Genomic DNA, 133,386 nt, shown 5'->3' on the forward strand with positions numbered 1-133,386 from the left:
TCTCCCTCCCCTCTCCCTCCCCTCTCCCTCCCCTCTCCCTCCCCTCTCCCTTCCCTTCTCCCTCCCCTTCTCCCTCCCCCTCTCCCTCCCCCTCCCCTTGTCCCTCCCCTTGTCCCCTCCCCTCCCCCTCCCCTCCCGCTTCCCCTTCCGCTTCCCCTCCCGCTTCCCCTCTTGCTTCCCCCCCTTTCTTCTTTAGTGCCTTCAGTCTTTTTCAAACTCTAGCTCCAGCCTAATCAGTGACACATTAACTGGATTTTCCTGTTTATCCTCTCTCATTGCTTCTCTGAGTCAGAGCCTCTTCTCTATAAGTCACTGGAACTGCCCTTGTACTTGTGACCTGCCCTGTACTCAACAGTTTTTGTTCTGGGAAGCCCTGGGATTCTGCTAATACCGATCACTGTAGGTGCTGAATGGAAACAGATAAAGAACATGACCTCAAGGAGCTTCTTGTCAATGAGAATACCAAGCTGATGCCTGGCAAAGGTAAATGCCACCATCACAAAATAAGTAAAAGCGTGCATTAGCTAATTTGTAAATTCAGCTTAAGATGAATCCTACCTCTTGGGCCCTTCTCCGATGCTGGTGTTGGGACTGTAGGGTTCCTTGAGCCTCCATCAAGGTCAACATCAAATCCCACTGGCTTCTGTCAGCACCACCTTGATGACCCTAGCTTAATTTCTCTCTTTCCCGTGACCGGAACTCTTAGACCTTTTCACAGACGTACAAGGATTTATCATTCAAAGCTCAAGGGATGAAGTTAAAGCTATTGGCCCATAGGAAGCCTGAACTCATGGTTAGGAGAAAAAGATTGAGGAGTCTGAGTGGGAAGAGTTTGCTATTTCAAAGACAGCATCATAGTACTAGTCATTGTGGGAAAACTCAGGACTGGGTTGGACTTACTTATACTATGTTACTTTTATATTTTGGTTACTGAGGGAGGTGAAGGTCATCCTTTCAGTTCTTGGGATGTCTAAATAGCTTCATGACTCCTGGGCTCTTGGATAAATTTGTTTTCAGCATCATCTGGCTGTACTTTTTGTCCTTAGCAGGGGTAAAAGGAACCCTTTGAAAAGCCACATACCCCAGGTTTAAGTTTTTGCCTTGAAATGTGCTTGGCATCCCAGGCAGTTTGGGACTGCGCCCTTCCTCCCTCTTGCCAAGTGTCCTGTATGTTCTTCAGGGCTAGCATGGAATTAAGGTGTGGAAGCTGCTGGCCATCTTTCTGAATGCTTGCCTGATCTCTGAAGGTTGCCTCACCCCCGATCTTCCTGTGCCCTTCTGCAGCCATTCTGTCCCTTCTCCTGTACCTCCCTGGGGTCAGCTGCAGCTCATCCCTGGTCTTGTTCTCCCTGAGGTGCTGACGGTGACAACTTACAATAGGGTCTCTCCATAGAGCACAGAGATGGAGGGCAATTCTTAGGCCTTTCCCTCACTACATCATAAGCATTAACACTTCTGCTTGGTCCAGAGCTCAGGAATGCTACTTGTAACCACCTTGAGTTATTTTGTCAGTAAAATAGGTCTTTGTGGGCTAGCACCGGATCTATTTAATGATAGCCTTCACTGAGGGGCTGCCAAGTACCAGGCTATATTTGTCTGGTCCTTCGTATGTATCTTCTTTAATCTTTTCAATAGTCCTACAAAACAAGTGTTAGTATTAGCCTCTATTATGCAAAGGAAGTCACTAAAATACAGATTGATGAATGAATTTGCTGCAGATCATTCAGGTTGAATGCGGCAGAGCCAGGATTCAGACCTAGCTTTTTCAGGCTGAGTCGCACACTGGGCTTTACGACTAGGTACTTGGCGTTACTGTAATGTAGATCATCTCAACAAAATAGAGTCATGATTTGTTAATGTGATATTAACAAATATTTAACACATAAGCAACTTATTTTGGTTACCTTAAAAATAAAATATTTGACTGGGCATGGTGGCTATTGCCTGTAATCCTAGCATTTTGGGAGGCTGAGGCGGGGAGATTGCCTGAGCTCCTGAGTTCAAGACCAGCCAGGGGAACAGTGAATCCCATCCCTACAATCAATCAATCAATCAATAAACAAGCAAGCAAGCAAAACACAGCTACTCAGGAGGCTGAGGTAGGAAGATCGCTTGAGCCCAGGAGGCAGAGGTTACTGTACTCCAGGCTGGGCTGTACAGCCAGACCTTGTCTCAAATGACAACAAAAATAGGTCCAGCGCAGTGGCTCACATTTGTAATCCCAGCACTTTGGAATCCCAGGAGCTTGAGCCCAGCCTGTGCAACACAGTGAAACCCCGTCTCTACAAAAAATTAAAATTAGCCGGGCATGATGGCGTGTGCCTGTAGTCCCAGCTACTTGGGAGGCTAAGGTGGGAGGGTGGCTTGAACCCGGAGTTTGAGGCTGCTGTGAGCTATGATCTGCCACTGTACTCCAGCCTGGGTGACAGCGAGACCCTGTCTCTAAAAACAAAAACACATATACCAACCAAAGCCCTCAAGTATTCACAGTGTTTTCTCTTACTGAGAGACTCTATAATGCAGTTTGTATGGGAAAGAAGGTGAGGCTTGAGGGGGTCACCAAAGAAAAGTAAGATACGAAGAAAGTGGAGGGGTTGTCTCGATTTGAATACTGAAGCAAGTGCTTATCCCATAATCATTCTTGTCCCAGAGATTTTACACCCAACAATGGAAAGTCACTGAGAATCCCAGTACTGCAGAAAACAGCCTGTGGAGCAGGGCCCAAGTAGGGGTGCAGATGACTGTTACCAGAAAGGGGTCCTGATCCAAACCCCAAGAGAGGGTTCTTGGGTCTTGCGCAAGAAAGAATTCAGGGCGAGTCTGTGAAGTGAAAGCAAGTTTATTCAGAAAGTAAAGGAATAAGAGAATAGCTACTCCATAGACATAGCATCCCTGAGGGGGCTACTGGTTGCCCATTTTAATGGGTATTTCTTGATGATATGTTAAACAAGGGGTGAGTTATTCATGGCTCCCCCTTTTAGACCATATAGGGTAACTTCCTGTTGTTACCATGGGATTTGTAAACTGTCGTGGCACTGGTGGGACTGTAGCAGTGAGGACAGGAGGTCACTCTTGTCACCATCTTGGTTTTGGTGGGTTTTAGCCAGCTTCTTTACTATAATCTGTTTTATCAGCAAGATCGTTATGACCTGTATCTTGGGCTGATCTCCTCTATCTCATCCTGTGACTTAGAATGCCTTAACCATCTGGGAATGCAGCCCAGTAGGTCTCAGCCTCATTTTACCCAGCCCTTGTTCAAGATGGAGTTGCTCTGGTTCAAGCACCTCTGGCAACCCTACATGACTTTCTTGTCTTTGCTGTGGCTTCATCTACAGTCAGAGGCCAGTGGGGAGAGGACCAAAAAAGAAAATACCTAAATTCTCTGCGCTGAAAGTCTTGGAGGTGAATGCGTGTAAACAGTTCATGCACCAAGAAGGCAATTCTGACTCATCTCCATTATTGCCTCATTATCTTCAGAAGAAACCCACCCTTCTCAACTCTACTTTGTGATGCTGGAGATTATTCATGCCTCTTGCAAACCACGTTTCTGCTTACACTCCGCCGATAAAGGGCAGTAGGGAGACAGCTGGCTGGAGGAGGAACTTCCTGTTTGCTTGCTATCTACTTCCTGCTTCTGTGACCGTCATCATGTCAACGCCTATTTACCTCTCAGTGGCTGTTTCTTTGTGTAGCTGCACTACATTCAGTTTACAGTAGCTATCAGCAGAGATATCATTTGCCTCCTGAGAGGTCTGGATCTCAGCCCAGAGGGCCCTCCTCTGAGCTCAGAGACCTCAACATTAGTTGAGTGGTCCCCACTCTTCAGAGCTATGAGTTTTAGCTACTTTGGTGTCCCGCCACCCAAAATTTCAATTTAATAATTTCCAATTCCTCCCTTAATTTCCTCAATCTAGGAGTGGTAGCTACCTCCAACAATTGCTAGTACCTTACTAGAGCCCGCCTTCCCCAACACTGTATACCTTAACTTTATACCTAGTTAAGTTCTTTATATTAAATTTGCTCTGTTGAGGCTGGGCGTGGTGGCTCACTCCTGTAATCCCAGCACTTTGGGAGGCCAAGGTGCGAGGATCACTTGAGCCCAGGAATTTGAGACCAGCCTGGGCAACATAGCAAGACCTCATCTCTACTAAAAATAATTTTTAAAAAATTATCTCTGTGTGGTGGTGTGTGCTGTGGTCCCAGCTACTCGGGGTGCTGGGGCAGGGGGATGGCTCAAGCTCAGGAGGTCAAGGCTGCGTTGAGCCGAGATCACGCCGCTGCACTCCAGCCTGGGTGACAGAGCCAGACGCTTTGCAAAAACAACAAAAAACTTGTTCTGTTCAGATATTTGGCTAGGAATGTTGCTTTTTAGGAGGAGCAGTTGGGGACTGGGTGGGGGAGAGACTAGCAATGTCAGCAGCTTTGAAGAAGGCACTTTGTAGTCTATAACATGGCCAAAACTACCCCATGGGGCTCGCACTGAAGTCCAGCAGCCCATAGTGTAATCCATTCCTTAGACTGCCAACAGCTCTAGACTCACAGACATTAGTGAGCAAGCTCTACAAACTGGAACCCTGTGGGTATTTCTACAACCTACAGATTATTAATAGTCATGCAAAGACAGGCAAATGGATGTTTTCTGGCGGGGGGCCAGGAGGGAGCAGTTGCATTTGAAGAATGAACTATGGTTTTCATTGATTTTCTTTTTTTTAAGAAAAGTAAAATAACAAAAGAAAAATCCTTGAAGGGTATTTTTATTCCCACCTCCTGTAATGTTCAGGGAACATGAGTGACATTTGGACTCCCAAACAAAAGAAGGCAGGGGCATATCTCTGTGTTTCTATGGTTCCTTGTTGAGGGAAAAAGGCTTTCAAGTTCTTACGTGAGCACTGACAGGCTTTTATGAATAGTTCATGATACAGGTACAAACTGGGCTGGTCTGGCTGAAGTACAGCTTGCCTTCTCGGATATTGCCAGCATTCTTTGCTGCCTCACTCACCTCCCTGAATGACTTGGGCTTAAGACTGTTTCTGCATGATTTATCTAGGCTTTCTGTCTTATCTGAGAGCAGGAAGTCAAAAGGTGAGTGATGGAGCCACCTGCTGCTCTCTACTTTATAGATATTAAAGAGGAGCCTGAAACGGTTCCTTGGACATCTTATGAATGTCAGAAAATACCTTTTAGAGGGTTAGAAGATCAGGGGACGTGGTGGTTCACATTTACTGCCATGGCATACGGCCAGTCTTCACTTGGAAACAGAATCACACCTTGTGGAGAGATCATCCCTAAGCAGGAGAGAAGCTGTTAAGGTGAGATTTTTCTTCATTTTTCATTTTCCTTCCTCTTAGATTCCCATAAAAGCTATTACTAAAGAGAATACAATCTTGTGTTTAGAAAGAGCTACAACAAGGGAAAATAATCATTGCTTGAAGGATGTGGCACATTTTGTTCCTCTCCTTTTAGGGATTATTTTCTATAATATCTGGTTTTCTTGACTGGTATTCAGTACCCTTTGTTGTATTTCTTTTTTCTTTTTTTTTTCTTCCCCATATTCATCTTAGGATTTCATTGTACAATGTTTTTTCTTTTCTTTATTCTCTTTTTTTTTTTTTTTTTTAAAGGGGCTTCCTGGTCTTCATTGGACAGTGAAATTTGGGTGTCCAAACAAAATATGAAAGAGCTGTAATACTTCCTGTATTGTATTTCAAAGGTAGGTGTGGTTTGCTGCAACAAGCATTAGGCTTGTAGACAGAAACACTGGGGGAGAAGAGAGAGTGGAGAGGAGTCCTGGATTTGCTTCTTAAAACATGTGTGTATGTGGCAAGTTATTTAGCTTCTGTTTTCCTATCTCTAAAAGACGCTTAATAATACGTTTCAGATTGGTTGTGAAGGTTATTAAATGGGACGATGGAAATAAATATTTCTCAAGAAAAGAAATATTTCTCACCCACTAAAGGTCCTCATTAAATATTGCATATACAGGCCGGGCGCGGTGGCTCAAGCCTGTAATCCCAGCACTTTGGGAGGCCGAGACGGGCGGATCACGAGGTCAGGAGATCGAGACCATCCTGGCTAACACGGTGAAACCCCGTCTCTACTAAAAAATACAAAAAACTAGCCGGCCGAGGTGGTGGGCGCCTGTAGTCCCAGCTACTCGGGAGGCTGAGGCAGGAGAATGGCGTAAACCCGGGAGGCGGAGCTTGCAGTGAGCTGAGATCCGGTCACTGCACTCCAGCCTGGGCGACAGAGCGAGACTCCGTCTCAAAAAAAAAAAAAAATATTGCATATACACAGCTTGTGTGCAAGTATATTTTAAATTTGGATGGATACTCTGAATGATTTCAATGCAATTTTTGGATAATATCCAGTTATTTTTACTTCTTTAAGAACATTTTTTAAAAAGTGTGGCTAGATGTCACATCTGACCAGTATATATGGTGAAAAGCATTCTAATGCTATATAAATTGCCAGGCCGGGCGCGGTGGCTCAAGCCTGTAATCCCAGCACTTTGGGAGGCCGAGACGGGCGGATCACGAGGTCAGGAGATCGAGACCATCCTGGCTGACACGGTGAAACCCCGTCTCTACTAAAAAATACAAAAAAAAAAACTAGCCGGGCGAAGTGGCGGGCGCCTGTGGTCCCAGCTACTCGGGAGGCTGAGGCAGGAGAATGGCGTGAACCCGGGAGGCGGAGCTTGCAGTGAGCCGAGATCCGGCCACCGCACTCCAGCCTGGGCGACAGAGCCAGACTCAGTCTCAAAAAAAAAAAAAAAAAAAAAAAAAAAAAAAAAAATAAATTGCCAAAATAGAAGCAAGAAATGTTTTAAAAGGACCTTTAGGTTTCTAGAACCGATGCCAAGAGTCTGAATTTTATGAATTTTTCTCTCCAGATCTATCAGAAATTCCAGACCCCAGAGAAGAGCTACATTCTAGGGTGGTAAGGCATGAGAAGAAGAATGAGGAATGAAGGGGGTGGGGACTTGCTCTTACTAATGACACTCCATGGCAGCAGGGGCTCAGTTCTTTCTTTTCTCCTGGGGTGGAGGTGGAGCCAGATCCAGACCTTAGTGTGGTCAGCTAGTTTGTAGGGTCAGGTTACAGATCTCCATCAACGAACCGGATGTAAGGGGTTTCTAGGCAGGTCTTTACCAAGGATACTTGTCCAGGTAAGAACTATTTTTTGCCATCAGTTTGGAATTGAACTTGATGTTTCTGGGAATGATGAGTTTGTAACTGGAGGCATTTTGTTCTGTCCAAGGATTGTGTCCTCCTCTTCCTTCCCTGTGGTCAATCTCCACCTGTCTACCCTTCCGTGACAATGGTTCAATGGAAGAGACTCTGCCGGCAGCATTACTTGTGGGCCCTGGGCTGCTATATGCTGCTGGCCATTGTGGCTCTGAAACTTTCTTTAAGGTTGAAGTGTGACTCTGACCACTTGGGTCTGGAGTCCAGGGAATTTCAAAGCCAGTACTGTAGGAATATCTTGTATAATTCCCTGAAACTGCCAGCAAAGAGGTCTATCAACTGTTCAGGGATCACCCGAGGGGACCCAGAAGCCGTGTTTCAGGCTATTCTGAATAACCTGGAGGTCAAGAAGAAGCGGGAGCCTTTTACAGACACCCACTATCTCTCCCTCACCAGAGACTGTGAACGCTTCAAGGCGGAAAGGAAGTTCATACAGTTCCCACTGAGCAAAGAAGAGGTGGAGTTCCCTATTGCGTACTCTATGGTGATTCATGAGAAGATTGAAAACTTTGAAAGGCTACTGCGAGCTGTGTATGCCCCTCAGAACATATACTGCATCCACGTGGATGAGAAGTCCCCAGAAACTTTCAAAGAGGCAGTCAAAGCAATTATTTCATGCTTCCCAAATGTCTTCATAGCCAGTAAGCTGGTTCGGGTGATTTACGCCTCCTGGTCCAGGGTGCAAGCTGACCTCAACTGCATGGAAGACTTGCTTCAGAGCTCAGTGCCATGGAAATACTTCCTGAATACATGCGGGACGGACTTTCCTCTAAAGAGCAATGCCGAGATGGTCCAGGCTCTCAAGATGTTGAATGGGAGGAATAGCATGGAGACAGAGGTACCTCCCAAGCACAAACAAACTCGCTGGGAATATCACTTTGAGGTAGTGGGGGACACATTACACCTAACCAACAAGAAGAAGGATCCTCCCCCTTATAATTTAACTATGTTTACAGGGAATGCGTATATTGTGGCTTCCCGAGATTTTGTCCAACATGTTTTGAAGAACCCTAAATCCCAACAACTGATTGAATGGGTAAAAGACACCTATAGCCCTGATGAACACCTCTGGGCCACCCTTCAGCGTGCACGGTGGATGCCTGGCTCTGTTCCCAACCACCCCAAGTACGACATCTCAGACATGACTTCTATTGCCAGGCTGGTCAAGTGGCAGGATCATGAGGGAGACATCAATAAGGGTGCTCCTTATGCCCCTTGCTCTGGAATCCACCAGCGGGCTATCTGTGTTTATGGGGCTGGGGACTTGCACTGGATGCTTCAAAACCATCACCTGTTGGCCAACAAGTTTGACCCAAAGGTAGATGATAATGCTCTTCAGTGCTTAGAAGAGTACCTACGTTATAAGGCCATCTATGGGACTGAACTTTGAGACACACTATGGGAGCATTGCTACCTGTGGGGCAAGAGCATGTACAAACACGCTCAGAACTTGCTGGGACAGTGCGGGTGGGAGACCAGGGCTTTGCAATTCGTGGCATCCCTTAGGACAAGGGGTCTGCTATTAGAGTGTGGGTAAGGAGATCTGTTGCCTTAAATTGCTGCCTGGGTGAATGCTGCTTTTTCTGTCACCTCTAACACTAGCAGTTCCTTCATTGACTTTCTCAACGAGTGAGAATGAGAACTGCTGTGATTGCGAGAGTGAAGGAGGGATGTGTGGTAGGGGACTTGATTTCAGTTGAATGCCTGCTGGTAGCTTTTCCATTCTGTGGAGCTGCTGTTCCTAATAATTCTAGGTTTGGTAGCGTGGAGGAGAACTTTGATGGAAAGAGAGCCTTCCCTTCTGTACTGTTAACTTAAAAATAAATAGCTCCTGATTCAAAGTAATTTTTTGCCTAGTTTTTTTTTTTTTTTTGCCTAGTATGTCAGAAATAATATAAATATAAGCAGATAAAGTGTGTGAGACTTTTTCTCGTAACTATTGGTGACATTTAAAATCCCTAGGGGCTGGCAAGAGAGTTCTCATTATTCTGAAACGGTCCTGACAAGCTGCATGAGTAGCATTTTTTTTTTCTTTTTTTTGAGACAGAGTCTTGCTCTGTCACCCAGGCTGGAGTGCAGTGGCACAATCTCAACTCACTGCAACCTCCGCCTCCCGGGTTCAAGCGATTCTCCCACCTCAGTCTCCTGAGTAGCTGGGACTATAGGCATGCAGCACCATGTCTGGCTAATTTTTGTATTTTTAGTAGAGACCAGGTTTCACCATATTGGCCAGGCTGGTCTCGAACTCCTGACCCTGTGATTTGCCCACCTCGGCCTCCCAAAGTGCTGGGATTACAGGTGGGAGCTACCATGCCTGGCCTATGAATAGCAAATTCTAATGAAGACAGGGGAACAGGGCTGGTTCTTTCATTGTTGAGAGCCATCCTCATTTTGTTTATATTGCCATGTTCGTGACTTTTCTGTAAAGGAAAGGCAGGGTGATTTAACCAGTTTGACCACCTGTATTCTTATAGGAAAATTGCAGCACTAATTCTAATTTTGTCCGCTTCACAGCCAAAGCTTAACTAATGTTCCATAAAGGAGACAATAGCCATTCAGGTAAGGTAATGTGTAATTTATTATTCAAAGTGGAACATGTTTTTGTAGGGGGAGAGTCTGCACTATTAATAATTATATTGAGAAATAAAAATAAACTAGGACTATTTGGCTAAGCCAGGATGTCTTGTTATTCCATGTTTAGGCCTATTGAGTCAAAACCGGTTTTTTTTTTTTTTTTTTTGGAGACAGATTCTCACTCTGTTGCCCAGGCTGGAGTGCAGTGGCATGATCTCGGTTCACTGAAGCCTCCGCCTCCTGGGTTCAAGTGATTCTCCCACCCCAGCCTTGCAAGTAGCTGGGATTACAGATGTGAGCCACCATACCCAGCTAATTTTTGTGTATTTTTAGTAAAGATGGGGTTTCGCCATGTTGGCCAGATTGGTCTCAAACTCCTGGCCTCAAGTGATCCACCTGCCCCAGCCTCCCAAAGTGCTGGGATTACAGGTGTGAGCCACCACGCCTGGCCCCCTCTTGAATCAAAACTCTTATTTCATAATGTGAATGGGAGGATCACTATTTGCGATTCTGCAGATTACACATTTCCTTGTGGGGAGACAATAAGGTACGTGTAAATACGTATACATAAGTATATGTGTGTATGTGTAAATACATATACATATGTATATGTGTGTATATGTATACACACATACAGCACACTACCTCCCAAGTGTTACCTAGTGAAACAGTTTCCTTTCTGAAGCTCCAGAGATAGTTGCTGGCTAAGTTATACTCTTCTGTGATGGGCAGGGGATGCTATAAAAACATAGGCAGTGCCCTTTGAATATAGTACAGCTCATCTCCTGATCTCCTGCATATAATATACCTTGGAAAAGAGATTTATATGCAAGTTAATTTGTGTAATCTGAAGGATGTTCCCATTAATATATCATGATATCATTAATATGTTTCTTCCTTTCTGATTTTTTTTTTTTTCCACCCAGGCTGGAATGCAACTAATGGCGTGATTTCAGCTCATTGCAACTTCTGCCTCCCAGGTCCAAGCGATTCTCCTGTCTCAGCCTCCCGAGTAGCTGGGATTACAGGCATGTGCCATCATGCCCGGCTAATTTTTTTATACTTTTTTAGTAGAAACAGGGTTTCACCATGTTGGTCAGGCTGGTCTTGAACTCCTGACCTCAAGTGATCCACCTGCCTTGGCCTCCCAAAGTGCTGGGATTACAGGCGTGAGCCACTGCACCCAGCCCTTTCTGATTGTTGTCATTCAATTCATCAAGTTTTCTCTCATGATCAACTTTCTCTGTGCAAACCCAGTAACTCTGAGAGTTATCACTGTGTCTGACACAGTGAGTTTTTAATTTATAAGTTAGTTACTTTTGGCCAGGTATGGTGGCTCATGCCTGTAATCCCAGCACTTTGGGAGGCCAAGGTAGGGAGATGACTTGAGGTCAGGAGTTCAAGATCAGCCTGGCCAATGTGGTGAAACCCCATCTCTACTAAAAATACAAAAAATTAGCCAGGCATGGTGGCGGGTGCCTGTAATCCCAGCTACTTGGGAGGCTGAGGCAGGAGAATTGCTTGAACCCAGGAGGCAGAGGTTGCAGTGAGCTGAGATCGTACCACTGCACTCCAGCCTGGGCAATATAGCGACACTGAGTCTCAAAAAAAAAAAAAAAAAAGTTGCTTGTTTTTGGTTAGGTTGTACTTCTTAGGTAATGGGCATTGTCACTACCAACTTGCCTGCATTGTAATAGAGTCCTATTCGCTTTGCTCCCAGCCCCACCATGGAGATGACTGATGACTAGTTATATACATGGTGGATGTGCACTGAGAGGTCTGTTGCCAGCAGTGGTGATCGAGGCTGAGGTGGGAGGATTATTTGAGTGCAGAAGTTTGAGGATGCAGTGAGCCACGATTGTGCTACTGCACTCCAAACTGGGCATGACAGCAAGATTCTGACTCTAAAAAAAAAAAAAAAAAAAAAAATTGGGGAAAAAATAAAAAGAGGATAAAAAAAAAAAAAAAAAAAAAAGATAGAATAATTAAATACCTTGCCTGCTAGTCTGCTTTAAGCACCTTACTTTACCCAAAGATCTGTTTTTCTTTTTTCTTTTCTTTTCCTTTTTAAAAAATTCTTCTTACTTTTTAAAGATGAGATCTCACTATGTTGCCTAGCCTGGTTTCGAACTCCTGGATTCAAGCAATCCTCTTTCCTCAGCCTCCTGAGTAGCTGGGATTACAGGCAGGTGCCACAGGAATCCGATCTTACTGCTTTCATTTAGTTTTTTTTTTCTTTGAGATGGAGTTTTGCTCTTCTTGCCCAGGCTGGAGTACAATGGCATGGTCTTGGCTCACTGCAGCCTCCAACTCTGGGGTTCAAGTGATTCTCCTGTCTCAGCCTCCCAAGTAAATGTTCAGAATTTTACAATTAGTATAAATTCGTGATCCAGTCAAAACGGAAGGCAACAAATCAGTGTGTTGTGAGTGACGGATCATCTACCGAGAGGAAACACTTTCTTTCTCCCCATGTGGCTGAATGTGAATCATAATAAGCCAATCAGTCATCAGTCTGGCATGAAGCCCAAGGAAGAGGCTATTCTTTGTTCACTCTTTGGGTGTTAAAATAGCAAATAGCTGTGAACCTAGAGGACTGACTCTACACTATCAGAAAAAGCTCAGCTTTCTTTTCACTCGTAATCTTGAAATAAGTGAATTAATGGATTTCTTCCTCTTCCACATTAATAGACAACTAAGATTCTTTTTTTAAGTTTTGCGGTACATGTGCAGGATGTACAGGTTTGTTACATAGGTAAACGTATGCCATGGTGGTTTGCCATACCTATCAACCCACCACCTAGGAATTCAGCCCAGCATGCATTAGCTATTTTTCCTAATATGCTCCCTCCTGCTATGCCACCCCCTGACATGCCCCAGTGTGTGTTGTTCCCCTCCCTGTATTCATTGTTCAGCTCCCACAAGTGAGAGAACATGTGGTGTTTGGTTTTCTTTGCGTTAGCTTGCTGAGGATAATGGCTTCCAGGTCCATCCATGTCCCTTCAAAGGACATAATCTTGTTCCTTTTTATGGTTGCATGGTATTCCATGGTGTGTATATACCACATTTTCTTTATCCAGTCTATCATTGATGGGCATTTGGGTTGATTCCATGTCTTTGCTATTGTGAATAGTGCTGCAGTGATGAACATACGTGCATGTATGTGTACTAAAATGATTTATATTCCTTTGGGTATATACCCAGTAATGGGATTGCTGGGTCAAATGGTATTTCTGGTTCTAGATCTTTGAGGAATCAACAGGCAACTAAGATTCTATCACTGAAACCTGTGGCCAGCTGGGACAAACTGATACATGTACTTGCTGTGACCCTTTTAATTCCAGTGGTTTGAGTAACACTATGGTAAGATTGGAAGACACACCACAGTGCACGTGTCAGTCATGTGATGTGTACGCGATAATTAGAAGTGACAGGAGGAAATGCCAGGCTTTGACTTCTGCTCCTCTGCCCAGGCAAAAGTGGAAGTGTATTTATGTATGATGTCTACGCTAAATGTGAAACCTGGTTTCAATGGATGAAATGTAAAAATCCTAGTTGTATTCCATACCGGTTACCTAAATGAGTACTGTAACATTATAACTGACTCAACTTCGGTCAGCCTGAAACAAATACCTGTCCCATCACAGAGATGGTCTCCCACTAAATAATGCTGAGCAAAGCTCTAGATACAGAGCACTTCATAGTACAGAGCTATGTTTAAAAGTCTGGGCTGGGTGCGGTGGCTGATGCCTGTAATCCCAGCACTTTGGGAGGCCGAGGCGGGTGGATTACCTGAGCTCAGTTCTAGACCAGCCTGAGCAACACGGTGAAACCCCGTCTCTACTAAAATAAATTAGTCAGGCATGGCGGCATGTGGCTGTAATCCCAGCTACTCAAGAGGCTGAGACAGGAGAATCTCTTGAACCTAGGAGGTGGAGGTTGCAGTGAGCCAACATCGTGCCACTGCACTCTAGCCCAGGTGACAGAATGAGACTCCATCTCAAAAAAAAAAAAAAAGGGAAAAGTCTGGATTGAACTCCATATTCTACTCCAATAGCAGTTTTCTAGTCTGTGTGCCTGGCATATTTGGGTTTAGTAAGCATTTGTGAGAATACTATTCAAAGGTTAGCTGTAATACAAAATAAACATATCTGAATGATTATCCTGCCCTCCTCTGGGAGAAACATGTATTACTGTCTCTGTTCTCAAAAAGGTTTATATTCTGTCCTTTATTGTTTTTTCATGAATTTTTGAGACAGAGTCTCACTGTCACCCAGGCTGAAGGGCAGTGGCATGATCTTGGCTCACTGCAACATTCGTCTCCCTGGCTCAAGTGTTGATGTTTCCACCTCAGCCTCCCAAGTAGCTGGAACCACAGGCATGCACCATCACGCCTGGCTTTTTTTTTCTTGTAATTTTTAGTAGAGAGGGATCTCATCATATTGGTCAGGTTGGTCCTGAACTGCTGAGCTCAAGCAATCCACCTGCCTCGGCCCCCCAATGTGCTGGGATTACACGCGTGAGCCACTGTGCCCAGCCTTTTCACGTATTTAAATCACTCGTTTGTAAGAGGTCAGAAAGGAAGAAATATGGATTACACTCAAGATACAACTGGGTTTAAGTTTTGGAGGATGGGTAGGATTTTGATGCTGACAGGAAAGGCATGAAAATTGGAGGAAACAGCAGAACCAAATATTAAAAAATCATAGGTCTCGTTGGTTTCTTTCTCAAGCTTAACTGGAGCAGACTATGTAATGGGTAGTAGTGGAGGTCAGGAAGGGAACCTGGAAATACATGCATAGAATGAGTTGGAGGATGAAACAATTTTATTTTCATTGTAAAGACAGTCTATGTTGATCAGGCTGGTCTCATCCTCCAGCCTCGGCCGCCCAAAGTACTGGGATTACTTACAGGTGTGAGCCACCAGTACCTAGCCAAAAAGTTTTAACATGAGAGTCAAGGCCTACAGTGGCATGCTGACTAACAACTGCAGGAGCATCCAGGTAACAGCAAAAATCTTTTACTCCAATTGGGTCAATCCAGTCAACCACGTAAGAAACTCCTCACCTAGGGTCAATATGCTACTTCTGTATTTCTGCAAGCACAATCCACTGACATAAAGGCTAATGTATCATGTACATGATAAAATGTATGAAATTTGGAGCAAATGGTGAGTTGAAATAATTTACCTGTCATGTGGTGGTGGGACTATTTTGTTGTTTTTTTTCCCCCTTCCTCATGTTACCTGGTCTAAGAAGGAAAGTTTTTTGGTTTTGTTTTTGTTATGATTGTCTAACTTTTCCTAATCAAGTTGTACTTGGGTTTTTTATACCAATGATTAACTTTGGTTTTGTATTTTAAAAAGCAAGGGATTTTCTTAATAAAATTCCATCCAGAATTTGGTTTTGCCCCTGCTGATGCTTTCATCAGGTAAAGTTGCAACTGACAAAACTAACATGACTTTATTGAAATTAAGCATTGTGAAAGAGCATCATCTTCCTTGCAAAGGAAATGAGAAAACGCATTATCTAATATCTTCCTATTGCTACCTTAATAGTTTCACCAGTTACTACTCAGAGTTTTAAAATGAGTTTATTAAAGAAGGTTCTTAGGAAGGCAACAACTTTTGTCATTAAAAAAAAGTCTTTTTTTTCATGCTGTATAATAAAGGTGATGTAAGAGGCTACAGAGTTATAAGTTTCTACTGGAATTCTCTGGTATAGCACAGTGTAGTCATTTCTGCAATTCTAGAATAAATAAAAAGTCTCTTCTATGCTTCTCTTCAAAAGCAATGAGTAACAGAAGATGGCATAAAAAAGCCATATTTTTTCTATTCATTCTGTAGTATTGGAGCCAGTATCTAGGAAACAAAAGAGAAAGTAAATTCAATTTAATTTTAAAATTAACTATTTTAAGACTATCAAAAATGTAGAACACAGGACTAATAGTGGTGGTGGCTTGAGGGGTGGGGAAGAACAGAGGGCAGGGTTAAAGAGGGAAGCTGACAATGGAAATATCTTGATGGAAATATCTTGAGAACTTCTTTTAAGCAGATATAAAGTTGCTTAGCTCCTCATATTCATACTAGAGTAAAACCAAGTTGAACTACATTTGGTTCATGTAATTGTTATATAACACTTTTTTTCTTTTACAGAGTCACACTGTGTTGTCCAGGCTGGAGTGCAGTGGTGTGATCTCAGCTCACTGCAGTCTCCACCTCTCAGGTTCAAGCAATTGTCCTGCCTCAGCCTCCCGAGCAGCTGGGATTACAGGCGGACGCCACCACGCCTGGCTAATTTTTCTATTTTTAGTAGAGATGGAGTTTCACCATGTTGGCCAGGCTGGTCTCGAACTCCTGGCCTCAAGTGATCTGCCCGACTTGGCCTCCCAAAGTGCTGGGATTACAGGCGTGAGCCACCGCGCCTGGCCTACTGTCCCAAACCTCTAACACTGCATTCTTTTCTGCAGATATAAAGTAAATGGAATACAATTTAAGCTTTCTTTGAGTCAACAATCTTCTCACTGAACATCAATTACTACACTGTGAAGCGGGAGAAAATCCTTAAAAACTACTGCAATAAACAAGGCTGATCTGCTACTCCTCATCCACTGAAGTTTGGAAAACAATCTTGTACAGTAAAGAGCAACACACACTAAGGACTACCAGAGGGGAGCTCCTATCAGTAAAATACATACCTTTACATGGATTATTTTGATATTATACATCAATATTTATTTTGTTCAGAGGCTTTATTTACTGACTTTTTGGTTCTCCGGTATGGTTCCAATGACTGAAACTGACACTACTAATAATCTACATCGGTTCTGTCCAATACAGTAACCACTGGCTAGCCATATGTGGCTAATTTCAAATATAGAAATGTTATGATTCAGGAAACAGCACCACCTTCACAGGACTTTTAAAAAGACCCAAATATAACACTGTTCCTTGCTGTAATGACAAAGATGTATCTGATGACTATAATAAAAAGTTACTATGCCCAAAATTCTTAGAATGATTATTCCTAGGTAACCTTCTGAACTATAACAAGTCACGAACAGTAACGTTGCTAGGTTCAGAGACTTTGTGATATCTGGAAGAGACTATTTCTTTAAAAAGGGCTGAAGGTGTAATTTTTATGTAGCCACTAAAAATCAGGCTTAAGTGCAGGGGCTCAGGTGTGTAATCCCAGCACTTTGGGAGGCTGAGGTGGGAAGGTCGCCTGAGCCCAGGAGTTTGAGACCAGCCTGGGCAATACAGCAAGACTCTGTCTTTAAAAAAAATGGCTTAAGGGTAGTAAACTCAGTGAAAAATATATTTACAAATGTCTACATATACATACATTTTTGCAAAAAAAATAGGCTATATAATATTCAATAGGGTAGTTATAACACCATCAGGTAGTGTTACAGAGAATTTCTTCTATGTGCTTTTTTGTATTCTCTACATCTCTTCAGTGATTAGCCATTTCTTTGGAAGTGCAAAATACATAAAACAAATCCAACTCAAACAGGGAAATGGAGGGTATTACTTTCTACATTTCTTTTGCTTTTCAAAACTCCCTCTCAAAGAGCAGCAGTCTTTTCTATTCACTTTCTAGACTAGCTGCTCTTAAACACAAATGGTTCAGATTATGAAGTATATTTAAAATATACTTAGCAAAAAGGAAATAACTAATCATGAAACAAATTAGAGGTTTAAACACAAATGGTTCCCATTATAAAGTATATTTAAAATATACTTAGCAAAAAGGAAATAACTAATCATGAAACAGAAATTAGAGGTGTATAGCTTTTGAAACATTTAAGGACCTGAAGAAGTTTCTAGGTCTGGTGTGAAAAATTCACTTGCACATGTCATATTTAACAGATTAGATGAATATCTACCATCATGACTCCAAAGTTCTTACGGTTAATTAAAATCCTGTTTAAAATAACTCTTTAAATCTACAGGTATCCAGCAACATAGAAACCACAGGATTGTCAAAATTCTTAAAGGTGTCTGAAAAGCCTGATAAACACTTAAAATTTGTAACGGAAATAGGGAAGAAATACTTATTAATTTGCTTATTTTTTTTCCCCACACAAATCCAATCTGTGTAAGTAGTCTATCTGTCATTTGAAATGTATCCACCTAAAGTCAGTAAGAGCCCTGTTTGAGATACATAATTCAGAATTTAGCTGAGACAGAAGCCTGGGCTGTATCTGGGAATTGATCACTGGGCCATTTTCCCCCTTAGGCTTTCCATATGGATGCAGATCTTCTAAAGGCTCATAAAAACAAGGTTTCAAGTAGATTTGCTTTCACAGAAATAAGGCAAGCACTTACTTTTACCATCACAGGCTACAATTTTCACTTTATCCACTTTAATAAGTTCTGTCACCTCTCTGAATTCAACATCATTCAATACAAAAGTCCACACATTATCGCAGAATCTGTACGTATTTAGAGAGCCCTTTAAAACAAAACATTTAGAAATACCATGAAACGTTTTTTCCCCTCACATTTTTCTCCAAAGCAATTTAAGAGATCTTGGCTACCAAGAACATAATTGTTAATAAGTTTAATGCTTAAGATTTTCCTTAACTTTAATCCCAGCTACTTAAAACAAACAAACAAAAAGCCAGACAAATTTGCTAAGGGAAGAGTTCAAAAATATTTTAGTTGGCACTCTATTTTCAGTCTCCATTGCAAATTACTTACCTGAAATATAAAATAAAAACTTGCATTTGGATTTCTACTGCCCTCATGTGGCTAAATTATGAAAGTTCATTCAAATTATTATGGAAATATTTGTTAAAAGTTACATATTTTATTATGTATGTTAATTCTCCAAATGTACAAAAGCAGGGACTTCCTAGAAACACTAAATTTTAATCCTGTGACTTGCCTCAGATGCATTACTGTATTAGTCACTACGTCTACAACATTCATTGTCCTTAGAAACTTATAATTTATTCATACGTATTAAAAATTTTTTTGAGACGGAATCTCGCTCTGTTGCCACGCTGGAGTACAGTGGCATGATCTTGGCTTACTGCAACCTCCGCCGCCCGGGTTCAAGAGATTCTCCTGCTTCAGCCTCCTGAGTAGCTGGCACTACAGGCACCTGAAACCACACCTAGCTAATTTTTGTATTTTTAGTAGAGATGGGTTTTCACCATGTTGGCCAGGATGGTCTCAAACTCTGACCTCAGGTGATACACCCACCTCAGCCTCCCAAAGTGCTGGGATTACAGGCGTGAGCCACCACGTCTGGCCTATGTAATTTTTTTTTTTTTTTTTGAAACCGAGTCTTACTCTGTTGCCCAGGTTGCAGTGCAGTGGTGCGATCTTGGATCACTGCAACCTCCACCTCCCAACTTCAAGCTATTCTCCTGCCTCAGCCTCCTGAGTAGCTGGGATTGCAGATGTACGCCACCACGCCTAGCTAACTTTTGTATTTTTAGTAGAGACAGGGTTTCACCATGCTGCCCAGGCTGGTCTCAAACTCCTGACCTCAGATGATCTGCCCGCCTTGGCCTCCCAAAGCGCCGAGATTATAGGTGTGAGTCACTGCGCCACCCTATTTTAATATTTTTTAAAAATAGAGACAGGGTCTTGCTATGTTGGCCGGGCTAGTCAAACTTCTGGCCTCAAGCAATCCTCCCACCTTGGCCTCCCAAAGTGCTGGGATTACAGGTGTGAGCCACCATGCCCACGACACATTCTTCTAATTATGTTTTATGTTTTGTTTTTGTTTTTTTAAAATAGGAATATATACTTGAGCATCAAAAGGAAATTTTTACTTTTTTTTTTTTGGAGATGGAGTTTCATTCTGTGGCCCAGGCTGGAGTGCAGGGGTGCAATCTCAGCTCACTGCAACCTCTGCTTCCTGGGTTCAAGTGATTCTCCTGTCTCAGCCTCCAGAGTAGCTGGGACTACAGGCGTAGGCCACCACACCTGGCTACTTCTTGTATTTTTAGTAGAGATGGGGCTTCACCATGTTGTCCAGGCTGATCTCAAACTCTTGACCTTAGGTAATCTGCCCACCTTGGCCTCCCAAAGTGTTGGAATTACAGGCGTGAGCCACAATGCCCAGCCTATTTTTATTTTTTGGGATGGAGTCTCAGTCTGTTGCCCAGGTTGGAGTGCAGTGGCGTGATTCTGGCTCACTGCAACCTCTGTCTCCCGGGTTCAAGCGATTCTCCTGCCTCAGCCTCCCAAGTAGCTGGGATTACAGGCATCTGCCACCACGTCAGACTAACTTTTGTATTTTTAGTAGACACAGGGTTTTGCCATGTTGCCCAGGCTGGTCTTAAACTTCTGATCTCAGGTGATCTGCCCACCTCGGCCTCCCAAAGTGCTGGGATTAAATGTGTGAGCCACCACGCCCAGCTGGAAATTTTTAAAAAGAATGTGATGAAAGTCATATATGGACACTAGCAGAATACAATTAAAACCCGAGATATACACATGCACACATATAGGCACACAGGAAATTTAGTATGCAACACTTAAAATGCCTAAAATCTTCAACTCAGAAACAAACCACCAAGCACAAAAATGCTCCGTGCAATATTATTATAATAGCAAAAATTGGATTCAATCTAAATAGTCTATCAAGTGAGAATGATTAAGGAAACTGATGGCTATGAATGAATGAATGTAATAAATGAATAATTACTGTGTGCTAGACTATGCTGGCCTCTGAGGATACAATGCTAAGCACAGGTCCCTGCCACTGGTGAGCTGAGTTTAGCAGGGAGATCATTCAAACAAGTAAATACATAGTATAACAGTGCTATGAAAGAGTAAGTGAGTGGGTACTGTGAGTAGAGCAAAGGCACTCAAGGGTATGGAGGACACAAGGCAGACAGCTGCTCTCAAAAAGTGAAGTTTAAGTTGAGTACTAAAGAATAAGAGTCAATGGAGAGGAGGGATAATGGAAAGGAAGACAAACACTTGGAATGGGGTGGTCAATTCCAGAAAACAGAACACATCAGGAGGTCCTAAGATAAAGGAGAAACTTGGAAAACCTTTGCCCCATCCTAATGGTACTGGGAGGTCAGTGAAAGATTTTAAGCAGAAGAGTCTGATCAGATTTGCAGTTTTGGTAATGACATAAAGAATGGATTAGACAGGAGTATGACTAAAGGAAGTAAGACCAGCTATGAAGCTGATGTCTGTTAGCTGCGTGAATCAGAGAGGTGAAAGTGGCTTTACTACAGTAATAATAAAGGGATCAATAGAAATGGAGAGACTTTAAAAGGTAGGACCGGTAGGAATGGACAACTATAAATATGGTGGGGTTGGGGAACACAGAAATCCACGGTAACTCCCAAGTCTCTGGCTTGAATGTCAATGCATTCACAGAAAAAGCTGGTTTGGGAGTAAAGTTAAATTTGGAACTTGTTGAATTTCAGGTATATCTAAGTCATGATGTCCAATAAGTAGTTGGAGTATAGCAGAAAGCATGAGAACATGATATTCACTTTAACCAAAGCCAGAGGATTGGATGAGACCAAGGATAGTGGGGGCACTCTATAACCCTAAGAAATACCAACAATTAAATGATAAGCAGAGACAGAACTACAAAGGAGTCTGAGAGTAAAAGGCCAGGGAATAGGAGAAAAGCTCACACAGTATGGTTTCAAGGGAAATAGGGGTTTTTAAAAAAGAATAATCAATAGCATTACAAATGATGCATTAGATTTAGCAAAAATAACTTGGGAACAGCAATTTCAGTGGAGTGATAAATACATGGAAAATCACCCATGATTAAGGGAAAAAGACACAAAATTGTAAACCTATAAAATATATCTGAAAATTAGATCTGCTAGTTTGCTACAGTCTGAGCCTCTGGAAAGCTAAACAGCTAGATGCCAAACTCAATGTTCATTTCCAGCATTCTGAATGTGTGTGTAATCCATGATCTTAAGAGTGTGTATATTACTGGCCAGGTGTGGTGGCTCACATCTGTAATCCCAGCACTTTGGGAGGCTGAGGTAGGAGAGTCACTGAGGTGAGGAGTTCAAGACCAGCCTGGTCAACATGGTGAAACCCCTACATAAATATAAAAATAAGGCAGGTATGATGGTGGGTGCCTGTAATCCCAGCTACTTGGGAGGTTGAGGTTGGAGAATCGCTTGAACCTGGGAGGTGGGTGTCACAGTGAGGTGAGATCACGCCATTGCACTCCACCTTGAGTGACAGAGTAAGACTCCATCTTAAAAAAGAAAAAAAAAAAAAGAAGTGTGTATATTACTTTCTTTTTTTGAGACCGAGTCTTGCTGTGTTGCCCAGGCTGGAGTGCAGTGGTGTGATCTCGGCTTACTGCAACCTCCACCGCCTGGGTTCAAGTGATTCTCCTGCCTTGGCCTCCGAATAGCTGGGACTACAGGCATGTAGCACCACCACACCCAGCTAATTTTTGTATTTTTAGTAGACACGGGGTTTCACCATGTTGGTCAGGCTGGTCTTGAACTCCTGACCTCAGGTGGTCTGCCTGCCTTGGCCTTCCAAAGTGCTGGGATTACAGGCATGAACCACTGTGCCTTGCCTTACTTTCTCTTTTACAAAATGTGTAGTCTTTTATCCCTCGCCACCCTCCTACCCTTTCCCCAAAGTTCGTTCGCAAAGTCGTATCATTCTTATGCCTTTGTGTCCTCATAGCTTAGCTTGCAGTAAATTACTTTCATTTGATAATGTTATGTAAATAATTTAAAGCAAGTCATTGGGATTTATGAGCCAGTATGTGAGTATTCACTTTCAAATATAAATAAAGCATTTTAGATGTAGACTGGAGTGAAAAATCTTACATATCATATGCTAAAATTCCATTAGTTGCGGTGTAACTTTATATACTTCATTTATTTTACTGCAAAAATAAAACGCTACAAATCTTGACTGAAAGATATTAAATAAAAGTTATTAAATGCCTTCCAATTGTAGATGAAAATTAAGTTGACAATATCAAAGAGCACATTAGCTAGGTAACTTTTGAGCCAACACATGTTTTTAAAAAGTTAAATGTAAGAGATTAATCTTTTTAGAATAATTTGAACTAGAATCTCTAACATGATATAAGCTTTAAATCTTTTTAGAATAATTTGAACTAGAATCTCTAACATGAAATAAGCTTTTCTGTATACAATTTTTAGTTATTTAAATATCTTGCTTTTTTACTCTCTTCATTTGAAAGTCAGAATCCATTCAGTATCTCTAGTATAAAAACTAAGTTTATATATGTATATAGTATATATACACATATAGTCTATAATTATGTAATTACAAACATTATATAATATATACATGTCTTTCAGTTTATATGTGCATATATTATATAATTATAAATATTATATAATTTATGTGTTTATACATATATACATATAGTTTTTTTTTTTTGAGGCAGGGTCTAGCTGTGTCACCCAGGCTGAAAGGAAATGGCATGATCATGGCTCACTGCAGCCACAACCTCCTGGGCTCAAGCCACCCTATCACCTCAGCCTCCCAAGTAGCTAGGACTATGGGCACACACCATCACACCCAGCTACTTTATTTATTTATTTGTTTGTTCGTAGGGACAGGGTTTCACTGTATTTCGCAGACTGGTCTTGAACTGCCCTCAAGTGATCCTCCCGCTTTGGCCTCCCAACCCGCTGGGATTACAGGCTTGAGCTGCCTGATAATTATAATTTTCAAAGTGAAATTTTGAATTCTTTAAATTCAAAAAGTTCCTTCTATAAGTAGATATTTGGCTTTGGTCAAATATTACTTTTAACACTTAATCATTTGGCCAAATTGTATCTTCAATGCACTTTTAATAAATACATTTTTGGTTTTACATGTATCCACAACTGGACAACAAGTTTTTGGGTTTTTTTTTTTTTTTTTTTGAGATGCAGTCTCATTCTGTCGCCCAGGCTAGAGTGCAGTGGTGTGATATTGGCTCACTGCAACCTCTGCCTCCTGGATTCAAGCGATTCTCCTGCCTCAGCCTTCCAAGTAGCTGGGACTACACGCGTGCACCACCACGTCCGGCTCATTTTAATAGAGACGAGGCTTCACTGTGTTGGCCAGGCTGGTCTCAAATTCCTGACCTCAAGTGATCTGCTCGCCTCAGCCTCCCAAAGTGCTGGGGTTACAGGGCATGAGCCACCGTGCCCAGCCTAAAAGAACACCTTAAAAGTTATATAATAAATGTTTGTTATAGAAACATCAAAAAACAGTGAAAAGCAAACCTTCAGTTTTGTTAGAAGGGCTATTTTTCTTGATCACTAAATCTTATTTTTTGGGGGTATGGCATTCAATCTTTCAATGCTTGTTTAATTACTGTCAACACTATAAAGTTTAAATCTTTTAAACTTTAAATTTTAAACTTAAAAATTTTAAACACTATAAAAATCTTTTAATGCTTGTTTAATTACTGTCAACACTATAAAGTTTAAGTAACCATTACTTTTATCTATGGGAATATGTTCTCCCAAAAACATACAATGGCTCCTTAAAAGCCTACTTATGGCTGTGTGGGGTGGCTCACACCTGTAATTCCAGCACTTTGAGAGGCCGAGTCAGGAGTTCGAGACCAGCCTGGCCAACATGGTGAAACCCCATCTCTACTAAATATACAAAAACTAGCCGGGCGTTGTGGCACGCGCCTATAATCCCAGCTATTATCGCTTGAACCCAGGAGGCAGAGGTTGCAGTGAGCCGAGATTGCACCACTGCATTCCAGCCTGGGTAACAGAACAAGACTTCGTCTCAAAAAAAAAAAGAAAACAAAATAAAAGCCTAGTTATACATACTACTTCAATCTGAATTTTCTCCCTAAAAATTAATTCAGTTCAAGCTCCATGGTACATATATTTAGGTTTTTTAACTAATAAATTAAAACATATAAATGATTAAAACCTTAGCTCTCATACTTAAGAGGATTTTCTCCTATAATACTCTACTAAATAATTTCACTTATATGGAACCCATAAAAGGATTTAAAACAAAAACAATTTAACATGCTATATAGAACTATTCTATTTTTGTAAAGGATGCTTCTCACTGCTAGGTCAGCAAATTATAAACGAAAAATATATACTTAAATTTGATCTAGCAAAATGGCTCTGAAAATTAGATATTTCTAACTATTATCTCTTTTGTCTCAGCCATATGCTACACTAAGCTAAACAGAATGTCATTTGCAAACATTCTGGACTTAAAATGGATCAAGTTGGCTATAACCCAGGAGTAGGGTGATAAAAGCCTGAGCTAGAATAGCAGCAGCAGGAAAATAAAACGAAAGAATGGAAAAGTTCTGATCAAGGCTGAGAGCAATTATATATATAGCTTTTGGAAAACAGACAAAACTTACAAAACACTGTGCAAGATAAATGTAAATGTCAAATTACTTTAACTGTAGCTAAAGAAATCCAAACTAGAAACCTACAATAATGCACCTAGAAGATGACTAGTTAGGCGTTGTGAACTACATTGCCTCTGATAAGCAGTCCACCAAATTTCTTACTAGAGCAAAATTTATGTATTAACATAGATCATCTGGGCAGACTTCTGCATATGGGTATATTAAAAAAACCAAACTACTTTTGGCAGAATCATTACTGTTAAAAATTCATGGATCCACTGGTCAAATTATATAGTCTTGAAGGCATATTTTACTCCAGATAATTTTTCGGCACATGAAACTGATACATGAGACTTATTTAAGTCAAATGGGGTTTTGTCTATCTTGTTCATCTCTGAGTATCTAGAACATGCCTGGTATGTTATCTTTTCATCTCTGTGTATCTAGAGCGTGCCTGGTATGTTAATAGACACTCAAACTGTTTATTGAATGTTTAAGTACCAAATAAAGTAGGCAGATGTTAATTAATGATCAAATTTTGGTTGTTAACCATATTTTAACCTTCTTTTGACCATATTTATATAGGTTATGCCTTATAATACAATATAAGCATAGTTAGATAAGTAATAACCAAACATCATCATATACTATATGAGTCCATCAATACCATAATGTGGTAAAATTCTTTCTGTTGCACCATGACTCTTTCAATGGGTCCTTAATCTGAAGTTATCAGGAAATTGAGAGAGATAATTTTATCCAGCTTTGGATTACTACTATTCAAAGTATAAGTGACTCAAGTGAGACCAAGCTACCAGAATGGACTGTTATCTATCACTAGAGATCAGGTTTTTTATCAGCCAAGTTACCTAAGAGTAGGAGGGAGGCAACATGAAGTTTCTAGAAATAACTCTACTTCCCTGGAATGGGGAAAGGCCAGAGTTTGAAAACCGTAACAGAACCTTGGGGATTACTCTGCCACTTACCTTTAATCCTGCAGATAATATTTCAGGTGTTTGGAATCTCAGTAACTCTTCAGGGAAGGTAGCCAAACATACAAAGGCTGATTTATGAAACAATGAAATAAAAATCTAAAAACATCTCTGTATCTCACATTAAGTGGACCAACTTAGTGTAATATATAGTTGATTGAAAAGTATAATTTAGTTATTATAAAACAAGTTCCAAAAACTGATTAAAGCCACCTCTTCCTATGATTAACAAATATGTAGGGGTCCTAAAAAAAACCCCACTGTTTTACCAACCATTGGTATAGGCTTCTAGATTCAGGAAAATATCCTTACCCTGAAATTGACTCTGTTCCTGACCCTCTGAGCCAATGCTGAATTTATAGCCTTATCAAACTGAAGTAGAACTTGAAGGGCAAGTTGGGGGGTGATCTGTTGAGACTGAGAAAAGGTAAAGGTCATAAATCCGCTTAGGGAAGAACATTAAAGACAAAGTAAATAAAAATATACAAATTATCATCTAAAATTTAACTGAGGTTAACCAAAGCCTCTAAACTAGAATTCCTTTATCTCCTTTGCCATAACTGATGAAGCAGCAAAGCTTGAAGATATCTTTTGTACTATCTCGACACAATCAATCTTGAAAAGAAAACACACAGTGATGTTACAAAGCCAGAACAAAACTTTGTCTTTTTTTTTTTTTTCCTGTTTTGTGAGACGGAGTTTTGCTCTTGATGCCCAGGCTAGAGTGCAGTGGCGTGATCTCGGCTCACCACAACCTCTGCCTCCCGGGTTCGAGCGATTCTCCTGCCTCAGTCTCCCAAGTAGCTGGGATTACAGGTGTGCACCACCACACCTGGCTAATTTTGTATTTTTAGTAGAGACAGGGTTTCTCCACATTGGTCAGTCTGGTCTCTAACTCTCGACCTCAGGTAATCCACGTGACTTGGGCTCCCAAAGTGCTGGGATTACAGGCGTGAGCCACTGTGCCCAGTCGGAAATACTTAATATGGTTTTATTTGGGAGAATTATATAGAAGGGTTAATTTTCTCAAAATTGAAATATAAATTCAGACTTGTAAATCTCAGAAGACTTTATTAAACTGGATAAAATTACCTTAAAGCTAAAAAGAATTATGACTTTCTTCCCTAAATTTGAGAAGGGGGAAACCAACAGTCTCAATTTTTATGTAGAACAAAAATTTCTGAAGATTTAACTTTATTTATTTAGAGGCAGGGTCTTGCTCTGTCACCAAGGCTGGAGTGCAGTGGTACCATCATAGCGCACTTAAGCCTCAAACTCTTGGGTTCAAGAGTTTACTCAGCCTCCTGAGTAACTGGGACTATAGGCATGCGCAACCACACCAAACTAAGTTTTTTATTTTTTGTGGAGATAGGTGGTGGCTATGTTGCCTAAGCTGCTCTCAAACTTCTGGCCTCAAGCGATCCTTCCACCTTGTCCTCCTAAAGTGCTGGGATTAGAGGTGTGAAACACTGCACATACCCAGATTTAGTTATATTTAATGATACCATTCAATCATATTTTGTGTCCTGTTGTCAGGACAGTGTAATAAACAAGAATTTGAGGTTATTTGATCAGTGTTACTGACTTGCTGGGTTAAACAGTCCAAGATATTTTACCTCATATCTCTTTGCTTAAGTGATATGACAAGAATTACTGTAAACCCATCTAGATAAAAGTGTTTGATTTTTAATTCAGTCTCCCACCTGTATGAGCTCATCTAGGCTCTCCTGAAGACTGTTTCCCAAAGTGGTATTTCTGTATAACTGATATGCCATGGCTTAGGAGGAAGAATTTGCTTTTCTTATTCAAGCTTGCATTGATGTCCTAAAAATTTAATATAAAATTGTTAAAAAAGATCATACTGTAACATCATAAATTATGTATATAATATCATCTACTTCAAATATTCTAATATAGAACTAGGAGAATGCTTAGAGGTTGCAAATTACTATATAATCATTTTAGAATTACAAGGAATAGCTACAAATGATTTTCCAGTTTTTTTCCCTGTGATTTTGACATAGGCATTCATACTCCTTTATGCAGTATAGATGTTATATTTATTAAAAAGTCTTTTCCATTTCCTTCAAATATCTGCCTTCTGACTTAGTCTAGAATTTTCCATGTACTATCCTTTCTACCTGCTGTCAAGTCACTGGTAAAATCTGCAGCTCATATTTGCATGTCTGCCCCTTTATTTTCCTGTTCTCTCTAAATTCAGTATTCACAGAGTGCCTACCAAGAGGATGGCACTGTGACAGGTTCCAGGGAGAAGATGATGATTAAAGACATGCTCCCAAATCCTAAAAATTTATACGCTAAAGAATGTAACATACATACAAAAAGATTCAATTCAGTATAAGAACTGTGATAAAGATACAAAGCATACCATAGAGGCTGCCTGTAGACTGAGCTGGCTCAGAAAAGCTTCCAAGTTCCTTAAGCTAGACTTTAGCCAAGCAGAGGAGGGAAGTCATTCCAGAGGCTGACAGAATAGAATAAGTAAAGCCATGGAAGGATGAAATGTTTGTAGGGAAAAACATAAACTGTTCTACATTATCAGGGCATAAGTATGAACAGGGAGTGGCAGGAGATGAAGCTGAAAGAGACAGCATAGATGGAATTGTTTGGCAGGATAGGAGCAAAGAGTGGGGAGCCACTGAAGCATTTTAGTCAGGAAAGGTCAGACAGCTGGGCTTGAGTGCGAGATTTAGAAACAGATGAGGGATGGGGGCTTGAAAAGGGTGGCAGCAGTACAGAGTAAATAAACATTTACTGAGCTTCCACTACACGTCAGGTGTAAGATCTTGACCTCATGGCATTTTCAGTCTGGAGATGGACGGGGGAAAATACATTTGAGAAGCAATCATCAGGTAAAACTCAGCAAAAATAATGGGCAGCCATCAGTCCTTACATTTCATACCTTGCTAGCATTGGATACAACAGATCACTTCTGCCTTCTTGGCTTTGAGACACTACTCTCAGTTCTCTCATGTCACTGGATACCACTGTATTTCTTATTTTCTTTTGCTGGTTCCTCCTCAGCTCCCTGACTTCTAACTGTTGAACTGCCCTAAGTTTTCTTGAGTCCTCTATACTCCACATACTTTACTCCCTTAGTTACCTCATCCACACTTACGGCTTTAAATACTATGTACTATCTGGGGATGACTCCCAAATTTGTATCTCCAGCGCTCAATTCTTCCTTTGTACCCATATATAAAACTGCCTGCTTGACATTGGATAAAAGTATCAAGTAGGTAGCTCAAATTCAATTTGTCAAAAACCATGTTCCTGATGCTACTCTTGCAAATATGCTCTGTCCTCAGTCTTACCTCAATAAACAGTAAATCTAGTCTTTCTGTAACAGCTCAAAAACCTTAGAGTCAAGAGTAACTTCTTTCTTTCTTACTTGGCATCCATCAGCCAACCTTTCAGCTCTTCCTTCTAACTATAGCCAGAATCTGACAGCTTCTACCATCTTCAATGCTATTACCCTAAGTCACCATCATCTGTCACCAAAGTTAATGTGATAACTCATGGTCTCCTTATTTCCACTCTTGCCTACCCCAACCCCACCCTCATAGCAGCCACACTAAGACTTTAAAACATAAGGCAAATCACATCACTGGTCTATTCAAACCCACCAATAGCAGCATCCCATCTCACTGAAAACCAGAGTCCCTGGTTTGGAAGGCCTATGTGATTTGGGCCCCCCAATACCTACTTCCCTATCTTCACCCACTCACCCTCCCACTCTGCTGTGGTCATAATGGTCCCCTGCTGTTCTTTGACATGAGAAGCATGATCCTGCTTGAAGGCCTTTGTGGTGGTGGTTCTTTCTCCTGACACTATTCTTCCCAGATACCTGCATAGTTCACTCCCTCATTTGATTCAGATCTCTGGGTCAAACATTACCTCATCAGAAAGGCCTTCTATAATCAACCTATAAGAAATAATTACCTCCCTTCTTCCTCACACTGCTTTATTTTCATTCATACCCATAACTGAAGCTGACATATATACGCTTATTCTGTCTCCATCTACTAAAATAGATGACCCAGTGAAGACAGGGACTTTTGTTCAGTTACATATTTACCAACTAGAACAACATATGTAGTATGCATTATTTGTTGAGTGAATTATTTGGTAGTATGTCAGAGTGCTAATATATTAGAAATATCTGAGTACGACACAAAGTATTCCACTTTACTGAGGAAACTGAAGCAGTAACTTCCAGACTCACAGACACATCCAGCTACCTACCAATAGCTATACAGGTTGAGCATTCCTTATCTGAAATGCTGGGGACCTGAAGTGTTTTGGATTTTAGAATATCTGCAGCGTATATACTTATGCGTTGAGTACCCCAAATTCAAGCTCTGGAATGCTCCAAGAGCATTTCCTTTCAGTGTCATGTCGGTGCTCAAAATTTTGGATTTTGGAGCATTTTGGATTTGGGAAGCCCAACCTGTACCCATATACTCTGCCTTCCTGTCACTATAGTTGAACTTTATACCTATATTTCTCTAAATCCAATCCTTCTACCTTTGTATTAGGCATTGTCTTCTAGTTCACTCAAGGATATTGTTCTGACAATTCAGTTGTTACTTCTCTCCCTCACCTTCAAATTTTCCCTCTCTGTGGATCATTTCCATTAGCAAACAAACAGGTGGCTACTTCTTCCACCTTAAAAAGTAAAACAAAACAAAAAGCCCTGAACCCACATCCCCTGCCAGCTACACCCTATTTCTCAGTTCCCCTTTGCAGCAAAATCCCTTAGTTTTGTCTGTATTCACTGTCTCCCAATTCCTTTTTTCCCATCTTCTCTTAAGCTCATTTTTGCCTCTAGCACTCTAAGGAAACAGGTTGGGGAAGGTCATCAATGGCACTGCTAAAGCTAGTTCTCTAGCCTCCATCAGAATATTGGACACACCTGAGTACTCCCTCCTCTTTCGTAAAGGATCTTAGCTTGGTTTATGGGACACTGCCCTTTTTGGATTGTCCTAACTCACAAGTTCATCCTTCTTAATATTGTTTGCTGGTTGATCCCATTTTCCCCAAACTCTTAATATCACAGGACACAGTCCTTGGTCCTCTGCTGCTTTCTGTCTACACCCATTCCTTACTGATAACATTTATTCTCATGGTTTAAATACCACCGTTGATCATCCCCAAATTCATACAGCATAGAACTTCTTACTCCTGGATCTAGCTGCCTACTCAACATCTCTACTTGTTACCTTTTGCATCGTGGCTTAAATAACTCCATACTTCTACAAGCTTGGACAAACCTCTGAAGTCATCCTCCACTTCCTCTATCTCACTCACCATATCTAATTCCTAGCAAATCCTGTAAGGCCTACCTTCAAAATGCAATCAGAATCCAGCCATTTCTCACCATCTCCACGGTTTATCACCCTGGCCTGGGCCACTCTCGTCGTCATCTGGATTACTGCAAAAATCTCCTAAATGATTTCCCTGCTTCTACACTCACCCCTACACTCTAATCACAACTCACAGCCGCCAGGGTGATCTTCTAAAACTTCAGTTAGAACACACCTCTCCTCTATTCAAAATCTCCCATGACTTCTATCAGCCTTTACAATGATCCGGCTACCCATGATCTCTGACTTTATCTTCTTGTCCCTCCACCCCCAAAACTCTTGCTCATCCCTCTCCAGATACACTGGCTTCCTTGCTATTCCTCAAACATGACAGGCCTAAAAGCCTTTGTATTGGTTTTCCTATCTGCCTGAACGCTCTTCCTGGTATTTACTTAGCTAATTTTCTTAATTCCTTCAAGTCTTTGCTCAAATAACACCTACTAAATGAGGCTTAAACTAACCACCATCGTCTTTAAAATACCAGTTCCCACCTCCACTCTGGAACTTTCCCGTACTCCTTTATCTTTCTTTTTTTTTGATGGCACCATCACCTTCTAACACCATTATATATTTATTTTACATTTATTTTCTGCATCCACTAATAAAATGTAAGCTCCATGAGGGCAAAGCTTTTTCTTTTGTTCATTTAAGTAAACTAGGCGTCTAGAACAGTACCTGGCACACAATGGGAGCCAAAAAACAAAAACAAAAAAATCTGTTCAATAAACGAAGGCAGACAGCAGTAAGTATAATGTGTGTGTGGGAGGGGAGAGGGGGTTAAAAAGGGCAAGAAGTCCCAACAGAGAGATAAAAACTTTGCAAAGTAGGAATACAGAGTCGTGCATCGCGTCCCATTTGACAAATTTAAGAGTTTATCTAGAAAACAGCTATGCGTTATTTAAACGTTTGTTAAAACTACTGATTTCAGTGTCCTTACATTCTTTAAAAATTCCTTGCGAAGTGTTCTAATCTTTTAGACGTGGTATCAGCCACAGAAATTTATTGTTCCCTTCTTGTTTTGCAGTTCAGAAAATTTTAAGTCTCCAAATTGGGAAGTAATTCGTCCTAGCACTTTTTGATTAAACCACCCAGTTTAAAATTCGTTCCTTTTGTCGGAGTTCGCACGAAGAAAGTTGGAAGGCAGACTTCAAACAACAAGCTATAAAGCACAGGAAGGAGACATTTAAAAAATGCTCTCCAAAATTCGGCAAAACCCACAGGGCGCTACTGGATGCTTTAAGACATTCACCTGGCTGAAAACACGGCGGTGGGCTGAGGACCTCTCCCAGGTGGGTTCTGTGGGCGCCCCTTGGACGACGAGCCTCCCGCGCGGGACGCGACCTTCCCCGCCGCCTCGCCGCCCTTCTCCGGTGCCGGCCGCGGGGCCTTGCCGGCAACGGTCGGTAACGGGCCGATCCCAGGAGCGAACGGCCCTCAGAGACTACCCGACCAACGCACCCAGACTCCGAAGGGGCGGCAGGAAGCGCGGCCCTGCTTCCCTCCCTAACCCTGCCCTCCCTAACCCACTACCTGTGGGGAAGGCGCTTCCCGCCGCGGAGCGGAAAGAAGCCGCCACGAGCCTGGCAGGAGGTTCCTACTTCCCCGACCACCTCTCCAGCCGCCGCAGAAACCGCAGAACTGGGTGGCCGACCCGGAAGTGCTAGCGGAACCTGGAAGTGACACCCGCCAGGGGGCCGGGAGCCCCGCCCAGCCCTGCTCTCGCCCGCCACTCAAGCCTTGTCAGGGAAGGGCGTGGAGATGGAAGGAGGGGCGTTGGGCTGGAGCTTCAAGCCTTAAAGTGGTGGACAGGCGCACTGTTCGAGTAATTCACCAGGTTTACTAAATCGTTCCTAAGGAACTTACAATTTTTAGAGAGTAATCTTCTCCACTGTTAGATGCACAATTTAAGAAATGTAGGGCATTCATATTTCATGCCGGAAGTGTATTCAGGGTAACACTGTTGAAGACCTCGCAGACGAATTCTGAAAAGATTATCGCAGGGGCCGGGCGCGGTGGCGCACGCCTGTAATCCCAGCACTTTGGGAGGCTGAGGCGGGTGGATTACCCGGAGGTCAGGAGAGTTCGCGACCAGCCTAACCTGGTGAAACCCCCCCCTCTACTAAATACAAAAAAATTATCCGGGCGTGGTGGCGCATGCCTGTAATCCGAGCTACTTGAGAGGCTGAGACAGGAGAATCGCTTGTACCTGGGAAGTGGAGGTTGCAATCAGCTGAGATCGCGCCACTGCACTCCAGCCTGGGAAACGAGAGCGAAACTCCGTCTCAAAAAAAAAAAAAAAAAAAAAAAAAAATTATAGCAGGGCATCTTCTTTACCCCTCGAAACAGGGCTGCAATCCATTTAGTCAGGCAAAGCTTTTAGTCTGTGACTGGTTCATAAATAACTTAATTTGGGAGAAGTTATATTTAACATTTGCATCTAATATGCAAGAGAAATACTTCAATATGAATTTCGAGTTTGCAAAATCACAAATTAGGTGTCAGGGTGCATGGTACACTGGCTTAAATGCAGCAGTAATGTGTAGAGCAGTTTATCCTACAAAATAGCTGAATAGCGATTCGAGTACATGCAAAAAAAAAAAAAACCCCAGAAAACATTTACCGAGTGTTATCAGCTGGAACCTCTCAGCAGGTCTATGAACTAAACAAGTTCTTATTTAAGCCATGTTTTCATTTCAAGCCACTCATGGTTTCATCCTTGGCTTCCTCATTAATTTAAAAAAATTCTCAACTATGAAACACAAAGTTTCACTATTGTTTTTATATTAAAATAAAGCAGGCTGGGCCAGGCGCGGTGGCTCACGCCTGTAATTTCTGCACTTTTGGGGGGCCGAGGCGGACAGATCATGAGGTCAGGAGATGGAGACCATCCTGGCTAACACCGTGAAACCCGTCTCTACTAAAAAAAATACAGAAAGTTAGCCGGGCGTGGTCGCGGGCGCCTGTAGTCCTACCTAAGCGGGAGGCTGAGGCAGGAGAATGGGGTGAACTTGGGAGGCGGAGCTTGCAGTGAGCCAAGATGGCGCCACTGCACTCCAGCCTGGGTGACAGAGCGAGACTCGGTCTCAAAAATAAAATAAATAAATAAATAAATAAATAAATAAAGCAGGCTGAACTCTCTAATCCCCAAAGAATAGAAGCACTCAGACTACAGAAAGGGAACCAAGTGTAGAGGTCTGAAATTATTTAAGAGGTTTATAGGATAATTTAAAGCAAAAATTTAGTAGCATAATGAAAGAAAAATGTGATAAAAAGACAAAGACGAACGTTCCAATTAATTTATTTAAATTCATTAATGTTGCAAAAAATATGATGTGCAACAAATCAAGACACAAGTTATATTCCTAACAGGTCAAAGAAAATATTACATCTCCTTAGAAAATCATGACCAACTATAGTATTTCTTACAGGGACCACATTAATATCTTGCACACACAGACATCAGAACTGAATTTCTCACAATGTAAAATGACAGTACTAGGCTGGGCAACATCATCCTAAGAGTAGGAAAACATCACAGTACATTAATTTTGTCTAAATGACAGCAATGAACTTGTGGTAACAAAAGTATTTTTGAAATAGATATCAAAGTGCGTTAAGGTCTTAACAAACTCTGAATTGTGTTCTGTGCGAATAGTGCTCCAAGGGCTGTGCAAGTCAGTGGCCCTGAACACCATCAATATTTACTAGTTAGGTTTACACAAATAAACAAGCAACTGTTAAAGGGACATTAAACTTTACAAAGTCCACATACAAAAAGTGCTGTGTAGAAGCTGATGAATGTTATTTTCCAAGTTCCTCCTTCGCCAAACTGCATAAAAATTTCCAAGTTCCTCCTTAGCCAAACTGCGTACAAATTTCAAAATACAAATGTTTTAACTTCTCGTAGGATGTCTTAGAATCATATTTTATTCTAAGACATCCTACAAGCCTAATATCATTAATTTGAAAGCACAAAATCATTTTCATTTGGTGCTTAAGTGCTTTATGTGAACTTTTCAAAGCATTTTACTTAGTTCTCAAAACATAAGTAGGTCTACTATAAATTGTTGCAACATACTGTTATATTTAAATTTTATCGTCACTCCTTACTGTTAAACATGCCATACTACTTTAATTTCAATTATCATTTAGAACTTCAAAGGAAAGTTACATAACTGGGTCTCACCACTGATCTGATTCTAAATTCATTCAGAATCTCAAGAAGGGCAGAGGGGGATGCTTGCCAGGTAATTCTTTTGTATTAGCTTAGAACATTGAGTAGATAATACCCCACTTCCGTCACCAGTTGGCCTTCCCATTCAAGTCTAAGTTCTTGACTCTTTCTCCCAGCAACTCAAACTACACACTTCCTATGACCTATGACAAGACAGACTCTTTAACAGCAAAATAGGCCTAACTTGTAAGTACATACATTAATACCTTTTACTCTATCCCGCTCAGATTTGTGGTCCATTTCTCAAATGTCCATACAGGATTAGAGGAAAAAACAGGCATGAAAACAAAATAGAATGGTGTAGCAATCTCTATTTTCAGCTTTATCTCCTACTCCCGTTTGCTTGAGCAAGTTTAACACTTCTCTGCATATAACATGGGAAAAGGAAGGATGAACCTACTGTCACATCTCTACCAACCTCATCAGGAAACTGGCCTGTTCTATCTGGTATGTCCTAATGCTAATTTATCACTTTAAGAAATATAAAAAGCCACTTCTGTATAAAACACATTTCCAAATTCCCTGAGCATTCACATAAACGGCCAAATAGAAAAGTTATACAGTCTTTTTAAAAGGCCTCTATCAAAAAGCAGATCTCTTACCTTTTTAAATTCTGGAATTATGGTTGAAAAAATTCTAGCTACAGATATATGCTTGCCAATCAGCATATTTCAGTATTCAGTGCACTTACTAGTGATGTCCATTTTGGAAGAGTAAATCAATGTTCAGCAAGAGTGAAATATGAAAAGGACACAAGTGGCCAGGCGCGGTGGCTCACACCTGTAATCCCAGCATTTGGGAGGCTGAGGCAGGCAGATAGCGAGGTCAGGAGTTCAAGACCAGCCTAGCATGGTGAAACCCCGTCTCTACTAAAAATACAAAAATGAGCCAGGCATGGTGGCGTGTGCCTGTAATCCCAGCTACTCAGGAGGCTGAGGCAGGAGAAATGCTTGAACCCAGGAGGCAGAGGTTGCAGTGAGCCAAGATCGTGCCACTGCACTCCAGATTGGGTGATGGAGTGAGACTCAAAAAAAAAAAAAAAAAAAAAAAAAAGGGACACACATACAGTGGCATATTAGGTGACAGCTATGTCTTCATCCCTTTATAAAGGTTTGCTTTCTCTTACTTCCTAGTTTTATCACTTTCCAATGACTCTGCTAGACCCTACTTAGAATCATATTTCTGCATATCTCCCTCCGAGTTAGACTGTTAAGCTTAAATTGTGGGGTGAATAGAACATCTTCCCTTGGTGCTTAAGAGTATGATCAAGCAGAACACAGAATCAAATTATTTCACATGAAAAACTTCTGACTAAAAAAGGGGCACTTAGAGCCTAGTGACAGAAGCATCAAAATAAGCCAGTTAAATTAGATACACGATCCCAACAGAAAGATAAAAAGTACAATCACATATACTTTCACCTCAGTCAGTAATGGGAAATTAAAATGGAATAATATGGGAAAATGTTGCATAGCTATAGATTAGAAACAACAGACTTAGTAAGTGCTTTTCCTCTAACCCACTAGTTATGATTTTAAATCTTATAAAACATTTATTGTGGGTACATCTCTATACCAGATTCCATTCAGGTGTAGGTTAAAGCAGGTATCCCTTTAGTTTACTGACTCACAGCACCTCATTTTCATTATATCCCAGGTGTTATCACTGTTGTCTCTGAATTTTAATGGTTAACAGAACAGTCTTCTACTTAAAAAAAAAAAACTCAGAAAAACATCACTTTTGCAACACTTATCTACCGTTAGGAGCAATGACTGCAAAATCAAAAATCAAAATAACGCAAAAAAGAGTTGAAGTTATTCTTCGTATTTTTTAAACTGAAGAACCAAGTACTTAATGTGGTAGAAAACCACCTATTAAAAACCTCAGCCCATTCTGAGCAACGTAAAGATGTATAGATGAAAGACTACGTTAAATCGTCTACCAATAAAGAATCTAATGACAAATTCAATACAATTGTTTATACATAATCCTCATATGGTAAATTCAGAAGGAATGCCTAACTTGTTATTGTTAGTTTGCTTCTTCAATAAAAAGTGTTCCTAAGATGTGAGCAAGCAGTAATGGTTTTGGCTCAATTCACTGTAATGACATTAGTTCAGGATCTGCCAAGAGCTGCTGGATCCAGGTTAAGTCAGGAGGCTGCTGAGGAATGTTTCATCCTGGGAATCCTCCAGCATCTCTCTCTTAGAACTGGTTTTAAGTTAGCATGCCAAGTTTATGACTGAGGAGGACAAAAAGTATAGGAAAGTTCCCTTTTGTAACAGAAGGCTTATAAGTACATGAGAATGGTAACAGCCACATGTGTGTTCAATCTAGGATAGAATAAATCCTAAAAAGTTAGCTCACATCCACTTCAGTTTTGCTACCCTGGACCACTGTTTTGCAAAATACCTTACAGGAAGGGTTGAAGAGTAGCCATGACCTTCAAATTTGGCAGGTATTATGTCTATCAGCTGTATATGAGTCTTTCAAGTATATGACACAGTATTAGATCAATCTGTTGTTTTAGAAATAATTTTGTCGGTAATTAAACTTTCTGTTTGGAGGCACAAACACAATTTATTTCAATGTAAAGGTACTTACCAAATGAAACAGTTTAAATGCTTGTAACAAATGTGTTATCCAAAACAGCACAATATAATGATGCTCTCTCAGACTTACAAAATTAACCTAATTTACAGTATTGTCAAACATGATTTCATAGAAACTTGAATAAACACCAGATCTAACTAGCTCAAACAACTACTGAGTTCAAATAATTGATATGGAAGTATTTTGGTAAAGTGCCCATAGTGAGAGCAGTTTAAAAAGCAGCCCCTGTTTTCTACAGAAAAAGTTGTGACAGTGAATAACTCATCATTCTCTGCAGTACTACTCAGCACTCACACACACTCAGGGGAGCAATACCCTGGACACATAGCTTATTTCACATTAGTGAACAAACTCAAGATTTTTATAAAGTTCTGACTTTGGGCCAGAAGATAAAATGTCCCATATATACATATACACAAACCCCAATTCCTAGCCTCTTAAATCCTCTAGTTCTAAAAATGGCTTTTTGACTTGTCTTTAAGTTTAAAAAGGAAAAAGTGTGCAATGCACTTGCATTTGTACTTGCTGAATTATGAAACAATATATGTTAAATAAGAAAAAAATCTTGGGATGGTACTAATACACTTCGATTATATACATGATCTTTGGGTATTCAATTCATGAGAATCAGTTTAACCGTCTGTTGCCTTATGAGAAACTTAATTTTCTAAGTTACCCAGGAAATGTATTTAACAACTTACAAAAACAAAAATTCTAATACGTACTTTACAAAATCATGGTCTTATTTACCTGCATATTTCTTCCATAAGACAGGTACACATTAAAAAATATTGCTCAATAACATAAAAATATATATTATTTCTTTCCCTTGCCATTTACGCATATAAATATTTCACGGAAGATGCATCATTCAATAAACAAATGCAAAAACTGCTTTATATAGTGTAGTTCTCTGCTATTTAGCAATACAAAATATAAAATAATAATAGTTAGCTATTAAAGAGCTAAATTCAAGAGATTTGCAAACCAATACAGCAGTGAACAGTCCCTTGTATAATACAAAAGTCCATTATGAAAAAGTCAAGTCGGTTTTGTAACAGGTTACATAAAAATATGGGCCAATAAATGCATTATGAATGCAAAAACAGCACTGCTCCATCAGCACATTCTTCAGCCTTGTTTGGACTAGGTGCCAAACTTACTGTTCACTTTTCGGTTCATCTTGTTTTCCATTAAGCTCTTGATCAACTCTGTTTAATGAAGAATATATATAATGAGAAACCAGCAGCTGAACAATTTTCTTTCTAAAAATAATGACTATTTTAGCATAGAATATCACTCTGTTAAAGACGAAGCTTTGCAAAGAAGCAGACGTAGTAAAAACAGTTACCAGACATCATTTCCCCAACCAGAAAAGAGAATTTTTAAAGGCAGGGGGACTCTGGCAAGAAATGTGACTGTTGTTTCTTTAAAGATTATAAAATACTTTACATACAAATGCATATAAACTTTCTTAGAAGTTCAAGTTACATGGCATATTAAAATCTTGACCGGTAACTTCGCTGTGGTGAGGATCCAGGTGGTAAGAAACTGGCAGGAAAAACAACTCCCTCAAAAATGATTCTGTTAACTAAAATATGAAAGTGCCACGAACGCCACCAATTCATCAATCAATATTTTAAAATCCAGTGATAAAAAAATGCATCCTTATAGAACCCGTAATTATTCTCCAAAACTTATTGGTACACAGTCCAGTCTGTGAATGCCTTAAATTTGTTTTGACAGTATGAAGCCTTAAGAATTTAACATTCAAAAATATCTAAATATAAATTAATTATTGGCTGGGCACAGTGGCTCACACCTGCAATCCCAGCACTTTGGAAGGCCGAGGCGGGCGGACTACTTGACCAGGAGTTCGAGACCAGCCTGGGCAACATGGCAAAACTCTGTCTCTACAAAAAATAAAAATTAGCCAGGTGTGGCAGCATGCACCTGTAGTCCCAGCTACTCGGAAGGACTGCCTGAGCCCTGGAGACGGAGGCAGCAGTGAGCCGAGACTGCACCACTGCATTCCAGCCTGGGTGACAGAGAAGACCTTGTCTCAAAAAACAAAACAAAACAAAACAAAAACCCATCAAAAAACTTATTTATTTAGTGGTGGGTTGGACATCAGTCATATCAAAATTTAGACATGTGGGGATTAGAAGGATTACATAATTACCACATAATAATTACAACCTTTCAAAGATAACAAACAGTCTATTACTATTACATTTGTAGTGGTCTGAATAACTGATGCAGGGACCTTTAAAACAATCTGGTATTAGATATAGAAAAATATTTTTCGTATGTTTTTATTCTTATCACCCATTACTATGTCCACCTGAACATTAGTAAAACAGACCTAAAAGCCCTGGTCTGTGGTAAAGCCAAAGTAACATTTTAAAATATTTTAAATATTGTTATAAAAAATTTGGAATGTACGTATTTCTGATAAGGCATGCAAAATATATCAAATCCTCTTAACATCTGAAATTTCCTTACCAACTAATTTCATAATTATTTTTAAACTCCCCTGAAACATTTTAACAATCTGTATCTGCATGGCCACACTTGCATCCAGTTGTTTGAAAGAAACATTTAAAACTGCTATCCTTTTTCTATCACTGGGGACATTGGATGTCACTGTTGTCAACATTTCTTCAACCCTCTTCCCCACAAGCCCTTCAAGAAAATGGTTTTACTCCTTCTTCCCCTGCTCCCCAAAAACCTGCCATAGGAACTCATAGTTTCGTATTTTCCTTAGCACCAGTACTTATCATATCATGGAGTTGCCACCTTAAATAAGCTCCCTTGTACCTAGCCTCTGTAAAGTTTGGTTTAGGCTGGGTGTGGTGGCTGACGCCTGTAATCTCAGCACTTTGGGAGGCCAAGGTGGGCAGATCACCTGAGATCAGGAGTTCGAGACCATCCTGGCCAACATAGTGAAACCTGGTCTCGACTAAAAATGCAAAAATTAGTCAGGCGTGGTGGTGGGAGGCTGTAATCCCAGCTACTTGGGAGGCTGAGGCAGGAGAATCGCTTGAACCCAGGAGGCAGAGATTGCAGTTAGCTGAGATTGGGCCATTGCACTCCCACCTGGGTGACAAGAGCAAAACTCCGTCTCAAAACAAAACATGCCTATCTAAATTTAATTTAAAAATTAAATTTTATCCTTTTCAGATTGACAAAAATTTATTATTTTTTAAGACTAAAAAAACTACAGAAACCACAAAGTTTTTGAAAGATACATGTAATAATTGTATTTATGGTTAAACACAAGTTAAAAAAACTCAAAATAGTGACCAGTTTCAAACAATACATTTAAAGTACAAATTCCATATTTTTTTCTGATGTCTAAATTACTTTACAGTATTAAAAACTTTTTTTAAAAAAGGCTTAATACAGCACATTTTATCAACAAAGGCAATTCACTGTGAAATCTATGAAGCGGCTGGCTTCAAAATATTCTACAATTACAAATCATATTTTTAATTTCAGTCACGTGTCTGTCGGATGCACAGTAATGCCTAGAAAGGAATGAGAAATCAGCATGATCTAAAATCACTGTCTACATTTATGTTAAAGTGTTGGTTAAACTGTGAAGTGTCATATAGAAGTGTAAAACTGATTCTATCACAAGGCCTACTGAATTCTCACTCATCAACAGAAACAAAATGTGTTCAAAGTTAAGAATGTTCCAGTTAGTTACAGTTGGCTCCTTAGAATGGTCAAGATAATTACATATAAATCTCTCACCATAACTCTTAAGATTGCATTAAACTATGTTTCGCTAATTTAATTGCCAATATTTTAAAGATCTAACAAACTAGATCCAAATTCTACATTTTTCTAAATTAGTATATAAAATTTTAAGTATTTTATACCCTTGCCTTCTTTCACCATTTATGTCAAGGTATCGATAGATAATAGTTTGTTATGCTCAAAGCAGAAGTGTTCAAAATTAAATTTAAAATAGAAAGCAGAGTGTTTAACTGTTAAATGGGACACTGAGATTTTAGGTATTTTATCACATGTAGAATTTGACTGGTTAGCAAGCCATTTAATTTAAGCATAAAAGGAAATCAATGTTGGTTAGCCAAAGAATATATGCATTGCAAATATAATAATCAACCCCAGGGAAATAAATGGATAGCTTTTAAAAAGTCTGCAAAAATATTTCAAAAGCACAAGTTAGCCATTTAAAGAAAATGGTGAAACAACTGAAGTCTTTTATTTGGTGTTCCAAATACCATTTTTAGTAATTTCTGTGGTTTCACCATTAGTACTTAGACTAAGAAGGAGAGAGAAAGGTCCGTGGTCTTTAAGTCTTAATTGGCATCACATATGGCAATAAAACAGGGTGAATCCAAGTCATATTCAGCCTTAGGAACTCTGGGTTCACCCTGTATTTGGAAGTTGGGTACGTTTATATTTACAAATGCTATTATCTTTGTCTACAAGCTAACCAACCAATAAGGAAGAGTTAGTCTGCAATGCAAATGGACTAGTCTAGATGCAACCCAGTCAAGGTGTGCATATACCTTTTTTGTTTCTTTTTAAACTTTTCTTCTTCATACCTTTGTAGGGAAGAGTTATTTCAGTAAATATACATGTTATGAAAATGAATAAAAACTTGAAAAAAGGTACTTAAACCCATTTACATTTTCCAGCAAAACGAAAAATATTTAATACATGATGTAGAAAGTAAAAACTGACTTAATAAATCTGACTTTCACACATTAAATAGAGCAAAACCTCATGTGAGCAGAACAAAGAAACTTTTCCACATGCATTGTAATACTCAGGTATTTATGTTAACAGCCTTCTATCAAGTCCAAGAAGTTACATGGAAGAATGTGAATCTGATCATCAGAACAAAATTTCAGTCACTGGAAAACATTAAGGTTATAATGATTTAAATATTTTTATTTATTTAGCAATATAATTATTCAATAATAATATTCATGATGAGTTTACTCAAATTTGTTGAGCACCATGTTCAAGTCTGGAGAACGTTCTTTAGTACTGATCAATTAGAAAAATCATCTCTTAGATTATAACCAGTCTAAAAAGTATAACATGAATCACAACCAGAAATAATTTATCCTAGTTCTTCAATTGACAGCCTGAAGAAAATTCTAACTTATGGGGATGGTGTGGGAAATGGCTTCTTCCTCTTTTTCTTTGTTACACACACACACACACACACACACACACACACACACACAGACACACAGAGTTATAAAATACATAAAGAATGAGTATTGAAAAGTATCATCCGTTGCACATCAAAATATTAAGATCCAATACAATTAAGGAAATAAAACAAAACATACTGTTTTATGCATTCTGGTATGCCAACATATTCCATGGGGACAAGCTCTGCTAGTTCTGCCAAATTAAAGACGTATCTAATTTTTTGGCTGAATTTTGAGCTATGGAAGAAAATAAAAATAATTACCTCCATATTTCTGACAAATACAATGGATACAATGTTACAAGATACAAAAATTTCTTATATAGAAATGTAAGAATTTTTTTTAAAAAACTCATGTCATTTTGAATGTTCAAAACACAAAAAGATGATAAATGTCTGAGGTGATGTATGTGCTAATCACCCTGGTTTGATCATTATACAATGTATACACATATCAAAATATAGCTCTGTATCCCATAAATATGTATAGTTATTATGTGTTAACTAAAAATAAATGATGAAAAAGTTAAAATAAAATTAAAGTCAATGGCTCTCAAAAATTACCTAATAAATGGTCTTGTAACAGCCAGAAGTGTTCTGATAAACCAAGAAGGATGTACAATGATTAGGGATTTTAGATTTTTCCGTAACCTGGAGTTAATAAAAAAACAAAACAAAACATAAAAACACACATACACAAAGAAAATTAAAAATATCTATAAATTCTAATGCTAAAAGTCAAGACATCAATAAATATGTGCAACTTTATACAAAATAATAGTTGAAAAATCTCACCCAGGAGTTTTCATTTAGGTATGATACCCCTGTAGACAAGAAAAAGGATTCTTGAATTCTGATGGTCCCTCCTACTGCTATGAAATGAACTTTACTTTATTTGGCCAAATTTATGTCCATAGTATAGCCTGTTATTAAATGTCTCCTAGCATACACATTCACTTGTCTTCAGGACTCTGTCAACCAGGGAAAGAGGCCATCCTGAATGTAAAAGTAAACTATCCTCATTTTCCAAGACTAGGGAGAAACTGGTGCTAAGTTCTTCAAAATCACGAAAAGCACTGTGCAGGCAGAGAAGTGTGAGTGGAGAAGATGACCACAGGAACAAAAACAAATCAGATCTAACTCCTATTCTCAAGGAATTTAAAGTTTTGATTAAATATTAAAGGTATTATCCTAGAGCTCTTCTTTTTAAATGACTAAATACAAACTTATTGCATTATGCATATTTCACACATAAAGTGAGATACATATATAATCACAAGAGCTAGCCAATGTCAAATTTAGACTTGATTTAAATTAGCCATGGCAAGATCAAACCAATTGGAAGATCACATTCCTTCCATTAAGTACTAATGACTAACTCCCAAGACAATACGCTTCAAAAGCTTGTTCCAAAGAAAGTCTTTTACAACTAAACAAGCATCATTAAGAAACATAAAGACTGAGCACTGTGTCTCATGCCTGTAATCCTAGCACTTTGGGAGGTCGAGGCAGGTGGATCGCGTTAGTCTAGGAGTTCGAGAACCAGCCTGGGCAACATGCTGAAACACTGTCTCCACAAAAAATACAAAAATTAGCTGGGTGTGGTGGCACAAGCCTGTAGTCCCAGCTACCTGGGAGGCTGAGGTGGGAGAATCACCTGAGCCTGGAAGGTCGCCGCTACAGTGAGCAGAGATTGCACCACTGCACTCCAGCCTAGGTGACAGAGTGAGACCCTGTCTCAAAACAAAACAAAAACAAAAACATAAAACATCCTAAGCACTATAAATTAGGCAAACCTCAGAATGTAATAAAATAGGAAACACACTACATTCTCCATCCTTTCCCAAGATGTAAATAGTAGGAAAGTGTTCAATGGGGAGAAAATTGCACCTTATAAATAAGGAGAAAGTGTTCAATTTCTCCTTATAAATAAGGAGAAATATAGAGCTACTTTGTAAGTTAGAAGAATTAAGGTTATTCTTTAAAGAAAAATCAAAATTGATTTCCCTCACAATATTCTAAAATGCTATCTTTAGAAAATAGAAACCTGCCATGAAATTAATAAGTAAAATTTAAAAAATAAATGGTGTTTTAAAATAGCAACTGAAGGCCGGGTGTGGTGGCTCATGCCTGTAATCCCAGCACTTTGGGAGGCCGAGGCAGGAGGATCACCTGAGGTCAGGAGTTCGAGACCAGCCTGACCAACATGGAGAAACCCCATCTCTACTAAAAATACAAAATTAGCTGGGCGTGGTGGTACATGTCTGTAATCCCAGCTACCTGGGAGGCTGAGGCAGGAGAATCGCTTGAACCTGGCAGGCAGAGGTTGCAGTGAACCAAGATGGTGCCATTGCACTCCAGCCTGGGCAACGAGAGCGAAACTCCGTCTCAAAAAAAAAAAAAAAAACAAAGGCAAGAGAAAACAAAGTTTGATCTACTAAAGCCATTATAAAAATTTATCAGACTAGCTTTCAACTTGTATGTGTATTACCTTCTATCAATTTGCTGATAACATTTCCTGAGCCATCCCAGACTGGGCATTTTTCTTCGAGTTGTTGCACCATTTAAATAAACTATCATGTAGTTTTCTGCTACTAATAGCTCCAAAGTGCCAATAACATATCTGTAAAAAACAAATTAAGTTTAAGCCTTAAAAATCACTGTGCATAACTGAACTAGGTTCTCTAAATTATACAATTCCCTCCTCTCTCCTACAATGAAAATGCTCAAACTGCATTAGCTTGTATTATGATTATTTTAAAAAGTTATTTTTTAGAGATGTATACTGAAATGTTTCTAGATGATTTGCTTCTGGGATTTGCTTTAAAATTATATACTGGGGGTTAGAAGTGGGAACAAAGTATAAACAGATAATTGTTGAAGTGACTGATACATGAAGATCTGATATACTTCTCTTTAGCCCTGTGTATGTTTGAAACTTTCCACAATATGGTTTTTAAAAACACCACTAACCTGACAAATAGAATGACCTTGTGGAAAAAGAACTGATTCGGCTCAGTTATATTGGCCTTCTAGGGGTAAATGTAATTTAGCCACATGATTTTGAGAGAAAAATCACTTCTTTACACTTAATGTGCCTGTAAATGTAAAATAAAACAGTTGGGACAGGTAAGGCATGGTGGCTTACTTGAGCCCAGGAGTTTGAGATCAACCCTGGCAACACAGAGAGACCCTGTCTCTACCAAAAATTAAAAAGTCAGCAGGATGTGGTGACATGTGTCTGTAGTCCTAGCTACTAGGGAGACTGAGGTAGGAGGATGGCTTGAGCCCGTGAGGCCAAGGCTGCAGGGAGCCGTAGTTGTACCACTGCACTTCAGCCTGGGTGACAGAGTGAAACTCCATCTCAAAACAAAACAAAACCAACTTGGAACAAATAATCTGAGATATATTTCCCCATTTTAAAATGACAATTTTTCTCTTGAATTGGAAAACTATTGTTTCATCATATCGAAGAATAAGGACTCATCTAGTCCTGTACCTAGTAACAAATACTTTTACTTTAACCTTCATTCTGTTGTTCACAAACTTGCACTTGAAAAGATACGGGATATTTATTTTTCTGAGACAGGGTCTTACTCTGTCACTCAGGCTAGAGTGCAGTGGCAAAATCACAGTTCACTGCAGCTTTGACCTCATGGGCTCAGGTGATACTCCCACCTCAGCCTCCTGAGTAGATGGGGCTACAGGCCCATACTACCATGCCTGGCTAATTTTTTGATTGTGTAGACAAAGGGCTTTGTCATGTTGCCTAGGCTGGTCTCCAACTCCTGAACTCAAGTGATCTGCCCATCTCAGTCTCCCAAAGAACTGGGATATTTATAATTTTTACAAAGGTTAAGTTTCTTAAGGTGTAGATCTAATTAGCTCAAAATTCTGTCCAAATGTTTTTGTTAAATGTATACTTACTTAAAGAGATTGTCCATCAGGTATCTATAGTTAGGTTGACTACTTTCAGGCATGAAACAGACAGCAAACACAACAATGGCATTTAATCCATCCCCATAATATCCTAAAAAAGAAACCAAAGACAGTATCACCACATGATTTTACTCTTATGCATTTTTAGAAGACATCTGTATGATTGGTAAATTATAAATAACAGTTTACTTTTCACAAACTTCTGTATTAAATGTATGTTTTGTAACTCTTATATGGTCTTATATAGAATTTTAATTTCTTCTTCCCAAAAAGAGAACAGTAAAATTTAAAAAGGTCGGTGGTCACAAAAAAAATCCAAAAAAAACCCAAGACCACTTAAATTAGCATATTTAAAAAGCCAGCCCTATGTTATCAAGTAGACAAATATAGTGATATAACCCAATACAATACAGACACAATACAGCATCTGCAATGTATTTTTATTTATTTATATTATGCTTCTGGTTAAAGTGGGTGTAATTTTTTTTTTTTTTTTTTTAGATGGAGTCTCATTCTGTTGCCCAGGCTAGAGTGCAGTGGTGCGATCTTGGCTTACTGCAACCTCTGCCTCCTGGGTTCACGCGATTCTCCTGCCTCAGCCTCCCAAGTAGCTGGGATTACGGGCGCACGCCCCTCTGCCCGGCTATTTTTTTGTGTATTTTTAGTATAGACAGTGTTTCACTACATTGGCCAGACTGGTCTCGAACTCCTGACCTCGTGATTTGCCTCCCAAAGTGCTGGGATTACAGGCGTGAGCCACCGTGCTGGGCAAAGTGGGTGCTTTTTAATTTTTAAATTTTTTTTTAAAGATAGTATCTTGCTCTGTTGCCCAGGATGGAGTGCAGTGGCACAATCACAGCTCATGCAACCTTGAACTTCTGGGCTCAAGGGATCTTCCCACTTCACAGCATCCAGAGGAGCTGGGGATACAGCGCACACAAACACACCTGGTTAACTTTTTAAACATTTTTTTGTAGACATAGGGTTTCACTGTGTTGCTCAAACTGGTCGTGAACTCTTGGCCTTAAGTAATGCTCCTCCTTTGGCCTCCCAAAGCGCTGGGCATAAGCCACATCACCAGAGCCATAAGCGAGTGATTTTTAAAAGGTAAGTTTTATATTTCAAAATGCTAGCATTTTGTAGAATTTAGGACATTAAAACTAAATTAGGTCCGGCGCGGCAGCTCATGCTTGTAAATCCAGCACTTTTGGAGGCCGAGGTGGGCAGATCACTTGAGGCCAGGAGTTTTGAGACCAGCCTGGCCAACATGGTGAAACCCCGTCTCTACTAAAAATATAAAAAATTAGCTGGGTGTGGTGTGCACCTGTAGTCCCAGTTACTCAGGAGGCTGAGGCAGGAGAATCACTCGAACCTGGGAGGCGGAGGCTGCAGTGAGCCAAGACTGTGCCACTGCATTCCAGCCCGGGCAACAGAGCAAGACTTGGGTCTCAAAAAAAAAAAAGAAAACCAAAAACTAAATTACATCTCTGACATAATTTTCAGTAATGGAAAACAGCGCTAAAATACATATGTTTCAACTGCTTTCTTTAGATATTAAGCCCATATTTAGTAGCAAATACTTCTGCTTTAACCTTCATATCTATTGTTTACAAATTTGCATTTGAAAAGATTTGAACATTTCAAGAACATCAGAATCTTCACTACCTTTCTTAATCACTCAGTCACAAAATATATTAAGTGTGATAATGCAATAAGATAAGGTGGTCTTATTTTCCCCTATAAAAAAGTGTTATTTCTGAAAGAAGAGATTGAAGCCATAAATCAGGCCTTATAATTTGATTCCAGTGAACTAGCTGAATAATATACGTCTGTGGACTTCCTGATCCAGATTATGCCATTTTCTTCATCTGAGTATGATTAAATTAGGCAGAAGAATGCAACTACAAATATTCATGTGATTTGCTTTCAGATGAATGAAGACTGTAGAAATAAGCAGGGGAATGCATCTGGCATTAAAGTAAGTGGTAAATTAAGTGGAAATGACTCCGAAAAAAAATCAATCTGCTTGACCCATGTGCCGCTCTGTCCTGTGTTAGAAGGATTTAAGGTAGTGTGACATGCTCTACAGTGAGGTGTGTTCTGACTTGCCACTAACATTCTAGCACTATTTACAATGTGCCTAGGTAAACTTCTATATATGGTACTGTTAGATTCACAGGATTTATAACTTAAACTTTTATAGCTTTTCCTGTTTCTTAAGGGAAGGGACTTAAGCCTTGTATTTTTGTATATCCCATAAGTATGGAAAGTGGGTACTCTATAAAAATGTGGAGTGAATGAGTTCTCTATTAAAAAATAATTTGGGCTGGGCGCTGTGGCTCATGCCTGTAATCCAGGCAATTTGGGAGGCTGAGGCGGGTGGATCACAAGGTCAGGAGTTCAAGACCGGCCTGGCCAATATGGTGAAACCCCGTCTCTACTAAAAATACAAAAATTAGCCGGGCATGGTGGTGCGTGCCTGTAGTCCCACCTACTTGGCAGGCTGAGGCTGGTATATTGCTTGAGCCTAGGAGGCAGAGGTTGCAGTGAGCCAAGATTGCGCCACTGCACTCCAGCCTGGGTGACAGAGCGAGACTCCGTCTCAAAAAACAAAACAAAACAAAAAAATTTAAAAAAGGAAAAAAAAAATTTGTTCAGGATTTTAAGGCACATTAAGAGTTAAGGTTAAAAAGTCTAAGTTTTAGGGCTGGGCACAGGGGATCAAGCCTGTAATCCCAGCACTTTGGGAGGCTGAGGTGGGCAAATCATGAGGTCAGGTGATCAAGGCCATACTGGCTAATACGGTGAAACACTTTCTCTACTAAAAATATAAAAAATTAGCTCGTGTGGTAGCATACGCCTGTAATCCCAGCTACTCGGGAGGCTGAAGCAGGAGAATCCCTTGAACCAGGGAGGCAGAAGTTGCAGCGAGCTCCAGCCTGGGTGATGAGCAAGAGTCCATCTCAAAAACAAAAAAAAAGTCCAAGTTTTACTTATATCCATAAATGACTTCTAAAAGAATGCCCAAAGCGGTTTTGTTTATAATAGCCCAAGCTGGAAACAACTCACATGCACATCAAAAAAAAAGAATGGATAAGCAAATTATGGTTTATCCATGCAATGGAAAACTACTCCCCAATAAGAAGGAATGTACTGTGGATACATCAACAACATGGATGAACCTCAAAAACTTCATACTGAAAAGTAAACAAAAGAGTGCACAGGATGATTTCAGTTACTATATATGAAATTCTAGAACAGGTAAAACTAATCAGGCGGTAGATATGACAGTGGCTACCGAGGTGAGTATTCATTGGGCAGGGGTATTAAAGAATTATTCTGGGACAATGAAAATGTTCTGTATGTTTAGGGGTGTGGGTTATATATATGGGAATATACAGTTAAATGGGCATTTGTCAAAACTCATTGAATTGTACACTTAAGATCAGGGCATTTCACTGTTTATAAATTATGGAGAAAGTACAGTCCCAGTTTTCGGTAGCCTAGAGACAGCTAAAAAAAAATTTCTTTTTAAAATTTTGAGACAGGGTCAAAAAACAAAAAACAAAACAAAACAAAAAACTGGAGTGCAGTGGCATGATCACGGCTCACTGAAGCCTCAACTTCCCAAGCTCGAGCTCTCTCTCCTCCCACCCCACCCTCCTAAGTAGCTGAGACTACAGGCGTACACCACCATTCCTGGCTTTTTTTTTTTTTTTTTTTGGTGGAGACAAGGTCTATGTTGCCCAGGCTGCTCTTAAACCCCGGGGCTCAAGTAATCCTCCTGCCTCAGCCTCCCAAATTGCTGGGATTACAGACCTGAGCCACCATGCCCAACCTGACAGTTTTCACTACAAATTCTTTTGTACTTTTTCAACTTACTGTAGGTATATAATCATTTTTAAATGGTACTTTTGGCTGGGCGCAGTGGCTCACGCCTGTAATCCCAGCACTTTGGGAGGCTGAGGCGGGCGGATCACAAAGTCAGGAGATCAAGACCAGCCTGGCTAACACGGTGAAAACTCGCCTCTACTAAAACCACAAAAAAATTAGCTGGGCTTGGTGGTGGGCACCTGTAGTCCCAGCTACGCGGGAGGCTGAGGCAGGAGAATGGTGTGAACCCAGGAGGCGGAGCTTGCAGTGAGCCAAGATCACGCCATTGCACTCCAGCCTGGTCCACAGAGCGAGACTCCATCTCAAAAGCAAAAAGAAAAAAAAATGGTACTTTTCTTCTTTTACTTCAAATCTATCATGTTTCTAAAATGATATGATAAATGCTTATTATTCTTTCAAAATTACATAATATCTCTAGGCAGAGTTTCTAAAAGTATTTAGAATTCTGATACCACATTAAACAATCTGAAAAATGTTGAGTAACTCTTACCCCCATGGCTGATAACTTTTTTATAGGGTTCAATTGCCTTCATATCAACTCTGTGGTCCTGTTCTCCAATCCTGAACATACGCCAGCGTCGTCCATCTTCTTTTTCCTCTGCTGCTGTGTATTCAGCAATTGAGCCTTTCCTAATTACTTCAGTAGTCTTGGGTTTTGGAAGATCATCTGTCAAAATAAAAAGTTTTTCAATCACCAATTGTTATACAACAAAAATCAAATTATACGTTAACCACTTTACTATCTAGATTTTACAGAGAATTTTCATTATACCATCTGTGCAATTTTAAATTATCTCTTCCATAATGCAGGAAAAGGCTTATTCTTAACATGAGGCCATTTTATGTCTTTGGAAATCATGGTTAACTTTTTTTATTGCCCAATTTAGCAAAAACCACCTAATCATAGTGCAATGTATATCCACAAGTTCAGAAAACATAATTCATAGAGTCCTCAAAATCTTAGTACATGGGCCTTACAATGCCTTTCCAGATTCAACTTGTGACAATATTCTCCCTGGCAGTTATGACTATAGGTTACTTCAAGTAGTTATCTGGGAGCCAATTTTGTTGTTGTTGAGCACATAAATTAACTGTAATACCAGATAGGAAGTGGTTAACTATTCAGTGATCACTTCTCATTTGATCAGTTTTATAAAGCAGAAATGTATGTATAATATTTTGAAGTATACATGCAGAAGTCTATTTAAATTAGCATTAGCCAAAGCATAAGCACCAATGATTAAGTGTAATTTATGTTTTGAGATTGCAGTTTAGCTGATTTTTAATGTAGTAATAAATTTCAAAATTTCAGTATTATAGTCCTTACCAAAAGATGGGGGGAAGGGGAAACCTACTGTATGTTAGTTGTTTCCAAGACAAAGCTGTTAACGGAAAATATCCTTCCAGGAAATGACTACAGCAGCATTAAAGAAAGAAGAGACAAAACACATAGGCACAAAACTATTTCAGTAACTTTATAAAGTATTGCTTATTACTGGACTGTTTATTGAACCAGTAAAACAGGGAAGAAAAAAGAAACCAAAATTATAGCACATCACACTTTATTACAGTAAAATACTGAATGCTAAACATTACTTTGAAAAAAAAATCATTTTCAAGATGAAAAAACATATATAAAAATTATAACAACTATATATAAGATACTGTAAACAATTTTCTAATTAAAGAAACCATGCAAAGTAAAACACAGCACAATTCCTTTGAATTACAAATAATAAGGAATACTAGGTTTGGGGGCTAAAAGTATACATTAATTTAAGTTGGTCATTTCACAAAGTAGAGTAATGTCAGGCGAGCCTACTTAAAAAGCCAAAGGCAAACGCCTCCTTTCAGAACTCCCTTCCCACAAACTGTTCAATATATGTCTCTTCCAAAGTTTCTTGATTGACTAAAAGAGAGCATGCCATAATTATCAAGAAATATTTTTGAAACAACTATGAAAAAACATGACAGCGCTGGGCAAATAAGAAGTGAAAAAGGCCACTGGTGTAATCTACCATATACAGAGTTCTGAAGTCCTTGAGAATATTCAAGTGTTAGCAGAATTTTGTATCTTAGTAACAAATATATCAACTTTAGAAAGAATGACATATTTCAAACAAAATCCCTTAATACATTAAAAAAGATCAGATTAAAAACAGTGAAACATTTACCTTCCCACTCAAACTCATTACTATTCTCTGATGGTGTGTCTAAGCCATCTAAGTCAATCTCCCCACTTTCATCCAAATCATCTGACAATACAGAGCCATCACTAGGATCCAGTGTCAGGCTAATGTCTGGAGCCATTAGTTTCTTTCTCACTTTATTTCCATTAACTTCTAGTGAGCCTGGAATTGGAAAATAAAGAAAAAGATACGTAACAAGGAATGCTTAGATGCTAAAGTTGAATAAGAAAAATTTTAACTACTTCATTCTTGGGAAAAATAATATTAATTAAACGTAACTTCAAAGCACCTGTTCACAAAATTCTTATTCTGATCATTGTTGTTTCTACATCGTTGGCAAGAGATCAATAAAGTATCAATGTCTTTTAAATAGAGGCAGACCTTATAGATACCTCTTATCACTAAAAATGATCTCCTCCACCTCTTTACTGTAAAACTTTCCAAAAACCAAGCATATGTTTTTCGAATTTTTTAAAGCATTCTAAAAATGCTTTCCTCAATGTTCAACTTATACTTTGACTTCTATGATGGAATAAAAACTCAAGTTTTTTTTTTTTTGGACAAAGAAACGTGTTTTAAAAAATAACACAAAGTCCATAATTTAATTGAAAATAAGTGTCAAGCTCTTACCAGGCTGGTCCTCTGGTCCAGTTATAGCTAATATATCTGCTTCAATACTATCATCTTCTGGTAAAGGTCTAGAAGACACAGGTATACTTTTTAATCCAGAAATTAAGAAAGAATTTTTTTTGAATTTCAATCTATTAAACATACAGCTTATAGAAATAAGTATTTGGAAAATGGAATAAAGCAGTGTTGTTGTCGTTTTTGAGACAGTGTCTTGCTCTGTCACCTAGGCTGGAGCACAATGGCACAATCATGGCTTACTGCAGCCTTAACTCCTGGGCTCAAGAGATCCTCCCGAGTATCTGGGACTACAGGTGCATGTCACCACGCTTGGCTAATTTTTAGTAGAGACAGGGTCTTGCTATGTTGCCCAGGCTGGCTTCGAACTTTTGGGCTCAAACGATTCTCCTGCCTTGACCTCCCTAAGTGTTAGGATTACAGGCATGAGCCACTGTGCCCAGCCTAGCAGTGTGTAAGATAAAGTCTCAGTCTTCTGACTAGCTAGGACTACAGTGGCACATCAACACGCCCAGCTAATTTTTAAAGTTTTTTTTTGTAAAGACCAGATATTGCTATGTTGCCCAGGATGGTCTCAAGCAATCCTTCTGCCTTGGCCTCCCAAAACACTAGTATTGTAGGAGTTAGCTGCTATGCCTGGCTACACTTCCGAAGTAAAAATTCTGACTATCAGAGCTGACTTATACACTTATTACATATAAGTAACACATAAAAGTAGATATAAATTCCTTATGCACAGCTATTATAAAACATGTAACAATTTTAAATAAATATGACTGAAATGCACAAGTATAATGTGATGTATGATGCAATGTATGAAGCTCAATTTTTACTCACAATAAGACTACAGTGACGATGGTTCAATTCTTCTGAGATCGGCATTCTTATATTTATTATCACCACCATATGCAACAGTGTCTCAGGTCTCCTATCAGCTGTCCAACTGCTAAGCTATCCAACTGCTAAGGCACCTGATTATGCACTAGGATGTCTTCTGCCCACTATGGCATGGAAGCACTATTTAAATATAAGGTCTGCGTTTGTTCTTTTTCATCAGCCTACCTGGTGCCAATATAATTGTAAATACAAATGCAAACATGTGAAGGTGGCTGGCCAGATGAGCTAGAAAACCCTTAATAATTTACTTAGTAAGGTTTTTTTGGGGGGAGGGGGCCGGGGGGGATCCACAAAATTATTTTTTTTTTTTGAGACAGAGCCTTGCTCTGTTACCCAAGCTGGAGTGCAGTGGTGCGACCTCAGCTCACTGCAACCTCTGCCTCCCGGGTTCAGGCAATTCTTGTGCCTCTGCCTCCTAAGCAGCTGGGACTACAGGCACGCGCCACCAAGCCTGGCTAATTTTTTGCATTTTTAGTAGAGACGGGGTTTCACCATGTTGGCCACGTTGGTCTCAAACTCCTGGCCTCAAGCGATCTGCCCACCTCGGCCTCCCAGAGTGCTGGGGTTACATGTGTGAGCCACCGCACCTGGCCACAAAATTAAAGAAAATTTTAAAAGACAACTAAAGACCTCCTTCTCTGAGGAATCCCTCAGACTTTGCTTAAAGGAAAAAAAAAAAAACACACACACATTAAAACACTTTATTATAAAAGCAAAAATTTGGAAACTTAAACGACCAAAACAAAAATGAAAGATTACACAAGATTATATATATATTTGGTTGGAAAGGAAGATACAAGAGAGTCAATCTAACTGTTTAAAAGAAACTTTTACTTCCTAGTATCAAATGATCACCTTGTATTACTGAGTTTCTTCAAGAAGCCAAATATTCCATTTAAAAAGTGACATCTCGTCCAGGTGCGATGGCTCACACCTGTAATCCCAGCACTTTGGGAGGCCAAGGCAGGCAGATCACGAGGTCAGAGGCTTGAGACCAGCCTGGCCAATATGGTGAAACCCCGTCTCCACTAAAAATACAAAAATTAGCCGGGTGTGGTGGCACGCACCTGTAGTCCCAGCTACTCAGGAGGCTGAGGCAGAAGAAATTGCTTGAATCCAGGAGGCGGAGGTTGCAGTGAGCTGAGATCGTGCCACTGCACTCCAGCCTGGGTGACACAGCAAGACTCCTTCTCAAAACATAAAAGTAAAAAAAAAAAATCTCAATAAAGAAATTCTGCAGTTTTACTCTAAAATTGTTTTCATTTAAAAGCATTGCTCACATTGGAAAATCTTCATCTTGCCATTCTTCTTTAAGTTCCACACCTTCCATCCTCAGCCTGGATTCAATGTCAACTACAAATTCTTGATAATCCAGAGAGCCAATGTCCTATGAAGAAAGAAAAGTGTTTAACTTAATTTCTACTTTACTTTTTATCCACCGAAAAGGCGCAATAATCTTACATATTAGTTCATACATGATGTTTAGTACAGTGGTCTGGTCATGAATTCATTTACGGGGTTGCAATTTTTTTTTTTTTTTTTTTTTTTTTTAAGAAAAGAGAATATTCGGACCAAACATATTCTGGTAAAGTTAAGTACTGTTTATAGTAAGGATACTGTTCGGTGAAAATACTTGTTTTCAGTTGCATGTATAGTATCTCAGGTTATGATTTAAAATATATTTCATACTATGGATTATATTAAAAATTTGAAGTGGGGTAAGAAATAAAAATGTTCATTATTACAGATTCATAATTAAATTTTCTGTCCCTTGGATGGAGGTTGTTTCTAAACAATAGTATATAAATAATATCTAAACTCATGATTCAGCAGAGTCAACTAGTGTGCTTTTACATTTTCTTCTCAACAATTTGATGCTACAATTCCCGAGCCACTTAAAGAAGTCTATTCAGTAACTTGTCCTGTAAATGAACTATGCTGTCTTTTGATTTGTTTCTTATCTATACTATGTCCTTCTCATATAGCTTGGCATATGTTTTCAAACACTGAACTTGGTGAATGTCTTTTTATGCAACTACATATTTTAACATACGCCATGAACTTTAGTCTTAGCTTTTCCAAGGAATCATGTGAGTGCCAATATCCTCATTTCAAAAGTGAGAATCCAGAGATATTACCTCTGGTGCTGGAGTAAGAAACAGAAGTTTAGGTAAGGGAAAGATCAACCGATTAACAACGCAACAAAACAGTGAAAACTATAGAAGGAAAGAGGTATACATGAGTATTTAGTTCATTTACATTCAAGTCAATAGACGTCTAAAATTATTTAATAAATAGCAGTAACATCTTTTCTTTTTTTTTTTTTGCAGTAACATATTTAAGAGATACAGAGCATCACTAACAGTACTAAAAATAAAGTTAAAAGTGGTTGACACCAGGCTGGGAGCAGTGGCTCATGCCTGTAATCCTAGCACTTTGGGAGGCCAAGGTGGGCGGATCACTTGAGGTCAGGAGTTTAAAACCAGCCTGGCCAACATGGTGAAACCCCATCTCTACTAAAAATACAAAAACATTAGCCGGGTGTGGTGGCAGGCGCCTGTAATCCCAGCTACTTGGGAGGCTGAGGCAGGAGAATCGCTTGAACCTGGGAGGTGGAGGTTGCAGCGAGCTGAGGTCACACCATTGCAACTCCAGCCTGGGTGACAGAGCAAAATCAGCAGAAGACGAAAGAGGGTGAAATGGAGAAAATGACCAACGCTTTTCATAGTAAGTCCTTCTACACCATTTAATTTTTAAAACTATACTATGACTTTAAAAGATATTTATTAAATAAAATCAATTATGCCAGTCATTCACATCAACCAGTCTTCTAAAAGGAAAATGCAGTCATGTTCTATAGCTGTCTTGCCTGCTATGTCAACATTCAAAAGATGCAAAAAGTCATATAGAAAAAAGCCTTATGTTCTTTAACAACAAAATTACAATGGAAATGTCCTAAAGTGTTAGATTTCACAAGGTAAACTAAATTTGTATCTCTGCCAAGACTGGAAGCCTCTCTGCCCAGTTTGAATTTTTACTTATACTCAAGAGAAGGTTTCAAACATTCCCAAAAGGTTTCAATGTTTGATGATACACTTGTTAGCACAGAAAAAAAAGTGGTAGATGCTGACTTTTCAACACCAACTTATTTGCTTGAAAAAGTAAAAAGTAAAAATACAAAAATTCAGCCAGGCATGGTGGCGCAATGACTGTAATCCTAGCTACCAGGGAGTCTGAGGCAGGAGAATCGCTTGAACCCTGGAGGCAGAGGTTGCAGTGAGCTGAGATTGCACCACTGCACTCCAGTCTGGGCGACAAAGGAAGACTCTTGTCTCAAAAAACCAAACAAACAACAGCAACAACAAAAATCAAATAGCTCCTTGAAAGACAGCCCAAGTTTTTCAGCTATCTCAGCCTATTTATTCCATTTTTACCTTAGTATCATATTGAATCATGTGTTAATACCTCAGCAGATAGACATGGATATTTAGTTTGAGGATAATCAATTATCTAAACTGAACATGGGGAAAGAGATATAGATAGATTTACTCTACCATTTCATCATGAATTTTAGGGGAAAAGTACACTAGGTAGATCAAAACAATTTAAACAATTGAGGGACTACTGTTTCTTGGAAGCACTTTATCATCAAGCAGCTGTTAAGAACAGGAAACAAACAAGAAAGGAGTTAATATAACCACAACCACTTTGAAGCAAATCAGGATACTGCTGACTCACACGTTAACTGTGTTGCTTCCCATTTCTTGTTCATATTTTTTTTAGTAAATTAGAATGGGAAATAGCACTTTAAGATTATATTTGTTAAAATAACCTGTTGGCACAGGAATAACTTGATTTCTCAGTAGACTGACTCTTGGTAGTGGTGGTATATCCTTACTTATGCCACTCACCTGTTGCAGTCATAAAGATAAATTCAAAGCAGTTGTTTATCTTAGGTTAAAAATCAAAGAGACAATTGATTCCTTCTGATATCGCTTCAACGGGGAGGAGTACTGATAAATCCAATCAAGATGAAGAAGCTTTTCCCAGGCAGTTTAGCAACATAAGCAAAAATTAAATATTAAGATCACATTTAGGCCAGGCTCAGTGGCTCACTCCTGTAATCCTAACACCTTGGGAGGACAAGGTGGGAAGATGGTTTAAGCCCAGAAGTTCAAGCCTAGCTGGGCCACATAGTGAGATCTGTCTCTACAATTTTTTTTTTAAGATCACATTAGAACTGTTTAATTATAACACAATTATACGTGGTGATTTTACTATACATACTTTAACACTGCTGCTGCAATAGGTGCCAGTAACAACCGTTTATGCTGAAATCAATTACAGTAGGCATATGGAAATGCCCAGGCAAGCCTTTCACTTCCCCATTTAAACAAAAAGGTTTCATCCTAAACACTCATGTTCACTTTTTAATGAACAGCCTGTACGTTTAGATCACCAAACATCCTTGAAAAAATCCTGGATCTGTGCTTCTCATTGCTCCCTTGAGGGTGTATAGTTTTTAAACAATGAAATGAGATGCTCTATCAGAAATGTTAACACAAGTCGGGCGTGGTGGCCCACACCTGTAATCCCAACACTTTGGGAGCCTGAGGCGGACGGATCACCTGACGTCAGGAGTTCAAGACCAGCCTGGCCAACATGGTGAAACCCCATCTCTACTAAAAATACAAAAATTAGCCGGGAGTGGTGGCACTGGCCTGTAATCCCAGTGATCAGGGAGGCTGAGGCAGGAGAATCGCTTGAACCTGGGAGGCAAAGGTTGCAGTGAGCAGGGATCGTGCCATTGCATTCCAGCCTGGGCGACACAGCAAGAGCGCATCTCAAAAAAAACTAAATAAAATAAAATAAACGTTAACACAAAATTTAGAGGAAAAACTAGAATGGTGCTGACTTCTCTCAAAATTGTGAAAATATGGCAAAAGATGATTGTGCCACCTACAAAAGTTACATTTATTATCATTTATTATCACTATGCAGAACATACTGAAAACATACTGAAACCTTTAAAAAGATAAAGTCTACTAACTGATGTCTCAGTTTGTTGTAGTTAGAAATATCAGTTGCAATAAAAAACTATAATTGTGGAATATTACTGTCACATTATACTAGTATTCTGCTTTATAAGATGTAAACATAACACGACATCTTTTTTTTTTTGAGACGAAGTCACACTCTGTCGCCCAGGCTGGAGTGCAGTGCTGCAATCTCGGCTCACTGCAGCCTCCGTCTCCTGAGTTCAAGCGATTCCTGTACTTCTGTCTCCCGAGTAGCTGGGATTGCAGGCATATGCGACCATGCCTGGCTAATTTTTGTATTTTTAGTAGAGACGGCGTTTCATCACATTGGCCAGGCTTGTCTCATCTCATTGCTTTATCATTTTTTGCTCTTGACCTCAGGTGATCCGCCCACCTTGGCCACCCAAAGTAACAAGACATCTTTCATCTACTATCAGCCCTGTAACTTACTAGATCTGGTTACATATACTTTCTCTGACGCCTTTCTCCCTATTGCTCCTTCTACCAGCATTACTCCAGACAGAATAAACAGAACTTTTCCAGAGTGCTTTCCACATGTACTAACCACTTTCACGTCCATCATCTCATATTCCAACCAGCAACTTTGGGATGCATGACACTTGTGTTATCATCATTGTATCTTATATATAAGGCAATGACACGACATCCTGGTCTCCATATCTAGTCCAGAACTGTTTCTAATATAGCACACCGTCAGCAGTGCACTGGCAACTGTATACAGAATAAGCCTGTCATGCCTGATTTGGTTGCACTTAGCTTCAAAGGTCTTGTAGTGCCTGAAGGCCATAATAGCACTGACTTACGATAATCTAGTTCAAGTTCCGTTTGCAGAAGTGGATCTGTCGTACTTCCTGTCTAAGCCCAACAGTGTTGGGCTGCACTAGAGATTACGAAGACTAGGAATAGAGTTTAGAGAAAACATAAAACAACAAGAACTAAGAATATGTGCAAAATGATGAAAAACTAGTCTGCAGGGGTAACTTAACTGAGTAACATCAGTTGTAATTTTGAGGAAACAGCGATTTACAAATTACGGAATTTGTTTCTACAATTGCAGAGATTCCTATAAACTGTTAGAAAAACTACATTTAATTGAAAATAAGAAATCAAGTATTCGGTGAAATAGAGATCCTAATCAAGAGAAGGTGCGAATGAAAAAAGCAACACTAAAAAGCAATCACATAGTTTATTCAACTAAATAAATAGGAGGCACTGTGACTATCTTGACGAACACCGCAAAAGCTGTGCCCTCAAAGAGCTCACAGGACACACAGACAAGTAACTCCAGAGACATGAGATGCATCCAGAAATCCAAACCATTTTGCCAGGTATTTAAACAGAAAAGGTAGTGTCTAGATTCACGCGGGGACTCGGCTTTTGACGTACACACTCTGTATTTGGTTGAGCGTACTCGGGAAGATCTATTAAAGCCCTGATTACTTATGCTGCTTCCGTGTCTATTCCCCGAGGTTACGAGGCATACCAGAGGTCCAAGTTTCTTTGTTCTGCACCAGGACGGACGCTGGTCATAAATACTGAACCATCGTAGCCCCGCCACTTCACCCACACCAGGGTAAAAAAGGAGTGGAGGAGGGGCAAGGTTCCATCCCGAGCACAACTACCAGAAACGGAAAAGGGGTGGGGTGGGGGGCCAAACTGCCAAATACAAACAGGACCCGAGCCAAGGGCGGGGACCTAAACTGGGCGGAGATCCAGGAAGCGCCTTCCGAGCAGGTTCTATGGCTCCCCCCTACCAAGGATAACTCTCTGGGTTTCCTCTCCGCGGACGTCGTGGGCACGCGCCCGACAGACTTGCGCCCCTACGCCGGTTCCCAGTCCAGCTACGGAGCCACGGTGCCAAGTCCTCCCAGGCCGCACTCACCCCGGAGGAAGCCTTGGCCCCCTCGTCCTCTTCGCCCCTCCAGGCCGGCGACGTGGGGCTGACGGCCAGGTCGCAAAAAGCAGCGCCGAGCGGAGCCCGCTCCCCTCGCTCGGCGGTGGAGACCCCAGCCCAATCCCTCGGCCGCAGCGGCACGGCGGCGGCGGCAACAGCTGACCCGGACGCAGTGAGAGGCCCCGGCGGAAGTGATAACATCCCGGCCTCCTCCGGGCGCGGCAGCCGGAGGCGTGGTGGCGGCGGCGGAGGCGTGGCGTCTTCTTGAAACCCACACGGCATATCCCCACCCGCTCCGACGTCAGGAGCTAGCGCTCGCGCCTGCGCGCGAGGGGTGGGCCTTCCTTGCCTCTGGGCGGAACCGTCGCGGCGACTCCTTATTGGTGGCGTTACTGCGCCTCAAGGCGTTTCTTCAGTCTTTGCTGTCCGCAGGGACGCTGTCCAGTAGTCTCAGTTATTTTTGTTTTCTTTCTGCCTGTCTTTATTGATCATTACAGTAGGTGAAATTATGGATATCAATAATAATATTGTAATGCAATAGGTGCAATTATAAATATCAATATTATTACAACAGGTGCAATTATCAGTATCATTACGATAGGTGCAATTATCAACGTTCAATAATAATGTGAATTGTAAAGTGGATGAAATAAGGGGAGGAGGCCGGGCGCGGTGGCTTATGCCTGTAATCTCAGCACTTCGGGAGGGCGAGGCGGGTGGATTACCGGAGGTCAAGAGTTCGAGACCAGCCTGGCCTACTTGGTGATCCCTCGTCTCTACCAAACGTACAAAAACTAGCTGGGCGTGGTGGCGCGCATCTGTAATCCCAACTACTCAAGAGACGGAGGCGGAGTTTGCAGTGAGCCGATATCGTGCCATTGCACTCCAGCTTGGGCAACAGAGCAAAAACTCCGTCTCAAATAAAGGAAAAAGGGGGAAAAAAATGAAAAGAGAAAAGAAATAAAGGGAGGAAAAATATCCGAGGCCTCATTTTGGGGAGCTAGGCCTCAAAAGTGACCTTGGAGTTTGGTAATATTTGCGTGTGAACAGCTTCATAGCAGTGCTTCTCTTCACTGGGGGAACGGTCCGTTTATTTTGTAAAAATTTTCGAGTAGTTGTTGACCACAAGTTGATAAAACAGAAAAATGAAAAGGCATACAAAGTCTAAGTCAAAACTTTTTATCGTTAGAGTTAACAGCCATAAAATTACCTGCAAAATTGCCATAGAGGTTTCTACTGTCTCTCTGCAGACCATTTACAAACAGTTCTCAAAAGAGCCAGGTCTATAGACCACGGTTAGAGTACTCAAGGTAAACTACTCAAATTAGACTATACTCAGCTGTACAGTTTCAACCAAATGAGATTTGTTTGGAGAACATCATAGTCTCTCTCAGCTGGGCGTGCCTCTAATCCCTGCACTTTGAGAAGCCGAGTATCCCAGCACTTTGAGAGGCCGAGTCGGGTAGATGGCTAGACCTCAGGGCAACATGGCAAGACCCCATCTCTTTAAAAAAAAAAAAAAAAAAGAGAGAGAGAGAAAGGAAAGGGAGAGAGAAAGAAAGGAAAGAGAGAGAGAGAAAGAAAAGAAAAGAAAAACTAAGTAGACTTGGTGGCATGCACCTGTGGTCCCAGCTACTTGGGAGGCCGGGGTGGGAGAATCGCTTGAGCCTGGCAGGCAGCAGATGTAGTGAGCCAAGATCACGCCACTGCACTCCAGCCTGGGTGACAGAGCGAGACCCTGTCTTTAAAAAAAAAAACAAAAAAAAAAAATCCCTTTCCAAAGTTTCATCTGATAAATCCATAGAAAGCCTCAGCAGTCAAGTGTTTGGGTGATTCCATTAGGGAACGATCAGGCCTGAAGGAAACAGAAAAGCTCAAAAATTTAAATCATTGACTAAAAATGCAGCACTCTGCCTGGATTTCACATTGCTTTGGCAACATTTGCCCGCCATTGGTAGATTAGACTCTGTCTCTTTGATAAAATGGGAAGAAAACAGTACCTACCATATAGGGTTTTTGTGAGATGAAGTCGTGTGTATTAGGACCATGGTTGTCATATTGTAATCACATTTAAGTATTAGGTATTATTTTATCCTATTCTAGCAATTTCACTAAATAGCTGGTAGAGAAAGCAAAACTGATCAACAGAGCTTTAGCTAAACAACTTATTGGGCCAAGAAATTTCATCTTGAGTTACAGAATTTTCTATAGTTTCATATTTTGCTTCTTCAGTTCTGCAATGTGCAGAATTCCCCACAGGGTGGCAGAAAATCATTGGAAATCATATGCAGTTATGTGATTTAGATCTTTAGTTCCTTCTTCATTTTAATAACTTTATCATTTAATAAGCTTGATCAGTGTTTGCTTTGGTTTTGAGTAAGCCATCCTATTATTTATCTTTTTATCCCTATCTCGTTAATTATCCATGCTTATTGTTGAAACATTACAAACTACAGGTAAGCCAAAAAGATAACTATTATTAACATATTTCTGTATAGCCTTTCAGATTATATATATCCACATACATATATATTTTATGTATAAATTGCACATATAAGTCTTTATAAAAATCAGAAAATATACTTAGTGGTTTATAATCTCCATTTTCTTATTTTCATTTAAACTATATTATGAGCTGGATGCAGTGGCTCACACCTGTAATCCCAGCACTTTGGGAGACTGAGGTGGGTGGATCACCTGAGGTCAGGAGTTCGGGACCAGCCCGGCCAACATGGAGAAACCACGTCTCTACTAAAAATACAAATATTAGCTAGGTGTGGTGGTGGGCACCTGTAATCCCAGCTGCTTGGGGGTACTGAGGCAGGAGAATCATGTGAACTCAGGAGGCGGAGGTTGCAGTGAGCCAAAATCACACCACTGCACTCTAGCCTGGGCAACAGAGTGAGACTGTCTCAAAAATAAATAAAAATGCAGATTCTGAGGCTTCACCCTCTACAGTCTATGGAAAGATATGGGAATCTATATTATAAAAACAAATAAAATATATTATGAACTCTTTTTCAAGTCAATAAATACATTCCAATGCTATTATTTTCATTATGGATAATTTATTTGTTAAACAGTCCTTTATTGACCTTTTAGGTTGTTCCTTTTTTTTTTTTTTTTTTTGAGACAGGGTCTCACTCTGTTGCCCAGGCTGGAGTGCAGTGGCATGGTCTCAGCTCACTGCAGCCTCCACCTTTTGATTTAAGTGATTCTCGTGCCTCAGCCTCCTGAGTAGCTGGGATTATAGGCATGCGCCACCATGTCTGCTAAGTTGTGTACTTTTGGAAAGACAGGTTTTTGCCATGTTGCCCGCGGTTGTCTTGAACTCCTGGCCTCAAGTGAACTCCTGCCCACCTTGGCCTCCCCAAATGCTGAGAATACAGGTGTGAGCTACCACGCCCGGCCTCGTTCCATTTTTTCTTGTTTTGTTTTTGAGACGGAGTCTCGCTCTGTCGCCCTGGCTGGAGTACAGTGGTGTGATCTCGGCTCACTGCAATCTCCACCTCCCAGGTTGAAGTGATTCTCTTGCCTCAGCGTCCCGAGTAGCTGGGATTATAGGCGTGCACCACCACGCCTGGCTAATTTTTGTGTTTTTAGTAGAGACGGGGTTTCACCATGTTGGTCAGGCTGGTCTCGAACTCCTGACCTCAGGCAATCTTCCTGCCTCAGCCTCCCGTGGTGCTGGGCAACACTTCATAGAGTGTTCAAAAAGTCAGAAACATAGGACTAATTTATTTTCAAGCAATTTATTAGTAACATTTTGAAATAATATTGCTCAATATATTTTCCTTTGACTTCCACATAGTGTCTTAGGTAACTGTCTCTAAAGCAATAAATCTAATTGTTAATCTAAAATATGATGTTAAAAATACACTGTAGGCCAGGTGTGGCTCACGCCTGTAATCCCAGCACTTTGGGAGGCTGAGGTGGGTGGATCACCTGAGGTCAGGAGTTGGAGACCAGCCTGGCCAACATGGTGAAACCCCACCTCTACTAAAAATACGAAATAGCTGGGTGTGGTGGCACATATCTGTAATCCCAGCTACTCGGGAGGCTGAGGCAGGGGAATTGCTTGAACTTGGGAGGCGGAGGTTTCAGTGACCCGAGATAGTGCAACTGAACTCCAGCCTGGATGACAGAACAAGACTCTGTCTCAAAAAACAAATTAAAAAACCCTACTATATTCCCTGTATTTCCAAGCGTTTTGGACAAGATTTAGGGCATTTTTACAATTACTTATTGTTTCCTTGAATAGGCAGATATTTAAGCTCTTAAAAATTGGGGAAAACTTCAGTGGAAGAAAAAGCGTGGCTTCCAGCCCTTACGCCCTACGTAGCAGGTAACACTTGGAAAGTGATACATTAGCTCAGAGCCATGATCAACCTTTTCTTGTGTAGTTTCTGCCTTTGGTGTTATGTTTAAATAGGCATTCCTCACACTAAAATTATACAGTCACTGTTGTTTTCTTTTTTTTTTTTTTTTGAGACGGAGTCTCACTCTGTCGCCCAGGCTGGAATGCGGTGGTGTGATCTCGGCTCACTGCAACCTCCACCTCCCAGGTTCAAGCTAATTTTTGTATTTTTAGTAGAGACAGGGTTTCACTATTTCGGCCAGGCTCGTCTTGAACTCCTGACCTCATGATCCACCTGCTTCACCCTCCCAAAGTGCTGGGATTACAGGCATGAGCCATCATGCCTGGCCCGTCACTGTTGTTTTCTTCTGGTGGTCTTATAGTTTCTTTTTCTTTTCTTTCTTTTTTTTTTTTTTAACAAATGAATATTAAATCCAACTGGAATTTTGTGTTTATGCTTATGACATGACTAGGGAGTCTGACTTTCTAAACTGACTAAACAGTTTGCCTAAAAGCATTTATTGAGTAATCCAGTAATTCTCGAACTCACCTAGGACTCAGTCAAATGAACATTTACTTTCAAAGTTGTCATTTTAGGTTACCCACTTCTTTCAAATATCAATTCATTTGATACATCTTTATTTACTTATTAAATATTTATTTAGAAATGGGGTCTTGCCATTTTACTTAGGCTGGTCTCCAACTCCTGGCCTCAAGCAATCCTCCTGCCTCAGCCTCTCAAAATGCTTTGCCATGCCCGCTTTATATATATATATGTATGTTTTGAGACAGGGTTTCACTCTGCCGTCTGGGCTGGAGTGCAGTGGCACGATCTTGGCTCACTGCGACCTCCGCCTTCCGGGTTTGTGCCTCAGCCATCAGAGTAGCAGGACTATAGGCGTGTGCCACGACACCTGGCTAATTTTTTTATTTTCATTTTTTAGTAGAGACAGGGTTTGGCCATGTTGGCCAGGCTGGTCTCCAACTCCTGACTTTGAGTGATCTGCCTGCTTCAGCCTCTCAAAATGCTGGGATCACAGGTGGGAGCCACCACACCTGGCCAATAAATCTTTATTGAACAATATTGCAAATCAATGCTGTTGGGCCCTGAGGATGCAGGTAAAAAAGACATAGTATCTGCCTTCAAAGAGCTTATCAACTGGTCAGGGAGAGGAGCAATGAAGACAATAAACAATTTGGTGGATTGAGGTGACTTTGGTACTTTTCAGGTGCAGCTAAATTGAAGGGAGCTAAACAGATTAAAGAGTGGGAGATAAAGGCAGTAGAGGTTTTCTGAATGAAGAGATCTTGAACTTAGTAATAAGAGAGTGATCTTTCCGGAAGAGGGAATTGGCATATGCAAATTCACAGAGGCTTCTAGGAACTGCAATGTTCAGCATGACCAGAGCACAAGATCTGGGAGAAGGGGGTGGCTGTGAACAGCCCTTAACAAAAAGGAAGTAGTCAAAGGCCAGATTAAAAAGGGATTTTTTAATAGTAAGGATTTATTTGCAGCCAATATAATGAGCAATGTGGAAAAGCAATCACCTATTAATTTATAATTGCATTCCAAAAGAAGAGATTGAAAGGTATCCTGCACAGTGGCAGCAGTGTTAGGATAAATCCTCCTAACACAATGAACTTTGAGAAAGGCAGCACTCATTTGAATATATGCTTCAGTATGTGTTAAAAGCATTTATGATACTTTGTCACACTTCATACATCAAAATAAAAGTGCTCAGCCAACATAGACTTGAAGAGGTGCTGAGCCTGTGCCAAGAGTGGTGGGGAGTGAAGAAAGGTCACAGGCATGGACATGAGGGCTAGAGAGGGAGGCAGAAGGCACCATCTGACCTATGCTAACGGGGTGATGTATCAGACTCTGATGAGAACGGGTCCTCTGACAACTTTTTGAAAGAATGATAATAGGCCAGGCGCGTTGGCTCACTGTAATCCCAGCACTTTGGGAGGCCCAGGTGGGCGGATCATGAGGTCAAGAGATCGAGACCATCCTGGCTAACAAGATGAAACCCCCGTCTCTACTAAAAATACAGCAACAAAATCAGCTGGGCATGGTGGCAGGTGCCTGTAGTCCCAGCTACTCGGGAGGCTGAGGCAGGAGAATGGCGTGAACCCAGGAGGCGGAGCTTGCAGTGAGCCGAGATCTCATCATTGCATTCCAGCCTGGGTGACAGAGCAAGACTCCATCTTAAAAAAAAAAAAAAAAAGATAACAGTGTTCAGGGTGAGTGGTGGAGTGGCTTTTCTCTGGGAAGCTCTCTCTATTGGCACATGGTTTCCACAGGGAAGGATCATCTGTAGCCTGGGAATTACTAATTACTCCTCGGGTCCCCGACTCCCCAGATTTCTGTTTTTTGTTTGTACTTATTCTGTATTGGGATACACGTTGTGTCCTGTTTCCCTACTCCATCTGGCCAACTCTGCCATGAAGTGTGAGAGTCTCGTGCTAAGTCCTGTTCAGCACACAGATTCTTGAGTAGCTTTTTTTCTGCTTCTTGGTGCTTTGCTATTCCCATTGCTAGTCCTTCCTCCTTTCATCAAACCAGCCTCAGAGCATCTCCCAACAGACGGGGAATTTGGGGTATGCTATTACTCTGTACTAACAGGGCATGTTGTACTCCTTCAAATAATTTTTGTAAATAATTAAAAGCATCTCCTCACACAGTCTTCCTCTGAATGTTTCTCATAATTCCTACCTTACAGATGGCAAAATGAAGGTATCTATTAGCATCGGAAAATTCCTCACACAGCTGCTGCCATCCCATGTGACACTTTTCTGCAAATTAGTCGAGGAATCTCTTCTGGCTATAGGAGAAGCCTTCAGAATGGGCTGAGCCCTTCTGGCTCAGCTCACCTACCTTGCCCCAAGGAGCTCATAAAACTCTTTGGAGTCTTGAGCTGATCATGCTCAATAGACGTCTTTGTGCAAATTTTCAAAAGCTAGCCCTCCCGCCTGGGCAGGTAGAGCCTTGCTCCAGAGCCTGTGGCTTGATAAATGGAGTGCTCCCTCAGCTGAGTGTTGTGTGCAGGGCACAACCTGCTCACCTGGAGAGACTGGCCCTGGTTCCCCACCAAGGTCTTGGAATCATATGTGGTTATTTTCCCTATAATAAGACTTCCTTGGGCCGGGGACTCATGTCTGTAATCCCAGCACTTTGGGAGGCCAAGGCCGGCAGATCACTTGGGGTTAGGAGTCCGAGACGAATCTGTTCCAGATGGCGAAACCCCATCTCCACTAAAAATACCCACAAAAAATTAGCTCTGTGTGGTGACTTACGCCTATAATCTCAGCTACTCGTGAGGGTAAGGCAGGAGAATCGCTTGAATCCAGGAGGCGGAGGTTGCAGTGAGCCGAGATCCTGCCATTGCACTCCAGCGTGGATGACAGACCAAGACCCTGTCTCAAAAAGAAAAGAAGACTCCTTTATTGTTCTGTCAATAAAGCATGTTTGGAGGACTGGATTTCTACATGAAGATTCTGTTTCTAGATACATTCACATATGCTACTTAATGATGTTCACTAAAACTGCTTCCCAGCACCCAAGCCAACCTTGGACTAGAAGATGAGAGAGGATGAGGAAGGTATTTAAGACGATGCTTAGGAAATGCTTGTGTAAGTTCAAATTTTAAAAGGTGTAAGATACATTGCACAAAACTCACATGCTGCTTCACTTTCCACTGTAGGATTTTATAGACAGGTTGTTCTCACTTACAAGCATATAAATTCAGTGATGTTTGGCAGCTTGCTCATAATTTTCAAAAAGAAAATGAAGTAACCTTTTTACATGGACTGGAGATGTCTTTGCTGGTTGAGCTTGAGGGTAAAAACTGGATACAATTATATATTCATTTAATTATTTATAACTTGAGTTGAAATGAATGTGTATATATTTTTTACTTGTTCACTTTATAAAATTCAAAACTAAACCCAGCAGCAGTTTTGTCTTTGGCATGGTGACAAGTTTCCTTTCTACAATGAACCCGTCAAAGAAGTTGTTCCAGAGAGAATCTGTGCTTCCCAATTTCAGAAAATCAAATTGAACTGTACACAATTACACATCACCATTGTGTGATGCTTCCACATCCCAGAGTGTGAAAGAGAGCAGCAGCAATATATATTTCTAATAAACATTTCCATATCCGGCTGGGCGCAGTGGCTCACGACTGTAATCCCGGCACTTTGGGAGGCCGAGGTGGGTGGATCACCTGAGGTTGAGAGTTCGAGACCAGCCTGACCAACATGGAAAAACCCCGTCTCTACTAAAAATACAAAAAAAGTAGCTGGGCATGCTGGTGCATGCCTGTAATAATCCCAGCTACTCGGGATGCTGAGGCAGGAGAATCGCTTGAACCTGGGAGGCAGAGGTTGCGGTGAGATACGATTGTACCATTGCACTTCAGCCTGGGCAACAGGAGCGAAACTCCATCTCAAAAAGAAACGAAAAGAAATACTTCCATATACCATTAGATTATAGCCATTCAAAGGAAAAACTAGGCTTAGTTGTCAGAGGATTTTATTGCCCAGAACTTTAGCAATTCAACTCATTCAAATAAATAGCTAGGTTATAGTTTGCAGTGAAGTGAGACTGAGAGTTCAGATTTCGACATAGTCATATTTGCTGAGGAGGAGGGGGTGTGCATTTCATCCAACAAAAGTTGGGAAAGGCTGACGTTAGCTTAGATGACTCATCAAAACCAATAGTGTGAAGAAATCCTTTTTTTTTTTTTTTTTTTTTTGAAACAGAGTCTTGCTCTGTTACCCAGGCTGGAGTGCAATGGCAGAATCTCAGCTCACTGCAACCTCTGCCTCCCAGGTTCAAGCAATTCTGCGTCAGCCTCCCGAGTAGCTGGAACTATAGGTGCGCCACTGTGTCAGGCTAATTTTTGTATTTTTAGTAGAGACAGGGTTTCACCATATTGGCCAGGCTGGCCTGGAACTCCTGATCTCAGGTGATCTGCCCGCCTCGGCATCCCAAAGTGCTGGGATTACAGGTGTGAGCCACCGCGCCCGACCAGTGTGAAGAAATCTTAGAGTCCATATTCAAGTCCTCTGTGAGGATATTTCTGCGGTCATAAAAACTTACAAATACGAGTTTAAAATTATCTGAGGATATAAATTTTATATTATAAAATCATAAACTGGCAAAATCATAGCAACCACTTGCTTACTCTCATGGTTGCCATTTGGAAAGTAGCTGATGGACAGCGATGCATGTGAACTGAAGCCTCTACACTGAATAGTATACAAGATCTTCTACACACAGTAGGGGTCATTAGGGATATCATTCTTCACTTAAGCAATTAATGGTCTTACAGAAGTATTAATACACAGTATCCACATGCTTGGTTTATAATTAAAATAAAGATTAATCTTGATGAGGGAAGTAGATTTCCCTTTTTCTTCTGTTCTTCAGGATATGAAATGTTAGTAACACTGTGATCAACTATATTTAGAAAAACATGAATAAGCAATAGCCTCCAATTAGAAAAAAGCAATTTGTTTGTTTGATTGACTGATAATTTTACCAGTGATAATGTTTTTTAAATTCTTTTTGGGGTGGAGAAGTAGAAGTGAGAATTGATCAGCTAAAGCTAAGTCAATTTCAGTCTCCTCATACAGATTAACACAAAATTAGATATAACACTGTCGTTCATCAAAGCATTAATCATTCATTCTGCATCTTTAGAGTCAAAGCACAATCTTATTTGTTTAGAGAAAATGAATACATTTCAAAATATGCAAGTAATTGTTGGGTCATCAATTGGAAATTTTATTATATTTAACAAAAAGCACTGATATGGCTCTATGTAAGGCACATGCAATTTTATTTAACACAAATATAAAAAAAGGTGGCATCATCTAATTCAGTGTTGCAACAGGTAAATGTTCTACAAGTGTATTTCCAGAAATAGTTTACATTCTATAAGTAACTTACTCACCTGAGAGAATCTAGGTGGTTGTTTGTATTTTAAAACATGGGAATTCTGTAAATTGATAAAAATGTACTAACTTAGTTTTAAAAATGAATTGCAGTACAACTGAGAACATATTAAAATTGTAACATTATTTCTCATTTATATGGTTCCTTTATGATAAAGAAGGAAAAACACCTTCTCCTAATACAATTGCTAAAACATTAAATTACACTTACTAGGAAAAAGAAGAAAACTTTCCAATTTCAGGTATATACATAATAGGGAGAAATGAAATGTGAAGTTTAGTATGAATTATCATCTTTAAAGGTCCTTAGTATCTAACATCTTAGATTATTTTTTTTAGAGGGATACTAATTCCTTAGAAGATTACTCATTTAATATGAATGATTTTAATGTAAGACATACGCACACACATATGAATGAGATGCCATTCCATCTATATGCCTTGTGTGTAGTTTGAGGTAGGGAACGGGATTTGAATCAGTAAGATGACTAATGCCTGAAATTACATTATTAGTCTTTCCTTAATTAGCTATGACACTGATCCATGTTAAAATGCAATTCTTTTTCGTAGAAGGGCTTAACACATAAACCTTATTCTAAAACGGAAGGCGTGCGAACTTGGTTGGGGTTAGGAGGAGCATTTTAATTCTTATTTTTCTACAATCTCTGTGACCTTAGGCAAGTTACCTAACTTCCCCTGACGTTGTTTCCTTATCGTTAATTTCTGACTACCTAAGACTCATTTTTATCTAAGTTAGCATTTTGCCTAAAGCTGAGATGATTATTTCCTTGATTGTTAGAAATTCACTGAAATGTTACGTGGATGTTTAAGCACAAGCATCTGAAAATTATATTTTACATGTCTATATTCTGTCTTTTCAAAAAATGGCATAACACAAGAAGACCATCCACATACATACATAATTCCATGCCAGGTAATAGGAAAGATATTTTTAAAATCTGGATATTCACAAGGTATGTTGGTATTTACAATTTTCAGGTTTGCACGGTATAGTTGATAGAGCCCTGAACTCAGAATCAGCAAATTTTCTTTAAAATTTCAATCCGACCATTGAATTTGTAGATCCTCCTCCCCCTACTCCCTCCCACTTCATTCCTATCTGCATTATCTGAGACTAGAAACCAGGCAACAGCATATGACGAAACAGATGACAGTTTCAGGCATTGCCTTGAACTGATTATTTTTTGTTTAAGGCCCATTCTGAAAATGCAGAATTCCTTCAAAGTTTTGTCTATAAGACTGCCTCTTCTTCTTTTTTTTTTTTTTTTTTTTTTTTGAGACGGAGTCTTGCTCTGTCGCCCTAGCTGGAGTGCAGTGGCAGTGATCTCCGCTCACTGCAATCTCTGCCTCCCTGCTTTAAGCAATTCTCCCACCCCAGCCTCCCGAGTAGCTGGGATTACAGTGCGTGCCACCATGCCTGGTTAACTTTTGTATTCTTAGTAGAGACAGAGTTTCACCATGTTGGCCAGGATGGTCTTGGACTCCTGACCTCAAGCAATCCGCCCACCTCGGCCTCCCAAAGTACTGGGATTACAGGTGCGAGCCACCACGCCTGGCCAAAACTGCTTCTTGTAATAGTTTTTGCTTCAGTTCCTTATCCAACCTGGAGGTATAGGAGAACACATGCTGAAATGTAATCACTTGAAACTTGCTCTTTTTTTCATTTTAATAATTCTTTTTTGTGTTTTGACTATTAAAAAAACCACTCCCTAGCAAATGAATTTCTTGGCTCAGCTATATTTATTTGTAAAGTATTAATAAAAGTGTGTGTATTTTTAGGTTCTTCTAGCTAGGGTACAATATATTCCTGAAGGTGTCCTAGGGGCCTCTTAAATAAGGAATCTTTTTTAAATTAACAAATCTATTAAAAATTAAGCTTCTTATTTCTGTTTATTTTTTAAGTCACAGGTTCTGGTCTTCACTGCCCATCTTCTCCTACACCCTTGTAAAATGGTTTGGTATTTCATTTTTGATCTAGGAAAGAATAATTCATTTTTATCTTCATTTAATTTTAATAGTCAAGGAGTAGTCTATAAAGAGTGAATAAATTTAATCCTTCTGCAATTAGTGTCAAGTTAATTCATTCTGGATGTGAATAACTGAAGAAATACAGACCCTCCCACACACTGACAGACACCTTTATCAGGTTTAATGTTTTATGTAAATGATTCTACTTGAAAGGAAGTTGTCTTGTTTCTCCCTCCTCCTTTTCTGTCCTTGTTAATTGTTTTTAAACCTAAACTTTCTCTCAGCATTTTCTCAAGACTATAGTACCATTCACTGAATCAACTGTGTTGATCCTATAAAGATAACACATGCTGCCGCTGCTTTGACTCCTTTGCACAGAAAAATTCTTCAGTTTTCCCCCTCTCATAAAAGTTCACAACCATGTAACTTCTGTGGGTTGCTACAGCAAGGATATGATGAGACCTGATGAGGATTAAAAGGATCTGGGTATGTCTCGTGTGCAGCAAGCAGATAGGATTATTGTAAGTAGCCTTTCGTCTTGCCCAACACGATCCATCTGGATCATCCCAGATTTGATCAACCCAGAGATGACTTATCTGAGCCAGAATATTTTCCCTTCTATGGAGGAGCCAAGATACAAAAATCTATCAAGCAGGTCAACATCTAAAACATTTAAAATAGCCTTTCTTCTTTCTTTCCATTAAAATCAACACTTGAGGTTATATAGCTGGTGTTCATATAGATTTTAAAATGAATCACCTTAATATATAAGGAATATAATAATCTAATATACTTCTTTTAATTTCAGTACAGCTATAAAGGCATACTGGCTATTACTAACATGACTCATCAAGATTTTTTTAAAAGATAATTTAGTTATCTCCTGTCAAGTCACTATTTAATGTTACTTTCCACATTTGCTGTGATAAGCATTAAAATCTGTATATTGGTTGATAAATCATTGTTTAGGAGTGTCTAAAGGGTTCAGTAAATGGTATGAAATTGCCATAGTGTAGTAAATGGTTATTTGATAATGAATGAAATTGTTTGAAAATACTGTTAAAATGTCAAGTTTAAACATATAGATCATTACTCAAAAGGAAGGCAAACATGGAAACCACAGTGACATCATAAATATACTGCAATAAACACATTTATTTATACCCGGCAAGTTGTAGGTACTTTGTATAAATGTGTACAAATTGATATATGAAGTTAATTTCAATCTGTAAAAGTAATTGCATTGGTTTAACTTATTTAACTCTCCTTACAATAACATTTATTGCAGAAAAAGAAGGTAAAGAAATAAATGATGATAAATAGATAAAATACATAGGAAATGGGAATTGTTTTACAATTTAATTACACTGTCACATAAAATTATCCCACAAATACACCAATCCGACAGCAGAAATACATTAAAACCCTATTATCCAATGTAGGGAACTGTTTTTTTTGTTGGCCTTTATTTCATTTACACATTTAAGATAGTTTTCTTTTTTTCTACCAGCATGAAACGTCTTAACAATGTCAAAAGCAAAAAGAGTAAGTCAGGAACAAAAATTATTTTCTAAAAAAATGTTCTGCTTTGTGCAATGTTGTGAAGTCTAACATGCAATCTAAGAAAAGGGCAGCAACTCCCAGTCCCCCATGACGGGTGTATCGAAGAAATGGAAACTCAGGAACTCACAATAGAAAGTGAAGTTCATTGGTTTATTAGACTTGTGCGGAGCTCATAAGATGTGCAAATAACTTTGCAGCTGTACATCGTAAATGATAGAACATTTCATTTTGGGATAAACATATACTGCAAAGATTCATTGGTTTTACAAAGCCAACTAACATTTATTTCCTAATATTTATGAGGCATATGCTGGGTGCTGTGGGTGTTACTCAGGCTCTGTCCTGAAGAGGCTGATTATCTAACAGGAGATGAGATATGTTCGTAAGAAATAAGGCATTTATGTCAGGTGTGGCTGTTTATTTGTTGATCTGTACATTGGGTTATTTTGCTCCAAGTTTTAAAATCATAGGTTGAGACCAGAGTACAGTGTCACAAATCTTCCAGTAAAATGTTTAAAACCTGGAATCAGTTTCTGTCTTTGTCATTTAATTATCCTAAAAATACTGTAACACACTGAATAATATGTATACTAGTAACATACTTAGGTTATTAGAGCAAAGATAATTTTATTCATTCTATAATGGAAAATATAAAATTTAGTTTGAGAAAAATAAACATGATAATGATAATAAACTCGTCAAAGGGAAAAATTAATTGAAGAGATGGGTGAGAATTGAAAATAATCATAGGAATGAAAAAAGGTTTAACACAATAATATGAAGTGATTAAAAACATATACAGTTACTTTATGTGTCAAATATTTAACCATGGACAATAAACTAACTTTTTAGATGATTTTTAGTCTTTGTGAAATAAAGCCGTATTTCTTTCTCATTTTTCTCAATGTGTATTCAAAGTGAAGGCAAATGTCTGGATCTTTTACAGTGTGAAGGTTAAATAAGATGTTGTAAACACTCACAATGCCTGGAACGTAACAAATTGGATTTATTTTTCTGATTTGTCATAAAATGCCAAGTGGGGAAACATGATGAATGAAAACCCAGAAGAAAGTTTTCATGGACTTAATTGACCAGACAAGGGCTCATCTGAAATTAATTATGTTGCTCTCTAAACTAAAACAATCTTTGATAATTTTCTTACCTCTGGTATTTGAAGCATCTTTTATACTATTGGTTTTACAGAGTCATTTTATAGTATTGTCTATATATATATATTCATTTTATGTATTTATTTATGTATAGGTTCTGTTACTTGTATCTTTTTATTTGTTGAGACAGAGTCTCGCTCTGTTGCCTAGGCTGGAGTGCAGTGGTGTGATCTCAGCTCACTGCAATCTCCGCTTCACAAGTTCAAGCAATTCTCTTTCCTCAGCCTCCTGAGTAGCTGGGATTAGAGGCGCACGGCACCACACTTGGCTAGTTTTTTTTGTATTTTTAGTAGAGATGGGGTTTCACCATGTTGGCCAGGCTGGTCTCGAACTCCAAACCTCACCCGCCTTGGCTTCCCAAAGTGCTGGGATTACAGGCATGAGCCACTACCCCTGGCTACTTGTGTACTTTTCAATGGGCAACTTTTTCTTAAGTAAAACAAGCAGTGAGAATGATGGAAATACAATTACAATAGTATTCACATTGTTTAAAAATTCACAAATAATAAGATAAGAATAAAGGCAATTTTAGTATATACTTCCATTTTTATTGCTATTAAAAGATAATTTTTAAGAAGTCCAATTTAATGATAAGATAAATATAAACATAATTCTTATCAGAGAGGGAGCTATATCTGATTTTTCTTAATAGCATGATATATGGTAACAAAAGTGTGTCTTAAATCTTAAGGGTTTTTTGGCTCATTTTGACTTCAACTGGTGAATTCATTTATAAAAGAAAAAAGTAGACATTGAAATAGGTAAAATACAATAATAAAGGTAATTCAGACATGACAATGGAAAATGGAGAAAAAGAAAATTTAGAGTATCAGATATTGATGAGAGTAGAATCATAAAATGTTATTCCTAGAATGGTTTTCATATACCTATAAATTAAATAAATTGACTCACTTCTGAACGTTAAAGTCTTCAAAATGATATGTATATACTAAAAATATGATCCTTTTTATTGGCTATTGCTACAGAAAGGGTCATAAGTAATTCCAACCATTATTAGAATTTAGAAGACATCATTTATTATACTTCAGAATGGCCTGTTATATACAATCGTTTTTAAATAAAATATTGAATATGGGAGGTAGTTAACTTTTAACATATTGAAAATATGGTTAATTTAAAACTCAAATTTCTTTATTCTCAAAGGAGCAGTGCTTAACCATTAAAAAAAATTTGTGCCCCTACCTCGAATTTAAAAGTAAAACTTAAGAAAGGCAAGCAATGTAGTAAATCAGAGCGTACAAAGTGCCATCATTCTAAAATAGAACTCTTTTCCCTTTCATTTCTAATGTCCTTTCAGTATGAATGCTTTCAGGACCACTTCTACTGTTCTTACTGTTCCTTTCTGTTCCCCCATGACACCTACTCATTTGACATTCTTTCCTAAACTGGGCCATTTGGATGTCTGGAGAAGTTTGTGTGCTTCTGTATGAAATTGCAAGAAAAGAATGGGGGTAAATCCTCCCCTTTTCCCTTAAGGTTAGAGATAGGTCTTACAACAGTTTACTCCCTCTGTTTATGCAGAGATAACATTCAAGTCAGGTCAAACATAAATAGGAAATCACCAGTTGTATCTGCATTTTATATCAGAAGAAGGATGACCGTGGGAATGCTGCCACAGACCTTCTTAAGGTTTGACCTGTCACAGATACCCATGTTAACCTGTAGGCAAGAACCTCTCTAGGATGTGAAAAATAGAGGTAAAATTGCCCAGAGTTCTGTGTTTGGAGTTCTAAACTTTTTAGGATTTAAGCAGTGGTTGCTACATGGCATCAAAGAGAGTGGAGAAGGAAAGAATGCTATCAGTTGGTGCCAAAAGCACCTGCCAAAAGCCCTGGTGCATATTTGCATAAATATGCTGTCTGGGCTTGTTAAGCCCTCCTTACCGCAGACCTCTTCATCACCCTGAACATTGCCTTTTGAAATATTTCTGGCCAGGTGCAGTGGTTCACACCTGTAATCCCAGCACTTTGGGAGGCCCAGGCAGGCAGATCACCTGAGGTCAGGAGTTTAAGACCAAACTGGCCAACATGGTAAAACCCTGTCTCTACAAAAAATACAAAAATTAGCCAGGCGTGATGGCGGGCGCCTATAGTCCCAGCTACACTGGAGGCTGAGGCAGGAGAATTACTTGAACCTGGGAGGTGGAGGTTGCAGTGAGCCGAGATCATGCCACTGCACTCCAGCCTGAGTAACAGAGTGAAACTCTGGCTAAAAAAAAAAAAAAAAAAAAAAAAAAGAAATATTCCCTCCTCTTCTTTTCCTTTTTAAAACAACCATTGTTGTTATTTTGTTAGATTTCTCTGGGTAAAAATAAATTATTTTACTTCATTCAATACATATACATTTCTTGCAGAGGTTGGGGGTTGGGAGGTAGGAGAAGGGAAGATATTACATGCTACGTTGTGACTCCAGCTTGAAAAGCCCTGAAGATCTAGACAGAGGCCTGTTTCACTAGATAGATACTAAAACTACTATAGAGTGCTTAATTTTTTATCTTTTTTTTTTTTTGAGACGGAGTTTCGCTCTTGTTGCCCGGGCTGGAGTGCAATGGCATGACCTCGGCTCACTGCAACCTCCGCCTCCTGGGTTCAAGCGATTATCCTGCCCCAATCTCCCGAGTAGGTGGGATTACAGCACCTGCCACCACACCTGGCTGTTATTTGTATTTTTAGTAGAGATGGGATTCACCTTGTTGGCCACGCTAGTCTTAAACTCCTGACCTCAGGTGATCCACCTGCCTCAGCCTCCCTAAGTGCTGGGATTACAGGTGTGAGCCACCGTGCCCAGCCAGTTCTTTTTTTTTTTTTTTATGTCGTAAGTTAGACATCAAGGTATTATTTCTATCTATTAAATTCACCCTGTTTGGATATACAGTTCCTTGACTGACAAATGTGTACAGTCTTGTAATCACCATTACAATCAAGACAGACAATATTTCCAATATTTCCATTATCCTGAGAATCCTTTTACCCACCACCTACCCTCAGCCCCTGGCAACCACTGATCTACTCTTTGTTCTTACAGTTTTGCCGTTTTGACAATATCACATAAATGGAACCATACAGCATGTAGTCTTTTTAGTTTGGCCTTTTTCACTTAGCATAATGCTTTTTGAGATTTATCCATGTTGTTGCAGGTATCAGTAGTTGATTCTGTTTTATTGCTAGTATTCCATTGTATGGATGTATCATAATTTATCCATTAATTGATGTATATTTGGGTTAAGTTTTTGATGATTATGAATAAAGCTGCTATAAACATTTAAGTACAAGGTTTTGTGTGTATCTGTAACTTTGTTTCTCTTAGGTAAATACCTAGGAGTGAAATTTCTGGATTGTATGGTAGATGTGTGTTTAACTCCATAACAAACTGTCAGTCTTTTCCAAAGCGGCTATCCCATTTTTTATTCCCTCCTGAATGAGCGACATTTCCAGTTACTCTGCATCCTTGTCAGCACTTAATATTGTCAGCTTGTTTTCACTTGAACCAGTCTAATAGATATGCAATAAAGTAGGTTGTACTTTAATTATTTCATATCTATGACACTTGATTCCATGGGGAATTTAGTGAAATGTAAGTAATTCTGTCCACCAGGAGCTTGTTTTCTAGTTGAGAAGCGAACAAATACATGCAAAAGTCAAATGGAATATTTCAATAGTAACCCAAGACGATAGCAAGAAAGATAGCAGAAGAAAGTACATGATTGATTTTCATGGAATTATGTTAATCATCGTTACAGCAATGATTAAGTTAGTCATAGTTAATCATTGTCCCTGCATTTTTTTTTTGTGAATATCAAGTCCAATGGACTCTTATAATTTGTTACTAGTTTTTTATTCTTCTATTCTGCTGTCAGTACCTCAGTTCAGGCCTTTATCTTCTCATCCTAAATTACTATAGCCATTTTTAACTGATTTTGTGTCTTTTAGATTCTTTCTACTGCAAGTAGTCCTGATTATAGCCATTTAACAAATCTACTTAAAACAGTTTTCTGTTGCCACATAACAAATTACACAAGCTTAGTGGCTTAAAACAACACTCATTTATTTGTTCACAGTTCTATAGGTCAGAAGTCGGCGCAGTGTGGCTGCATTCTCTGCTAAGGGTCTCACAAAGCTAAAATCAAGATGTTGACTGGGCTGGGGTCCCATCTGGAGCTTGGGACTCTTTTCCAAGCTTATGTGGTTGTGGCAGAATTTAATTCATTGTGGTTATAGGACCAAGGTTCCTGTTTCTTACTGGCCCTCAACTAAGACACACTCTTAGTTTCTTGAGGTCACCTTCATTCCTTGACACATGGTCTCTTTCATCTTCAAAGGCGGCAACGGGAAATCTGTCTCACATAAAATTTTTCTCATGCTTCAGATCTCTCTCTTAATCCATTGAGGAGAACCAAATCCCATTTAAGGGCTCACTGGACTAGGTCATGTCCACCCAGGATAATCTCTCTTTCTTAGAGTCAACTATTCCATAGACCATAACCTAATCATGGTTGTGATATCCCATCATATTCACAGATTTCATCCACACTCAAGGATGAAGGAAATAATGTATACAGTAGTCCATTTCCAAGACAAAGTGCCTTAGATTGGCTTAGGTCAGCAAACTACAGAGAAAACAGGATATACTAGGCCCCTGCTTGGATAGCCAACACCTGCTTGTCTGCCCCACCCCTCACTTAGTTGCCCTCACCTGAATCAAATAAGGATTTTTTTTGTTTTTGTTTTTTTTTTTAGATGGAGTTGTGCTCTTGTTGCCCAGGCTGGAGTGCAATGGTGCAATCTCTGCTTACTGCAACCTCTGCCTCCCCGGTTCAAGGGATTCTCCTGCCTCAGCCTCCCAAGTAGCTGGGATTACAGGTGTGTGCCACCACACCAGGCTAATTTTTTGCATTTAGTAGAGACAGGGTTTCACCTTGTCTATGCAGGCTGATCTTGAACTCCTGACCTCAAGCAATCCTCCTCCCTTAGCCTCCCAAAGTGCTGGGATTACAGGAAAGAGCCACTGCGTTTGGCCAAATTTCTCTTTCCATTATAGTTTTGTTTGGCTCTCTTTCTTAGAATGTGTTTTCTTTCTTTCTTTTCTTTTTTATTTTCTTTTTCTTTTTTCTTTTTTTGAGACAGAGTCTCACTCTGTTGCCCAGGCTGGAGTGTAGTGGCACAATTTTGGCTCACTGCCCCCTGCATCTCTCAGGTTCAAGTGATTCTCATGCTTCAGCCTCTCGAGTAGCTGAGACTACAGGCACGTGCCACCATGCCCAGCTAATTTTTGTATTTTTGTAGCAACAGTGTCTCACTATGTTGGCCAGGCTGGTCTCAAACTTCTGACCTCAAGTTATCTGCCTGCCTTGGCCTCCCAAAGTGCTGGGATTACAGGCATGAGCCACTGTGCCTGGCCAGAATTCATTTTCTTCTTGTGGTTTAGAATTTAGGTTTTCAGACTCATTTAGAGTGGAAGGTTTTTATTTTCCTCTGCACTTTCCTCTTACTGTCTAGTGATTTAAAAATTGCCTGTACATGATCTCCTCCAGAGGCCTCAGGCTAGAACCCAGTCTGGTGTCAGTTGTTCCTAGATCCAGTCCTAGAAGATCTTCATGATATTCAAGGTAATACTGGATCAAGTCCAAGTCAACAGGTGATATATACATCCTGTTATCTCCCTTGATATTCATTATCTTGTAAATCATACCCCTGGACCAAAGCATCCTTGAGCTTGAACATCCTTGAGGAGTTCCATCCATAGTCATGGTTTCAAACAGTTGGAAGGACTCTAGTCCCCTGCCTCTTCTTGGGCACTTTAGTCCCTGGTATCTCAGAGAAGCTGAACTTCTGATCTCTATATGCTTCCCCATCTGGGGTGTATTCGACAGCTTCAGCCCCATCCATTGCAAGGTTTTGAGCAGAAGATTGGCATGATATGATGCACGTTTAAAAATATTTATTCTGGTTACTGCATAGGAAATAATCTTTGGGGGATCAGTAGTGGAGTTGGGTGGGGTACAGGCAAGGTGGAGGCAAAGAAGAGACTAGTGAGGAGGCTGTTGTAATGATTAAAGTCAGAGATGATGGTGGCCCAGACCAATATGAGGGAAAACAAAGAACCAAGGATGCTTTCTAGAGTCACACTGTGAACAGATGGGTGGATGATAGTGCCATTCACTGAAATAGGAAAATAAGCTGAATATTTACCCAAATGAGTGAAGTGGTTGCCCGAACCCAGGTGATTATGGGTTATTATTGCAGGCACCCTGAATCTGGTCTCTAACGTTAAGGTTAGAGGTCAGTTGGACCAAAGGGTCAGAGCTCCCTAAAAGGATAGGTTCTCTAAAACTGGAATGGAGGCCAGTGCAGTGGTGGTACTTGTAGTCCTAGCTACTCAGGAGGCTGAGGCAGGAGGATTGTTTGAGCCCAGGACTCTGAGACCAGCCTGGGCAACATAGCAACACCCCTATCTCAAAACCAGCCAACCAAACACCACCACCCAATCCTTTCCTCCAAAAAACAAGTGAACAAACAAAAACAAAAGAATAAAATCCTAAATAAATAAATAAATAAAATTGGAATGGTCTCCCTGGGCTGGGGGTGTGATAAGGAAGCCCTTGGGTATTGACAGTCCATGACTTACTTAGACCCAGCTTAAGCCTCTGTTTCTATATGTTCATTGTCATCTACTTGCCTGAGTCTGCCTGTGTCCAGTCCTTCTGAGATGGCGCTATCTCCCTCCTGTGTGATACCTCTGTTACCTTGGCAGTTAGCCTTGGCATCCATACTGTCCATGAGAAATCAAAGGATAATTCAGATTCACAACCAAAGTGTCATTTAGGACATCTCTCTTCATAGAAAGTGAAATCAAATGTTGGGGCAATTATGAAAATTATTCAGGCAAAGACATTTCTCCCTTATATGGATGTTTCATGACAAATTTTTGGGCCTGTCATTAACTAGCTCATTACTTTAATTAACCACTTCATTATGAAAGTGTAGACACAGCTTTAAAATTATTTATACTGTTTCTTCCTGTGTGTAAATAATTGTGAAGTAAAAATATTAATTTATGAATGTAATTGTGTGGGTGATCACCCCGAATTTACTCAGAACTAGCAATTAGTGCATGCAAATCAGCTAAGACAAAAGCCTCTCTGATCCTGTTCAGAATACAGGAAGAGTTAATTTGCAAAAATGCCTGCTCCTGGCCCATCTGATTCTCAAAAGTCACGTTCTTGCCTCTGAGAATCAGAAACTGACCATATTTGTTGTGAGCTATTTGATCACTCTTAATGCCCTTGCAAACATAGGAAATAAAATGCTAACAAATCATCATCTATTACCTAATTATATTTTTCTAGACAGATAAAGTTGGGCGGGGGGAAAGAGTGGATTGTACTTTTTTAAGAAAGGCATTCCTCTTTTGGCAAACAAAGACGAAATTTATAGCTTAATTATTCCTCATAGACCATAAAGAGCCTTTTCTGTTAATCATACCCAGGTCCTGAGATTTTTTTCTTTCCCGAAGAGGTGTAAATGTATGTTGACTCCCAATTAAATCAGTACCCCCTCCAGTGGGAGTAGTGCTAATGGGATTTAAGTGTTTGTGAGGTTTCATGGGAGCCCACAGTAGGAAAAAATTCTGACGTAGATGGAATGTCACTCCTTCAGTAATACAAATATCAACTAATACTGAGTAGTTCACCTGTCTTGGACATCTTGAATTGTGGAAGCAACTAGAATTATTCATCTTCATTAAAAATCTGATTAAAAATTAAAAGTAAAAATTAAAAAAAAATTTAAAAAAGTAAAAATTAATTTTCATTAAAAATTAAAAGTCTGATCATTGGACAATACGTGGGCATTTGTGTCTGTACTACCTATTTTAAAACATACTGTTCTGAAGTTTTATCAGATGCATTCACAGGGGTCTCTTTAAACAAAGCTACATCCCCTGGCTACTGTGATGATATATATCCTTAACTCTGTGTGCCTTGGGGAAGGCACTCAGGTGCAGGCTCCCTAAGGTGAGGGTTACCTTGAAAAGGCACAGCCTGGAGTGGTTATAGAAGATAAAGATAGGTGTGGAATTCACTTCTCATTTACTCACAAGTTCAATGTTTCAATTTTTATTTCTCCACTTGGTGTAACACCTAAACATCTCTACCAAAGACAGAGATGCTAGTGTTTGGAGAAAAAGCAACAAGTAGACTTATATCACTACTCACAGCAGTGGCAGACTATTTATCAGAGGCTGATAAATAGTGCCATCCATATGCTAGGTATTTTACAACATTACTTCTTTTCTTTTCTCTGAGACAGTTTTGCTCTTGCTGCCTAGGCTGGAGTACAGTGGCGCGACCTCGGCTCACCGCAACCTCCTGCCTTCCGGGTTCAAGCGATTCTCATGCCTCAGCCTCCCGAGTAGCTGGGATTACAGGCACACACCACTATGCCCGGCTAATTTTGTATTTTTAGTAGAGACAGGGTTTCTCCATGTTGGTCAGGCTGGTCTTGAACTCCTGACCTCAGGTGATCTGCCTGCCTCGACCTCCCAAAGTGTTGGGATTACAGGCGTGAGCCACCGCGCACGGCTCTCTGAGCATTTTTATTCATATCATAGCACTCATCAAATTCTGCTTTGTATTAAATTATTTCCCTACAAATCTGTTACCCCACTAGATTGTAATTACCTCAAATTCAGACTCTGTTCTGCCCACCTGTTTCCCCTACAATGTATAATACCTTAATAGTCAATTAGCATCGAGGTTGTTAATAGGCTTCTATTCTTCAGCAGGTGTCTATGATCATCCTAAATGGTCAATTCCAGTGACCTCACTATTTTAAAATAGGGGCTTTTTCCATCAACATGCACACTGAACGTTCACGTCACAGTTAGAATCTATGGGGGACACGTATAGGGTATGTTGTTGGTCCTAAGTGGTTTACTGTTTAATTAGGAATGTAAGATGATTCCGGTTACCACAGCATCAGGACCACTTGGGTGCTTGACAAAAATTTCTGTACTGTACCCAAGACCTCCTGAATCAGAGTTTCTAGGGAAGATTGCTGAGAATCTGCATAATTAGGAATCTCCCCAAATAACTTACTCTCAGTAAACTTTCAATGAAAGAAAGCCCCGGCCGGGCGTGGTGGCTCATGCCTGTAATCCCAGCACTTTGTGGGGCAGAGGTGGGTGGATCACTTGCGGTCAGGAGTTTGAGACCAGCCTGGCCACCATGGTGAAACCCTGTCTCCACTAAAAATACAAAAATTAACCAGGTGTGGTGGTGCATGCCTGTAATTCCAGCTACTTAGGAGGCTGAGGCAGCAGAACCTCTTGAACCCGGGACGTGGAGGTTGCAGTGAGCCATGATTGCGCCACTGCACTCCAGCCTGGGCAACAGAGTAAGATTCCATCTCAAAATAAAAATAAAAATAAATATAAAAAATAAATAAAGCCCCAGTCAGCTTCAGTCCTCGTTCCAACTCCAAGACGGCACATTTGATCTCTAATTATAGACCCAGCCAGCTCCCAGTTCCTAGAAATAAAACTAAGTTCTTCTAGACAAACATGCAGTGGGTTAGTATCAAATCACCTGCACAATAATTCTGGTATCATTCATTCATTCATCAAAATTAATGGAGAACTTGCTGGATTTTTTTTTTTTGTATACCCTTGAGTGCTGGGTTTTATTTGTAGATTTCTACCTTTGACCTGATTCCTAAATCCTCATCTGCTAATCTTATTAGAGAAGTTTTCTTTTAGAGTAAAGTCTTAGTTTATCCTTGGTCTTCCTCCTTGCAGAGACCAGAGCTCTTTTCTGAGCTTTAGGTCAGTTTCTGTAGCCTAGCTGTTTGTGCACGATGCTCCCAGAGGCTGAATGCTTACCCCTCTGGCTTCCGGCTTCCACCTGGCCCACTGAATGCCAGGTCTCATGCCTGCCCATCTGTCCTGGCTCACTTTAAGTAAATGGATACAACTTTTATATGCCTAGTAAGGTTCAAAAGATAAAATATATGACTAGGTAGCTTTTCCAATTATAAAGGGTTATACAAATGCTAATTATCATCATGAAAGGATAGGGTCCCAGGCGTAAATGTGGGATATCAGCATAGAGGTGCTGGAATCCAGCGATGTGTTCAGCCCATTGAAAACACAGAAGACCACTAACAAACATCGCCTTTATAGTTTCAAAGTTAAATAGAAACAAGGCCTCATAAATGCACCATATTCAGAAGCACATGAATTGCAACCAACAGCCCTACTTAATGTTTACTTAAAGCTATACAAAAAGCCCCCCCCACCCCTCACCATATAAAAGCAAAACAAAGGCTGGGTGCGGTGGCTCACGCCTGTAATGCCAGCACTTTGGGAGGCCAAGGCGGGCGGATCATGATGTCAGGAGTTCAAGACCAGCCTGGCCAACGTGGTGAAACCCAGTCTGTACTAAAATCAGCTGGGCATGGTGGTGCATGCCTGTAATCCCAGTTACTCGGGAGGCTGAGGCAGGAGAATTGCTTGAACCGGGACCCAGGAGCCAAGATGGTGCCACTGCATTCCAGCCTGGGCTACAGAGTGAGACTTCTTCTCAGAAAAAGCAAGGAAAAAAAAAAAAAAAAGAAAGCAAAACAAAGAAAAAGCAATACTCTGATTAAAAAGCACAAACTAGAGTAGACACTGTTGGCTGCCTAGCCCACAGTTTCTTTCTTGCTGGAAGAGCTGATTTTCATGTGAGAGGCTGAAATGTCAGAAAGACGCCTGCCAGCACTTGTCCTGGCAGCTAAGGCATTGGCCTGTGACCCAGTAAGTCTTTGCCAATGGACCTTAGGGGTAAGTCTGCTGGTGAGGTACTCTGAAAAGTTTTCCTCCTCAGTTAAAAGAGAAACATAAAAGGAAACATTGTCCTTTCTACCTTTGGGCATGGTTGTGTGATAACTTGATGTCTTGAGCCGTGTGATGTCTTGAGCCATGGCAGCCACCTTGCTACAATGAGGGGACAAGCCTGAGGATAACAGACAATACACAGATCACTGAACACTAAGACAGAAAGAGTCTCGGTCATTGAGGTCATTGTTGAGCTACTGAATTAACCTTCCCTGTACCCTCCCTGTAGCTGCTACCTCTAAACTTTTTTTTTTTTTTTGAGATGGAGTCTCGCTCTGTCACCTAGGCTGAAGTGCAGTGGTGCGATCTCAGCTCACTGCAACCTCCGCCTCCCAGGTTCAAGTGATTCTCCTGCCTCAGCCTCCCGAGTAGCTAGGACTACAGGCACGTGCCACCACGCCCAGATAATTTTTTGTATTTTTAGTAGAGACAGGGTTTCACTGTGTTAGCCAGGATGGATGGTCTCGATCGTCTAACCTCGTGATCCCCCTGCCTTGGCCTCCCAAAGTGCTGGGATTACAGGCGTGAGCACCCCCGCCTGGCTCTAAACCTCTTTTTACATGAGATAGTAAATATTCTTCTGTTTAAGTCATTTTCTGTTAGGCTTCTATATTTGAAGATAAAATAACTCTACATTTGAACAATTTTTCAACTCAACTGTTTTGATTTGTTATGGCCCTGGGTATGTGTAAGACTAGTGTGATTCACCTAGCATCTTTTTTTCTGATTGAGACTTTGGCTTGAGGAGTAGCTATAGTGTTGCTGAGGTGTTACTGAATTATGAACCTATATATATATTGTAAAACTTGTTTTTTTTTTTTTTTTTTTTTTTTGAGACAGAGTCTGTTGCCCAGGCTGGAGTACAGTGGGGCGATCTTGGTTCACTGCAACCTCCATCTCCTGGTTTCAAGCAATTCTCCTGCCGCAGCCTCCTGAGTAGCTGGGATTACAGGCAGGTGCCAACAGGCCTGGCTAATTTTTTATATTTTTGCTAGAGACGGAGTTTCGCTATGTTGGCCAGGATGGTCTCGAACTCCTGACCTCAGGTGATCCGCCCACCTCGTCCTTCCAAAGTGCTGGGATTCAGGCGTGAGCCGCTGCACCTAGCCGTGAAACTTAATTTTTATAAGCTAAGCTCAATCAATATACCATCCAAGGTGGAATACTGATTCTCTTTTATATATCTGATAAGTAAGGTAGACTGTGCTGTGGAAGTGAATATTAGAATTCTATATCTCTGACTCAGTTCTGATCCCATGATATAACATTCTGACTTACATAGTCAAAAATACCTACCACGGCCGGGCGTGGTGGCTCATGCCTGTAATCCCAGCACTTTGTGGGGCTGACATAGGTGGATCACTCGAGGTCAGGAGTTTGAGACCAGCCTGGCCAACATAGTGAAACCCCATCTCTGTTAAGAATACAGAAATTAGCCGGGCGTGGTGGTGCACGCCTGTAGTCCCAGCTATTTGGCAGATTGAGGCACCAGAATTGCTTAAACTCAGAAGGCAGAGGTTGCAGTGAGCCGAGATCGTGCCACTGCACTCCAGCCTGGGGATAGAGTGCGACTCAGTTTCAAAAACAAAACAAAACAAAACAAAAACATATTAAAAAAAAAAAAACTACCAAAATACAGTGACATGATTAAAGAATATCCTCTTCACTCAAAGAATGCTGGGAATGTCTGTCTCAGTTAATTGGAGATATGTGTATGCATCCAAGCTTGAATAATTGCCAAGACCCACTATTCATTTTTTTTTTTTTTTTTTTTTTTAGGTAAACTGACCCAATGTTTTCTAAAGTTTGCATGCAAAAAGTTGCACTTACTGTGTATTTTCAACACTGTGTTCTCTACATTAGGTGTACAATGACCATAATTATAAATTTACTTCTCCAAATCTGATGGAGAATCTCATTTTTTAGGTACAACTTGCAAACATCATTTTCAAGGTCCTTATTGGGAGACCCCAGGTCAATACATAAATACTTTGTCTTTACAGATAATAAGAATGTTGAAAACATTTCATTTCAAGAACATAATTTAACTTGAATCTCAAATTCTTTTAGCAAGAGTTTTCTAGACAAGAGATATTGTGTACAATGAGACCATTACTATTTCAGTCTTGTTAGTATTTGTAATTATTCTTTGAAACAATGTTTATAATTATAAAATGATCCGAAATGAAGAAAACCAATAAAAAGATGCTGAAACCCGCAGGAGCAAAAGGCAATTATTTTATAATTTGTATATTTAGATAAAGAGTAATTAGAAGAGCTAATCTATTTTAAAGGTTCTATTATAAAATTAGAAAGGAAAGCTGGGCGCCGTGGCTCACGCCTATAATCCCAGCACTTTGGGAGGCCGAGGTGGGCGGATCACGAGGTCAGCAGATGGAGACCATCCTGGCTAACGCGGTGGAACCCCATCTCTACTAAAAAAATACAAAAAATTAGCCGGGCATGGTGGCACATTCCTGTAGTCCCAGCTACTTGGGAGGCTGAGGCAGGAGAATCACTTGAACCCGGAAGGCAGAGGTTGCAGTGAGCCGAGATGGCGCCACTGCACTCCAGCCTGGGCAACAGAGTGAGACTCAGTCTCAAAAAAAAAAAAAATTAGGAAGCTATTCAATTATAGATTTTTTTTAAAAAAAGGAATATGATCGGCCAGGAACTGTGGCTCACGCCTGTAATCCCAGCACTTTGGGAGGTCAAGGAGGGTAGATCACAAGGTCAGGAGATCGAGACCATCCTGGCTAACACGGTGAAACCCCGTCTCTACTAAAAATACAAAAAATTAGCCGGGTGAGGTGGCGGGCGCCTGTAGTCCCAGCTACTTGGGAGGCTGAGGCAGGAGAATGGCGTGAACTCGGGAGGCAGAGGTTACAGTGAGCCAAGATGGCGCCACTGCAGTCCAGCCTGGGCCACAGAGGGAGACTGAGACTCCCTCTCAAAAAAAAAAAAAAAGGAATATAATCAATGAGCAGCAGGTAATCTAATAAGCAGGAAAAGATAAATAAAATTTCCCACACATGATCATTTCCCAAATTTTAGAAATAGAAGGCATTCTTACAGTGACTTAGAAGTACATTATATATTGTAGATGTTAACTGAATTATAGATGAAACAAATATGTTTTATAATATCATCTTATTTTGAGCCTGGAAATTAGTACATGAACATACACCAAAAAACAAAAATTTTGGCTGAGTGCAGTGGCTTATACCTGTAATCCCAGCACTTTGGGGGGCTGAAGTGGATGGATCACCTGAGGTCAGGAGTTCAAGACCAGCCTGGCCAACATGGTGAAACCCCGTCTCTACTGAAAATACAAAATTAGTCGGGCATGATGGCATGCACCTGTAATCCCAGCTACTCTGGAGGCCAAGGCAGGAGAATTGCCTAGAACCTGGGAGGCGGAGGTTGCAGTGAAAAAAAAAAGAAAAAAATTGGCATTGCAAAGAGAATACATACCCAATTTTTAACAACTAGAAAGTACAGATAAATAAAAATATAGATAAAAACATAGATGTAGATGAACGTAGACTCAGTCTCACTTGTAGTTAACCATATTTTGATGTATATTCTCTGACTTTTCTGTACATATTATGTATATTGTGATGCACTAATTCTGCAACGTGGGATTATAGTTTACATAAAACAATATTGTTTTAGATCCTGATGTTTTACTTTGAAATAATTTCAAATTTACAGAAATTTTGTTAGTACTAAAAAGTACCTAACCCCATCATCCAAAGTCCCCTCCCCAAATGCTCAATCTGCTTCTATGTAGCCAATCTCCCAATCCTTTAAACATTTAAAAAGCATTTTTAAAAAGTCTATAGTTGAGACTTTCACTAATTCAGAACATCCTCTCCATTACATCCCATAGTACATTTTTCTTGTGAAAACACTTTATAGTACATTTTTATTATTAGAAAAGATTTGTGTTTACAGAACAAATGTAAATCAAGATATTATAATTTGATTTTTCCAAATTCTAGGACAGTCTAGTCACTTTTTATTTTTAAGAGACCATAGGCTTAGTATAAATACATACTTTGGCCTGGATGCAGTAATTGGCCTACTTAAGGTACATTATACTTAAAAATGCAGACAGCAGACTGCTTTAGGGCTTCTTAGTGAAGCAGGGTGCTGAATGATGTATTCACTGGTTTTACTGCACTAGGTATCCACTACCCCTGAGACACCATGCCAGGCTCTGAAGATACCAAGATACGTGAGCGTGGCTCTGCCTTCAAAGAAGTGGAAAGCAGGAAGGTGAACAAGGTACTAAAACAAAGATCTCCTTTTCCTAAATTAAGAAAATGATAATTCAGTTTGTTTGTTTCATCCTCAAGCAAGCTCTAAGTCGTAATTCCTTAGAAATCTAGTTCCGTGTTCGGTGCTCTCGAGTCTGATAAAAGAAACAACAGACCAGGGAGATGACACAAGTTCCATATGCTGTAGCAGATGTTTTATTTTGGAGACAGGGTCTCACTCTGTTGTCACCCAGGTTGGAGTGCAGTGGTGCAAACATAGCTCACTGCAACCTTGACCTCTTGGGCTCAACTGATCCTCCCATCTCAGTCTCCCAAGTAGAGATCAAGGGTGTCCTAGCCACCACATTTGGCTATTTAAAAACTGTTTGCTTTCTTTTTTTTTGTAGGGATGGGGTCTTGCTATGTTGCCCAGGCTGGTCTCAAACTCCTAGACTCAAGCGATCCTCCTGCCTTGACCTCCCAAAGTGCTAGGATTATAGGCGTGAGCCATTGTGCCTATCCCTACAGCAGATCTTAAGAGGACGGTAGTCATTGGCAAATGGGTTGATTTCTTTAGGTATATGCCATAATGTAGGCATGAAGTCACATTCTTCTAATACTACTTCTTTTTCTTTATTCCCCTTCAACCTTTCTAAGGCTCTGTAATAATGATTGGCTCTTGAAGGGCTCTTGCGGGCACCCTGATTCAGATTCATGAGGCGTGCTGACTCTTGGCCTGGGGATAAGAGGATCCAATCCTTTGAAAAAGTCTTCTCATTTCTCCAGTGAATAGCACAGTGTCCTGTTTCTGCTGGGCCTCATTTATCATTCCTAAGAAAAATCTCTTGCAGCCAGACAGATTGTCTTTGAGGGATCATATCATATTCTCTGTTTTTCACAGGCTCTAATACTGAAGGAACTTTCTAATTGCCTTTCTAGAAACTTTTAGAGGACTCAATAAATTTCCTAGAAGGCAGATTTCTAGATTTTAAGGACTTAGTGAGATGGGGACAAATTCTTTTTAATCTGAGTGCCTGAAACACTAGTTGAGATTCTGAGCTTCACCTGAATTCCCTGGGAAAGGGTACTGTGGCTGAGTGCTGGTATTTGACAGTGGCTTGGGAGAAGGTAGCAGCCTTGTGCCATGCATTTCCCATCTATGACTTATTGACCTCTTATTGCTGCTTCCAATCCTTTTTTGGACTCAGGATAGTGCAGAAATCGTTCCACATAACAGCCACTAGGTTTCATTTCTGTATCTGATTCCCGTGTCTCTCTGACTGCATGCAGCAGGGTGGTGCTGTGGTGTGTTCATTTCCCCGAAGAGCGCTGTCAACCACAGTCGGTCTTTAAAGTTCAGTCCCAGTGAATCACTAAGACCGTATCTGGTGTCTCTTTCCTGCAAGTGGGCCTCATACAGTGGGGGCTGGGGCACGGGGAGAAGAGGATATCTACTTTCATATGATCTGCACAGGACATTAACAGAGGGAAAATGTCCCATCACTGTCAATGGAATGAATATTCTATCAAAATGGCTCTCTCATTCTCCAGTATTGAGATTAAGTTTACCTGCTGAACATGGTAAAATTTATTTCGGTGGCCTATGACCACCATTTATCAGCTCCCGACCCCTATCTATATAAAACAATAAGCATGATCTTAAGGCACTCTTAGGGGCTGTCTAAGAGATGTATATTTGCTGACATACAACCTGACTGAAGCCAAACACCATTACCCCTGTGACTGATTGGAGGGCGGCCTCAATTGAACAGTTTTATTTCCCTTCAGCAGCTGAGCTCCCTGACCATGGAAGCTGGGCTGACACGGCATTTCAAGTCCTGTTACCAGCTCAATGGTTCTCTTGTAAAAAAAAGCACCTCTTCATTTAGCCTCTCCATCTTGATCATTGCTGATGGGCTATCAATAATTTCAAGTTGGGTGAGCAGTTGGCTGAAGGTTAAATAAATTCTGCCGGCTGTTTGCATGATTGTACCCGAGCGGAAGGATTCCAATTTGAAGCGGGTTTCTTGCAAATACTCCTTGGAAATGTTTCCAGAGTCAAAAAAGTTAAGAAATTCAGTTTTGGAGGCCCAAGTGCACTTGAAATGGAAACACAGCCAGACATCGTAAGAGCCTCGAGGTTTTCAAAAAAAAATGGGGTTTTCTGTGTTTCAGATTTTCCTCTGAGTAATTTAGAACCCTGAGAGCCCACACTATTAATTATTAGCAGGAGAAATTCTCAATACACTAAAGTGCTATTTTGGATATTGGTACTTTTTTTTTTTTTTTTTTTTTTTTTTTTTTTTTTTAACGCAGTTTCACTCTTGTTGCCCAGGCTGGAGTGCACTGGTGCGATCTTGGTTCACTGCAACCTCTGCTTCCCAGGTTCAAGCAATTCGCCTGTCTCAGCCTCCCGAGTAGCTGAGATTACAGGTGCCCGCCACCACGCCTGGCTAATTTTTTGTATTTTTAGTAGAGACAGGGTTTCATCATGCTGGTCAGGCTGGTTTCGAACTCCTGACCTCAGGTGATCCTCCTGCGCTGGCCTCCCAAAGTACTGGGATTACAGGGGTATTTGTTTTTTAAAAATGAACAAAATTATATTTTCAGGAATTTCAGCCAATAGCAATAAGGGTAGGAAGGTCTGTCATGAATTATAGTCTTATCGAGAATGGTTTTCAGTCACTAAATAGTAAGGTTTTAAGTACTTTATTCACATTCAGGAGATAATTCTTTTTATAGAATAAAATTTGTTTTTGGTTTTTCTCCCCCCATTCCAAAGTAACACATATTGATTATGGAATTTGGACAAAATGGAGTTAAGCAAAAAGGAAATAAAAGTCATCCATGAGAGTTATTTGTTCTCAATATGTCATTGTATACCTTCCTATTTTCCTCTATGCATACATGCTTATATATTTTTTCTCTTACTAAGATGTGATTTTAGTTAATATAAAATGTGGTTTCACATACACAGTGCCATAGTCTGAATGTGTCCCCTCAAATTCATGTGTTGGAAACTTAATCCCTGATGCAACAGTGTTGAGAGGTGCCTTCTGGGAAGTGCTGAGGTCATGAGGTTTCTGCCTTTGTGTTAGGCTGTTATTACATTGCTGTATGTCTGAGCCTGGCTAATTTATAAAGAGAAGAGATTTAATTGACTCAAAGTTCTGCAGGCTGTACAGGAAGAATGGCACCAGCATCTGCTTAGCTTCTGGGGAGGCCTCAGGGAGATTTAACTTCTGGAAGAAGGCGAAGTGGGAGAAGGCACTTCATATGGCCAGAGCAGAAGGGAGAGGGGAGGTGCCAGACACTTCTATCTATCCATCGTCTGTCTATCTGTCTGTCTATCTATCTATCTATCTATCTATCTATCTATCTATCTATCTACCTACCTACCTACCTACCTACCTACCTACCTACCTACCTATCTACCTATATTTTGAGATGGAGTTTCACTCTTGTCACCCAGGCTGGAGTGCAATGGTGTGATCTCGGCTCACTGCAACCTCCACCTCCCCGGTTCAAGTGATTCTCCTGCCTCAGCTTCTCAAGTAGCTGGAATTACAGGCAACTGCCACCACACCCAGCTAATTTTTGTATTTTTAGTAGAGATGGGGTTTTGCCATGTTGTTCAGGCTGTTTTGCCATGTTGGTCAGGCTGGACTCAAACTCCTGACCTCAGGTGATCCACCTACCTCGGCCTCCTACAGTGCTGGAATTACAGGTGTGAACCACCATGCCCAGCCGCCAGACACTTTTAAACAACCAGATCTCATGAAAACTCACTCATTATCGTGAGGACAGCACGAAGCCATGAGGGATCTGTGCCTCTGATCCAAACACCTCCCACCAGGCCCCATCTCCAAAACTGAGGATTATAATTCAACATGAGATTTACAGGAAACAAATATCCAAATTATCTGTTTTCATGAATGGATTAATACAGTTATGAAAGGACTTGTTGGAGAGAGTTTGTCCTTTTTGCCTTTCCACCTTCTGCCATATGAAGAAACAGTATTCCCCTCCTTCTAGAAAACGTCATTTTCAAGGTGCCATCTTAGAAACAGAGAACAGCTCTCACCAGACAGCTGAACCTAACGGAGCCTTGATCTAGAACTTCCCAGCCTTCAGAACTGAGAGGAAATAAATTTCTGTTCTTTACAAATTTCCCAGTCTCCATTATCTGTTATGGCAGCACAAAATGGTCTAAGACACAATTTTTTAAAAGACACACAGATGCTATTAAGAATATATTTCCAACTTCAGAAAGTTATTTAAACTGTTTATGGTGTAAATTGATGCTGTCAGCATCTTCCAATGATTACCCATGAAACTTCTGGCTTTTATTTTCATGATACTATGTTTTTGTTTTAAAATCTTATAATCTCTGACAATAGAAACCTATCTTTATTGCCTGGGTCACAGCTATTATAGTTGATTTTAGACAAGCTTACCTAGATTCCCAAAGTTTTTAAAGTTATGATCCTTTTGACATTGCTTCACAAATAATAAACCTTTTCACTTACTTTTAAGTCGTTTGGAAAGCTCTTTTATATACATCTCATGTGATGTCACACCCTTGTTGGTCTCCAAGGCTGATGGGATCCCTGTTGTACAGTTAAGTGGCCTGTGCACGGTCCCTTCTGCCTTTCACATATGAAGCATTTCTACACAAATGTTAGCTATACTCTTTCCAACTCTCTGGACATTCTGGCATGGTATAATGTAACAACTGTGATAAAACTTGGTCCTTATATGCTTTCCCAGTGTGTGTAGACATTTATTATTCCCTTATATTTGCAGCCGTTGCTTTCATTAAAGATGATGGTAAAATTGTCTTGAAAATGTAAAGACTGGCCGGGCGCAGTGACTCACGCCTGTAATCCCAGCACTTTGGGAGGCAGAGGTGGGCAGATCACCTGAGGTCAGGAGTTCAAGATCAACCTGGCCAATGTGAAAAAGCCCTGTCTCTACCAAAAATACAAAAAAATTAGCTGGGTGTGGTGGTGGATGCCTGTAATCCCAGTTACTCAGGAGGCTGAGGCAGGAGAATCGCTTGAACCTGGGAGGCGGAGGTTGCAGTGAGCAGAGATCGTGTCGTTGCACTCCAGCCTGGGTGAGAGAATGAGGCTCTATCTCAAAAAAAAAAAAAAAAAAAAGAAAAGAAAAGAAAGAAAGAAAAGAAAATGTGAAGACTATGCAAAGTATTATCTTGGTTCCTATGGCTTTTCTCTGACTTACAATTAACTTACCATGTTCTGTTGAGTGACAGGGAAAGATAATAATAAAGTGGAAACAGATTTCAGTGATTCACAGCCTTGCGACTCAAAGTGTGTTCTGTAGGCCAACAGCATTTGGCATTACTTGGGAGCTTGGAAGATATACAGAAATCTCAGGAGCCATCCACACCTACCGAATTGGGATTTTCATTTTAACAAGAGCCTTTGGTTATTTGCATGCACATTAATATTTGAGATTCACCTGTTGTATTAGTCTATTTTCATGCTGCTGATCAAGACATACCCAAGACTGGGCAATTTATAAAAGAAAGACTTACATATTGGACTTACAGTTCCATGTGGCTGGGGAGGCCTCACAATCATGGCAGAAGGTGAAAGGCATGTCTCACATGGTGGCAAACAAGAGAAGAGAGCTTGTGCAGGGAAATCCCCCTTTTTAAAACCATCAGATCTTGTGAGACTTATTCACTACCACAAGAACAGTGCAGGAAAGACTGGACCCCATAATTCAATCACCTCCCACTGGGTTCCTCCCATGACATGTAGGAATTATGGAAGTTACAATTCAAGATGAGATTTGGGTGGGGACACAGCCAAACCATATCATTCCACCCCTGGCCCCTCCCAAATCTCATGTCATCACATTTCAAAATCATGCCTTCCCAACAGTCTGCCAAAGTCTTAAGTTATTTCAGCATTAACTCAAAAGCCCACAGTTCAATGTCTGTCTGAGACAAGTCAAGTCCCTTCCACCTATGAGCCTGTAAAATCAAAAGTAAGTTAGTTACTTCCTAGATACAATGGGGATACAGGCATTGGGTAAATATAGCATTTCAAATGGGAGAAACTGGCCAAAACAAAGGGACTACAGGCCCTATGCAAGTCTGAAATCCAGTAGGGCAGTCAAATCTTAAAGCTCCAAAATGATGTCCTTTGACTCCATGTCTCACATCCAGGTCATGCTGATGCAAGAGGTGGGTTCCCATGGTCTTTGGCAGCTCTGCCCCTGTGGCTTGGCAGGATATAGCCTCCATCCAGGTTGCTTTCACAGGCTGGTGTTGAGTGTCTGTGGCTTTTCCAGGCACACAGTGCAAGCTGTTGGTAGATCTACCATTCTGGGGTCAGGAGGATGGTGGTCCTCTTCTCACAGTTCCACTAGGCAGTACCCCAGTAGTATCTCTGTGTTGGGGCTCCAAACCCATATTTCCCTTCTGCACTGCCCTAGTAGAGGTTCTCCATGAGAGCCCCACCCCTGCAGCAAACTTCTGCCTGGGCATCCAGGCATTTCCATACATCTTTTGAAATCTAGATAGAGGTTCCCAAACCCCAATTCTTGACTTCTGTGAACTCACAAGCTCAACACCATGTGGAAGCTGCCAAGGCTTGGGGCTTGCACCCTCTGAAGCCACAGCCCAAGCTCTGTGTTGGCCCCTTTCAGCCATGGTTGGAGCAGCTGTGATACAGGGCACCAGTCCCCAGGCTGCACACAGCACGGGGACCCTGGGCCCAACCCACGAAACCACTTTTTCCTCCTAGGCCTCCTAGGCCTCTTGAGGGGCTGCCATGAAGACCCCTGATATGCCCTGGAGACACTTTCCCCATTGTCTTGAGGATTAACATTTGGCTCCTCATTACTTATGCAAATTTCTGCAGTTGACTTGAATTTCACCTCAGAAAATAGAATTTCATTTTCTATCGCAGTTAGGCTGCACATTTTCCAAACTTTTATGCTTTGTTTCCCTTTTAAAACTGAATGCCCTTAACAGCATCCAAGTCACATCCTGAATGCTTTGCTGCTTAGAAATTTCTTCTGCCAGATAACCTAAATCATCTCTCTCAAGCTCAAAGTTCCATAAATCTCTAGGGCAGGGGCAAAATGCCGCCAGTCTCTTTGCTAAAACATAGCAAGAGTCACCTTTGCTCCAGTTCCCAATAAGTTCCTCATTTCCATCTGAGACCACCTCAGCTTGGACCATATTTTTCATATCACCATCAGCATTTTTGTTAAAGCCATTCAACAAATCTCTAGGAAGTTCCAAACTTTCCCATATTTTCCTGTCTTCTTCTGAGGCCTCCAAACTGTTCCAACTTCTGCCTGTTACCCAGTTCCAAAGTTGCTTCCACATTTTTTGGTATCTTTCCAGCAGTGCCCCACTCTACTGGTACCAATTTACTTTATTAGTTCATTTTCATGCTGCTGATAAAGTCATACCTGAGACTGCGCGATTTATAAAAGAAAGAGGTCTATTGGGCTTACAGTTCCATGTGGCTGGGGAGGCCTCACAATCATGACAGAAGGTGAAAGGCATGTCTCACATGGCAGCAGACAAGAGAAGAGCACTTGTGCAGGGAAATTCCCCTTTTTAAAACCACCAGATCTTGTGAGACTTATTCACTATCATGAGAACAGAGCAGGAAAGATGCACCCCCATAATTCAATCACCTCCCACCCGGTTCCTCCCACAACACATGGGAATTGTGGGAGTTACAATTCAAGATGAGATTTGGGTGGGGACACACCCAAACCATATCACCTGTCTAGAAGAATAAATTTCATCGGTATTGTCAAAATGCTGGTTGGTCATTTATAACTGAGCATTAACGTGATGTAATCTGACACAAAGGCATTGAAGTTATTTTGATTTCTTTTAAAATGATCCTCTCAAAATATAGTACTAGCTTTTAAACTGTAAAATGTAGCTGCTGTCTATGACTGTAGCTTGGTTGCTGATGTATATCTCTCATAAGTTGGCTTAGACTGAACCTGGAATGGATTTAAAAAGGTGGATCAGATGAGTGATCAAAGTCTCTTCAAACTAATAATAAAAAAGTAATAATGATAACTTGGAGATGGCTTACTCTATGTTTTAGAGTAAGTGTTTAGAACATTGTTCTAAGTGTTTTATGAGTTAATTTGCTTATATGAGTTAATATGAGTTTATATGAGTTAATTTGCTTAATCTCATAAGAATCCATCAGGATAGGTACGTTACTGCTGCCTCTATTTACAGATAAGAAAACTGAGACTTGGAAGAGTTGGGTACTTTGCTCAATATTCTACACAGAGTAAGTAGCAGAGCTGGAATTTGAACTTAGGCTAACTGGCTCCAAAGTGCATTCTCTTAAGCACTATGCATGCTGCTGTACAAAAACACAACACATTCATATATATATATATATGTGTGTGTGTGTGTGTGTGTGTATCTTTTTTTTTTTTTGAGATGGAGTCTGGCACTGTAGACCAGGCTGGAGTGCAGTGGTGCAATCTTGGCTGACTGCGAGCTCTGCATACCCGGTTCACACCATTCTCCTGCCTCAGCCTCCCAATTAGCTGAGACTACAGGCGCCCGCCAGCATACCCAGCTAATTTTTTGTATTTTTAGTAGAGAGGGGTCTCACCGTGTTAGCCAGAATGGTCTTGATCTCCTGACCTCGTGATCTGCCCGCCTCAGCCTCCCAAAGTGCTGGGATTACAGGCGTGAGCCACCTCGCCGGGCCGACACATTCATATTTTATGTGAACTTGAACATGGTAATTTGAAATCACATAATAAAAATGTATAAATTGAATAATTTTTTTTTTTTTGAGACCGAGTCTAGCTCAGTCACCGAGGTTGGAGTGCAGTGGCGCACATCTTGGCTCACTGTGATGTCCGTCTCCCGGGTTCAAGTGATTCTCCTGTTTCAGCTTCCCAAGTAGCTGGGATTACAGGCACATGCCACCATGCCCAGCTAAATATTGTGTTTTTAGTAGACATGGGGGTTTTACCATGTTGACCAGGCTGGTCTCGAACTCCTGACCTCAGGTGATCCACCCGCTTCGGCTTCCCAAAGTGTTGGGATTACAGGCGTGAGCTACCACACTCAGGCTTGAATCACTCTTTATGCACAACATTTAAAATAATACAAATGTTCTCAAATGAAAAAAAGTAAAACATCTCATTTTGAAGCCACCCGGTTGAGCGAATTGTAAACTGTGTGATGCTATTGCCACATGGTGGCGCCACTTCAACTAGGAAATAAATACCAACGACCCTTTATCAGCTCTATGGGAAAACAGCCTTTAATTATGTTTGAGAATAACCTTTAAATACAATGTAAGCCCTAAGAAGTTGGCTTCTTACTTACTGTAGCCTGGATTAGACTGTCTGGGTTGACTTCAGATGAAAAATTTTAGCTCCTTATGTTATCCTCACGGTGACTTTGAGTGACATACTAATTTCAAAGTTTACCTTTCAAAAAGGCAAGGATTTGGGAGAAAAAAATGGCTAGGACATTTGGTAATTGAGCAGTAACTGAACACTTTTTGCTTCTACCACCACATCTCAACCAGACCTTGCCTGTAAAATACACAGATAAAAACCATAGCACACCTGGTGCCCCCTTTCTGGGGAATGATGCAAATTGTTTCAAATTGGACAGTGGACTGACTGTCCAGCTATTTTTTGTTGCTGTAAGACCCACATTGTTTATTTTATTAATATCTTATCTCCATCTAAATGTACTATATGCATTTTATTGCAAGTTACAGAAGATTCTAATAAACGTTGCTGTGATATATGTGTGTGTATACATATATTTAATACATCCTTCAAAATATTAGGAATATTGTGGAATGTTGTTAAACCAGGGTGGGATATTACTAAAAAAAGAAAACTAGCCAACCCTGAGTGAATGTTTTTCCACTTGGAAAGTTTATGGCTATAAAGCTAAGAGTCCTACTTGCTAGAGCACGAGAATAACTAAAAAGACTCATCCAAAGCATCATCAAGAAAAGAAATCCGGACAGTCTATTGCAAAGGGATAAAAAAATTGAAGTCATAATTTACTGAACTAATAATCATTTTACTATAAGTTCAAGGCAAAAGTGAATTCCTCATAAAAAAATAAGTTTATCTCATATCATTTAAGAACTGTCAGTTTATTCACAGGCCAGTATTAATATACATGCCAATATACTAGAAATATACACCTAATAAAAGTGGAGGTTATAGTAAGTCATTAATTAAGACTGGTGGCTTTGGCAAACCATCTGAATTAATTTTACAGACTCATGTCAAAAGTGTTCTGTAATAGTTGGAGCAGAGGCTGGATTCCAATTTCATCCCTCCTGGACCCACTGGACTTTTTTATTTGAAGAGGGCTATCTGCCTATTATAGACTTTATTTCCCTGGAAACAAAAAGGAATACGCACAAATCACTGTATTTTGGATTTGAATTTTATATTTAAGAAATATATTTAAGGCCGGGCACGGTAGCTCATGCCTGTAATCCCAGCACTTTGGGAGGCCGAGGCGGGTGGATCACCTGAGGTCGGGAGTTCAAGACCAGCCTGGCCAACATTGTGAAACCCTGTCTCTATTAAAAATACAAAAATTAGCCAGGCGTGGTGGTGCATGCCTAAATCCCAGCATTAGAATTTAGTCTGCGTTTAAATCTTATTTTATTTAACACACTTCACTTTTTTCCCCAGTTGTGCTATAAAAAGAAGGCAGAACACAATAATTATGTACACTGTTTTGTGAGATGGACTTTCTCACACAATCCTTCACGGTGGGGGGTGTTCTTCCCTTCGCACATACAAGGAAACCATGTTTCCTGGTCATTGTGCAGCTACATGCCGTGGAGCAAGGATTAAGACCCTTGTCTGTCTGTGGCCAAGGCTCCTTCTACTATTCTAGGGGCTGGAAAACTCTGATTCGTGGACTGCCTCCTATACGGAGACACAGTCACGCACATTCATTTACCTATTGTCTATGGCTGCCTTTATGCTATAATGGCAAAGCTGAATGGTTACTTTATTAGTCTGTTTTCACACTGCTATAAAGAACTACCTGAGACTGGGTAATTTATAAAGAAAAGAGATTTCATTGACTCACATTTATGCACGGCTGGGAGGCCTCAGGAAACTTACAATTATGGTGTAACGTGAAGGGGAAGCAAGACGCCTTCTTCACAAGACGCCTGGAGGGAGAATGAAGGCAGGAGGAACTACCAAACACTTATAAAACCATCAGACCTCATGAAAACTCACTCACTATCACAAGAACAGATTCAATTACCGCCACCTGGTCTCTCCCTTGACAGGTGGAGATTATGGGGATTATAATTCAAGATGAGATTTGGGTGGGCACATAAAGCTTAGCTAACCATATCATTTGCAGAAGGATGTAAAGTCCAGAAGTCTAAAATATTTACCATCTAGCCCTTTACAGGGAAAGCTGGCTGATTCTTGATAGAATACTATTTCTAAGAGGCCATCATTTGTATATTTTAAAAACAATATATGAGAACAAGAAACTAGTGAGGTTTCTTGCTTCCAAAATTGCCTTTCCCATGCCAATTTCAATAAACTTGCTAAAAATTTCAGAACACTAGAAGGTAACAAAGAAGGAAATAATAATCACTGAGTATCCTGCTATCCAGAGATAGCCATGGCTTTCTTTCAGATTGTTTTCTTTTTTCTTTTATTTTGAGACAGGGTCTTGCTCTGGCTCTGTTGCCCAGTTTGGAATGCAGTGGCATGATCACGGCTCACTTCAGCCTCAACCTTTTGGGCTCAGAAGACCCTCCCACATTGGCCTTGCAAGTAGCTAGGACTGTGGGCCTGTACTACCACGCCTAGCTAATTTTTTAATTGTTTTATTTTTTGGAGAGATGGGGTCTTGCTATGTTGCCCAAGCTGGTTTCAAACTCCTGGCCTCAAGTGATCTTCCTGCCTCAGCCTCCCCAAGTGCTGGGATTATAGGTGTAAGCCACCCTGTCTGGCCCAAAGCTTTTTCCTATGTGCTTACACGTACATGCAATTTTTTTTCTCCAAAATGAAATACTATTGTATATGCTGCTTTGTTAATGGATTTTTCACTTAATATATTTTGTACATTTTCCCATGCTAACAACTATATATTTATATTATTTTAATGGCTGTTTATTTGATTTTTAAACTTTCCCATAATTTATTTAGCTGAGGAGTTTTATTTGCAGAGAGGAGAAACTCAACAAATTGCTTACTGCTAGAATAACTTATAAGCAGAACACCATCTGAAATTACTCTGAAATGTTTCTTAATTATGGTAAAATTGTAGGCTTATTTGTAACTTAATATAGTGTTGGGCTAATTTGAATGCAGATGTATCTTGAGAAATGTATGGTATTTCACCCTGTACTCTAGAAACTATGAGGACTGTTTGAATATTTTCCAGCGATCCATGTTAAAGCGAGCATTTTATATCTGAAGCCAGTGCCACTGATATATTGCTGGTTCCATGCCTGGATATTTTACATCTTTTGTTACGTTAAAAGGGAGGCAAGCATGCAGTTTGATAACATGGCATAATTAGGTTGTTATGCCAAATAATAGCCATGTCTACACTAGCATTTGGCCTGGAATAAGGCAGTATGAATTGTGGAATAGGTGAATGCTAGAGACTGTCAGATACAAACTCTTCATTTTATAAATGAGGAAATGGAGTTCAGAGGGCTGAGTTCTAGAACAGTGCTCTTTTCACCATTAAGTGTTTTTGCAAAGTTTTTAAAATAGCCGCTTCTCCTTTTTAAATGAATTCTTACTGGGAACACCAATATAAAAATGGCTAAAAGGAGAGCTGCTCTAGCTGAAGCAGGGTGAAGGGCTGCAGGTACCTGCTTGGCCTTTCTCTCTGTGCAAATGTGGTTCCTTAGGTTCAAAACCATGGGTACTATAGCCTGCTACTTGGCTCCTTTGTGCTCTTCTTCCCTATCCCGCAGCTTGCTATTTTAAGAAGAGTTTTCTATCTGGAAAGCTCTCTTTTTTTTGGAGACAGAGTCTCCTCTGTCACACAGGCCGAAGTGCAGTGGCACGATGCCGGCTCATTGCAACCTCCGCCTCCTGGGTTCCGGTGATTCTCCTGTGTCAGCCTCCTGAGTCGCTGGGATTACAGGCGCCCACCACCACGCCTGGCTAATTTTTGTATTTTTTGTAGAGACGGGGTTTTGCCATGTTGGCCAGGCTGGTCTTGAACGCCTGACCTCAAGTGATCTGCCTGCCTCAGCCTCCCAAAGTGTCGGGATTACAGGCATGAGCTACTGTGCCTGGCCTGGAAAGCTCTTGATTGGGAGTTATTTTATCTCTTATCCATCAACCATCTCTAGCCAGAAATCGAAGAATGACATTTGGGGTTAAATGCATAAAAACATTTGTTTCATGTAGACCTAGTCTTAAAGGTCAGAAAAAAGACATATCCCAGTGATATTGTTCCAGCTTCAGAGCAGCATTCTGGCAACAAATATTATGTTAATGCTAAAATATATTCAATAAAATATTGATTTTTGCTATTCAATGGCACTTTGCCGCAAGGGTGATCATAGAGCCAATAGATCACAAAAAATTTACTATAATTTTAGGGACATTTTTATTCCAACATTTTATGAAAGGTGAACCACTCTATTACCTAATTCAGTGGCATATATAAAAATTATTAAAACCCATCTAAATTATCACTTTATTGATGTTTCTCACCTGCACATTCTATAATATACAATGTTTATCTTGGAATGACAATACCTTGCTGCACAAAAAGAAAATTGAAAACGAGATATTCTCTAAGAGAAAAGCAAGATCATTATGTAAACAGCAGCCGGGTCTCATTCAGAATATGTCACATAAATATCACACCATCAAACAAGAAATGTAAATTATTATACATATGCTGTAATTGAAAATTGTGTTATACATTAGTGAAGTCACCCATTTATCTAATGACAATCAGTTCCCATAAAATCTCATTTTGAAAAGTTGAGTGCAATTCAGGGGAGGTGGCTATGAGAATTTCAATCATGGAAATCTAAGTTTGGATTGAGATCTCAGCAAGTTCTGCAAGTCAGTTTTCATTGCTCCTCAGATATGCCTTTCAAATCTTTGAACTTATCTGGACGTGAACTGATCAGCCCAGCCTCTCATCTGGGGAAAGGAGATGAGATCAGCCAGCATTCATGGCCCTGGTTCAAAAACAACGTCCAACACATGGTGCCATCTGAATGTTTTCTGGGCTTTCTCACCCCTGTCTGACAAGAACGTAGTCACTTACATTCATTTATTTGTTCACATGTTTTTAATTCAGCAAGTATTTACTTAGCACCTTATATGTCTAGGCTTTGTGCTATGAACTGAGGACACAAAGGGAGTTGAAACACAGTTTCTGCCTTCAAGGTGTTGCCAGTCTAGTGGGGATAATAGAAAAACATTGCACCAATATATGTGCAATTCCAAACTGTGATAGATGAAAAAAAGAAAGACAAAGGGTGCTATGAGAGCACAGAACACATCTAGTGCTATGGTTTAAATGTGTCTCCCAAAGTTCACATGTTGGAAACTTAATCCCTAATGCATCGGTGTTGAGAGGTGAGAACTTTAGGAAGTAATTGAGTCTCGTGACTTTTAAGAGGGGATTAGGGCTTGTTATTGTGAGAGTGGGTTTATTATAAAAGTGAGTTTGACCCTCTCTTGCTCACTTGCACTCTCTTGCCCACTTGCACTCTTTTGCCCTTCTGCCTTCCACCATGGAATGATGCAGCAGGAAGGTCCTCACCAGATGAAAGCCCCTCAACCTTGGACTTCCCAGCCCCTAGAACTGTAAGAAATAAATATCTGTTCTTCATTAATTAGCCAGTCTAAGGTATTTTGTTATGGCTGCATAAAATGAACTAAGATATCTAGTTTGTGGGGAGCATTACTCAAGAGTGAGTATCAGTGGGAAAAGGACAAGTACCAAGTAGAGGTATAAAGACTTAGAGGGGAGAAGGAGCTTGGAGCATAGCAAATGCTTAGACAAAGTTGATGTAGTTGGATCCCTGAACAAGAGGCACTGGATAAGGCTGGAAAGCAGATGAGGTGGGGGAGCTATAGTCTACAAAGCCATATAGGCCATGCTAAAGATTTTGGATTGTATTGTAAATGTAACTTTTAGGTTGGTGGCTAGTGGTAGGGAGATGAAAGCAACAAAATATCCAGTCTGGTTTTGCACTTTAAGGAGATCTCTCAAGCTGCAGATGAAGAACAGATGGAACTGGGGCACTATTGTCATAAGCAGGTCAGTTGAAGGCTGCTGCAGTGCAGGGGAAATACGATGGTAGCTTGCGTGAGGATTGGCAATGAAGGAAATCAAGATAAGTGAGGGGATTTAAGAGATATTTAAGAGTTAAAGACTAGAGGTGGATTGGGTATTGGGGGTGGTAGTGAGGGAGAGAAAAGTATCAAAGATGCCTCCTAGGCATGTGGCTTGAATATCTGGAGTGTTGCAAACTCCTAAACGGGAAACATGAAGGAGGGCCGGCAGCCTCACCGTGCCACCCCGCATGTCTTCTTTGCTGTATTTACTGCCATAAACAAATGATAAGTTGTGGGCCATAGCTCTTCCCTATAATGATGACAAATGACGGGGTCAAAGCTACCTTCCAACACTCCCTGAGACAGCACCGTGAATTCCCTTTCTGAATTTATCAATAGAAAATGTGCTAATGGATATTAATATTCAGTCATGGTAAATATGAATTCAGTTGTGTTTGAATCTCTCACCAACTGCCAGGAGAGTTTCACTATCAACCTCAGATTTTCAATGGATAAAACATAAAATGTTTTTAAAAATTGCCCCCATGTGATGTCTTGATTATGCATTCTGATGAAAGAGTTTATTTTTGAAACATTGTGAACAATAATAATCATGATGTGTTTCTTTTTCTTTTCTTTTCTTTTCTTTTCTTTTCTTTTCTTTTCTTTTTTTTTTTTTTTTTTTTTGAGATAGAGTCTCACTCTGTTGCTCAGGCTGGAGTGCAGTGGCACAATCTCAGCTCACTGCAACCTCCGCCTCCCAGGTTCAAGCGATTCTCCTGCCTTAGCTTCTCTAGTAGCTGGGACTAAAGATGTGCACTGCCATGCCAGGCTAATTTTTGCATTTTTAGTAGAGACAGGGTTTCACCCTGTTGGCCAGGGTGGTCTTGAACTCCGGACCTCAAGTGATCCTACAGCCTTGGCCTCCCAAAGTGCTGGGATTGCAGCTATGAGCTACCTTGCCTGGCCTCATAATGCATTTCAATTTATGGACATCTATGCCTGAAGGCCTCCAAGCGTTTTAAAAGAAAACAAGAGAGTAACATAATCAAACAAGGCAATATGCCCAAATAAAGAAATCCCACAGTTGGCTGACAAGTAAACTTCCATACCTGAGACTCAACAGTAAAGATATGCAACTTATGAAACTGAAAAAAAAAATATGTATATATTTTTGAGACAGAGTCTGCCTCTGTTTCCCAGACTGGAGTGCAGTGGCATGATCTCAGCCCACTACAACCTCCACCTCCTAGGTTCAAACCATCCTCCCACCTCAGCCTCCTTAGTAGCTGGGACCACAGGCGCGCATCACCATGCCCGGTAAATTTTTTGTATTTGCTGTAGAGATGGGTTTTGGTCATGTTGCCAAACCCCACATCTGATTAGGCTCCCGTAATCACATGTATCAGCAGGAGGCTTTGATTCGTCTTAGCCGCTAGAGAAAAAGGCTTTGCGCAGGGTTTCCATAATTGCTGGTGGAGGGGATGATACAGCTGTCTAGCATTTGGTGCAGCAGAGGCAACAGAGGTATCTACCCCAGTGGTTTCAAGGCAGAAGCGGCACTGGGGACAGAGGAGAGGCAGCACCCTCAGGTGGTCAGGGTAGCAATGCCACGCTTTCACCTGGACATTTGTGCAGTGTGATTTAGGCCTTGCTCCTGAAGGCTGAGCCTCTGCACTGGTCCTGCAATCCTTTGTCCAGTTATCTAAGTTACTCAGTATTTTTCCCCACTCCTCTGTTGAACACGTGTATTATCTCTACCTAGCTTCAACAATTGGAACCTTTTACTATATTTACTGTATCCCTCACTGCTTGTGTTTGTATATTTCTAATTTTATTCTTATTTTTGCTATACTACTTGAAAGTTGTTGACCTCCTGACACTTAGCTCCTAAATACTTCAGAATACATCTCCTAAAAGTAAGTGTAATCTCTAACAAAATCACGATACTGTTATCAAACCTAAGAAAATCATCAATATAATAATATTCTCTGGAGTACAACCCATATATAAATTCCTCCAGTTGGAGAATAACTTTTATAACTATTCTTTTCAAAGCAGGATCTGATCCAGGTTCACGACTGCAGTTTATTTTCTTTTTGTCTGCAGTCTTTCTTTGAACAATTCATTCATGACATTGACTTTTTGAAGGGTAAAACAGTTGTGTCATAGGCTGTGCTACATTCCTGATTAATAGCTTCCTTGTGGTGGTGTTTAATTTATTCATCACTCTCCCTGTATTTCCTGTAAATCTTAAATGAGGGCTAGACGCCTGATTAAATTCAAGTTAACATTTTTTTGGAAGGCATATTTCATAAGTGGTCTTGTATGAATACCCATCACATTACTGGCGGGGGCTCCACTCTTGGTGGTATTATGTTTGGCCACTTGGTTAGGATGATCACTGTCAGATTTCTCTACTGTAAATGTAGATTTTTCATTTTCGCAGGTAATCTTGTAGTACGTAATCTGTGCTTTGCCATCTGTGAATATCTTTTTCTTTAACTACTTTTCAACTGGGCTCAGTGGCTCATGCCTGTAATCCCAACACTTTGGGAGGCCGAGGAGGGCGGATTACCTGAGGTCGGGAGTTTGAAACCAGCCCGACCAACATGGCGAAACCTCGTCTCTACTAAAAATACAAAATTAGCTGGGCGTGATGGCACATGCCTGTAGTCCCAGCTACTTGGGTGGCTGAGGCAGGAGAATCGCTTGAATCTGAGAGGCAGAGGTTGCAGTGAGCCAAGATTGTGCCATTGCACTCCAGCCTGGGCAACAAGGTCTAAACTCCATCTCAAAAAAAAACACAAAAATTAAAAATTAAATATATAAATTAATACTTTTCACCACATAATTTTTGTGTCTACTGGTGATTTTTGCCTGGCAATATCTTTTTAATAAACTCTTTTCCTCCTGTGTCAGCCCAAATTGGTACCAGTTTCTTGCAGCCAAGCACTCTGATTTAGTGAGCTATCTCCTGTGAATAAGAAACAGCCTGCAACTAGAAGACCTGAGTGCTAGTTTGGGTTCATTAACTGGCTGTGAGACCCTGAGCAGGTGCTTGACCCTGAGAATGGTGCTGGCAGAACCAGTCACAATACACTTTCCTGGATTTAGTAAACTTTTCACTTCTGCTCACTTTGTTCCTTGCCTCTTCTTTTTCTCTGCTCCATTCTCTTGTCCATGGAATAATAGGACAATGGGTAAAGGCGAAAGGGAGCAAGATGGGCAAAGGGCTGAGGAGTTCTACTACACCTCACACAACGTTGCCCCAGATCAGTCTAAGAAATCCAATCATTCCAGTTCTCAAGCGCCGACTGCTTCATGGAATTCAAAGACCAATGCAACGGGAGCCTATTCTTTGGGGAACTCGCGGCTTGGTGGACTATAATGTATGTAGTTTTTGTTGGACGCCTGCATGTGGATTTCTCATTTCTAATTCCAGCCTCTCTTCTTTTCTGCACTGTGAGCTCCTTTAGGGAAATGAAGCCCTTCCACATAGTGGAAACATTTAATGGTTGTCAAATGGATGACAAATAAATACCAACTCATATATAAATATAATCAACCCTAAATTTATATCTCTCTTGACCTATATGTGTGTGTATGTATATGTGTATATATCTATGTATGACGATGCTTCAATGAGGTAGTAATGCATGTATTATAATCTCTGTGTAGCAGATAAAGAAACTGTGACACCAAGTTTTCAACTCAGCTGGCCAAGTTTCTAGTTAATCAATGGCAGTTTTAGAAGCAGTTTTCCAATTTCTGGATCATTTATTTTCATTTTAACTAAGTTATGGGAAAACCTAGCATTGGCTTAAAGAATACACCAGGCATGGCCCACGTAGACCTTAGTTAGCATCTTCACTCAGACCACTGTGGGCATGAAACATTTCTTACCCTACAGCCACCCGCTTACCTCTGAGCCATCACCTCACAGCTGGGCCAATAAACAGCAGAGTGTCCAGGCCTCGGGCCTCAGCGGCTGGGTGTGGGTGACCCCACAGGTCTTGCGCCTGATTGCCAATTCCCGTAGATGCCCTTGGTTTTTAGTGTAATTGATGTGTCATAGGCTTCATCCTGTGATTTGTTACAGCCTCATTGATTAACGGGGGTTTGGCAGAACCCAGTGTTTTTCTGCTGCTTTCTCTGGCAGGAGTGTTTGTTCAGCAAACAAGAAGGAAGCAGGTACGGATGAAAGTACAGAGATTCTGTCTTCCTTTGTATCTCTTCCCCTCCAGGCATCCCTGAATCAGCCAGGGTTGGATTAACCTTATGAGGTTTGGTGATGGGGGTTCCATCATGAACGGTTCCTTTAGTATCCCAGGGGAGCGGTAGCGGCCCCTTTCAGCTTTATAAGGAACTAGAGGCTTAAAAGAATTTATGAAAAGTTGTTGGTATGGAAGACCTACCTGGGTTTCCTAGAAAAAACAAAACACAATAAAATATAATGCAGCCTGCTGACAAAATGAATTAATGGCAACCAAAGTCAGAATGGTTATCTCTGGGGGTGTGTACTGTCAGGGAAGAGGGCATAGAAATGGGCCTTCCATGATGGAAACATTGGATATCATGAGCTGGGTGGTAGTTGTGTGTGTGTGTGTGCATATTTATATAGATGTACCATTAAGATTTAGACACTTTACTCTATGTATATTATAATCTTACTAAGTTTCTTCTTCTTAAAATACAGCCTGTTGTAATGGCTGGAACACCATATTCAGGGCCACCTTCTCATTGTTCACATTTTAGTTCTCTTCACTTCTTCAGTAAGGCCTTTACTGACCGTGGCTAGAGTAGCCCACCCTCCCCTCTGCACTCTGTCCAATTACCTGAGTTATTTTCTTCATCACACTTATCATCATCTGAAAATGGAGTATTCACTGATGTGTTTATTGGCTATCTCTCACCACTAGCATGTAGATTCTGTGACGGCAGAGTTTCTGATGGCCTTGTTTCCCGTGGGATCCCCAGCAGGAGACACGTGCTGATTGTCTGACCGACTGTGGTGGAGACATGTGAGCTGGTGTGAAGACTCAGTTATAGGACAAGTGCTACCAAAATGAGATCACGAGATCATAGGATGCTCATGATCAGGACTTGGGGCTGTGGTCAAAGACAAGAGTGAGAGTTAAGCAGGCCAAAGTCCAACATACTGGCCAGCAAACCAAGTGGAGGTCACAGTCAGGCATGAGTGGTCACCAGGTCAGCTGTGAGGGCAGCTCAGACCTGCTGGGCCAACGCTGCCCTCTCCAGCCAAGGCACGGCCCTGCTGGCAGGTCAGCTTAGAGGTTTTAGCCTGCCTCCTGAGGTTAGAACAGACCAGTGGTTCTCAACCAGGAGCAATTTTACTTTCCAGAGGATAGCTGACAATATCTGAAGACATTTTCGGTTATCACAACTGGGGGAGGGGGCTACTGGCATTTAGTGATGAGAGGCCAGGGATACTGGCAGACATCCTACAATGCACGGGACAGCCCCCAACCCTCCACAGACAAGAATCATCCAGGCCAAAATAGCAGTAGTGCCCAGGGTAAGAAACCTTGGACTGGAGGGTAGGGCAGACCCCACCTGAAGAAGGGAGAAACCGGGATTCTGAGCTTTCAAAGTGTATAAACACTGTGCTCCTACACTTTTGGAGGCAATGGACATGACTTTCTTCCTTCCTTTCCTTCCTTTCCTTCCTTTCCTTCCTTTCCTTCCTTTCCTTCCTTTCCTTCCTTTCCTTCCTTCCTTCCTTTCCTTTTCTTTTCTTTTCCTTTTCTTTTGTTTTCTTTCTCTCTTTCTTTCCTTTTTCTCTCTCTCTCTCTCTCTCTCTCTGCTTCTTGGCTGAGTCTCACTCTGTTGCCCACGTTGGAGTGCAGTGGTGCTGTCTCAGCTCATTGCAACCTCCACCTTCTGGGTTCAAGCGATTCTCCTGCCTCAGCCTCCCTAGTAGCTGGTATTACGGGTGTGTGCCACCACGCCCAGCTAATTTTTGTATTTTTAGTAGAGACGAGGTTTCGCTGTGTTGGCCATGGCTGGTCTCAAACTCCTGACCTGAAGTGATTCACCTGGCCTCCTAAAGTGCTGGGATTACAGGTGTGAGCCACCATGGCCGGCCAGGACATGGACTTTCTGAGAAAAAGAATTTCTACCTACAAGTCAGTTTTTATGGCTATCCCTTTCTTCACAAAGGCTGATCAATATTTAAACCTATTTTATAGTGGCATTCTGGAATTTAAAACCTAAACCTGGTTTGAGTTTCCCTCACTGAATGAGCTCCTAACTCCTGGCAGCTCTGTCTGACAACCAGTCATTCTTGGGCTCCAGGCCAATTTCTTTAATGAATCTCTCTAATTTAATTCATATTTTCCACCTCTCTATTAAGTGCCACCCAGGCTCATTGAACCTAATATTTGAACCAAACACATTTAATGACTGTCCCTTCGTTAAACATTACAAGCTCTTTAAGGCCTTGGCAGACGGGTGCCCCCTTGGATAACCTAGAACCATAGCAAAGTCAATAGTCAGGGCCAAGTTAATCCCTCTGCTCCCTTCCTACCCGCTGGGGCTGGAGCCTCGTGGGTGAGACAGGCTTTATCACTGGGGAAGCGTACGTTTTCCAAGCCAATGGATTCAGTGCTTCAGCTATATCTCATGCCTTGACACTAGATGTCAGCGAAGGGTAATTGTTGTCTCAATTTAGAGGCCAGCTTAGGTAGCTGCTGGCACCCTTGGTTCATGTTTTATAGCAAAGGTGAAGTATGGCTCCGTTCCCATCACACACATACATTACAATAAAAGGGGGTATCGGCGCCTAGTGTTTTTAAAGGCTAGTCATAAAAGATGAATAACGAGGCAGTTTAAAGCTAAAAGACAGCTGCCAAGTTCAATGGCCATGATGGATGCCAAACACCCAGGGTAGAGAAAACCCGTTCCTCCGAGACCACCATCCAAAAAATTAATTACCACAATTCAGCATCTTTAAATGTGCCACTTAATATACTGCTACCATAATTAAATTTCCAGCCCTGTGACCTTGAGACCATTTCCTGAGATAATAAATGAGATCAAGGTTTAATCGATGCAGATGCAAGTAGAAACTGTCCAAGGATGCAAGGAGCCATTGCGCTCTGAGTCAAGGTTGGGGGGTGGGCTGGAGTGGCTGAGGTGGGATAGAGCTCTGCCAGAGGGTTGAGCTCGTCCTTCTTTCAGAGCGATGTCTCTTAAAGTTGCTGTACCTGCCAACTGGGATAGCACAGTGAGGTAGAAATGGAGCTGAATCCAGAGCCAAGAGGGTAATGTTCTTGTCAGAGCTGTGCTACCAAAATTCTGTTTGACCTCAGAGGAGACACACCTCCCTGGGCATTGGAGGCTGTTCTTATTTGTAGAAAGAAGGGCTACAGAACACAGCCTCCAGGGTTCTTTCTAGCCCTAATGTCCCATGAGATACACACACACACACACACACACATATATACACACACACATATATATATATTTATTTTTGGTCAAGCTTTATGAGAGCAATGTGCCTCTTTCCCTCCCAGCAACAGCTCCCAGCCCCAGCTATCCTTCGGAAACTGTGTGGTACACAATTTTTCTGTCAGCTATTGGGGGGTTATCAATGGTCGTGGTGGATGAATGGAGTTTGCTAGTATCTCCTCCTGTAGAATACCATTGTCTTACTAGCTAGGTTCCTCACGGGACTATTAACACTCCCTTATCCAGCTAACCTCAGGGTGTACTTGGGACATACTTAGATCCTTACCAAGTGAAAAGTTAATTCTCAAATAGAACAGAAAATAAAAGGACTTCATAAAGAATCTGGCTAAAACAACAGCCTAAGACAGGTTTAAAGAGTGGAGCCACATGCAGTCAGGGAGCTGTGCGTGGAAGAAAGAGTGGGTGACCCTATCCCCATGCCTGAGATATGGTAGTGCCATACATGGGGTAGGGTAGTGCCCACATTTGGTGCCAATTAAAAACTGCTGAACACCAATGAGGCTCTAGGAACTGTGCCAGAGGGTGGTTCTCACCCTTGATTTGCTCATAGCATTTTAGGGAAATGGGAAGAAATCATTTCACAACAGTGTCGTGGTATGATAATACAGGTATGTATGTATATGGTACTTGCTGATCTGGTTGGAGCCTTGTTAGCTTTGCCTTTTATTAGCCCCTTATTTCCAGATGCCTTCTTGAATACCTGCCAGTGGATTGGTCTTTGTAGCAGGGACATCCACCCTCAACATAAGCACAGAAACTAAAAGCTGTAATTCACTAGCCTAAGAAGGGTTTGTTTAATGTTAGCCTTTTCATCTCTATATCAATATTGAATAAATCTCTCAACGTATCTACCTGCCTACACACACATACACACACACACACACACGTCTAAGGCAGTGGGTCTCAACTGGGAGTGATTTTTGGCAATGTCTAGAGACATTTTGATTATCACAACTCGGATGTTGGTAACTGCTGGCATCTCATGGGGAGAGACCACAGATGCTGCTGAACATCCCATGATTCACAGGATAGCCACAGAAATTCTGGCTGAAGGCAGTTGCTATGGACTGAATGTTTCTGGCCCTCTAAAATTCATATGTTGAAATTCTAATCCTCAATATTAGGAGGTGGGGCCTTTGGGAGGTAATTAGGTCACGAGGGTGGAGCTCTCATGAATGGGATTAATACCCTTGTAAAAAGACACAAGAGCGCTTGCTTTGTCTCTCTCTGCAACCATAAGAAGCCTTGTCTGGGAGCTAAGGATCTGCCTCCAAGATGGCACACTCACACCACTGGCAAGTTCATTGACAATACGATGAGAAGATGACCATCTGCAAACCAGGAAGTGAACCCTCACAAGACACCAGATCTGCTGGTCCCTTGCTCTTAGACTTTCCAGTCTCCAGAATTGTGAGGAATAGATTTCTGTTGCTTAAACCACCCAATCTATGGTATTTCTGTTATGGCAGCCTGAATTAAGGCAGTAGTACACCTAACATCAACTCAACCAGTTGAAAAATAATAAAAACAATCTTACATTTGTTGTGACTTTGGGCTTAATGTATCAAAATAACTGGTTCTACTGATTTTTTAAAGTAGTGAATTACTTTGATGTGGACTGGTGGACGCACAGACTAACTGTGCTGCCAGTTGATTAATGCAGGCATTGAGTGCTCAGAATCCTGAGCCTGAGCAGGGGTGATGACCAATATGGATTCAAGCAGTGATCACAGAAGGTGGTCATAATAATGGCAGGTATCTTAAGAAAGAAAATTGACTCAAGAACTGAGCCTGGGAACACTCTGACAATTAGGGGTCAGGAATATAGGAGAAAATCAGCAGAAAACCTGGGAAGGAATGCTCAGAAAACTTGAAGGAGAGCAAAAAAGAGGAATGTCCCAGAAAGAAAGTGAAGCAAGTATTTCATGGAGGAGGGAGTGATCAATTATGTCAAATGCAGCTGAGGGGTTAAACAAAACAGGAACACTGGATTTTAGTGTTGAGATCTTTTGAGAGTTCAGTAGAGAATCAAAGAAGAGAAAGTAGAGACAGAAAGTACAGACTTGCCTTTGAGGGATTTTGCTATGAAGGGGAATAGAGAAATAGGGCTGTAGCTAGAAGGCAGTTGTGAGGTCAAGAGGTATGTGTTGCTTGCTTTTTTGATGGAAGATATTATAGCATGTTGGCATGCTGATGGTAATGATCCCCTAAAGAGGAAAATATTGGTGATGCCGGAGTGAAAGGGGACAATTGCTTGAACAATGTTTTTGAGTTGGTGAGAGGGGATAGGACTTTGGGTACAAAGGAAGTGTTTGCCTATGGTGGAATCACAGATAATTCTTTTGTATTGTGTTAGTAATCTATTGCCGTATAACAAATGGCCCCCAAATTTAGTGGCTTGAAAAACTCACATTTATTATTTCATACAATATACGCTGATCAGAAACTTAGCAGCATCTAAGTTGGGTAGTTCTGGCCCAAGATCTCCTATGAGGTTGCAGTGAAGATGTTGGCCAAGACTGGAGCCATTAGAAGGCTTGTCTGGGAGCTAATGATCTGCTTCCAAGATGACGCACTCCCATGACTGGAGAGCTTATATTGGCTGCTGGTGGGAAGCCTCAGCTCCTTACTGATGGACTCCTTCATAGGGCTACTTCATACTTGAATGTATTGACAACATAGCACTTTTCCCCAGAGAAAATGATCCAAGAAAGAACAAGCCAGAAGCCTCAATGCTTTTACAACCTGGCCTGGGAAGTCACACAACTTCAGTGCCTTCACATTCTATTTTTTAGGACCAAGTCATTCAGTTCTCAGTCTAGGGAAGGGATTTTAGGCTCCACTTTTTGAAGGGAGTAATGCCAAAGAGTTTGTGCACATATTCTTAAAACACCACATTGTAGTAACAGGAAGAAAGCCGAGGGATGTGGCCACAGATGCCAGTATCACATCCACAGATGCTGGTGGATATAGCGATGGCAGTTGGTGGACTTTTCTGAGTGCTTCTATGTCTTCAATAAAATAGGAAGCAAAGCCATCAGCTGAGAGCGGCCATGGGGAAAAGGTGTTGGAATGGGAAAGTGAATGAACTGGTAGGACTTTCAAGTCAACGAGGGGCTCCCTCAAGGTGAGTGGTCATGAACTTAAGCAAAGACAATCAACAGTGTGGATGTTTTCCTCCAAGTGGGCTCAGCTAAGAGCATAGAGTGTGAGAAAAAATACCCTGGCCAGGTGTGGTGGCTCACACCTGCAATCCCAGCACTTTGGGAGGCCAAGGCAGGCAGATCATGAGGTCAGGAGATCGACACCATCCTGGCTAACATGTTGAAACCCTATCTCTACTAAAAATATAAAAAATTAGCCAGGCATGGTGGCGGGCGCCTGTAGTCCCAGCTACTCGGGAGGCTGAGGCAGGAGAATGGCATGAACCCGAGAGGCGGAGCTTGCAGTGAGCCAAGATTGCACCACTGCACTCCAGCCTGAGTTACAGAGCAAGACTCTGTCTCAAAGAAACAAAAAAGAAAAAATACCCTGCTCTCCAAGAAGTAAGACCAAGGTTTTTTTTTCTTTTTATTCAAGTATTCACAGACTTATTTCCTTTTTATTTTTATTTTTTTATTTTTTGAAACAGAGTCGCACTCTATTGCCTAGGCTGGAATACAGTGGCACGATCATGGCTCACTATAGCCTCAACTTCCCGGGCTCAGGTGATCCTTCCACCTGAGCCTCCTGAGTACCTAGGACTACAGGCATTCACCAACATGCCCTGCTAAATTTTATATTTTTAGTACAGATAGGGTTTCACCATGTTGCCCAGGCTGGTCTTGAACTCATGGCCTCCCAAAGTGCCGTGATTGCAGGAGTGAGCCACCACGCTTGGCCTCCTTTTTATTTTTAAAGAACGTATTTGTTTGTATCAACACAGGAGCTCTTTCCAATTCATATTATTCTGTCATGTTTTCCCAGATTAACCGTATGCAGGATTTCTCCTCCCTGTTGGCTTAACATGAGCAATGTAGGTGTGAATTAGAGCTGCACTGTGCCCACAGCTGGTCGAGCCCCAGCATTGCTGTTGGGGACCAAACTGGAAGTGATGGTAGACATTACAGCAGGATAGATTTCTCTCTGTGTGAGGAAAGCGTTCTCGAATGTAGAGCTACTTAAACACAAAAGGGGCTCCCTCACGGGTGGTGGATGAGCCCCGCTTTTGGAGAAGTGTTGATCCATCTCTAGGCTCCTTCAGAAGGAAAACCTACACCAGGTGGGAGGTTGGAGGAATGGACTTCTGAGGACTCCTCCAGCTCTCTGATTCTGTGATCCGGTCACCTGGGGTCTTTTCATTGAACAAATGTTTATTGAGCCCTGACTGTGTGACATGCACTGTGTATCAAACACCTCTTGTGTGCCACTTCAGATCTTCTCAGACTTGCCTCTTGTGCCAGTCGCAGCTGCGGCGCCCAGTTCCCTGCAGACTTCAACAAAGTCTCCGCAGATGCAGCCTGATGGGGCTTCGCCTCTGGCCTGCAGCATGAGCCTCTTTGCTTCCTGCCCCAGCTTCTCTACAGCTGTGTCATCCGTTGGATTCCAGGGGAGTCCACTTGGCACTCATGCCTGTGCAACCTGGAAGGGTGGAGGAGTTAGAGCTCCACGAGATGCCTGGACCAGTGGGGCATGGGGTTCCTCCCACTTTCTTCTTCTGAGAAGAGGGCCTAGAGGCATTTCAGAAGCCTCCCCAGAAGGTTCTGCAGGATCCACCTGTTACTGCTGCAGCAGTGGACTTGATAATATGACCTTGTACTGCTTCTCCATCCTTCGTTCTTGCCCACTGGTGTCACACTCTCAAATAACTACTCAAATATAGCCTTTGTCTTCCACTCCACTTTTGGGGAAATCTAGGCTAAGATAATTGTAACAGTGATAGGAATATACTATTGATCAAAATAAACGTGGCCTCTGTTGGCATGGGGCTTGAGGTCTTATGATACATGCTACCATGAAGGTCTATCTTTCTATTTCATCCACAGGGAGAAAGAGAAATACAGGTGCTTGGTCACTGCATATTCATGGGGGTTTGATAGTTATAAAATCTTTCAGAGGCACCTTTATCATATAGTCTTGGCTGAAAATTTACTAGCACTGTTATTCATGGTTTATCATCATAGAACCTGAGTAACAGAGGTGTGAACCAGCTGCTGAAGCCTACATTCATTAGATATGTAATACGATTTAAGAAACTGGAAAACAGGTTTACTAGAGTTCTTTTCAGATCAGCATATGATATGAGCCTTTGCCTTTTTAAATACCTTCTTTATAATTTATTTTGGGGGTACCTTCCTAAATGCCATTATTTCATACTAAGTTGCTGGTTTGGAAGTTTATCTTTGGCACAAAATGGAATGTTCTGACTGGGAGTGGTGGCTCATGCCTATAATCCTACCACTTTGGGAGGCTGAGGCAAGTGAATCACTTGAGCTCAGGAGTTCCAGACCAGCCTGTGAGATCCTGTCTCTACAAAAAATACAAAAATTAGCCAGGCATGGTGGTGCGAGCCTGTAGTCCCAGCTACTCGGGAGGCTGAGGTAGGGGGATTGCTTGAGCCCAGGAGGTGGAGGTTGCAGTGAGCCAAGACTGTGCCACTATACTCCAGCCTGGGTGACAGAGTGAGACCCTGTTTGAAAAAATAAAAATAAAAATAAAAATAAAATAAAATGGGATTTTCTTAAGTTTCTTATAAAGTGTGACTTTTTTGTAGTTTAATTTTTGGAATACATAATGTATTCATATGGTTAAAACTTCCCCCTCCTGGCCGGGCGTGGTGGCTCACACCTGTAATCCCAGCACTTTGGGAGGCCGAGGCAGGTGGATCATGAGGTCAGCAGATCGAGACCATCCTGTGTAACACGGTGAAACCCCGTCTCTACCAAAAACACAAAAAATTAGCCGGGCGTGGTGGTGGGCGCCTGTAGTCCCAGCGACTCAGCCTGAATCCGGGAGGCGGAGCTTGCAGTGAGCTGAGATCCGGCCACTGCACTCCAGCCTGGGTGACAGAGGGAGACTCCATCTCAAAAAAAAAAAACAAAAAACAAACAAAAAAAAACCTTCCCCCTCTTGCCCTCCATGTCCTCCAGTTCATATTCTCTCCAAGAGGTAACCAGTTTTTAGTTTCTTATTTATTCTTCCAGATAATTTGTATGCGTTTTAGAATCAACACACATACATTTTTTTTCCTATTTTTATTTTGTTTATTTTTTTAAATGGTAGTATACTATGTATGTCATGGACCTTGCTATTTTCTCTTAATATATCTTTGAGATCTTTCCATTCTATTATATAAATAAATTCTTCATTTTATAGCTGTATTTTATTGTTATATATGTTGCAATGAGCAATCCTGTACAAATGTCATATTTACATGTGCAAGTATATCTGTGGGGTAAATGTTGTAAAAGAGAAAACGCTGCATTAAAGACATATGCACTTGTCATTTTGATAGCCATTGACATATTGCTCTTTGGTGGCACTGTAGCAGTTTGCATGCCTACCGACAATATATGAAAATGCCTATTTAGGCATAAAATGTTTACTTTTAAAAATTAATAAATGATTTACATTCTGTTATAAAAATACATGCAGATGTATGTTCACTGCAGCACTATTCACAATAGAAAAGTCATGAAATCAACCCAAATACCCATCAATGATAGACTAGATAAAGAAAATGTGGTACATGTACACCATGGAATACTATGCAGCCATAAAAAGGAATGAGATCATGTCCTTTGCAGGGACATGGATGAAACTGGAAGCTATTAGCCTCAGCAAACTAACACAGGAACAGAAAACCAAACATCACATGTTCTCACTCATAAGTGGGAGCTGAACAATGAGAACACATACATACAAAGAGGGGAACAACACACACTGGGGCCTGTCAGGGGAGGGCAGGGGCGGGGAGAGCACTAGGAAAAAGAGCTAATGTATGCTGGGCTGAATACCCTACGTGGCGGGTTGACAGGTGCAGCAAACCACCATGGCATACGTTTACCTATGTAACAAATCTGCACATCCTGCACCTGTACCACGGAACTTAAAAAAATTACTATATGACTTAAAAGTTTTTAATAGAAGTCAAGAAAGTGAATGAAACCACCTTTACCTTCTGTGAAGCTTATGTTTTCAAGAGCAAAATTGAAATCAATATTACTCTAAAACAAAAGTCTACAGAGAACATTTTCTGATTTGAGCCCTAAGGTTAGATTTCTATTCCCATCACCCGTGGATTCAGAAGTTTCTCCTCCAAAGACTGAACTCTTAGGCTTCTGATCTTTTTTTCCTCTTTTGTGGATCCATTAAATGAGTTTCTCAGCTCCCCTGATTGCTAGGAAAGGAGGGTCTCTCTGTTGCATGTCAGGATGGGCTGCAGTTCAAATAGCTCCCCAGATATCACATGTAATGAAACCCTGAACTCTCCCTGAACTAACGCGTTTCTCCTAGGACTTTGTCTCTGCCTGGACACATTCCTATCAGTAACTACTTTTTTCAGTTCTTTCTCAGTGATTTTCCTCTCATAGTTAGTAGACTCTTGAAGTTGTTTTAATCTGCAGTCCGCATTTCTCCAAAGAGTTCTGTTTTTAGCTTTTATGCCTAACTCCTGCTTAGTTTACTTATGTGATGTTAATGATTACAAGTTAACCTAGCAGTTCATGTTTCATAGGCATTTAAGTGTATCTCAACAAACCATATTTATGTGTGATCACTCTTTCCTCAACCAGGAGCAACACACATCCATGTTGAGAAGGGGGCTCATACTCCACGGCAGTATGGGCTTGTGGGTACCTGGGATGGTTGGCTTTTGGGCCTTTGGGCTTACACTTTTATAGAGCAGTGGCCATTTGTCAGGCACTTCACACTCATTGGCTCACTTAACCCAGATAATAAACTCATGAAGGAGGTACTGTTATTAATCCCGTTTTACAGATGAGGAATGTGGGGCACAGAGAAGTTAAGTTACTTACCTAAGGTCACACAGCTCACACAGAACCTAAACTCAAACCAAGTCCCAAACTGCCTCAGAGAGTTTAAGGTGAAACTGAACACACATTAAAAGAGTCATATTTGACGTTCCCCTGACATGCTATCTCCCTTCCACATTTGGCCAAAGAAAACAAATTCATAATTTCTCTCCTTGTCTTGCTTTTATTCATTTATTTATTTTTAAGACATGTGTTGCTCAGTTGCCCAGGCTGAAGTGCAGTGGCGTGATCATGGCTCATTGCAACCTTGATCACCTGGGCTCAAGCAATTCTCCTACCTCAGCCTCCTGAGGAGGTGGGACCACAGGTGTTCACCACTACGCCTGGCTAATTCTTTTCTTCTGAAGAATGATCATACTGTTCTCTGTAGTGAGAAGACAAAGGAACAAGCAGTTAGTACTTGCCTTGGTTGGTGCTCAACTTTCTCATTTCACCTCACTCTCACTTTCATGTCTCACAGATGCAGGCACAAAAACTGTTTCCAAATTCAAGGCAAGAGAATAAGCGTGTGTTCTGAAACTTTTAAGGAAAAGAAGGAGAAAGTGCAAATATTACCTTTCAGCTGGATTCAACAAATGTTTACTGATCTCTAACCCAATGCCAGATAGGAGACAGTGAGTCCTTATTCTAAGGCATTTTAAGAAATCTTCCAGCTGGGCACGGTGGCTCATGCCTATAATCCCAGCACTTTGGGAGGCCAAGGCGGGAGCATCACCTGAGGTCAGGAGTTTGAGACCAGCCTGACCAACAGGAAGAAACCCCATCTCTACTAAAAACACAAAATTAGCTGGGTGTGGTGGCGCATGCCTGTAACCTGAGCTACTTGGAAGGCTGAGACAGGAGAATCGCTTGTACCTGGGAGACGGAGGTTGCAGTCACTGAGATCTCACCATTGCACTCCAGCCTGGGCAACAAGAGTGAAACTCCATCTCAAAAAAACAAAACAAAACAAAAACAAAAACCAAAAACCTTCCTGGGGTTGGGTGAAGATAGTCATATAAGCTTCTATGACCAAAGGCACAATGTAAACAAATGTTTGCATCTTGCAAATCTCTCTTCATCATCCCACATTGCACCCCACATGCATAGAACTACACAGGCAACCTATCCAAAGAAAGGTTTCCCATCAAAGAGGAAGAACTTGTGAAGAAAGGAACACCCAAAACTGAGGCCCCAAATTATTTGCTACTGGATTATTTGCACCTTTGACTGAATTTATTTCTCTTTAGTAAATACAGGTGAAATGCGGAAAGATAAATGAAAGATGCCAGCTATAATAATTGCGTTCGTCACTATCTTTTAAAAAATAAAATTGTGAGGGAAGAATTATGCAAGTCAAAAAATTATAAAGATGCCCTATCAAGAAATAAAACTCCACTCCACCAAGGAATCCTGTTACTTTACAGTCATACTCGTTGAATTTGGGGAACGAGTTCTATAAGCCATAATCCCCATACCTCTCAAAATAAAATAAAAACCTGAGAAATTCTGTCATTGCTTTCTTTTAATCTATATTGAAAAAAACAGAAAGGGTGGGTGAAAAAGGAAGTCGTCAAATAATGTCCCCAAACACTGAGTCATCTTGTTAAGATCATGAAATGACAAGATCATTGAGGAGGAGGCAAAAGCTGAGAGTGATTTAGCTAGAAGTTCAATATACTGAAAGGCCAAACCCCAATGTGATGAATTAAGCTGACTTTTAAATTGTTTAATTGGAGGATTCCAACAGTAAAATGTAGTCAACTAGCAACAGCCCTTAAGGATCTAAGTCCATTGCTGTAGTGACATTGAACAACCTCTAGGAACACATTCCTTTTCCTATCTGTTGTTAAGGTAGACTGTGCTGTTAGCTGAAACCCCAAGATGGCATTCTTGCCTTACTTTTCTAAACATCCCTTTGGTTCAAAACCAAAACAAAACCTTCTGAAATCCTCATAAGTTTGGGTAATTTGATTTGAGGGGAAGAGGGAGGAAGTGGCATTCTTTATATCGTCTAATAATCAGTGCTTTCTGAGGACTGGAGGAGGCAGTTGCCAACTGGCTGTGATTTTAGGTATGCTACAGAGAAAGGTCTTTGCTCAGGATGATCTCTGCCTGCTGCTCAGCCATGTGGCCTGCAATGGATTTTGAGACTCTCTGTGTGTTATCATTGAAGCTATAGGAGACCCTGCCACAGACATCTAGGAGTAGCAGTATGACAAGCCATGATCAGCCATAGATAACTGGGTGCATTACCTATCTAGCCAGAACCTGGAGGAAGAGGATATAAGAAAGATAAGCTTTGGCTGAACCACAGGTTAAGGAGAAAAAATAATTGCCACACCTTTTTAATTCAATTTTATAGTTTAAGGTTCTGTTCACCTCTTGTTTTATTTTAATCTTCCCAGCAATCCTGTGTGATGTTGTGCTTCCCATTTTATATAAGATGCAGTTTAGGGAGATGCTCTGAATTGTCTAACATTGTGCAGAATAGCACAAAGTGGTGAAGCCACTGGGATGATGTTGGACAGAATAGCACAAAGTGGTGAAGCCACTGGGATGATGTTGGACAGAATTCCAGTGGAAGTCCTCTCTCTTACGTGTATCTCTCCCTGCCAAGCAGAAGCTACCCACTGATATTTAAACATGTTGAAATTCTGCCATCACTTGCCATGTTGTTAAGTCAAATGTATACGTTTCAGTCTCAATTCTCTTGATCGCTTATCAGTAATTGACACTATTGATCATTCCCACCTTCTTAGAACACTTCCCCCTTGATTCTGACATACTAGACTTAACTGCTTTTCCCCCTAGTTAATCATTTCTAGTCTCCTACGGAGGCTTACTTGCCTCTGTTCAGTCATCACACAGAGAAGTTCCTTCTGGTTCCCTCCTGGTTCTTGTTTCCCCTTTTATCACTCCATATATCCCCAGTGTTTGAATTACTAGTGACTTCCAAATTTAAATCTCTAGCCCAGACCCTCCTTTGAGCTTGACTATTTCACAGATACCTCAAATTCAGCATGTCCAAGAACCAGAATCAAACCTGGTCCTCTCATGTTTTCTAACTAGCTAAATAATTAAACATTGTTTAAACCAGAGACCTCAGATTTGTTCTTGTTCTCTTTTCCTTCCTTGCCTTCTGTAGCCAATTCGTCCCTAAGTCCTCTCCATTTTATCTAAACATCTCTCAAATTTGTCACTTTTCACCCTCACCACTGCTACTGCACTGAATCTAAGTCACCACCATCTCTTGTCCAGACTTCCCATTACACTCTGTGTATCCACTTTGAGTTCTTTTTAACCCATTTTCCACAGTAAAGTTAGAAGTGTTTTTTTCCAGAACATAGGTCTGTTTATGTTCATCCCTTGTTTAAACTGTGCCAGTGGCTCTCTATTGCCCTTGTGATAAGGAGCAAAAATCTTACGTGTCTTCATCAGTTTTCTGTTGCTGTAACAGAATACCTGAGACTGAGTAATTTATAAAGAACAGAAATGTATTTCTCATGTTTCTGGAGTCTGGGAAGTCCAGGATCAGGTGGCCATGTCTGGCTGGCTTCTGGTGAGGGCCTTGTATTGCATCATAACATGGTAGAAGGCATCCCAGGGTGAGAGGGTGTACGAGAGACAGCTCAACTGGCTTTTATATGACACCCACCTTTGTTATAACCCACCAAACACCTAATCCATTAATCCTTAAATGGATTAATTCATTCATGAGGGCAGAACCCTCGTGCTCCAATCACCTCTTAAAAGCTTCATCCCTTAGGCCAGGTGTGGTGGCTCATGCCTGTAATCCTAGCACTCTGGGAGGCTGAGGCAGGTGGATTGCTTAAGCCCAGGAGTTTGACACCAGCCTGGGCAACATAGTGAGGTTCTGTCTCTACAAAAAATTTTAAAAAGTTAGCTAGGCATGGTGGTGCACACCTGTGGTCCCAGCTATTCAGGAGGCTTAGGTGGGAGGATCACTTGAGCCCAGGAGGTCAAGTCTGCAGTGAGCCATGTTTGTGCCACTGCACTCCAGCTTGGGTGAAACAGTGAGACCCTGTCTCAAAAAAAAAAAAAAAAAATTAGCCACGTACGGTAGCACATGACTGAAGTGCCAGCTACTTGGGAGGCTGAAGTGAGAGGATCACTTGAGCCCAGGATGTTGAGTCTGCAGTGAGCTGTGATCATGCCACTGCACTCCAGCCTGGGTGACAGAGCATGACATTGTCTCAAAAATAAATAAATAAATAAATAAATAAACAAATAAATAAATAAAAGCTCCATCTGTTAATATTGCTACATTGGGATTAAGTTTCAACATGAGTTTTAGAGGGAACAAACACTGAAACCATAGCAACACAATTTTGGGCCATGCCAGCCTTTCCAGCCTCATACTAGTTTAGCCCCTCTCCCCAACCCCGATCTTTCCTTCCTTCTTTTCCTTCCTTCTCTTTCTCCTTCATTCTTTCTTTCCTTCCTACTTTCTTTCTTTCTTTTTCCTTCCTTCCTTCCTTCCTTCCTTCCTTCCTTCCTTCCTTCCTTCCTTCCTTCCTTCCTTCCTTCCTTCCTTTCTCTTTCTTTCTTTCTCTTTCTTCCTCCCTCCCTCCCTCTCTCTCTCTCTTTCTCTCTTTCTTTCTTGAGACAGAGTCCCTCTCTGTTGCCCAGGCTGAAGTGCAGTGGCCCTATCTCGGCTTACTGCAACCTCCACCTCCCGGGTTCAAGTGATTTTCCTGCCTCAGCCTCCCGAATAGCTGGGATTATAGAATGTGCCTCTACGCCCACCTATTTTTTTTTTTTCATATTTTTAGTAGAGACGGAGTTTCTCCTTGTTGGCCAGGCTGGTCTTGAACTCCTGGCCTCAGGTGATCGGCTTGCCTCAGGCTCCCAAAGTGCTGGGATTACAGGTGTGAGCCACTGCGCCCGGCCCTTTGGTATGTATTTCAACTCTCTATTTATTCTAGCTTGTTCCCAAGCCCCTATTCTTAACTTTTTGTCTGTCAGATCTGAGATTAGGGGTCATCTTCTCAGGCAAGGCTTCCCTGACCTCCTCTCTTCTCCTAAGTAAAGTTCCTTTGGTATTATCCACTTTGAAATAATGGTTATCACTTGTCCTAGTTCATTTTGTGTTACTATAACAGAATACCTGAGGCTGGGTAATTTGTAAGAAGAGAAGTTTATTTAGTGCACTGTACTGCAGGCTGGGAAGTACAAGCAGCATGATGCTGGCCTCTGCTTAGCTTCTGGTAAAAGCTTTCGTGCTTTGTGACAACATAGCAAAAGGTCAAAGAAGTGGACATGTTTTGAAGAGGCAAAACCTGAAGTGTGTCCTGACTTTATAACAATCTACTCTTGTGGGAGCTAATCCATTCCCACAAGAACTAACTCAGTGTGTCTAAAGCAGAAACTCACTTTCTACCGAGAGAACAGCACCAAGCCATTTGAGGGATCCACCTCCATGATCCAAACACCTCCTCCTGGGCTCTTGTTTTCTTTTTCTTCTTCTTCTTTTTTTTTTTTGTTGCCCAGGCTGGAGTGCAATGGCGCCATCTTGGCTCACTGCAACCTCTGCCTCCAGGGTTCAAGCAATTCTCCTGCCTCAGCCTTCTGAGTAGCTGGGATTACAGGCACCCGCCACTATGCCTGGCTAATTTTTGTATTTTTAGTAGAGATGGGGTGTCACCATCTTGGCCAGGCTGCTCTCGAACTCCTGACCTCGTGATCCACCTGCCTCAGCCTCCCAAAGTGCTGGGATTACAGGCGTGAGCCACCGCGCCTGGCCAGGGGCCCTACTTTTCAACATCACCACATTGAGAATCAAATTTCAACATGAGTTTTGGTGGGGACAAACAAACCGCATTGAAACCATAGCCCTATGCTTCAGAGTGCCCACTACACATTCCCTGACATGATGATTTGATTAATGTATATCTTCCCCCTTACATTCTAAGCTTAGCTTTTGCTCAACATTTTAATACTAACTACATAAGGCCTGGCGTATAACAAATGCTCAAAAAATATTTGTTGAGAGACTGAATGATGAAAAAGGAATAGCAAGAGCTACTTAATGTATTACTATTTTACCTAGTTCAAACCACGCTATAGTTTTACAGAGAGAGTATGATATGTCATACTTCAGGGGTTTTCAGGAATAAATTCTAGTTTGGTTACACTTTAATGGCATTAAACAAATCTCATAGTTGTTTTCAAATGTAAAAACAAGGTGAGATAACCCTAAAAATAAACATCTGTTTATTGGAGCTCATATCTCTCTTAAGAAGGCATCCAGATATATTCCATAAGACACCGAGTTGGGGTCTTGTCATCAGGAAAAGGAGGAAATTCCATAGGTAGAAGCCCTTGATGGAAAAGATGAATTTTCTTGCCCAAATTTTAATCAGAGCAAAGTTGACTCTGTCTGTTGCTGAGAGTATTCATGAAAATCTACCGGTTAAATTGTCACTACTGGAAAGTGGATTGAGAAGAAGGAAACTGTGTAGAAGCAGGAAAATAGCCAAGTTAGATGAGGCTAAATGTATATGACTCATCTACCTCAGAGAATTATTATGATGATCAAAATAAAAATATTATAATGATATGAAAATATTATACAAATATAAAACGTCCCATAGATTTTCCTTAGGGCCAATCCAATAAAAAGATTTCAAAGTGAAAGAAGCTAAAATTGGTAAGTATATTCTTCATGTTAAGTTTAATAATTGCTAAATCCAATACTCGCACTTAAAAAATGACATGGTTCCTCTGAAAATAAATTTGTACTTAAGGTGACATTTCAGCGGACTGTAATTTTTATGACAAATTTATACATTGTGTTTTTCTCCAAAAGTACCTTATGGGTCTATTTATTCACACTGCCATTTAATTTATTCAAGCTACTTGTTAGTACCTAAATGTTTTCAAAGAATGTACCGTTCTGGCAGAATTCAACAGCAAACTGGTGAATTATTTTCTAAACCAGTTTGTTTGGATAAAAATTCAACTGATATATTTTAAAGCCCTGAAGTGGATAGGAAAATTAATTCCTAATTAGAAACCTGGAATCTTAGGACAGTTAATTCATCTTTCACATTTACTTGTCACGTTTAGTCATCAAAATCCACTATAACTAAGAAAACTAAATAGATATTACATTTCCCTCTTAGATGTTAAGCAACTCTAACTTTTGATTAATCTGCTAGACCAGTTGAGGACAAATGCAAAGTCTGAGATGTATTTTTAAAGGTAGAGTTCTTTTCTTCAGTCTAATTTAAGATCACTGGGATAAACAAGATATTTTACATACACCTCTAGAAATAATTGATGGTTCAAGCTTCTGTGTGTTATACTTGTTAAAATATTTGCATTCACAAGCAAAGTCAGAATTGCAGCTCAAGGCTATATGTATGTCTTTCCTAAGGAATGTAAGACACAAGTAGCATTTTGAATTATAACTATTTTGAAATCATACATTTAAAGATACAGACCTGCCTTTTCAAAAAATAGGGCAAGGTGTGGTGGCTTATGCCTGTAATCCCAGCACTTTGGGGGGCTGAGGTAGGTGGCTCACCTGAGGTCAGGAGTTTGAAACCAACCTGGTCAACTTGGTGAAACCCCGTCTCTACCAAAAAATACAAAAATTTGCTAGGCGTGGTGGTGCACGCCAATCGTCCCAGCTACTGGGGAGGCTGAGGTGGAAGAATCTCTTGAACCTGGGACACAAAGGTTGCAGTGAGACGAGATCGTGCCACTGCACTCTAGCCTGGGTGACAGAGCGAGACCCTGTCTCAAAAAAAAAAAAAAAAGGCATTATCCTCTTCATTCAAGTTTTTCCTCTGAGTTTATATATGTGCCACACACTGTGGCAGGTATTAGATATAAAAGTAAGGTTCAGTGCTTACCCTTCAGAAGCTTGGGGTCCTGTGGGGGCACACTGACTAATAATCAGGTAACTGGAATACAGTTCAATAAGTCCTGCAATTGTGGTAAGTATTGGGATTCTATAATAGCAGCAAACTGAAAGATCTCTGTGCTGGTTCTTAGTGGCTTTCACTGATACTCTGCTTCTTCTCCTTTGCACATAGCAAGAAATTTCACTTCATCACCTCTTTAGAGTTAGGCATGACCTATGTTGACTAATGGAATATGAGTGGAGGCAACACAAGTCACATGCTGGAAGTCTTTTTCCTTCACGGTGACTATCAATACTCTAGCTGGGGGAGGCTCCTTAGGGCTAGGACCTGAGAGAGGATAACAGGGAGCGCAGCCCCCAGCTACTCTGCAGTGGACATGTAGTGTGTGTGAGAGAGAAACCTTTATTTATTTTTTTTCAAGCCAGAGAGAATTGGAGGACATTTATTAGTGCCTAACCTATGAGGACCACTACAGGCTTTATTCTAGACTTGTAGAATTACAGAAGGTTCCCAGTGGGCATGAAGTGTAACTGGGACTTGAAGGATGAATAAGTGTTGTCCAGGTAAAGAGTTGAAGGGAACAGTTTTCCAGAGGTAAAGGTACATGCAAAGGCTTAGAGCAGGATGAGAATTTCTTATGTTTAGGCAAGATTTTTTTTTTTTTTTTCCAACCAGAGTGTAGCAGTCCAACAGAGCCATTGGAGAATTGGTCAGAATAGGACTAATAGTGATTGCTTTTCAGGAATAAGACGCCAAAGGGTTTTGACATGTTTATTTGGGCTCTTGGACACAGAAAAGAGAATAAATAATCAAACTGCTGTGGGCTCAAAGCAGTTGTCCCCTATGGAGAATTTGCCTGCAAAGCTTAAAGTAGCTCTCCTGTTTCCAAAAGGGATATTTATGTTCCTTACTCTTTAAATCATTGCTTCAGTTTGTGCTTCGTGCATATAGACTCAAAAGAATTTTTATTGTATACAAGTCAGTTATGTTTATATCTTTGCATGTGTACTGGTTTGTAAGCTCCTTGAAGACAGGGCCCATGTTATTTTCAATGTTATGCATTGTAAGTACTCAATCAATTCCCACTCAGCAGCTGTCATTATTTTAGGAATCTAAAGGCTGATTAAGGCTTTGGATAACTTCTAAATAATTGCTTTAAAAAGGAGATAATGAGACCAGGCACGGTGATTCACATCTGTAATCCCAGCACTTTGAGAGGCCGAGGTGGGCAGATCACCTGAGGTGAGGAGTTTGAGACCAGCTTGTCCAACGTGGTGAAACCCCGTCTCTACTAAAAATACAAATATTAGCTGGGTGTGGTGGCACCTGTAATCCCAGCTACTCAGGAGGCTGAGGCAGGAGAATCGCTTGAACCCGGGAGGCAGAGGCTGCTGTGAGCTGAGATCACACCACTGCACTCCAGCCTGGGCAACAAGAGCGAAATTTTGTCTCAAAGGAAAAAAAAAAAAAAAGAGAGGTAAATCTCTCTGGGCACAGCTGGGGATATGTCCATTTAAAATCGCTCTGAGGTCTTTTGATGACAGTGAAGGCTGTGGACTCAGAATTCACTGCCCAAGACCTAGATTTTAGGACCACTTCCTGCCTGTGAGCCTTAGGTGTAACTTTCACAGTCTTCGTTTCCTGACTTGTGAACTGCGTGGAAGGTCTGCCCCGCCAGTCTCCCAGGGGTATTGTGGGGCCAAAATGACAACCCCGAGACCTTTAAAGTGCCGTACAAAACGGACGTGATGTTCATGTTGCTGCTGTGAGCACCGCAGTTCTCGGATCATTAGAGGCGGTGGGTTAATGGGAAACCCTTTATTAGACCTGGGGTTGAATTCTTTCTCCATCACTTAATAGTTGCATGATTTTGGTCAAGCAACAAAATCCCAGCATATTACTAATCTCCCACCAATTTAAATTTAAACTATGATTTCTAAATTATATATATATGTGTGTGTGTGTGTGTGTATATTTACTAATGTTCTTAGAGAAGAAGGCTGGCACACAAGAAGTCTATCAAGCTTTGAAGTCGTGCAGGTAGAGTTCAAATCTCACCTCCATCACTTACTAGGTGTGTGACCTTGGGTAAGTTAATTAACTTCCTGGAGTCCCAATTTCTAGCTCAACATAACTCAATATAATGGGAACAGTACTACCCAGTTTTTCAAAGTTAAAGTTCAAAGACTCCTTGAAGTAGAAAGTGCTGACTTGGCGGGGCATGGTGATTCACACCAGTAATCCCAGCACTTTGAGAAGCTGAGGCAGGAGGATGGCTTGAGCTCAGGACTTCGAGACCAGCCTGGGCAATATTGCAAGATCCTGTCTCTAAAAAAAAAAAAAAAAAAAAAAAAAAAAAAAAAAAAT

The 133,386-nt window shown here is 40.6% G+C and overlaps 3 protein-coding genes across 6 annotated transcripts; 1 reads left to right on the top strand and 2 right to left on the bottom strand.

Annotated features, from left to right (window-relative positions):
* The first annotated feature begins 7,017 nt into the window (after nucleotides 1-7,017).
* Nucleotides 7,018-9,909, top strand: GCNT3 (glucosaminyl (N-acetyl) transferase 3, mucin type). Its single transcript, XM_025390425.1, has 2 exons — nucleotides 7,018-7,165; nucleotides 7,258-9,909. The coding sequence occupies exon 2, from the start codon at nucleotides 7,318-7,320 to the stop codon at nucleotides 8,632-8,634; it is 1,317 nt and encodes a 438-aa protein (XP_025246210.1). The 5' UTR covers nucleotides 7,018-7,165; nucleotides 7,258-7,317; the 3' UTR covers nucleotides 8,635-9,909.
* A 4,714-nt stretch (nucleotides 9,910-14,623) lies between these two features.
* GTF2A2 (general transcription factor IIA subunit 2) lies at nucleotides 14,624-33,194 on the bottom strand. Of its 3 annotated transcripts, XM_025390740.1 has the most exons (6): nucleotides 33,063-33,140; nucleotides 32,470-32,691; nucleotides 27,849-27,969; nucleotides 26,458-26,562; nucleotides 18,145-18,271; nucleotides 14,624-15,675 (listed from the first exon to the last, which is right to left on the bottom strand). In XM_025390740.1, exons 3-6 carry the CDS (start codon nucleotides 27,918-27,920, stop codon nucleotides 15,650-15,652), a joined length of 330 nt encoding a protein of 109 aa, XP_025246525.1. In that variant the 5' UTR covers nucleotides 27,921-27,969; nucleotides 32,470-32,691; nucleotides 33,063-33,140; the 3' UTR covers nucleotides 14,624-15,649. The 3 variants fall into 3 exon arrangements, with proteins under 3 accessions (XP_025246525.1, XP_025246522.1, XP_025246524.1); XM_025390737.1 differs by lacking the exon at nucleotides 32,470-32,691 and having other exon boundaries at nucleotides 33,063-33,194; XM_025390739.1 differs by lacking the exons at nucleotides 32,470-32,691; nucleotides 33,063-33,140 and adding an exon at nucleotides 32,782-32,898.
* Nucleotides 33,195-34,814: 1,620 nt separating this feature from the next.
* Nucleotides 34,815-63,041, bottom strand: BNIP2 (BCL2 interacting protein 2). 2 transcript variants are annotated; one of them, XM_025389947.1, is made up of 11 exons: nucleotides 62,086-63,041; nucleotides 56,424-56,530; nucleotides 54,232-54,299; nucleotides 53,587-53,763; nucleotides 51,903-52,079; nucleotides 47,507-47,609; nucleotides 46,071-46,202; nucleotides 44,144-44,230; nucleotides 43,719-43,817; nucleotides 42,924-42,959; nucleotides 34,815-39,590 (listed from the first exon to the last, which is right to left on the bottom strand). In XM_025389947.1, the coding sequence occupies exons 1-11, from the start codon at nucleotides 62,377-62,379 to the stop codon at nucleotides 39,539-39,541; spliced, it is 1,332 nt and encodes a 443-aa protein (XP_025245732.1). In that variant the 5' UTR covers nucleotides 62,380-63,041; the 3' UTR covers nucleotides 34,815-39,538. The 2 variants fall into 2 exon arrangements, with proteins under 2 accessions (XP_025245732.1, XP_025245733.1); XM_025389948.1 differs by lacking the exon at nucleotides 42,924-42,959 and having other exon boundaries at nucleotides 38,327-39,590.
* Nucleotides 63,042-133,386: the final 70,345 nt, after the last annotated feature.

This window comes from Theropithecus gelada, chromosome 7a (assembly GCF_003255815.1).
Source record: "Theropithecus gelada isolate Dixy chromosome 7a, Tgel_1.0, whole genome shotgun sequence".
In the NCBI taxonomy this organism is placed as follows: Eukaryota; Metazoa; Chordata; class Mammalia; order Primates; family Cercopithecidae; genus Theropithecus; species Theropithecus gelada.

Coding starts and splice junctions, on each gene's coding strand:
- GCNT3 (XM_025390425.1), top strand. CDS start 7,318: ATGGTTCAATGGAAGAGACTCTGCCGGCAGCATTACTTGTGGGCCCTG.
- GTF2A2 (XM_025390737.1), bottom strand. CDS start 27,920: ATGGCATATCAGTTATACAGAAATACCACTTTGGGAAACAGTCTTCAG. Junction 26,563..27,848: donor GCCTAGATGAGCTCATACAG/GTGGGAGACTGA, acceptor ACCTTTTCTCAG/TCTCAACAGATCACCCCCCA. Junction 18,272..26,457: donor GGAACAGAGTCAATTTCAGG/GTAAGGATATTT, acceptor TTTGTTTTAAAG/GGCTCTCTAAATACGTACAG.
- BNIP2 (XM_025389947.1), bottom strand. CDS start 62,379: ATGCCGTGTGGGTTTCAAGAAGACGCCACGCCTCCGCCGCCGCCACCA. Junction 52,080..53,586: donor TAATGAGTTTGAGTGGGAAG/GTAAATGTTTCA, acceptor TTATTTTGACAG/ATGATCTTCCAAAACCCAAG. Junction 47,610..51,902: donor AAAAGTTATCAGCCATGGGG/GTAAGAGTTACT, acceptor TTTCTTTTTTAG/GATATTATGGGGATGGATTA.